General features: G+C 46.4%; 1 protein-coding gene across 3 annotated transcripts; it reads right to left on the bottom strand.

Annotated features, from left to right (window-relative positions):
* Positions 1 to 46,037: 46,037 nt before the first annotated feature.
* Positions 46,038 to 143,417, bottom strand: LOC149871347 (SITS-binding protein-like). Of its 3 annotated transcripts, XM_090032345.1 has the most exons (12): positions 142,515 to 143,417; positions 124,898 to 125,069; positions 111,653 to 111,860; positions 110,986 to 111,136; positions 103,330 to 103,530; positions 100,815 to 101,083; positions 94,282 to 94,418; positions 93,106 to 93,291; positions 75,661 to 75,782; positions 73,113 to 73,292; positions 49,858 to 49,952; positions 49,642 to 49,756 (listed from the first exon to the last, which is right to left on the bottom strand). In XM_090032345.1, the coding sequence occupies exons 1-11, from the start codon at positions 142,977 to 142,979 to the stop codon at positions 49,878 to 49,880; spliced, it is 2,166 nt and encodes a 721-aa protein (XP_089888471.1). In that variant the 5' UTR covers positions 142,980 to 143,417; the 3' UTR covers positions 49,642 to 49,756; positions 49,858 to 49,877. The 3 variants fall into 3 exon arrangements, with proteins under 3 accessions (XP_089888470.1, XP_089888473.1, XP_089888471.1); XM_090032344.1 differs by lacking the exon at positions 49,858 to 49,952 and having other exon boundaries at positions 46,038 to 49,756; positions 142,515 to 143,412; XM_090032347.1 differs by lacking the exons at positions 49,858 to 49,952; positions 93,106 to 93,291 and having other exon boundaries at positions 46,038 to 49,756; positions 142,515 to 143,409.
* Positions 143,418 to 144,179: the final 762 nt, after the last annotated feature.

Raw genomic sequence — 144,179 nt, 5'->3', positions numbered from 1 at the left:
AAAGTGCTGTCAGACAGCATGAAAGCCTTAACATTGAGCAGTACAATCACAACAGTCGTTAATAAGAACAAGATTATGCACACAGAAGGGGTGACACCTCCGGTTGCCACACCTGCTGCAGGTATTGCTGGACCTGTGGATCTAGGAAGAACACTGTAGTTCAGACTGGCCCAAGGACAAGTTTGACACCCCTGTTCTTTTTCCTTCAACACTGGTAAAGCCTTACCTTCAGTACTGAGTCCAGTTTTGGGCACTGAACTTGAAGAAAGACATGAACAAGTTAGAGAGTCCAGAGGAGAGCAACAAAAATTATTAGAAATCTAAAATATGAGATATGAGGAAAGGCTGGAAGAATTGTGATGATTTAGTCTAGAAAAGAGAAGATTGGGTGGGAGGATTTGATAGCTGTCTTCAAATTCAAAATGGATTGTTTTAAACGATGACAAATTGCTCTATGTGTTCATATGAGACAGGGCAAGTAGTAATAAAGTGCAACAAGGGCGATCTATTTTATATACGTGGAAGAAGCCGTTAGCTATGGCTGTGGTTAAGCAACAGATCAGATTCCTCAATAATGCAGAATCTCCATTGCTGCAAGATTTTAAGTACAGATTATAAACATGTCTGCGGTGGTTTAGACAGGGATGTTCCTGCCTGGAGTAGGGGGTGCGACTCGATGATCTGCTGTGATCATGTACATTGAGTTACAAAGGCAGATGTATTTGGCTCTGGCTTCTGCTATTCTATACAGATGTTGATGCTGTGGTGATATGACTCATGGAGGAGGAAGGGAAACGGATGGATGAAAGCAAGCATTTCCTTCTGCAGAACATTTAGTTGGTGTACTTTTACTGGGAACAGTGCTTCTTCTGGGTTCAGCCATCTAGCTAGGACCGGTAGGACTCAACAGTGATATAGAATATGGCAACTTTGGGATGCCAAAAATAACTTTCTTAGAAATCCATGCAGAACTCACTCTACAGTTGCCTCAGTTTGTCCCTCATCAGGGCGATGCGTAGAGGATGCATGGGGGTGCGTGTGCACCCCCTGAGAGTGCTGGTGCACCCCCTGTCAGGCCTGTGTAGCCAGCAGGCAGGGGGGCAGGCAGGAGCACCCCTGTGAGTGCCGGTTGGGGAGCGCGGCCACCAGCGAAAGCAGCCGCTGGAGTTCCAGAAGCTGTGCAGCCACTTTTACTGTGAGTGAGATCGGTCCCCCTGGCCAGCGGGATTGGCCGCTGGGGGACCTCCCCTCACCCCGGTTGCTGACTGGTGTTATGGGAGGCACGTGCCCTCCTGACTCAAGAGGCACCAGGCACTCACGTCCCTCATACAACTTTCACTGTGATCAAAGGACCAGCATCATAGATGCTCTTGTGTTCCTACTTTGACAACAAAAGCTCTATAGCCAATGGAATGGAATGGGTTTTGGTTTGATGTTCATTAGGATTTCATGGTGCAGAGCAATTGATATTATAAATTTAAGAATTAACCTGTATCTGAAATAAGCTTTGCAGAAAAGTTTTAGAAAGAGAATATATTCATATGAAAAAGCCATTGGCAACAATGTTTCTTCAATAAAAACAAAAACAACTGAAAAAAGAATGTAGTCTAAACAACAGAAGTGATGCATGGCTGTTGTAAGGAAAATTCCTGAGCTCCTTTCCTCCCTCCCCTCTCCCTCCCTTTCTACCAGTTCATTCCTAGCATCTGACAAACAGGCTATTGCCTGTGAAAGCTCACACCTCTCTGAACCAGTTAGTCTCTAAAGGCATCTTTATACATGCTTTCGGGTGGTGGGGGGGCGCTTTAATTAGAGGAGTGACTCTCAGAAGCTGCTCTAATTAAAATTCCTACAGCACCTTGTGTATTCAGTGTCCTGCGCTTCAAAATGGCAGGGGCAAGGGGGGAGCAACGCTTTAACTAAAGCTCATTTGAAACAGGTAGAAATGAAATTATCATTGTCTTAGTTTCTCTTTTACTACTCTTATAGATCAACATTGAATGGACTGGAAAATTGACAACAATCTGCACTATTTGTTCTAAGTCCAAACATATTACAGTGCCTTAAACTATATACAAAATTTGAAGTATCTCTGTAGCCCAACCTGGAGAGAATACCTCATGAAGTCCCAACTGCAGTAAAAATCAGGCACATTAATGAAATGGCATGCCACTTTACCTTTTCTATTTCTATTCTACCTATTCATTTGCCTGCAGCAACAATGAAGCAGTTTTAGACGCCATGATCTTTATGTAATTTTTGGCCCCAGAAGGCACTAACAGCTTGAATGAGTGCAGCTGGTGAGGGACAAGCCTGTAGTAGGTTGTTTAGGGTGAGGTAATATAATGACGAAGTGTCTGGTGGTCAGTGCTTTAAGTCTCCAAAATAGCTGTCATTTAAAGTAAAGAGGTGAGGAGGGAGGAGATTAGTGACAGAGATAGGCTTCTGGCTCTGCCCAACATAGCAGAAAGATCTAATTACATAGTCATATTGCAAATACCACACTTGCTGATATCATTCCCTTCTGCTGCAGTTTGTAGCAGGCCTAGTGGTACAGCCTTCCTCCATAGTAGTTTTAGCATAGCTGTCAGCCATAGAATTCCTATGCCAGGTCCTACAGTTCCTGGTTGTCCTGATCATTCCCTTTCTGATCTGACTGTGAGATAGGTAAAAAGAGAGGCTTATAAAGGATGGAAGACAGGAATCACCACTAAGGAGGAGTATTTTGCACTGGTCCGTACCTGTAGGGAGTGAACCAGGAAAGCCAAGGCTGTAACCGAACTCCAACTGGCTACACGTAACAAGGACAATAAAAAGTCCTTTTTCAGATATGCGGGAGTCGGAAAAAAAGCAAGGGCAACATTGGACCCCCGCTAAACCAAATGGGACAACTGACACCCAGGAAAATGCCAACCTGCTTAATGGGTACTTTGTCAGTTTTTCACCAGCCCAAAGGGACCGCCTTACCTAACATGATGTAGGATGGCCAGGGTGAGGGCGAATTTATACCCAACATTGGTATAGACCTTGTAAAGGTACACTGTGAGAGGCTGGACACCTTCAAGTCAGCTGGTCCTAGTAGATTGCACCCCAGAGTACTTAAGGAGCTGGAAGGCATCATAGTCCAGCCATTGGCCAGGATATTCAAGAATGCATGGTGCTCATGTAAGTACCCAAAGATTGGAAGAAGGCCAATGTGGTGCCCATCTTCAAGAAAAGGAGGAAAGTAGATCCAGGGAACTACAGGCCAATCAGCTTGACCTCAATACCTGCAAAGATTTTGGAAAAAATTATCAAAGACACCATTCTTGACAAGCTGGCTGATGGCAACATCCTAAGGGACAGGTTTTGTTGTGGGTAGGTCTTGCCTGACCATCTCATTTCCTTCTATGACTAGGTGATATAGCATCTGGACAAGTGAGAAGAGTCTGACATCATATATCTGGACTTTAAAGAAGCTTTTGATCTGGGGTCCCATGATCTCCTCATGGAAAAATTGGCCAACTGCGGCTTCAGCTACATTACAGTCCAATGGCTGGGGAATTGGCTCTGAGGTTGGACCCAGAGAATGGTAGCTGAGGAGGGCCACCCGCATGATCAGGGGACAGCAGGGCAGGCCCTATGAGCGGAGGCTACAGGACCAGAGGCCCTAAGGGATGACAAGGTCCAACAGTCACAAACTCCTCCAGGACCATTTTAAGCTGCACATAGGAAAAATTTCTTTACTGACCGAGCCCCCAAGGCCTGGAATAGACGCCTTCCAGAGGTGGTACAAGCACCTACTCTGGACTCTTTTAAGAAACATTTGGATGCTTATCTTGCTAGGATTCTTTGATGCCAGCTGACTTCCTGCCCCTGGGGCAGGGGGCTGGACTCAATGATCTTTTGAGGTCCCTTCCAGCCCTAATGTCTATGAATCTATGAATCAGGAATTTCTTGGATGCTTGCCATACAGTCTTTGGCACCCCCTATGCTGTCTTGGGTGTTTGTTGTGTTCTCCATGGCAATACCCACTGGAACATTTTTAGGTTAAGTAGCGCTATCACTTGTAAGAACATGATCAAGTTCCTCATTGTAAGAGCAGGTAGTGGGAGTGTTACCTTGTGGTCCCTTTTCTTTAGGCACTGCTGCTTGTGCTTGGCATTGGGATTAGCTTTGGGTATGTCCCTTCACTTCCATTTACTCTGGCTCTACAGATGTCTGCATTCTAGCAATTCTTATCTGAAGAGGATGGAACAGGCATATCTCTATACTGGACAATCGAGTCCAGACTTTTGCAGGAGTTCACCAAGAAGCAGGGGAGAACATATCTTCTATTTGGTATGTCAACTCATTAATACCTGGTATGGAAAGGAGGAATCCTAGCTGCCTACTCGGAGAGGTGATGTCCAGTCAAGATGATCTTGCAACAGACACACAGACACCAAAATAGATGGATCTAGGCATGAACTTAGTGTGGGACACTAAGAGGACAACTTCCAGCAATGCGTGAGTTAAGAATTGGTCCACATGAGTCAAGTAAGTTTGGTGTGGATGCAAGGCACTGAACAATGACCTTAAAAGTGTGATATGATCTCTCTGGGTGCATCTACATGAGATGCTACTGTTCAGTGGTTACTGCACGTTTATTTAGTATTCTAATATTATAAAACCCCAAGTCTGTCTGTCCGTAATGTTTTATTCACACTCTGATTGGCTGACAGAAAGTGTAGGGTAGCGCCACCATAATTCCGAAGCCATTCTGAGGACTGGACAGAGGGTGGGGGACCTGAAGCCAGCAGTGCTGGCCTCTGCTCCCGTACCCCGCTCCCTGCAAGATGCAGAACAGCGGCAGTCTTTGACACTGTCTCTCACCCTGTTCTCATTAAGAAATTAGGCAACTGTGGCATTGATGCCTACACGGTCAGATGGGTCACAAATTGCCTGGAGGGCTGCACCCAGAGGGTGGTGGTGGATAGGTCTTTTTCAATCTGGAGGGATGTGGGAAGTGGGGTCCCCCAGAGCTCAGTCCTCGGGCCCGCACTGTTCAACATCTTCATCAGCGACTTGGATGAGGTGGTGAAAAGCACCTTGTTCAAATTCGGGGATGACACTAAGATGTGGGGAGAAGTGGGCATGCTAGAGGAGAGAGACAGGCTGCAACTAGATCTAGACAGGTTACAGGGGTGGGGAGATGAGAACAGGATGGGATTCAATACTGACAAGTACAAGGTGATGCACCTGGGGAGGAAGAACCAGCAGCATACCTACAGGCTGGAAAACTCCCTTCTAGTCAGCACAGAGGCAGAAAAGGATCTTGGTGTCATTATTGATTCCAAAATGAACATGGGCCGCCAATGTGGGGACGCGGTCAGGAAGGATAACCACACCTTGTCATGCATCCACAGATGCTTCACAAGCAGGGCCAAGGAGGTGATCCTCCCCCTCTATGCGACACTGGTCAGGCCGCAGCTGGAGTACCGCGTCCAGTTCTGGGCGCCACACTTCAGGAGGGATGTGGACAACATGGAGAGGGTCCAGAGGAGGGCTACTTGCATGATCAGGGGACAGCAGGGCAGGCCCTACAAGGAGAGGCTATGGGACCTGAACCTGTTCAGCCTCCACAAGAGAAGGTTGAGAGGGGTTCTGGTGGCCATCTACAAACTGGACAAGGGGGACCAGCAGGCTATGGGAGAGTCCCTGCTCCCCCGATCACTACCGGGAGTAACAAGGAACAATGGCCATAAGTTGACCAAGAGTAGATTGAGACTAGATATCAGGAGGCACTACTTTGCAGTCAGGGTAGATAGGATCTGGAACCAACTTTCAAGGGAAGTGGTACCCGCTCCTACCCTGGAGGTCTTCAGAAAAAGGCTAGACAGTCACCTAGCCAGGGTCATTTTACTCCAGCATTCTTTCCTGCCCAGGGCAGGGGTTCAGACTTGATGATCTGCTCAGGTCCCTTCCAACCCTATCTACTATGAAACTATGAAGCATGGGGCTTTAGGTGGCAGCACTCCATCCCAGCCCCCCACTCCCCCACCATTCTTGATGGGCAGTTGGCTAGTTTGTATAATAAATGCGCAGTAACCAAGTGACTGTGCAGTAGCACCGGTGAAAGTCTTTAGTGATTCAAGTGCAGGGTAGCCTAATAATACCGTATAGTAGCATATTAGCATTGTCAGTGCAGAGACATGTGCAGTATTATTTGGCTACTGCACAGTCAGTGTCTCATGTAGATGCGTCCTCTGTGTAGTGAAGGTGTAACTGGTTAAAGCACCAGCCCTGCATCAATTCATTCTATTGAATTTTTAAATAATAATAAAAAAAAAAGCTTGCAAACTTCTTTGGTTTAATTGCCTTGGAATTTGCTGGTATCCCAAAGAGTCTTTGCATGGCTCCTTTTGCTCCCTCCAGTTACTACCTAACACATTCTCAGTGAATGCTGATCATTAACAAACATTTTTTGAACATAAAAGACTAATGTTTCGGGTTCAGTTCTGTAATCTTCAGTTCTATTTGTTGTGTTCACATTCTTGTACTCATCTTTAGAGTGTCTGCTTACTTTCTAGATGTGCTTTAAACAATTTCCCTAGCACCTGTCATATTTTTCATTCTCTCTACCAAGAGAAAAACTAGGTTTTTATTTTTATAAAACTGTGTACATATAAGATATGACATTTATATGTTTATATCAGCAAAACAAGGTGAAAAAGATGGGGCTTTTACTTGGAGAAGATGAATGTCAGGTATGTGGTTATCGTCAACAATATGTTCCTGCATAGAATATTTTGACCCTGAAGGTAAACACATAAGAAATTGACCATAACAGTTTTTCAGATGTTTAACAGAAATAGAAATGTTTAGGGCTATTAAACTAGCTCAGTGAGGATTTAGAAGTTCTGGGAATGCAGTTACTGTGTTTTTCATGTTTCCCAAACCTTACTGTTTTGGGTTGTGTTTTGTTTTTTAAAAAAGGTTAGTTCACAAAAAAATAAAACCTGTTGAATGAACTACAGGCAACCATTAACTCCAGCCCCCTACCGAGATAGCCAGCAGAAACTAAGCCAGATTTTTTACAAGTTATTTTCATGCTGTTTGTGGACTTTCTGTAAATGATGTAAATGCCCTGTGGACTTTGTTCATAAGCAAACTGTGACTGAATAGTGTCAAATACACCCCTGGGGTAATCTTGCTGATTTCTGTCATTTTGCACCAAGGACAAATTTTGTCCATAAAGTCTAAAGAGTCTTGTTGTTAATAAAGATTTTAAAACAGATAAGGTAAGTTGAAGGAAACCACAAATTAGTAGCATGTTTTCCAAAAGAAAGTAATTTACAACCCATTTTGTAGACTATTTAGCAAAAACAGATGGACTTTACAGAAAAAGCCACATATCTCAATTCTTTTTCAAAATATTCTGAGCAAGCAGGGTACAACTCTTCCTAACACATATGCTCTGCTTCCCATTTTCCTTCCACTCCCACTGGCTATGCAAATTGCTCTTATTCATGATTATGTTTGGGAAGCTAATGGATTTAAGGACTGCACAAATGCCTTGTTTGATGATTAGGACACAACTGGTTGGATCATCATTTTCAACAAGTAGTTGTCAGTAACTCAATGTCTACTTGGGAGGAGGTATGGCCTTGCTACTAAGTCCTGCCAGCTTCCCCTGGGTCTTAATGCCTTTTGTTCCTCTCATCTTAAATAGGCATCCAGGAGCAGATAAATATTAATTTTCTAAATTTTTTAGGGGGCCTGGCAGGCCAGATTCAGCCTGTGGGCTGTATTGTGCCTACCCCTGCCCTAAACCCTCATCTTGGATCCCATTCCTACTATGCTGTATCAATAGGAACATCATTTGCAAATCAAGAGAACTGATTCTCTCATTGTATTTGGCACTGAAGCTTCAGCTGGAGCACAGTGTCCACTTTTTGGCCCCTCACTTTAAGAAAAATAGGGACAAATTAGAAAGAGTCCAGCAGAAAGTAACTATAATTATCAGGGGGCTGGGTGCCTGCATGCCATGCCCCACCATCTAGGGATACTGGCTGGAGCCACATGCTGTCCCCAACCCTGCCCCTGCCTTGTCCCTGCCTCTGCTCCTCCTCTCTGCCCAGTCCAGCCCAGCCTTACTCCCTTCACCCTGGGTCCCCTCCCCACCCCACAGCATGCAGGGAGGCAGGAGACTGTGCCAAACTTTACTGAACAGCCCATGCCCCCACAGCATAGGCCTCTTACATGTCAAGGAATGCATCAATGCTGGTGGCAAAGTCCTCCTCATCTTCAGGGAGCAAGGACGTGTAGTACAGCCACAGGTAGCCCTCAAGGCAGTAGCAAAGGTTGCAGGGCAGCCCAGGTTTGCCCCCTGTGCCATTGTAGCTCATGGTCCTATATCAAGTACACAGGTGCAGCCAGGGCACCATGGCTATAAGTAACAGCAGGGCACAATAGATCAGACACCCCTTGGTCTATGCAAACAACTCCTTGTGCACTGCCTGTGATGTGCAGCAAGAGCACACTTGGGGTGCAGCACCGGTGTGCCAGGGGGGCTGTCCCTGGGGCATCTCCGTGGAAAGGCCCTCTGTGGGGAGGATGGGAGTGTGGGCAGCAACTCATCCTAGTCACCTGGGAGCCCTGTGCCCCCTGAGCCCAGGTGCCATGGGCTAAGTGGCAGCACCAGATAGTGGCTGGCCTGCAGGAGAGTTGAGGGAAGCAGGGCCTGGAGCCACAGCAGCAGGCACTGCCAGGAGCCTTGCCTGTCCTGCTCTAGGAATGGGGCAGGGAAGGCAGGCAGCCTGTGGCCAGCACCCAGCAACCCGCTGGCCCCAGGGGAGCAAGCGGGTTGGGGGGCTCAGTCAGTAGCTGCCTGGGCCTAGGCTTGCCTGCCTGACTTACCATGGTCCCTGAGCACCTGTGCATGCCCAACCCTCGATTTGAAGCTGGGCAGTGCACAGCCCCTGGTACAGAACATCTTATTTGAGAAAGGTTGCAAACTCTCACAGCTTCTGTCTGATGGTTCTGCAGGTCCTGCAGCTGCACACCAGAGAGAGGCCATACTTGGAAGCTGGCATGTGGTCTTCGGGTCACTGCCACCCACAGCTGGGGCTCTCCAGATGCACTGGTTCCACCAGAGGCAGACACAAGACAGACACAAGACCACACCGTCCTCCTGCAGTGGCTGCTGGCTGCATTGGAGGACTGGCTGAAGGACTTATGGGCCTGGTGGGTGGAGGATGTTGCCAGTAAGTACGTGTGAGTACATGTGGGACCAGGTGGACCAGGAGTTCTGGGCACAGCTCCTGGCCCTGGAGCGCAAATGACGCAACTTGTTGTAGGAACAGAATGCCATGCTGGCCCACGCAATGCAGGCCATGGATGATAACCGACAGGTGCTGGACACCGTTCTGGCCCTAGTGGTCACCTTCATACCACATGCTGCCTGGTCCCTGACTCTAGCACCACCTACCCCCCTGGCAGCCACCTGGCAGCCACCCAGAAGCAGACTCTTGCCTGGGCCTGGGAGGAGGTCCTGCAATGCCTCTAGCAGCCAGGAGCCCCTGCCCCAGATTCCACCCCAAATCTGGTGCCACCTGGCCCCCATATCTGGGCCCAGTCCTGCCGCTCACCCTGGTCCCATGCAGACAAAGATTCGGAGCTGCCTGCAATGGGGCCAGGGCCACATGCCAACCCTGATGGCCCTGGTCACTGGCTGCCAGAGGGGAAGCTACCCACACCGGAGGCCAGTGGCCACTGTCACCCCTGGTGGGTCTCCTGCCTGTTGCACTCACTGTGATGTCTGCACCCGCCACAGCATCTGCATTCATGGAACAGCCAGAGGCTGGGGTGCTGTCCCCCTGCCCCCAGGCTCTACCCCTTAGGATGACCCACAAAGGACATTGTAAATAGTTTTCACATGGAAGAAGGTTTTTTTATTGGTGGGTGAGTTGGGTGGAGGGGCTCTGTTTGCTGAGGGAGGATGCAGAAAGGGATGTTCTGGTTGATGTGAGGGAAATAAAAACTTGTTTTTGTGAGATGTGTGTGCAATGAAAGTGGTGCTGGGAGTGGATGGGGGAGGGGTCAGTCCATGGTGCAAGACAGATAGAGCAAGGAGTGCTGGAGGAGGTAGTTGGCCAAGGCCTCTGCACCCGGTGCTCTGGACCCTGCTGGTGGATGCGTGACTATCCTGGGGTCTTGGTGGGAGGGGCCTGCTGCTGCCACCATCACAAGTGGTGCTCCCATTGCCAAGTGTACTCCATGCACTGCACCTCCTCCACCTGGGTGGGCCTTGCAGAAGAGCTCCCCCCAGGCCTTGCAGATGTTATGCAGCATACAGGCTGCAACAGTGACCCAAAGGAGGTTGCCTTTGGCAACCTTCAGGCAGGTGGTGAGGGAGCACCAGCGACCCTAGGCAAGCCTGAAGGCACACTCCACCAGGGTGTAGGTATGGCGAAGCAACAGTTGAAGTGGGCCTGGTGGGGGTCCAGGTGGCCAGTGCAGGGTAGCATGAACCAGGGCAGGAGTGGGTAAGTGGGGTCCCTGATGAGGAAGCAGGATGGCTACAGCACCCAGCTGCAGGTCTGGCATCCCCTGCATGAAGCAGCTGTTCTACACCAGGCCCAGCAGGCTGGAGTTCCAGAAGACATGGGTGCTGTGGGCACTGTCTGACCAGCTGGCATGGATGTGCCTGAAGGCCCCATGGTGGTCCACAATGTTCTGGAGCACCACAGAGTAAAAGCCCCTGTAATAGGGGCAGTCCCTGTGGGGCAGGCAGGTGATGGGGATGTGGGCCCTGTCCAGAGCCCTGATGCACTGGGGGAATCCCAGAACATGAAACCCTGCCACCAGCACCAGAGGGTCATGCACATGGAGCACAGTGTCATGTAACACATCCTGGAGGGCGCTGTACACCTTCAGGATGGCCTTCCCTGGTGGTAGCTTTGTACATGCCAAACAGGTGGCCAACATACAGTAAACTGGCAGGTGTGGCTTGAGCAGGGCACATGCCAGGAGGGTGTCCAGATGCTGGTGTCCTGCCATTCCAGGTGTGGCTGGAGCTGCTCCACAAGGTCCCAGAAGGTAGCTTGTATCATGTGGAAGGCCTCCCGCTGTTGTGTCATCCCAGATGTGCTGGACAATGTCCCACCACCAGTCCTGGCTGGCCCAGTAGGCCCAGAGGCAGCAGGCCTAGAGGCCCAGGAGGGCAACAATAGCATTCAGGCAGCTGCTGCACAGTGGCAGTGGTGGCCCTGGGATGGGGTTCTGTGGCTAGGCAGGCTGTTGCTGCATGTGGGGGAGCCAGGTGGGCCCAGGTGGCCATGGGCCAAGTGGCAATTGGCAGAGTGGGCTATCATGGTAGCCAGCAGGGGACCAGGGCACTGGTCATTGCTGCCAGAGGTAGGGGCTGAAGCAGCCATAGCATGGGGAAGCAGAGTGGGCAAGGAGAGAGCTGCCACATGCTGTCTCTGCACTGGGCATGTGGCTCCTAGGCAAGGGAAGAGGCTGGCCAGAGAACAGTGAAGGGAGCTGGCTTTGAAGAGGGCTGCAGCTGGAGCCTGGAGTTCCCCCCTGTGGTAGCAGGGGCCCATTGCAGGGCTGCAGGAAGTTTGGTGCTAAGAGCAGCAAATCTGCTGCCTAGTCCCTGCATGTGTAGATGCCTGCCCAGGAACACTTAATCCGCAGAAGTTAACTCTCAAATAAGCAGGGGCGATGTGTAGGGGGTGCATGGGGGTGTACATGCACCCCCTGAGAGCGCTGGTGCACCCCCTGTCCGTCCACACTCCCTGTTTAGCCAGCAGGCAGGGAGGCAGACGGGAGCACCAGTGCCCCCCCCCGTGAGCGCCAGCTGGAGAGTGGACCTGCCAGCAAAAGCAGCCATGCCACTTCCGGAAGTGGCTACAGGAGTTCCAGAAGCAGCACGGCTGCTTTTACAGTGAGTGAGATGGGCTGTGGGATCAGCCCCCAGGGGTCCCCCCTCCCAGTCTGCTGACTCAAGAGGCACCAAACACCCGTGCGAATAACTGAGCCCAGATCAAATGTATGTTTTAGATGTGCCCACTGTGCAGTAAAATACTGTGCAGCAGGCCTTCTCTGGGCCCATGTCTACGCATATTCCGCACTGGTAGCAAATCTGCTCCCAATAGGAGAAGGCTGGTATAGGACTGCTCCTACCCTGTTGTGGCCCCTTGCAGCAGCCATGGGGAGCTCCAAGCTTCCCAGCATGCTAGCCTGGAGGCTGGCAGGGAGCACAGGCCAGCCCCCATGCACATGAAGCCAAGACAGCTCTGCCAGCTGCAGCTGTGTTGTGGCCCGGTGCACATGGGGAGGGGTCCTAATTTGCACAGCGCCAGAAGACAGCTGCTGCTGCAGAGCTCTCCTGGCGCTCTGCAAATGGGAATAAGCCCCATACCCAGCAGGGCTTCCCTCCACAGCCAGGGGCTAGCTGGGAACTGCTGTGCTTCCGGAGCAGCTCCCAGTCAGCTCTGAGCTGGGTGGGGATTTCCCTGAGTTGCCAGGAGTTGGTCCATTTCTGCCCCAGGAGTGGACCAGCTCTGTGCCAGTTCCAGGCTACTCAGAGAAATCTACACCCAGCTGGGGCCTGGCTGGGAGCTTCCCCTGAAGCGGGCCAACTCCAGGCTGCTCAGGGAGATCCCTGCCCAGCCAGGGGCTGGCTGGGAACTGCCCCATAAATGGCACAAATCCTGGCCAGACCCTGACTGCACACAGCAGCAGAGAAGTCCTAACGTTGCTCAGCTCCCAGCTCCTGTGGGGAGCTGAGCAGCGCTGGAATGGGGGTGCAGAGAGCTACCTCATCCTTGTGCTGTTTGGTTCCCAGCTCCTGGGGGGAGCCAGGAGGTGAGCAGACTAGGACTGGGGGAATTCCCATCTCTGTGGCCCCCTAGTGTTGGGGCTGATATGGAGAAAATTTGCTCCCGGTCATTGTCTACACATGCATGCACAGTTAGTTTACTGCTACCTGTATTTACAGGTAGCAGCTAACTAACTAGTAGACTAATTTACTGCACATTTAATAGTACGCACGTAGTGCATACTATCTACTGTGCAGTAAAGTGTCTCATGTAGACACACTCACCATAGACTAAGATTTCTTTAAAAATGAGCTTATTTTTAAGGACTGACTTCAATACAAAGTCATACAGCACTGTGGGAAAACAGATAATTTATTTAGGAGCATAAATACAAACATTCTTAAAAACCTTGGCCAGAGATTCATTTGAACAATTATTTTGGTCCATGTGTGTGGAGAACCTGGGGGAAGAGTAGTTTGCAATGCAATAAAGGCTTTTGTTACCATAGAAGTTTGGCATTAAATACAGTTTTCTGCCCTCATGTGGCCAATGCTAACAAAGAGAGCACTAGAAGGGTGATATGATATGATATGACTCCAGCGTCAAAAACATTCTGACGTGTTGTTGTCTTTCCACATTCCCCGCAGCAGAAAAATTGGTCCATTATTTTTTCCATAGTCAAAAAACGAGTGAAAACTGGCACTTTCCAGAGGGTGCCTTGAGTCTAATGTGGTGTAAATTAACCACATTGTTAGAAATGAGATAGATCCTTCTTTTGGGGAACAGATTACAAATCTCTGCTTCTTGTGGGGTTTCATACACTTTCCTTTGAAATATCTATTGCTATCTATTCTCTGAAGCAGAATACTGTATTAATTAGATCATGGTCTGATCCAGGTAAGCAAATCTCATCTTCTTGCAACATGCAAAATTGCTTCCACAAAGCAAAAACTAGCCCTATAGCTTATTCAGCTGACTGTATACCTCTTCATATGTTTATAACTCAGCATAATGAATGTACAGTGCAAACAAAGCAGGATTCTTTATTGATTCATCCCAGCCCTTTCTTCCCCTTTCATCTAAACATCAAGACTTGAAGGACTTTAAAAAATAAAAATCACTATATATATAGAGAGAGTTCTAAAATAAATAAATAAATAAAGAGACCATTCATCAGTTCGTTTTCATATAATTATCTTATTAAGTCTGATTTAAGTAAAAATAATCTACTTTGTAACTGGCATTTAAAAATGATTCTGCTGGAATCAGTCACAGATTTTACTATAAACCTCTATGATACAGCATGCCAACTCAATAATTTATTTGTAGTCTCATGATATGTGGTATTTATCTTAAAGCCCAGTTCCTGGAGTCATGCTATTGAACAGGAATTTTAATTTTCATTTTAAAATAAAAATAAGTTCCCTGTCCTCATGCGTATAGAGAAAAGAAATCATCAACATTACAGACTGAAAACCTAGAAGGCAAATAAGACAACTAAATTAATGTTTTTAATTTACAAATCAAGTCCATGATTTTTGGTGGTCTGACTCATTTTTTTTATTGCTTGGGGTTGATAGTACTGACAACATTTCCTATCACATATTCGTAATTTCTACCAACTTTTTCTCTATATTGTCTCCTTGCGTGTCTGTAGGAGCTGTTCTTCTACCACATTTAATACCAGATTATGAATAGTCTGATTAAAATTTAATTCTGTGAAGATTCTCTAAAGAACATTTGAATTTCCTCCAAAATGCTAAGCATGTTTCTATTATATTCAGTGCTTCTCAGATTTCTCATTTCATAGTCTAGTTCAATGTTTGTTACAATAAATTTTTAAGAGAACTGTGAAATGGGATAGGAGGGTGATCTTACCTGCCCAGGGTATCTCAGCTCCTCTGGCTGGGTGGTGCAGGGCTGCCATGGCAAAGATTTGGTAGAAGGGTGCTATTCTGGCATACCCCTTTAAGTAAGTGCCTAGTGCTGGTGACCTGCTTGCCATCCCCTTCCTAGTTACCCCATTGGTCCTACAGCTTCTTCAAGGATCTGGGCTTGTAGATACATCTGCTATGACATATAGGTCCTCTCCCAGGGTTGCTTCCACTCAGCAAGAGCTACTACCCCCTGTCTGTACCTAACTTTGCTCCTGTTGCACATAGTCTGTTCCTTAAGCAACCAGGAAGGTGGCTCTGGCCAGGGGAGAACTTGGGTAACTATGAACCTGGCTTCACAACCTGGCATAACCTGTATTTAATGATCAGTTTTTCTAAAAAAAACAAGCACAGAAATTGAAAATATCTTAACTCAGTCCTTCTTTTTGTAAAAGGTCTGTAAACAAGGTATTACCAGTACTGTAGCAAGGAAGTTTGGTGCCCACATGGCATCCCACTTTCACCCCATGCACAGATCCAGGGGGCACCCCCCCATGCTTGCCCAGGGGTGCACACAGAGGTGGGAACCGCCCCCCCCTACTTGAATCTCCCCAGATGAGCCGCTTGCTGTTCTGTCCTATGCCCTGCCCCAGCCAGGGAGCACCTGCCTCCATCCCAGCCCCCCTCCTCCCTCACCAGGGGGATCTCGATTTGCCCTCCTCCATAGGTGACCATCTATAAACTGGCCAAGGGGGATCAGCAGGCAATAGGAGAGTCCCTGTTCCCCCGAGCACTACTGGTAGTAACAAGGAATAACGGTCATAAGTTGACGGAGAGTAGATTCAGGCTAGATATCAGGAGGCGCTACTTCACAGTCAGGGTGGATAGGATCTGGAACCAACTTCCAAGGGAAGTGGTGCTCGCTCCTACCCTGGGGGTCTTCAAAAGGAGGCTAGAGAGACACCTAGCTGGGGTCATTTGACCCCAGCAACCTTTCCTGCCCATGGCAGAGGGTCGGACTTGATGATCTGCTCAGGTCCCTTCCAACCCTACAAACTATGAAACTAGGAAACTAAGGGGTCTGTGGAACAGACATTGCATATACCGTTTTGACCCAAATCAATTAAGTCTGGTACTACATTCAGCCAGATTTATCTTAAACCAGTTTCAGCCATTTTGAGACTGGTTTATGTGCACTGAACTTCTGTTGTTACAGGTTCAAACCAGTTTCTGATCACTTAAACTGGTTTATGTAACTTCTGTCCCTAGCCCAGCTGATCAGTCAGCCTGGTGGGGTTGCCTACTACAGCTCCAGACAATAGCAGTTATAATTACCTCCAAAAGAGTGAATGCTGTGCCTTTGACTGACTGCACAGGTTAACTGTCACTCACAGGAGGAGGTGACAAATTGCATTTGTTCTTTTTTCTACTTTCCAGGAAGGAGGAGAAAGTGACTTTCTTAACCAAAGGAGTCTGGAAAGTAACTTGTGCTTCTAACTCTGCTCTAAGGAAGCTGTAAGAGTAAATCACGTGAAGGGCCAGCAAAGGTACCGATCATATGGGAGCACTTTAGTTGGTAATAACTGCACAAAGCTGTTACCAGCAGTTCATCTACAAATATCACAGTGGTGTAAGAGTTGTTGGATATCTAGGGTAATGTGCTTCCATGGATAAGGGATGTTTAATAGCCAAACCTCTTTAGTGCCATAAAGCATGATAGACCCTCAATCTACAAGGTGAGAGAGTTATTTTAAGGGGCTATCATGCCCTTTCTTTCCCCAAATCTTATTTGCTATAGTCTAAAAGCAATATAGCACTTAACACTAAAAATGCACGATAGAAATTCCTAAATCATTCTTAAATAGTTAATGCCTTTGAAAGAAGGGGAAAGTTCAGATAAGCTAGAAACCCTGGACTATTGAACTGTCCTGATTTGGCAGAAGTCATGGTTTGAGATTTAACAAAATATTTTTCTGTTCCTACGTAAATATTTGTAGTAGTGTGTGATCACCCAGCCTCAAGTTTATGTACTGGTATCTTGCTGGCAAACAGAGCTGGGCAAACACGGCACAAACATTAAATCTCAGATAGCAGCAGGATTCTAAGAAATACAAATAGCTGATAACTGGAGGTGATTTGATTTCTGTTCAATGTGTTTCCCTAGGCCAATAAAAATAGCTATGTTCTGAGAAATGGGAGCAAATGCTGCTTACCTAACATGTCATTGAACTTTTGGGATCACCTGTGTTCTCTACTTGGATAACTCAAGTTGTTGGATCTGCTATCTGACTTAATAGCAATGTGCTTGTGAGTAGGAAAAAGGCAAATGAACACCTGGAAATCTGACATTTTTGGAAATGAAAGCCCTACAAAAGACAAAGCAACACATTGAAAATTGCACTTTGCACAGACTGTGCTATCAATTCAGGTTCTTCTTCATAGAGAATAAAGTATGGTTCATATAGAGATCTATATTGGAGGAGCACTATTTTCTTATTAAACTTACAAGTCATTTACAATTGGTGTGCTGATGGATAATCCAAATAATTTAATAAAAGGTCCAACATGTTCAGTCTGAAAGCAATGGTCCTGGCTAAATCAAATTTAAATAACCGGGCCCAAATTGCATGTGTGCATAGTGCAGATTAGGATGTCTAGGGACCCCTTATCTACTGATCTTGCATCACAGTGGCTTATATCTAATGTTCACTTAGGGCTATAACACCCTTTGAGCAACATTTCACTACAGAGTGGACTAATTTCCTTCGAACCGAACAATATATCATTAAATGCAATTTAGGATTATGCATCTGGCCCTCAGACTGTCATCTTTTCTGAGCAGGGAATATGTGTTTTTATGTGTAAAGGTGGTTGGTACTCTTATATAGTTCATAAATATTTGCTACAGGAAATGACATTCGATTGAAAATTGGAAAGGCCATCCTAGAGAAAAATCTGTCATTTTGACATTTGCTTCTGTGCTGAAATAGCACAGGCCTGTCCAACTGGGTTGCATGAAGCTCCCAAGGGGTTAACTTCAGCCCTTGGGCTTCTGGGTGCTGGTGTTCCTCCTCTGCCCTGTTGTTGTTGCTAAAGGCACTAGGCTCCCCCTCCCTCCTCCAGGTTCTGCTGCCTACTTCTGCCCTAGCACAGTTCACGGGGCTAAGAGATCTTGTGGCTAGGGGAAACTGAGGGGGCGACTCAGAAGCTAGACAGCCCTGAACTAGTACAAAAAACTGAAGTGTCAAGATTTCCTACAGAAGAAAAAATTTGGGATCTAGGACCACCAAATCATTTCACTTCAGTTACAGGAATACAGTGTTAAATATGTTATATACGTATAACACAATACAGCAACAGAGTATTTAGTATAATATAAAAGCCACAATTAAATTACCTAGGAGCTGCAGTTCTATACATGCCTGAAGAGTTTCACTTCATTCATCATTTGACAGCCAGTAATCCAGGGGCAGTCAAGGACAAGTCAAGGGTATTTCACAGGAGTACACATTGATTAGCTCAATGGGTGCACACACCAGCTAACCCATGTCTATACTTATAGTTTCATAGTTTCATAGTAGCTAGAGTCGGAAGGGACCTAGGTAGATCATCTAGTCCGACCCCCTGCCTTAGCAGGAAAGAGCACCGGGGTCAGATGACCCCGGCAAGGTGCTCATCTAACTTCCTTTTAAAAATCCCCAGGCTAGGAGCCTGCACCACTTCCCCTGGAAGCTGGTTCCAGGCCCTAGCCGCCCTGACTGTGAAGTAGCGCCTCCTAATATCTAATCTAAACTTACCCTCCGCCAGTTTGTGACCATTATTCCTGGTCACTCCTGGCAGCGCACGGGGGAACAGGGACTCCCCCAATACCTGCTGATCCCCCCTGACCAGTTTGTAGCAGGCCACAAGGTCCCCCCTTAACCTTCTCTTGTGGAGGCTAAACAGGTTCAGGTCCCGTAGCCTCTCCTCATAAGGCCTGCCCTGCTGACCCCTGATCATACGAGTGGCCCTCTTCTGAACTCTTTCCATATTGTCCACGTCCCTCTTGAAGTGTGGCGCCCAGAACTGGACGCAGTACTCCAGCTGCGGCCTGACCAGTGCCGCATAGAGGGGGAGGATCACCTCCCTGGACCTGCTTGAGATGCATCTGTGGATGCATGACAGGATACGGTTGGCCTTCTTGACTGCCTCCCCACACTGCCGGCCCATGTTCATTGTGGAGTCAATGACGACTCCAAGATCCTTTTCCGTCTCCGTGCTGGCAAGAGGGGAGTTCCCCAACCTGTAAGTGTGGTGCCGGTTCTTCCTCCCCATGTGCAACACCTTGCACTTATCAGTGTTAAACCCCATCCTATTCTCATCCGCCCACCGTTGCAACCTGTCAAGGTCAGCTTGTAGCCTATTGCACCCTTCTAGTGCACCCACATCCCCCCACATCTTAGTGTCATCAGCAAACTTGAACAGGGTGCTTTCTACCCCGTCATCCAAGTCACTGATGAAGATGTTGAACAGTGCGGGCCCAAGGACCGAGCCCTGCGGAACCCCACTGCCCACATCCTTCCAGGTCGAGAAGAACCCATCCACTACCACCCTCTGGGTGCGGCCCTCCAACCAGTTGGCGACCCATTTGACCATGTGGGCATCGACACCACAGTCTCCCAGCTTTTTGATGAGGACAGGGTGAGAGACAGTGTCGAAAGCCTTCCGGAAGTCCAAAAAGACTACATCCACAGCAACCCCTGCGTCTAATGATTTGGTGACCTGATCGTAAAAGGCCACCAGGTTGGTCTGACAAGACCTGCCACTGATGAACCCATGTTGGTTGCCCCTGAGCATGCATTCCCCTGCAAGGCCCTCCTGGATGTGTGCCAGGATAATTTTTTCAAAGAGCTTACCCGGGATTGAGGTAAGACTAACTGGCCTGTAATTTCCCGGGTCCTCTTTTTTTCCCTTTTTGAAGATAGGGACCACATTGGCCCTCTTCCAGTCCTCCGGCACCTCGCCAGAGCACCACGAGTGCTCATAGAGCCGCGCCAGGGGTCCCGCAATGACCTCGGTCAGTTCCTGTAGAACCCTAGGGTGAAGATCGTCCGGACCAGCGGACTTGAACACATCCAGCCTCTCCAGAAGTACCCTAACTAACTCCTCGCTAACCCCTGGCCCAGGCGTGTCTCTCCTGGGGCCCGAGGGGGGCCCAGCAGGGAGGTGGCTGAACTGGTCCCTGCTTAGGAAGACAGAGGCAAAGAAATCGTTAAATATGTTAGCTTTGTCATCTGGCGTGATGACTAAGTTGCCCATCGTGTCCTGCAGGGGCCCCACATTACCCGGGACCCTCTTTTTACCCCCTATGTATTTGAAGAAGGACTTCTTATTGTCCTTAATCCGGGAAGCTAGTCCTATCTCCAACTCTGCCTTGGCCCTCCTGACTGCCCCCCTACATCCTCGGGCGACTGTAACATAGTCCTTCTTGGTGATGACCCCATCTCTCCATTGGGTATATGCCTCCCTTTCAGCAAGGAGACATTCCCGGATGCTCTTAGTGAGCCATGGGGGTTTATGTGCCCTCCTGCTCCCTTTGACCCTTGTTGGGATTATCTCCCTTTGGGCATGGAGGATCGTCTCCTTAAGGAGCAACCACTCACCTTCGACATCTGATTCCCTTCCCCTCTGGGTCCTCAGCGCTTCCCCAACGATCCTCCTTAGCTTGTTGAAGTCAGCCCTCCTAAAGTCTAGGGCTGTTGCCTTGCTGCAGCCCTTTGCCACCTTACGCTGGATGGTGAATTCCAGCAAGCGATGATCACTGTCTCCCAGGTGGCCCATCACCTGCAGCCCCCTCACCAGGTCATCACCCGTGGCCAGCACCAGGTCCAACAAGGCGTCTCCCCTGGTGGGACTGTGCACCTCCTGGGTTAGATGGAGGTCCTGCACTCTGGCTAAGAACCGACGTGAGCGATCAGACTTGGCTGACTGCTCCTCCCAGCAGATGTCTGGGAAGTTCAGGTCCCCCATGATGACCACATCCTTAGCCCTCACTGCCTCTGTAAGCTGACCTAAGAATTCCTGGTCGAGCTCTTCTCCCTGGTTGGGAGGTCTATAGTAGACTCCCACCGTTAAGTCTCTCTCCCCTGGACTGCCTTTTACTCTAACCCAGAGCACCTCAGAGTGCCCCCCCTCTACCCCCTTGCTAATTAACGAGGAAGTATATTCCTCCTTGATGTAGAGTGCTACTCCTCCACCTTTCCTTCCTATCCTGTCCTTCCTGTATAGCCTATAGCCCTTGACACTCACCGCCCAGTCATGCGATGAGTCCCACCACGTTTCTGTGATCCCTACTATGTCAGGGCTGGTGACAGCTAGGAGGAGGGCGAGTTCCTCCTGCTTCTTCCCCATACTTCGAGCATTCGTGTAGAGGCATTTGAGGTCTCCAACGGCTGTGCCCACTGACCCCCTAGTCTCAGCAATGCCCCGTCCCCCATCGCTTACCTGTTTCTCCCTTTTGACCATTGGTCTGGGCTCGCTGGCTGTTGCTGGGCCTGGTAGTTCATCGTCTCCTCCGCCCTCATCTTCCCCCTCCACTTAGGTGTCAGTGATGGTTCAACTACAATGACAGCTGGCCACAACTGCAGAATCATGGTTATTCCCAAGTACTGATATGGTCTAATCTCTTATGTGTTATAACACAGGGTATTTTCTTCATATATTGTATTATTTTTCTTTTATAATCAAGCTGTCCGCTAGGGATCAATACCTGTAGGAATCAGCTAACGTGGTTACCCTATGCCAGCTTTGTCTTGGCATTTAGTTATTCATAAAAAGCTTCTTATTCTTTGGTAGCCTCCAAGACAATGAGCTTTATCCCATAAACAATGAAGTAGTGGTGACATTATAAAAGGGATGACAGATTCCTTCTTCCAAAGGAAAGAAAACTGGGTATTTTTCTTAACGCTCATGCACTATGGTCTCACCAACTAGTTTGCACACCAGTTCTTTACCTTTCATCCTTATGATACCACAGTGAGCTTTTCAAACGGGTCAGTCTTTGAGGGGGCCAGTTTAATTCCAGAGGAAATCAAAAACAGAGGGGAAGGAAGAGAATCTTGTTCCTGAAACCAACAGAGAGCAGTGCCACCACTTAAAACCTGATCTTGAAACGATTACTGGAAGAGATAGGGCCTTCTTTTGGGGAACAGATTACAAATCTCTGCTTCTCGTGGGGTTTCTTGCACCTTCCTTTAAAATATCTATTGCTGTCTACTCTCTGAAGCAGAATACTATATTACTTGGAGACAGCCAATCAGTGCAGACACCCCATATCTCATGAATAGCATCACTTTCCACTTTGTCTCAGAGCTGTGTCAGGTACCCTTGTACCCCTTTCTGTATCCAAGACTGTGCAGAAATCAGACTGCACTGATATTCCTCACACACGATTTACTAACTAAAGCAAATTTTCTTTGCAGCTGAGATCCTTGCCTCCAACCCTGCTGTCATATGTGCAATGCTTAAAAGCTGAAATGTGTTCTCTGCCTATTGGGGATGCTGAAAGGAGAAAAGCCAAAGCAAAGATGGGTTACACAAAAGCAAGACCAGCCGGGAATTATAGTAGGAATATGACAGTCTTCTGCTGGAAAGTGGAAAGCTTTGTTTGCACCAGCCAGTGTGCCAAACATGAAAACACTAACTTTCCAGGGCTGCTGGAAGCCCAACTCTCCTCTTCTAGGTGCATCTTGCTCACTAACATCCCCACCAGGAGCAGGGCAAGCAGACGCAGCCACGTTCAGTCAAGTAAGATAAGCTTTGAGCTGAGAACAGTGGGCTCACCTGGTATTAGCAGCATACTTCTTTGAGCTCTATACTTGCAGTAGCCTCTTTTGCATTAAAAAGATATAAGCAAGCTAGTTATTGTGTAATGCAGAAGATTTCCATTTGTAGGAGATCCTGCAGGGAGCTAGTTTTTTTGGTGCAGTGTCTCCTTTTAAGGAAGTCCATAAACCATTAGAAAGTATTTTGTACACACTGCGCTCCAAAGCATAATGTATAGATATCCGAGTTACCCAAGTTAGCTCATTTACAGCTAAGAGAAAAGATCCATATGCTAATTAATTGGGGCAGAAACTGAACACTGGGGTGCATGCTGCAACTATGACAAGCGCTTAGGAAGCTACTTCAGTGACATTACTGGTCACATCTATTCCACCCAGGTTTTAGTTGTCTTTAAATTGCTATTTCATTTCACTTACAATGAGTAGATCTGATTAAGAGCAAAGGACCGTCAGTTGCATTTAATTTTCTCTCAGAATATTCCTAGAGTTCAGTCATGCCACATAGAAAAAGTCTCTCCAATCCACCAAAGTAGTTAACACCCTGTGCAACTTTAATGAGACTTTGACTTCAATGAGATTGCTTAAAATTAAGCACGCATTTTGATGTTTACTGCCCAAATCGTCAACACTAGTCATTGAGTCCATAACGCGTTGGGAAACAAAAGTAAAATGCTATATCTAAGAATCCTACTCTAGGCAAGACTGACTGGTCTACTGTCCAAATGAACTGGCCCAGATCTACCAGCTCGAGACCATATTATGGCATAACTACATTCAGAGAGTGCAACCTGCCCCTCCAATAAGAGCGATAAATCAGAAACACGCAGTTAAAAAGCCAAACAGAAGTTTTGGAGTGCAGTGAGAGTTACAATCTATGTCTCCACTAGATGTCACTGCCTTATAACAGACAAAGAACTGGAAGCTCAGTGGAGTAGAGCAACAGAACGTAGAGTAAACAGCACAGAAGTAAGATGTCCAGTTAAAGCAGAGGTGTCTAACCCATCTGGGCAAGATCCGGACTCTGGGGATTCCCTTCAGGCCAAATCTGAGAACCCAGCAGCAACTGTGGTGGGACCATATCTGGGGAGTGGTATGAGTCTGGGGGGGACTGCTGCCGATACCCATGTCCATCAGGGTCTAGGAATCCCAGATTCTGCATCAGGCTGCACCCCATTAAACAACGAGGCATTTAAAGATGCCTCTGGGAGCATCCACTCTCCTGCAGTATATGTGTGCTCCCAGGAATACATAGAAGGCAGCTCTATCACAGAGAAACCCAACCCATTTCTTCAGCATAAAGGCATAGAATAGGCAAGAACAAGGGGGCCATAGAGTTAGTATAATAATTACAGGATTTTTAAAGGTTTGTTGTACATGTTGATTGCTTTCACCCATTTCTTAGCTGGTCTATTGAATGTTTTAAAACAGTTTTTCTCTAAAGTAGCTGGTTAACATGCCATACCTACACATTTGAAATTAGTTCTCTTTCTCTAATGTCTGGGGAAGTGCTAAGGAACATCAGGTGATCTCCTGTGTCCCCCCACAAAAAAATATTAGTTGTATCTTTCACTCTTTGGCCCCATACAGTATTAGTTAACTGGGTGGGCCTTCAGACCATTTCCAATGGAAGATGCAAATTGACAGGTGATCTCCTACTAATGCAAGGATTTCAGCTGTGCCCCCTGAAATGGAACAAATAGATTTGCTGTTCTGGATCACAGTATTCATTCACTTATGATTTGATACATATTTTTATTTATTTTAGTTTTAAATTTCTACCCCATCCAGTCTAAAAGGACTCAGTTGCATGCCTCTTCCTTCCCTACGGCTGTCCTCCTGCTGACCTGAAGGCAGGGGGGGCTCCAGAGCCACTCCTGCCATGCTCCAGCTAGGTTAACCGGGGAGTTTGCTATAGCAACAGCAGCAGGTGGGTTCCTACTTCCTACCTAGTTTCCCCAACTGTTTCCCAACAGCTTGGGAGCGGACTAAGGGAAGAGGCACCTATCTGCTCCCACTGTTCCCAGCTCCCCATGTAGGCTGCTGGAGTGGGGCAGGAGAGGCTCTGGGGCTCTCTCCACTCTCCATTCAGCTAGGAGCCACAGCAGCAAGGGGGTTGGGGATCAGGTGGAGAGGCACTGCAGAGCAGAGGGGAAGGGGTGCTGAGAACTGAGGCAGGACTCTTACCCTACAGTGAGGGGAGAAGTCGGGAGCAAGGGGTGGGGGTGCAAATACTACAACACCAGTTGCTGAAGCAGCCCCTTCACAAAATCCTGGGTCCATTTATGGTTTTATAATACAGGAAATCTTGGTTGATGTCCCAACTCCCTGCCCACACAGCCTCAATCCCAGGGGAGTTCTCCCTACCTTTCCCCAACATCCCCTCTAAACCTGCACCCGCTTTCCTACAGGGAGTTATGGACTGGGGCAAGGGCAGTCCTGCCTAATGTTTAGTTACCAGAAGCAGGGGTATAGTCCAGGTCAGGGTCCCAAGGACCTGGTGGGGAGAGTGGCGAGGCTATGAGGTCTGGCATCAGAACTGGAACCAGGAGCTATAGTCCAAGTGAAGGCAGTCGAGGAGCCAAACCAGAGTCAAGAGCAGGGTGGCCATTATAGAGGACATTCTGGTTTTCTGATATTCTGTCCTCTGTTGATACGAAACCTGATGCCTTTTATGTCCTTTATTTTTCTCTTCAAGAGAAAAATAAAGGACATAAAGGTGTCTGGGTTTCATATCAATAGAGGATAGAGGACAACCGTACTGTCCTCTGTGATGGCCACCCTAGTCAAGAGTCAGAGATGGAGACAGGGTACGCTAAGGGTTAAACCAGGATCAAGAACCATCACCAGAGCTGGAGGTCAAACCAGGATTAAGATATGCCAAAGAACCTACTAGAATCAGAAGCTAGAGCTAGGGGCCAAACCAGAGAGCCAGCAAGGAAGTTCATGGAGGGACAGGAGAAAAACTTCCACATGGCCACAGATGAGGAAACTATAGTCTAGCCTGGCTTTTAGGGACTGGAGCAGGTGGGACCCATTGCCTGGGGCTGCCCTGACTGCCTCATTCAGTCCAGCTGGGGCCAGGGCACTGGTCTGCGCTCTCTGCAGGTGGCATCTGTCCATTGCTTTGCCTCCCTGATTGGGACTGACTGAGTCCAGAGCTCTACTCTGGTCTCATTACACAGAGGGAGTGCAGCTGTCACCCCCTCCCCCAAAAACATACATAACTCCTTTCTCTTCCCTTCCAGCAAACACAACACAAATTCTGAAAGAACCCTAACATGTAAGAAAAAGACCCTCTGTTCCTACCAAACGGCCATGCCAAAGGGTGCCCTCAAGCAGCACCCACCGCCTGCAGGCTGGCTGGGTCCTTCTCCTGCCGACCAGTGGCTGAGATGGTGGCCAGGCTGGGCCCCTGCCCCCCCGCAAAAGGCAGGGGAAATGGGGCAGTGAGTCATGGCAGCAGTTCCTACAGCCCATGGAGGCTGCCAATATGGAAAATTATGTGTCCTGCTTTTTAGAATGAAAGATGGTACCTAGCTTTGTGCATAGGGGGTGGAGTAGAAGGAGGCTAAAAGTTCTTGCTTCATCTTAGATGAGAGGTGTAATGTGAGAAGAATGTGCCCAGGGTAGACCTCTCTTGCCCTTCTCCAGTAAGGCAGCATGCAGGAGCAGCAGCAACTCCTGCTACAATAAATGGGTCATGGAGTGCCAGGCATTCTGGGAATTGTGGTTTTCTAGTGTGGCAGTGGAGTTGACTGATGCTAGGGAGAGAACTGACCCCTGCAATGTGCAGCTGGGAAGTGCAAGTCAAATGGGGAATGGGCCCTGCTTATCTAGTCCATATTACTCTACTGTCCTAGACAATCAGTTTATGTCCAGAAGTATGAGGGTAAATAACAGTGTCTAGAAGTAGGGGGGAGCAAAAATTCCAGCCAAGAAGTCCTTGGTAACCTAGATTATTATATTTTAACATGGCCAGAAATCTCCAGCCCCAAGGCTAGCAAATGCTTATGATATGTAGCAGGCCGTTAGTGTAATTTGTGGCCCAGGACAATAGATTGTCAGGTGAGCAGAGACCCAACCTCTGGTGATTTTCTGTAATGATGGGTTTTGGAGATCCCTCTGAGAGACTCGGAGAGTAAATAAGTCCTGTTCCCAAATATACTAAAAGAAATAGCTTGATAAGCAGACAACTTTTTTCCATTCCTTTCTCTTAATCCTGTGTTTTGCTCTTTATCCCTGGGACCCCACTGCAGGAAGCATGAGCTGCATAAATCACTCATAAATCACTGTGGGATTGTCTCAGACTCCAGGCAGGCTGCATGTGCCTATTATATAATTATGACTGAAGGAGGCACTTTTTTCCTCTAAGCTCTTATGTTTGGTTGCTTATAAATTTCTCAGCAAATTACCTGTGGGGTTGCAATTTTTCATACTTTGTTCAGCACAAATATATTATTATTGCTTATAAGTGTAATGAAAATATATCCAGCCATTTAAGTTACTCAGACCTGAAAAAGGGGAATGTTTCTCGCTTTTGCCATGTTCTTTGTTGCCTTTTGTGTTCAGGTTGCTTACTCAAATTTCTTCAGCAGCAGGAGACAGCTTTGAAGGCGCCTGTACATGTGACTGGGGTTTAGTCCTTAGGGTTGCATTCTTTGCCCCCTAAATTGAAACAGTGAGTTTTCAGTTGAAACGCTGGGGTTTTATTTTTCCATCACTGTTACAGCAAGGGGCCCAAACCTTTATATTTTTGGTGGAGCCTGCCTGAAACTGGGGAGTGAGCTGCTGGCAGGCTGAGCAGCTCCTGAGCTGCAGGGGCTCCCAGTCCTTCCCTCCATGGTGACAGTACTCCCCTGGGTCACCAGGGCTGGCTGCTAGTGGGCCAGGAGCTGCCCCAGCTCGGAGACAGCAGCTGGCCCAATCTAACTCTTCCCTGACCTTGAGCTGGAACAGCACCCGGCCCGCTAGCAGCCCACCTGGGTGGCCCCAGGGGGCACTGCCACTGTGGAGGGAAGGACCAGGACCCCCCACAGCTCAGGGGATGCTCAGCCCATCAGCAGCTCAGCCCACCAGCAGCTTGCCCCCCAGCCATAGGGAGGTGGGCAGGATCTGCTTGGAAAAAAAAGGGATCAGACCCCACCCTGCTTCTGCCTTCATCAGGTGCCCGCTGAAGGCAGAAGCAGCAGGGGGCCCAATCCTTTTTTCTGTGGAGCCTGCCTGCCTCTTCTGTGGGTGGAGGGCAAGTTGACTAATAGCTGCAATGCATCATTGCAAACTAAACTACATCAGGATGTAGTTTAGTTTGCAACAAGTCATTTGTTGTTAAACACATTTAAAACCCCCAATACTCTTGCACAGGCACAGTGTGACACCATTAAGCCACACAAGGTGCCATTTTCATCATGTGTACAAGCACCCTAAGTGCCTGAGGCACCAGAATTGTTGCTTCTCTGTAACAAGCACTGGTTGCAAGTCCAAATCTTAATGCTAGTGCCCGGACCAAATATCTGGTTGGGTACTGGGAATACACACTTCTTGAAAGACAATGGGGGAATCCTTAATAAGGACATAAGGACATAAAGGATGCTGAAGCCATTCTACAGAGAATGCTCCTGCCTTGTGGCTGAAGGAGAATTTGTACTCCTTGCTCTTGCACCAGCTCCAAAAGGCTTTGCCTAGGAGAATCTCTTCTCCATGGATTTGAAAATAAGATTCTCCTTTAACCCAGCCGGCAGCCCTTTCTAATACGAGGTCCCTGGTTTCTTGAATGGAGAACAATGGATTCTATACAGATAAGGATACCTTCTTTAGTTGTGCTCCCAGAGTGAACGCAGTACTCTACAAGTGTGTAGGTAGGTAAGCAAGCTGGTGATGAGTTCTGTTGCTGGGCAAGGACTGTGAAAATTGATTTCCCTGGGTTTGGCCCTACAAAGTCCTGAACAGCCTAATCCCAAGATAGCAATGTACTTAAACAGTCACTTAACTTTAAGCATTTGAATAGTCTCACTGAAATCTCTGGTTAAAATTACGCAAAGTCTTTGTGGTCTCACAGAGCTAAGCCCCATGCTAAGCAAAAATGTTACTTTCTCTGGATAATATGATTCTGTTGACCTAGAATCACCTCTTTCCAAAAAACCTTTTCCCTACTTTTTAGCAACAACACAGATTTCACTGAGAATGTTTCTCTTTTCTGACTATTAGCTTTCAAAAGATCAGGAAACTCTATAATACAGGCAGAGGAAGATTTGCCATAATTAAAATCACCGTGTTAGAGAACAGTTAGTTGGTAAGTATATAAGTTATCCAAGGTATAAATTATGCCTTGGCAAGTATATAAGTTATCCAAGGAAAGAGGTCCAAGGTGCCTCTTTCCTCATTCAGAGTTCCCATCTGTAGCTATATAAACCTTAAACAGGCAACTATCTTAGCCTTCATTTTGTCCTGTCTCTGAGTTGCTTCTTTTAAAAAATATATTTACTTATAAAAAACTAGGGTAAAATTTCCAGAAGTGGCTCAGTTACTTAGGAGCTTGCATCTTATTTTCAGAAATGACTTAGGTGCACAGGAGCCTAAATTACAACCATTTTCAGTATGGCATATGCTCCAAAGTGCTGATGTCACTACTGAAAATCGGACTCATACACTTAAATCATGCATGCATTTTGAGAATTTTACCCCAACTCCATTCTCAGTTGCATCAATCAACCTCAGAGGTTACCATGTCACTGAGGGTAGAATGTGAGTGTCTGGAATTAGTTATACATGGTCTCAAATTTTGCTATCCCATATTCTGCTGTAAATTTGGCATTGGTTCATTGGACCTTAGTACAGTTATTCTGAATTTGCCCTGTTGTAAAGCAAATTTGTTCCTAATGAATCCTCGTCGATTAACACCTTATTTTCATCTAGAAAAAAATGTTTTACATGAAAAAAAAAAACTTTTTTTCATAAATGCAGCTCTGGGAATCCTGTTTGTTCCTCTCTCTTTCATTACCATTGTAATAACTATGCCACCGGTATCAGGTTTTTAATGCTTAAACACTACAATGCTTAGTGTGACAATCAAAAGTCAGGGAGGTTTCATGTGCCATAGAGCATGTTCTCTGAAAATGGCCAGAAGATGGAGAATATTGTACAAAGGAGCAGATAATAGACTTTCATCTGGCTTCCCTAGGGACATGACACGTTCCTTCAGTATTAGCTAAGCATGTGGGAAAAACAAGAGGGAAGAAGACCTCAGTGACATTGGGCTGGCAGGTCCTAAGGCTCTTTCAGAGTTTGAAAACATTGTTTAAAACAGGAGACTACAAAGCTTTGATCTGTTGATTCAAAATCCTTTGAAATCTCTACACTTGAGTGAGATGAACTCATGACCTTTTTTCCAAGGGCTTTGGAGCTTACCCCAGTGTGAGAAAACAGTGAAGTGATTTTCTGAACTCAGAGTACACGAATGGTGCCTGTTTCTACTCACCTTCCTCAGGCAATTGCAAAATGTTCACTATGCTGCTTTTAGTTTTTCCCTTCCTTTGGCTGTGTGGGATGCTCAGAACACAATTAGGATCTATAGGAATACAGGACTGGAAGCAACTTCCTTGGTTATCAAGTCCAGTCCCCTGCTGTCCCAAGCAACCAGACTGTCCCTCTTTCAAAAACCTATGGATATCCCTCATATTTGCTTTTCCCTTCTTTTTCAAACACTGGCTTCAAGGCTGCACAAGACATAAGCCCTCCTTCCTCTTTCAGATTAAACAGGAATCTAGATGGAGCTGCTCAAGGCCATAGCTATGAACCATTGCTCCACTGAGCTACTTTTGCAGTACAGGGAGTTGCTAGTGTTCAGCAACTAACATCCATTTCCTATAGTAATCTACCTCCGACAGTGACCAGCAGTTCCAGCTGCTTTAGGTGAAGGAAAATTAAACACTGTAGTATAACACCATATAAGTTATCACAAAAGCCTTATTTACTAATTCTAGTGCCTCTAGTTAGAAAATGGTTCATGCCCTGAAGCATGAAGGTTTATGTTCCTTCCAAAGTCTTGGGATTTTTAAATCCTTAAGAGGCACAGTAAGGTTCTCCAGCATCCTAAGCACCACTGGGGAGCTCAGGGTGTGGAGACATGGGAAAGTGAACAAGCCAGTAGAGGCAGCCCCTGGGAAGCTCACACAGCTGGGCCACTGCAGTATGGGGTCCCCAGGGGCTGTCCCAGTGCCTAATTCACTTCTCTCCATGTCCCCCAGATACACTGCTGGGAAAGAAGCTGTACTTCCTGTGGCAAAAATCCAGCCCTTCCACTTAACCCCTTCTCCCCACACACTACTGGGTGCAGGGCTACCAAGTACAGTGTGCAAAATTTTGCTGGCTGTTTTGTTTCGATGCTGTTTTGACTTATTTTGAGCTCAAAACAGCAACATCAAAATGAAACAAAGGGCTTTGAAACAGCCTCAAAACAAAATGAGGGCAGTCAAAACATTTTGAAAGTTTTGAAACGTTTCCAGTTTTGAAGCTCAAGCTGAGCTTGCCTGCAGGGAAACAGAAAATAAGGAGAGGGAGGGGGAAGAGGGGCGAAGGACTGCTCTCATATTGACTGTGTAGCTGGTGAGGGGGAGGCAGTTTCCAGTTCCTGTTTTTTCTGTACCCAGCAGCAGCTTCTGCCCAACCACCACTCATTGTGGCTGGGGCAGGTGGGTCTGGAGTGGGCACTGCAGGGACCCCAACCCTGCCATGTAGGGTAGGCCAGGGCTGGGGCTGTGTGCTCAGCCCAGGGCTTGGGCCCTGCCTGTGTGGGTCCTAGTTGGAAGGAGTCACCACTGCAGGGGCTGCCTGAAAATGGAGTCTGGCTATGGAGTCACCCCAGATCTGCTTCACTCTCAGGGATGGCAGGAAATCTTGGGCTGGGTGGCACCTGGGCTAGGTGGGACTAAGGAACCCACCATGGGCCATACAAAGTCCCTCTGCAGGCCAGATGTGGCCCACAGGCTGTATTTTGCCAACTCCTACTCCAGAGAAAGTAGTCAGAGCCAGCCCCTTTGTTATCTCTGGCATTACCTAAATCAGGGCCAGACAAAATATGGCCCACAGGCTGGATCTGGCTCACCGGACAATTCTATCCAGTCCGTGGGCCTCCTACATTAAAAAAAAAAAAAAAAAAAAAAAGTATTTATCTGCCCTGGGCTGCCTGTCAAAGATGACAGGAGCCAGAGGCAGTAGGACCCAAGAGGAAGTGGCAGCAGGACCCAGTGGCTGCAGCAGCAAGGCCTGCGAGCCCTGCCCCATTCCAGCCTTCTTCCGTGCCCCTCCAGCCAAAAGCTTCTGCCTAGCAGAGGCCTCTGGATTGGGCCCTGGGGCTGTTCAAGCCTCCGTGAGCCCCAGAGGGGAACTCAGGTAAGAACAGGCAGGGGGGAGGATCACCAGTGTAGCAGGAGCCAGCCTGGCCCAGCCGGCAACTGCATGGTACTCCTTTTGTGCCATGCGGTCCCGGCCCTGCAGCCAGAACCATGTGGTGTCAGAGCTAAGGGTGGCAAGCAGCAGGGAAGGAAGGGAAGTGGCAGGAGAAGGGCAGCAGTGGTAACCACAGGCAGGGGGGCAAGTGGCAGCAGGTGGGAGTGAGGCTTGGGGGCTCAGGGCCAGCAGCAGGCAGCTGGGAACCAAGGGGCCAGAAGGTGCCCAGCTGGCTCCCTGCCATGCTGTGCCACATGGTTCCCGGCTGCAAAGCCGGACACAAAATGCAGAATGTCCCGATATGGCAACCAGGGGGCAGGGCAACTGTCAAGGGGTGCGGCTACCCACATGGCCCTCGACAGGTTGCTGAAACTTGTTAAGCAGCCCTCCACCTGAAATAATTGCCTGCCCCTGACCTAAGTCCAGCATTTCTTTGGAGACACACCAGCAGCTTCTCCTTGACAGAGTCAGGCTTTAAGAATTACCAAACCTTTCTGTTTCCAGCTATTTGCTGTAGGAGCTCTCAGTGCTGATAATGTAACAGTACTGGGCTTTAATTTTGTTTTAACAACTTGGGTAGAGAATTCAAACAGAAGAAATAACCTTTAAACACATGGTTGCTTACAGCTGTGGAAAAAACCCCAAACAAATCGCACTTTATTTTAAATTTGGCATGCTCCCATGCCAAATCTCACACATACCTAGAAGAGGCATTGCATTAGTCTGGCCTGGCTCTGCAGCATCTGTATAGATCGGGCACTTCTGTGGAGCTTTTTTGGTGCTTTTATCTAATAGCTGATTGAATCAGCTATCACATAAAAGCTCCAAAAAAGCCATGCTAAAGTGCCTGATCTATACAAACGCTGCAGAGCTGGGTCGAACTAACACTCTCCTTCTTTTGGTAAAGTACGTTGTTTGGTTGGGTTTTTTTATGTCTGTAAGCAGCTGTTATGGGTTATTTTCTTCTTTAGCAAAAAAGTGGTCTCAAAAGGGACATCTATCAAAGTCATCGTACCTCTTAAACAAGACTTTGTACGCACCAGAACAGGCCATTCGGGACCCTTTATGGAACCATCAGTCCAGCTGGCTACTTCCTAAAAAGCTCTCCCAGTAGTCCTAATACTGAGTGGAGTATCAGTTAGTCTTACTGGGCACATCTACACAAGACACTGACTGCACAGTAGCTGGACACTACTATGGATTAACGTTGTGTGGCAAAAACTATGATGTGATGCTACTGTGTGTCAAAGATCAAAGTCTTTGATTTCAGATGCCGATGGCAAAAGGTCAGATGGCAAAAGGTCAGAAGCTAACACAACAAACTCTGTAATTGTAATTTATCCCTCTGTATTAACAGTGCTGCATATACACACCCCTATCTGTGCCTCATTTCAAATCACTTGAGTTCCCACACAAGAGAAAGACACTAACCTTGAACAAATTGCAGCTTGGTACCGTGACATCAAAAAAAGATATCGGTACCCATGGTGACCAGATAAAAATGCAACTACTTTAATGAAGTTGTAAAATTAAATAATATACTATGCGCACCATCCTGTGACCAAACAGGACCAGAACCACCCAAGTAAAAATAACCCCCCTTTTTCTGAAACCTGAGCAAACAAAGAAAGCACAAGTGCCAACTCATTAATTATTCATGCCTAGTGTATAGTAATTGATCACCTTTGGCAAATATAACTTTGAAAGAACTTCTGCCCAAAGCAGAGAACTGTGTATACACTCAAGAAGAACAGATCGTGCACAAATATTATCTCTCCACCTACGTATCTTTCTGGCGTATCTCTGTCTTGCCGGCCCATTTATCTCTCTATCTCTGTCATAATCTTTCTTATCAAGAGCTCTCGGTAATTTGCAGACTGCAACGGCTTATGTGAATCGCCCGGAATCTGTAACAAGCAACTCTCTTACCCACCCTGTAAATGCTGGGTAACATGATATCTGCATGCTGTAACTGAATAAATCAACTCCTCTGCCTATGCTGTAGCACATCAGTAGCGTAAGTAAAATAAACCTTTTGTATAACCATACGCTGTGTTTAAATCCTCTGACTCCTGCTCACCGTTATCACCCACCTGTCTGGTTATAAATCCCCCTCCTCGCGCCAAGCCGGTCGTGCCGACCCAGGCTCACAGGTCAAAGGTGCACCGGCATTAGGGGCGCAACACTGTGCAGTAGTATTGGACTACTGGACAGTAGCGTAACAAAAAAGGCATTTGCTGGTGCTACTGCACAGTAACTCAGGGTACTGTGCATTTACTTAGTACTTGTTTATCCAAGTACTAAATAAATATGCAGTAACCACTGTGTAGTAGCATTTCATGTAGACGCAGCCATTGGGACCTGGAACAATGCATCCTGTTGATGAAAGAGACCTAAGTTTTCTTACAGTTTCCTTGTAATGAGGACACCATAACCTAAACCAACAAAGTGCCAGGATTCAAAATCAGACACCGATAAAATCATATTTATAAAAACAATGAGTCAATTAAAATCATGAAGAATATATACATTGAAAATCCCTTCATTAAGAGGTTTGTTCTTCCTAAATATCAAGATTTCTCATGAAAAAAAAAAGTCATCTGTGCATCACTCATCTGAAAGATGGATTATTTATCAACACTGAAAAAAACTCATTTTTTTAATGAAGCCACATGCCAGAAATGCTAACTTTCTCACTAACAGCTTAGACAACTAAGTGATGCACCGTGAATGCATAAACCAGTGTTTGTATCAAAAAGTTAGGGACAGGAGGCAAACAAGTTTTTTAAAAAACAAAATAAATATTGTAGGGAATGTCATACTGTATGTATTAATCCACTTCATACTTAATTAAAAACTCTATGACTTTATACTATAATTACTATTCATAAACAATGTTTAGCAATTTTAGGCCTCATTTCAAGAAAGCATTTAAATCCTGTGCTTAAATCTTGTTGACTTCACTGGGTCTTAAAACCACGTGTAGATAGTATTTCTAACCCTAGGGTGCCCTCTACACATGCAAGTAAAGGCATGGTTGGATGTAATGTCCAATTCACACAGACGTGCCTCCTACCATGCCTTAAGTGCATGGCAGGTGGTGTGACTGTGGGATCACACACTGGATCCAATTGCACCTTATTGTCAGTGTAGGGGGAGCTTAATCCTGGGTTCCTTCTGCATCAGCATGAAGCAGGTTCCCTCATGTAGCACAGTGGGGGTTCTCAGTTCTTGCTGTGTATGTGGGATAGCCAGGACTTAGAGCCTCAGCAGCTGTGGGACTCAGCTACCACAGCTATGGGGCACGGCTGCTGTTTCCCAGCCATGGGGGTGCATGGAGCACCCTATGGCTAAGAGATCGCAATTACTGAGAGAGTGCAGCAGCCATGATCCCTCATCCACTTCCTGGAGTGCCCTTGCAGCCCTGTGGCTGGGAGACTGCATTGGCTGCAATATCTCAGCCTTAGGGGTGCCTTGTCTCCCCAGTGGCTGGGAGACCATTGCCAAGGTGGCCTCCCAGCTGTGGAACTGCCTACATGTGCAAATTAAAGCGGATAGAAACCAGCTGTAAAGTTATTATGCATTTTTTAGCAATACTTTTTAGCTGGTTGGACCTTTTTTAGGCACAAAAGTTAATTTGCACACATAGCCAGGCTATATTTATTGCACATTTAGCAGGGTAATTGTGCAATAGATAGAATGTGTAGAGGGGGCCTAGGTACTCAAAAATCATGAAGATTGGCTTAAAAATTTTTAAAACATAATAAAAAAAATGAAAAGTTCCTTTTATGTGCCTTCTGACTCTGAAGCCTTTAAAGTGACCTAGGGTTACTTTCAGATTTTTCTTTACAACAGTAACATCTAGAAACTTATTTTTATATTTCATGAAAACTGAGGTTCTCATGCATACACAGGACTCCAGGACCTGAAGCCTTAAAAAACACAGTTATTATGAGACTTGTAACAAAAGTGCAAAATTAGAAAGTCTGCTTAAATGCTTTCATGAATTATATTAGCACTTAGAAACCTCAGTCAGGTTGGGGCTTCTTTGTGCTGGGCCTTGTACACATGCACAGTAAATTTGAGTTTGCTCAAGAATATCCAGTTTGCTACACTGAAGCTTCACTGACACTTGGGGCCTTGTGGGAAAAGGGGCCTTACTGCAGGGGTCTCATGTGGAGTGAAAGCTTGGCCCTACTAAAGTCAGTGGCTAAACTTCCATGGATTTCAGTGGGGTCAGCATTTCACAAAGAGATCCTGGCCCATTAGGGTTTAATCTTGAATCTCTGTGGAGGTGACATACAGAGAGCATGTCTAACCATCCAGGGCTGGGCACAGGCATGGGAGAACTGGGCGACCACCTGGACCTGGACAGAAAGGGGGCCCAAAACGGTAATAATAATAATTATTATTATCATTATCTCTGGTGAAGGTGGGGCCCGATATTAAAAGTTACCTCAGGGCTACCAGGAGTCTAGGTACGGTGCTGTAACCATGAGAGGGGGAATTTGGCAAAACAGGCAACCAGTTGGAAGAGACCACTTCAATGGACCTTTTAAAAAGAAATGGAATCTCATTATTTAAAGAGCCCAGTGACATAGTTTCCCTTTTCCAGGTGCTATTAGTAAGCTAGGTCAAGCAATTAGCTCTAGGAGCACTATTTCCTGAAAATGAATCTACAACAGGAAATGTTGGAACCTCTTCTGTGCTGTTGCAGTTTATGGAAAATGACAAGAATACCATATTGAAGAGCACAAGAGAGACATTCAAACTGAATGGGGCTAATTGTCTGAATTAAGTTTACATTAGTAAATACTTCATTAACATTCTGATTACTGCAAGTAGCTCTTTAATATCCTATGGTGCCACAAGCTACTAAATGTATTAGCAGTATGTTTTTAGCAAACGATAGTAGCATAACATCTAGTATGAACCAAATGAAGCTTGATGATATGGGATCACGCACAGGATTTGCTTTATTGGGGTAAGCTGTTGGTTCATCAGGTGTAGTATCTTGCCTTCAATGACAGTTGATGCAGACAATGGCATAACAACATCCTGTGACTGAAAATCAAAATTTAACAAATTTACAAGGGAAATAAGTTGAGTGTTTTTTGTTTTTCTTAACTAGTGATAGTGGGGGGGAAGGAGGAGATAGTGATGGGGGGGAGGGAGCAGGCTTGGCCCCAAAATGGCAACAGGAAGGGGGGGGGCACGCTGGGCCCAACCTAGCCCCAAAATGGAGGCAGGGAGGAGCCACCCAGCACGGATTGGCCTGGCTCTGAAACAGTGGTGGTGAATGTGGGGGGGCGGGCCCAGCGCCGGCCTCACAGTGGTGGTGCGGTGGGTGGAGGGGGTATGCTGAGCCTGGCCTAGCCCCAAAATGGAGGGTATCAGGGGCTGGGTGCACTGGGCCCAGCCTGGCCCAGAAATGGCAGTGGGGAGGTTGGGGGGAGCAGCAGGCCTGGCCCTGGAATGGCAGCAGGGAGGGTCAGGGAGCCAGGCCCAGCCCCGTGGCAGAGTAGGGGTGAGGGGGAGCAGGCCCAGCCCCAAAGCTGGGTGAGGGAAGCCGGATGCAGGCCTCTGTCTCCGCCTGCACCCCCCGCACATCATTCTTGACAGGCAATTTGCTAGTAATCTATACGGGCAGGTAGAGCAAATACTTACCATATAGCAAAAAGCAATTTTATCAATTTTAACACACAGGCAACTTATAACACAACAACCTGTTCAGCCTTCACAAGAGAAGGCTGAGAGGGGACCTGGTGGCTGTCTATAAACTTACCAGGGGGGACCAGCGGGGAATGGGAGAGACCCTGTTCCCCCGAGCATCTCCTGGAGTAACAAGGAATAACGGCTGTAAGTTGTTAGAGAGTAGGTTCAGGCTGGACATTAGCAGGCACTACTTCACAATCAGGGCACTAGGATCTGGAACCAACTTCCAAGGGAAGTGGTGCTGGCTCCTACCTTGGGGGTCTTTAAGAGGAGGCTTGACAATTACCTAGCTAGGGACATATGAGCCCAGATTTCTCTCCGGCCTGGGGCAGGGGGTCGGCCTTGAAGATCTACTTAGGTCCCTTCCGACCCTACATCTATCAATCTATGAACAGGTATATACACTTAATCAGCCAGATCCCCACAGAATCACTCTGCCCACAGTGAAGTAGTCCATTGTGCAGCGGCTGCAGTGGAGCCCCAGGGAGCTGTGCTTGCTCTGCCTCAGAAGAGGGGTGGCAATGTCATCGCCTGTAGAGAAGATGGGGGTGCCTGTTGGGACCTTGGGTGTGGCTGCTCTGGAGACAAGAGTTTCTTCCCTTTTCCAGTCTTTCCTGGGTGCCTGCAATCAATCACACCATTCCCTAGACACTTCCCAAGGCAGCTCCCCTGTGTTTGGTACCTGGAGTGCCCCTTCTCAGCTGTACGTTATTGAGCTCTTTGCTGGAGCTCCCACACAGCCACGATTCCCTGCTACTTTCTTTAGCTCTCCCAGAGAATCCCCTCTAGCAACCCCTGTCCCTGATTCCCTCCCAGTGACTCCCTGCACCCGGGGAACTTAAGAGTGGGGAGGGGAACCTGTTTGCACACCCCTGCTCCTTTAGTAAAGGATACCAGGTAATCCTGCTGGGGACTCAGTGGCTTGTGGCTCCTCTGCCCTCAGTAGCAGCTCACTCAGCAACAATTCTTCTGCCAGTTGTCCTCTCAGATGCAGTTGTCCTAGTAGCAGCCCCCTCAGAAGCAGCCCTTCTCAGCACAGGTTCAGCTCTTTTCTCCCCAGCAGTCTCCCCTGTTTTCCCGAGCTTTCCACCCTGGAGTTATAGCTGTCCAATCACATGCATACTGTCTATGTGCACAGCCTGCTGCAGATCCTTGTCCCAAGAGTGCAAACACCCTGACTGAGCTTGCAAGCTCTGAGGAAACCTTTCAGCACTTTTACACCAAATTTCTTAAACAAAATCTCATGCCTCTCTATAAAAAGGATCCAATAACCTAAGGCATGATTTGACCTGCAAAAGCATTGTAGTCACTTTTGTAGGACTTTCTAAATAGCATATGTCCTGGTTCCCCACTGCTCTACCCCTTGTGTTGTTGTTTACTCCAGTGCCAAATGGGTATAAATTTATTACTGTTTTGATACAGTAATTTCATACCTGCTTGTACCTATAGTAAGCAGCTGCCCAAAATGTTGCACCTCAGAAAACCAGGCTCACAGTGGCCATAAACAGACATTTGGTTTCTCCTGAGAGAGTGACTGCTCTCCCAGGAGAAATCACAAGTGTACAGTTGTTCAGGTTTTTTCTCCCATGGTAAAAATAGCCACTCCAGGAAAAAAAATAATTGGCAAACAAAAAGACCGGACACAGGCATGGGTGAACCAGGCAGCTGCCCAGGGCCCAGGCAGAAAGGGGCCCAAGCATGGTAATTTTTATTATCATTATTATTATCTCTGGTGAAGGGGGCCCAATACTAAACACTCACCTGGGGCTGCCAAGAGTCTAGGTACGGTGCTGGAAAACAAGCAGAGTTAAATCACTCCCAGCAGAGTTTCTCCTGGCAGTGTGAATGTCTGTACATGCTGTGACTTCTTTCAGAATATAACACAGTCTCCCAGGATCTCCCCCTCCCTCCCAGAGACAGAATGTGTCCCTCCCTGGACTGTGCTGCTCCAGCAGAAACCAGATTATGCCCTCTTCACAATACCTACTTTGTGCTGCAGGAAAACACAGACTGACCTTGGGCAGTCTGGGTTAGCCAATTAGAGCTGTCCTATACACTGCTGCCATCTGTTGCCAGGCATATTTAGGAAGCCCACAAAGCATGATGACTTGCCCCCTGTGAGTGCACAAAGTCAGCACTGCAAGCTCTTCACTTTTCAGAGCCTCAGCATTAAATGTATGTACATGCAGATCTGGGTAAATTTCTCTACCAAGAGAACAAACCTGGGAGAATTCTCCCAGATTACTTGAATGTGTGTACATAACCACTGTCCAGCTTCCTTGTCCTTGGAAGAATCATTTCCAGCCCTTTGCTCTTGAATACTGAGATCAGCAGACTCAGCAAAGCAAAAGGCAAGTTACTCAGATGGCCCCTTGGGGATATCAAGTGAAACAGCTAAAATGATGTTGAAAGCTCCAGATGTGCAAGGTGGAATTATACATTAAAGCAGGAGCCAGTGCTTCTTGGAGAGGCTAAAAATCCAGCTGAAATGGTCTACAGTACTGGACACATGAGGGGAAGAGGTGGTGCATTGCCAGCTCCTGGCCTTCCTTGATGAGAAAATGCATTCACAAGCTGCCAGTCTTAATGGATAATCACTCTACCATTTGCTGAGGCCCCATTCTCAAAACTCAGACTGCTGCTAAACCTGCAATGGAGGAGGAGGGGTAGAAAAGAAATTAATTTAGCATTTTTTCTCAAGACCAAGACTGTCCAACGCACCATTTCTACTGTCAACCTTTTTTGCTTTCAAGATACTTTAATGAGTTTGGCTTTTAGGAAAATCTGGAAGGTTGCATTTTCTTGGCCTGGGATTTGATGGTACTTAATCACATATTGTATTTCCAAAGCAACACACACTTACATCTCCTCTGTGGCTGGCTGAACCTAGAAGTATCTGAATCTCATTCAAATCCAGATCCAGTTTGTCAAAACTGATTTCAGTTTCAATGGTTTAATGTAACCTGATCCTCAGCTGACTGTTTCCTGGAAGATCATTTTTTAGCCAGTAAGAAAAATTTAAATGCTGCTAACAAGGGACCAAGACAGGTGTCAGAGCTTCTAGCCCAGTAGGCACGCCCCAGCCAGCCGAAGCTCTTGAGTTTCCACACCTGACCTTGATCCCAGCCTAATGCAACTGTCCCTCCCCGGTTCTCTGTAATTGGATTGGCTGCTGAGAGCACCATTCAGCTCTTTTAAGCGTACCTGCAGCCTCAGGCTGCAGGCATGCCTTAACAACAGTTCCTGACTTGGCTTTTGCTTTCCCTGACCCTGCTCATGGGTCTTCCCTAGAACTTGGCACCCAGGTCTCTGATTTCCTGTCTTCTGATCTTGGCTTGCTTCCCAAAAACTACATTTCTAGGATCTCCCTCCTGGCTCTGTAGGGACTTGGTCCCACATTCTCCACTCTGCTGATCCAAACACTGACCTGATGCCACTGTAACCTGTACTCCCTACCCGGCTGAAGCCTTACAACAGGCAGGGCTGATGATCAATGTTCTTACCTAAATGGAAATTTCACTGAATCTGGGCCTGCCTTACCAAGCTCTGAAACTTGGCATTATTCACAAAGACCCTACCAAGCTCTTTTAGTGAAATGACAGCTGCTCATACTGCAACAGAAAGTGGCCACATAATAATACACATACTCTTGTAGTATTATCATGATAGCTCTTTAAGAGAACAGCTCATACATTCTGCACTGTTTTATGTCCATAAAATGTTGTTATCCCAATCTGCAAATGGGTGGTTAATTGCCAGTCTGGTCCACTATTGAAGATAGTGCACTATCGTGTCTGCCTAACTTTCAGATTCTTTCCAGCCCTAACATTTCCTACATGATGCAACACAGAACAACATCAGTCTTTTCTTACATTAAGCCATAACACTATTCAGGGACCATTAACAATCTCCTGTGAAATGTTCCTTTTCAAGAAGCAAAGGAACGTTGACTAGCAAGTGAGTTTGCTCAATGTTTGCAGAATTCTGCATCGCTTGGGACAAAACACTGAGGAAGAATAGGACTCCACCCTAATGTGGCCAAGCTGCAGTCTCCAAGGCTCTTACAGGTGACCTCTAAAAATGGAAAAGTCATTGAGCTGACTTTGTTCCCTGTTTAGAGTTGCTAACTCAGATTAAAAACAGCTAAAATGCATCAATACTCTTCTTGTGATACTGGGGCATGTAAGCACTTCCTGTAGCTTTTACGTTGCACTTAGGTTATCATCACTGGGAGCTGAAGTTTGAGAAACTGAGAGCAGAAGAAGGAATCTGTGTATTGAAATGGGGTTGATACTGTGGAAACATCTGAGATCTTTCCTCCCATTCCTGCTCTAAGAAAGCCACACAAGTGGCCAAGGTCATAGGAAGTAGGTTCATACAGAAGATGCAGAAGCTGTTGCAACACTAGCCAAGGAGAAGAGGGAGCTACGAGTGAGCACAGTTTACCTGAACCAGAGCAGTTGAAGGGAGCTCTCTTTCTCTTACAAGCAGAAGCAAACTACCACCCCCCTTGCTTACCCGCTGCATGCAACTTTCCTGAGAATAGTAAAATACTGGTCTTTCCATCCCTCCACAAGATTTGAAAAAGCCCAACTGATTTAAGGATTTTCTCCATGATGGGGCCTTGGACAACTGTGGGGAGGGTGCTGTGAGTGTATAGTTTACTGGTGCAAGATGCATGTGATGCAAAATGGCTTTCCTGGCTTTTGAAATGTTTTCCTCCTGGTGATGGAAAGCTGGAGTTCTGTGGTTTCATTTAATTTCTGAAGGTCCTACAGCATTTTAGAAAGAAATGGGGAGGCAGTGAGATCAGATAAGATTACAACACACTGAGTCATCTGTAGCCAACATTTTGCCTTAAATGAATGCTGATGCATCCCCCCACCACCTCAAGTCATCCTCCTCTGCTAATGACCATATAGCTCTCTGCCAGAGTATTACATGTGGTATCAGAAAGTAAAATTTATGGGCCTGGTCTACAGCTGGTGAAATCAGCACAGTTCCTTTGACTGCACTAATTGGCACCAGCTGGCTTGGTTTCTGCAGGTAAAAGAGAAGCAACAAAAACCAGATGAATTCTAGCCACAGTTTCCATTTTCATACAAATGCCACTCACATAAATTGAAAAAAAAATCCAACAAAGAAAACCACACCAAGGAAAATCTCTGTCTCAGCAGTGGATCTGCTCCTATGTAGGTTTTTTTTTTAAAGAAAGTTTTCCATGCAGTGTCAGCCACACTTTCCCAGCATTCACTTGACTAGACCCCTAAGCAGCCATAATGCAAACTGATAAGTTCATAATTAAATCCTTTTAAAGTTTTATTCTGCATGCAGAAAGCCTGTTTTGCCAACTGAGTCACTTCTTCCCATCCTGAGGAAAGGTTGAAACCTGAAGAGTTTAATTTGTGATGAAGAAAGGAAATAAACAAATGGTAAAGTCCACCCGCAAAGTGCTTCATGGATGCAGCTCTGCTGTTTCTTGATTAGGAGCAGTTCATGTGAAATAGTGTGGCAACTTTGAGGAACCATTGCCTGGCCCAGTATGTGTGCTGTGTAGCTGCACTTTCCTTCTCCAATGCATACAGAGCAGCAATGCAAGCTTCCATATGCTAACACTCCAGGGTGTCCCAGACTGCTGCTCAGGCTGTGGGCAGTTCTGTGGTTACTGAAGGCCTGGCCTGCTGATGTAATGTCACGCTACTGGGTGGGTTGTTCGCAGTGGACACTGACTCTGGGACTTTTGGATTGTCTCATAGTGCTTTGAAGTTGCAGTAATGTAGGTTTAGATTGGATATCAGGAAAAAAAATCTTCATCAGTAGAACAGTGAGGGAGTGGAATAAACTGCCTAGGGAAGTTGAGGACTCTCCATCACTGGAGGTGTTCAAGAGGAGGTGGATAACCACTGGTCAGGAAAGATCTAGGCAAAGCTATGCCTCTGTTCTACTATGCCTTTTTCTCAAGCTTTTTGGCTTTGCTGGTTGCTGCATGGGGCTGAGAGGGAATTTTCCCCCCTTCTGCTACTACATTTCCAGAGGAAACGTCCTGTTGGACTTGGTCCTGGCCACAGGCGATGACCTGGTAAGGGGCCTCCAGGTCCTTGACCACCTGGGTGATAGCAATTATCGATTGCTGTAGTTCCTTATCCAGCGCAGGGTGTCAAGGGCCTGCAGCAAAGCAGTAGCCCTAGACTTCAAGAGGGCCAACTTCAATGAGTTGAGATTAGTGGGAGAGGCACTGGGGTTCTCGAGGGCAGGGGAACTCGGCGCCCAAGATGAGTGGTCGTTCCTTAAGGAGATGATACTCAGGGCCCAAGGAGTGACCATCCCAACAAGAAGCAAGGGAGGCAAGAGTGCCCAAAAGCCCCTCTGGCTCACCAAGGGCATCTGGGAATGCCTGACTGCCAAAAAGGCAGCGTACACCTGGTGGAAAGGGGGTGCTATCTCCAAAGAGGAGTATACCTCCTCTGCTCAGGCCTGTAGGGGGGCTGTCAGGAAAGCTAAGGTGGACACAGAGCTAGGACTAGCGTCCAAGGTCAAAGATAATAAAAAGTCCTTTTTCAAATATATAGGGAGGATGAAGAAAGCACCGAGAAATGTGGGGCCCCTGCAAGATACACTGGGCAATCTGGTGGTTGCGCCAGAGGAGAAAGCAGACCTCTTTAACCAATTCTTCACCTCCGTTTTCTTGTGCAGAGACTGGGATGTCCCCACCATGATGCAAGACAGACTTGAGGGGAATGCCTCCAGACCTCAGGTTAGGGAGGACTGGGTTAGAGAGCTTCTGGAGGGGCTGGACATGTTCAAATCAGCAGGTCCAGATGTTCTCCACCCAAGGGTGTTGAGAGAGCTACCAGGGGTTATTGCAGGGCCCTTGGCACGGCTTTACGAGCACTTGTGGTGCTTGGGCCAGGTGCCAGATGATTGGAAGATAGCCAATGTGGTCCCTATCTTTAAAAAAGGGAGGAGGAAGGACCTGGGCAACTATAGGCCTGCCAGTCTTACCTCAGTCCTAGGGAAGCTCTTTGAGAAGATCATCAAGGAGCACATCTGCAATGGGCTGGCTTCAGGGATGATGCTCAAGGGCAACCAGCACGGTTTTATTAGGGGCAGGTCCTGTCGGACCAATCTGATTGCCTTTTATGATCAGGTCACAAAGGCACTGGATGCAGGTATCGCTGTGGATATAGTCTTTCTGGACTTCAGCAAGGCCTTTGACACCGTTTCCCACCCCATCCTCATTAAAAAACTAGGCAACTGTGGCATTGATGCCTACACAGTCAGATGGATGCAGATTGGCTGACGGGTCATACTCAGAGGATGGTGGTGGACAGGTCATATTCGACCTGGGGGGAAGTGGGCAGAGGAGTCCCCCAGGGGTCAGTCCTTGAGCCTGCGCTGTTCAATTTCTTTATCAGCGATTTGGATGATGGGGTGAAAAGCACCCTGTTTAAATTCACTGAGGATACCAAAATTTGGGGTGAGGTGAGCATGCTAGTAGGGAGGGAAAGACTGCAGCAAGACCTGGATAAGTTGCAGGGGTGGGCTAACAAAAACAGGATGCGTTTCAATACTGATAAGTGCAGGGTGCTGCACTTAGACAGTAGGAACCAGCAGCACACTTATAAGATGGGAAACTCCTTTCTTGAGAGCACGGAGGCAGAAAGGGATGTTGGAGTCATTATTGACTCCAAGATGAACATGGGCCGACAATGCGAGGTTATGGTTGCCAGAACTAACCGGACCTTGTCGTGCATCCACGGATGCATCTCAAGCAGGTCCAAGGAGGTGATCCTCCCCCTCTATGTGACGCTGGCCAGGCCACAGCTGGAGTACTGTGTCCAGTTCTGTGCGCCCCACTTCAGGAGGGATGTGGACAACATTGAGAGGGTCCAGAGGAGGGCCACCCGCATGATCCGGGGACTACAGGGCAGACCCTACAGTAAGAGACTGCGGGACCTGAACCTGTTGAGCCTTCACAAGAGAAGGCTGAGGGGGACCTGGTGACAGTCTATAAACTTACTAGGGGGGACCAGAAGGGTTTGGGAGAGACCTTGTTTCCCCTAGCGCCCCCTGGCATAACAAGGAATAACGGCCATAAGTTGTTGAAGAGTAGGTTTAGATTAGACATCTGTAAGAACTACTTCACAGTCAGGGCGGCTTGGAGCTGGAACCAACTTCCAAGGGAAGTGGTGCTGGTTCCTACCCTGGGGGCCTTTAAGAAGAGGCTTGATGCCTACCTGGCTGGAGTCATTTGAGCCCAGTTTTTCTCCTGCCCAGGCAGGAGGTCGGACTTGAAGATCTACAAGGTCCCTTCCGACCCGACTTGTATGATTCTGTGTGCCAGGATTTTGTTTTAAACCCTTCATCAGAGGCATTGGATGTTGGCTGCAGCCAAGGCTGGGGATTTTGATTAGGGTGTGCCAGTGCTCCTACTGAGACTTAAACCCAGAGGTTCCTGGCTAGAGGGTCTTGCCCCTCCACTCAGGGTCAGACCAACTGCCAGATTTGGAGTTGGGAAAGAATTTTACCCCATGGTCAGATTGGTATCGACTGTGAGGGTTTTGCCTTCCTTTGTAGTGGGAGAGCAGGGGAAGGGAGAGTCATGGCTCTCTTCCTGGGTCTCTTGAGCATATTTTAACAACCGTTGCAGCAGGGTGGTGGAGGCTGTGGTCCCCCTGCTTTACCTGTGGCAGATTAGGATGTTAAGTCTTGTGTTGAGTCAGGGTTGTGTAGTGTTGCTCAGAGGTTAGACAATGTATTTGCAAAGGATGGTTTGGACAGGGATGATCTTTCCTTGGGCAGAGGAGGTGGACTAGATCAGGGGTTGTCAACTGGGGGTATTGCATACCCCCGGAGGTACTTGGGAAGGCCATAGGCCTAGGTGGTATGTGCAGGCGGGTGGGGACAGAGTGCTGCCACCCACCAGCCTGCACTGATGCCTCTCAGGAGTAAGGAGGGCAGGCAAGGGCAGGAGCTCCCCTCTGCGAGCTGCACAGGTGCTGCCTGGCCTGCCGGATGTGGGGGTGGGGTGGGATTGAAAACCCCTTGACAGGATGACTATGGAAGCTCCTTTCAGCCCTACTTCTCTATGATTATCTATGATATAAACACAGACTACCTGTGTTAAAAGATGCAGCTCTTACAGCTAAAGCTGCAGTGGGCTCATACACCAGAAGGAGAAACAAAGAGTCCCAGTGAGCACATTACATGGGTAAGGGTGCCCAATAAAGCCAGTAACATTGGGTGTCTGTAGTAGCAATACTTTACTTATTTCCTATAAACTGTACCTTGAAGCGCTTTTCTACGGTGGTGTAAATAATGCACTAAAAACAAAGAATAGCTGTGTGAGGGAGGAAATATGCAACAGGGGAAGAGAAGAAAGGTAGCTTTGCAGCTGGAGACTGAGATGACAGGGAGAGCTGATAAGGCGGACAGATCCATGGAGGCTCTGCAAGATGGCAGAGAACGTAAAGGAGAGTATCATGCAGAACCTATGAAGGGGCCAGAGACAGTGATAGTTTTCAGGAAAGCCTGGAACACAGGACTCTTCTCAGGCCTCCAAAACTAGAAGCAGTCTACTCAACACCACTTCTGATTTGGGTTAGCACCAGTTCCTTGGAGCAGCACTTGGGTCGAGAAAGCAGGAGCTAATTAGCTCACCTAAGAAGAACAGTTAATTACACTTTGGAGTCAGTCCTGGGGATCCCAGTGATACACATTCCTGCTGGATTCAGTCCTGGGGGTCCCAGTGATACACATTCCTGCTGAATAGGCATGGTCATGGGCTGCCTCATAACCAGAAGCAGTTTAGCCATGGAGCTATTAGCCCTTCCTATCAGCAGAGCTAATTAGTTGAACTGTGTTCATGCAGCTCAATGACTGAGTGCTCCTGACAGCTCCCTCCATAACTGGAAGAGGACTAGCTGTGATCACAGAGCACTTGGAAGCATCTTGTTATCTCCTCTCAGAAGATGCAGCTGGACCCAGTGCACACCGCTACAAGCATATTTAAGGGGAAGTCGGATCCCCCAGAACCAGCTTTTCCTTGTGGGGCACCAGTTCAGACCCTCTGAACTTGGGACTAACTGGGTTGCTACAGTCAAGGATACCTGTGTTTTTTAAACTCAGAAATTAGGGTGCAGGGAGAGATATACTGAGAAGGCCAAGGGGGCTAGTGGGAGCTGCAGCAAGATCATGTTCAGCATAGGAAGCATGAAATGAACACCTGGGCTGAACCTGTAATATCAGTTCTGTTCATTTCATGTCAGGCACCAAGGCTAGTGAATAGCTGGAGGAGACTTTTTTTAGATACTAGGTCAAGGCAGTAGCCATTCAGCACTGCGAGATCTGCACTGCCTGGTATCACTCCTAGTCATTTCCTCAGCCTCACCTGTCCTACAAGTGGTGTTCATGCTATGCTGTACCAGGGAAACCCTCTGTTCCCTGTGTGTGGCATACCTGGCTATTCCTCCCTTGCTCAGCATGTCTGGTCTCTTCTAATGCTGCATGTGCAATCCTTTCATGTTCCAAGACAGCCTCAGTATTCTTGATAAAAGTTAGGAAAACACCAAGTATTGTCTGCCGTAAGGGTTGCACAAGCAGAGGAAGGCAATGGGCTGTGGTATGAATCAATATCTTCTCTGACTCCAGTAGGACAGTGCCCATTTATGCTGAGTGGGGATCCAGCCCATTTATCACAGGTGATAAGACATTTGCCCTACGTGAAGCTGGGGATTAAGAATGGAAGACATAAAAACCCAAGATATTGTTCTCCTTACACTTCTACCATTAAAAATCTGACTGTTTCTCTTTCCTATATAGATGTGCCCCATGGTAAGGCCATTTGAAGTCCCTGACAAGCTATTTCTGCCTTCTGACTATGCTAACGCTACTTGTAAATGCATGTTCTGTCTCTGCAGTATTTATCAGCTACTGCGAACTTATTCTTAGCACAGCTACAAACAGCTGTGAAAATTATCTTGGCTTTAGAGCCATCTGAATGTCCTTTGGGCTACCACCCTGAAAAATCCTTGGCTGTGCTGGTCCTAAATGCTAAGTGCTCACTGCTTCTAAAAGTCAGATAACTCATTTTTGGAAATGAGCAAAGTCCTTTTCCAGCTTTGGGCTGTTCCCAAAAGCACAGGCAGGTTCTCTGAGGTGGGGATGTGGCAGTAAAAGGCAGCAGACAAGTTAGTTTCTAAAATAATTATCCATCTGAAATGAAGAAGGCTCCTTACACTTGCAACTTACACATGCTACAGATCAGCTTTATCTTGCTCTCTCCTTGTTGAATGCATTGTCTAATGAAACTCCAACATTTCCCTTGTCAAAAACTGAGATGCCAACATAAGGTCCAAGGATGGATGCTGCCATTTTCCCCAACTGAAACACTGTGATATATAGAGGTATGTGAAGATGAAATCCTATTTTTTATTCAGGAAGCTAGAAGCAGGCAGCCCAAACTATTTCTTTCCAAAGAAGCCAGTCATGCTCTCTGTCATACCTAGCTCTGTGCTTCGCTGATTTTTTTCCCCCAAGCAAGAGGATTTTTCCAGTAGGCATCAAAGCGGTCTGCTATTCCCATTACCTTATGGCTCTGAGGCTCTCTCTTTCACTGCTATTTAATCAAAGGCTTTCCTCATAGTTAGCACACAGGATCAGGTCAGCTGAACTTGAAGGATTGCACTAGATGTGCTGGATGTGCATAAGCATCTATATTTTGCACCAAAGATCTTGTCATATTTTGCCATCTCAGAATGGTAGCAAATGTCAACAAAAGATTTAAACACAACTGAAAAAACCCAAAAGCAAATCAAAACCAAACAAGAGTTCCTGGAAAAGTACAAATGGATGAAATAGTCTGTTGAAAAAGAAAGAGCAAGCCTTGTCAGCATCATTCTCCTGTGGAGGATGGAAACCTTGGACAGTCTGGCATTGAAGAAACCTTTACAAAAACAGGCACCTCCGCAATCTTAACAGAATAGTTCCTGATGACAGTCCCTCCATCAAACACCTGTGCAGTGTTGGTGTCCATCCACAGGTGGTCTTCCCCAGGCAGGTAGATGTCCCTCTGGACTTGCCCTTGTTCAGTTATGGGGGCAATCAGTACCTGCATTGGGAAAAAAGCAGTGGTTCAGCACACAAAAGGCCAGGCAAAATTCGGCCAAACACATCTAAGCATGCAGAGGGACAAATTCAGATATGGAGCACCTCTGGAAATGGGCACAGTCTTATGCCACTTCTGACTGAGTTTCACCTGCTTGCACAAGACCAGAAGTTGGCCCACTGGGGTGTCTCATGTACAGCTAGAAGAGTAAGAGATTGGTTAGAACTGGGAACCACTGCAAAGATGTGTCCCTGATAATCTAGGTGTATCATGAATCTAAGTGTATTATATGATGGCTTTTGTTTCATCTCAGTTATGGATATATATACTACAACTGCTTCTCCAGGCCCACCCTACAGTAGAGTCCAGTCATGCTGGGAGACTGTCCTTGTGATGAGAACAATCTACAAAAGAGGTGGCTGGGTGTATAGGTAGATAATAGACCTAGTCTACAATGTCCTGTAGGAATGTGTCCTTTCCACCAAACCACTGTGGAAATGATGAAGGCAGGCAGCCATCAGGTTGTTAGGATCCATGGGCCTCCTACTTCTCTCTGCAGACACCCAGGCTGTCACCACCATGGGCTCACCAGCTACCTGCCTGCCCACGATGACTGCCCTAACCAGTGTGTGGTCTGCCAGGCTCCCCAGAGACCCTGTTGGATAGGGAGATCTGGTTAGCCTGTCCTCTGGGCAGCGCAGTGCCCTGAAATTCTCCATTTTGCTGGAAATTTAGAATTAAAAAAAAGAGAGAGAAAATGTGAATTTTCTCCAATTAGAAACTTCTTTTTCCACATGAAAGTTAGATAGTTAACCAACAAAGAATCAGGAGAGGGCGCTTGTGAATATTCAGCACTGTTCATTGGTTTTCCAGGACAAGGTAATGGACAGTAGTATGCAGTTCCTTTCACAGAGATCTTTCTAGACAATGCCCAGAAGAGCTAACCATATGAATAAGTGAGGCAGTCAAAGGGGGTGGGGGGCAGTATTTTATCATCTTGATAAATATCATCTTGATAATTACAGGGAACTAGGACACAGATAGCTCAAGTGACTTGCTTAGGGTCATACTGGAAGTCAGTGGCAGATGTGGGAATTTCTTGACCTCCACTTTGGGTCCTGGGTTAAGTGCACCTTACTGAGGCTCCAGGATCTGTCTTGAAGTTTGTTCAGTAAATTAACTTTCATTTATCAACCTTACCTGGTATATTTCTTGCACGGAATTAAAAAAAAGAGAGAAATATACAAGTATATTTGAGTGGGAGAACCCCTCCCTCAACTTCCACAGGCTTTGGATCAAGGTCTGAAAGCCCTATAATGCTGCAGGACAGCCTGCTCTCTTCCTAGAAAATAAACATTTTTCATTGCATAATGTGGTCAAGATCACATCCTCTTCCAAAGTGTCCCCTTTCTACAATTGTCAAAGGATTTCAATCCATAGCAGGCAGGACTTATGCCTCTATACTTGCTACAGCACTGAGGTGCCAATAAAAAATGAGGTGTCCTATTTTTCCATTATGGAATTTACTCTGCTGCATCCTCTACCCAAGACTACTTAATATGACTTTCCCCCAGCTGTTCTTTTCAATAACTGGGAAAAGAGCTGGACTTAAATGTGTTACCATTAGTCCAGGACCTCAGGCTGCACAGACTACCTAGGTCATTTGGTTGGCAGTTACTATTTAGCAGTACATTATTCCTTGGACTCCAGGCAAGTCTCCCTCCCCTGTACATTTTCTCTGTAATAACTCTGGAAATACTAAAACTGAGATGTTCAAAATCAGGGCATAAAGGCACCTGAATCCCACTGTAATTCAGTGGAACTTAAAAACCTTAATTCTCTCATCTCCTTTGAACATCCCAACCTTCTCATGTGCTTCGGATAAAAGAAGCTAAAAGGTTACCTCATGATTGAATGATCTGGCATAAAAGTTGTGTCCTCTAAAAATAGCCCAGCCAGCTCCTCAATTATTGCTCCTTCCTAGCAATCTTCAGTTTCCAAAAAGCTGTAACAGCTCATTGTTTTGATTTATGGGAAAAGAACAGTTTTCACAAAGCATAAAAAGCTCTAGTTGATGGAGGGGACCCAATGTCTTTTTTCCCCCTGCTGAAAGATAAAGAGCAAATTCCAGGATTCTGAAACTACATATACTGATAGATTCAACTGCAGAAGCTGAAATAACTTTCCAGGAACCTCAATGAAGCATTTTGCGAGGAAAACATTGCCGTTACTAGACAAGAATCAGATGGTCTTGCCCAGATTGAAATCCATTCAGAGATGGTGGTTTTAATTCAAAGGTGGCTGTTATTGGATTTAGATGCCTCTAAAAATCAGAGAATAAAAGGAAAGAAAAATGCTAATGAGAAAAATTAATGTGCCAACAAAAATTAATATTCTCTCAAGGGCTATGCAGAGGTGAAGATGGGTCACTTTGCTGGTGACATTTTTAGGTTCGTGAAATCTCTCTGCAAAAGTAATTCAAATAAAAAAAAGTGAGTTGGGGTTGAACTTCAACAGCCACAGGCTCATAAGTTGATTATTCTTTCTCCAGTCACTCGGTATTGGAAGGAACATGCCATAAAGAATGGAACAAGTGATGTTAATATTCATTTTGAGCTAAAGAACAGCTTTGACAGTGTCTGTGTTCATTAGACTTTTCTCTTCACTCCAAATGCTGTTTATCACACTGAATGCTCATTTCATTGGACTTCTTGTACCTGATAAACCCAGAGGAAAATTTAACTCAGTGTATTAATATGCCTTGAAAAAAACATTTTGCAGCTTGTGAGCATGTTCTTCTTCTAAGGCACACAACAAGATGCTATAGCTTTGTTTCCCCTTGTTTTGGTGTCAATCTCACCTGCCATGACTTTGATGGGTGTGATTAAAAGGGGACACCACATGACAGAAGTGCTCATTTAGTTTTAATAATGAGCATCAACAATGCCCTCTCACAAGAAGTGCAACTCAGCTAGCTGCCAGCTGTAGGGCTCTCAGATGGCTCTCCCAACACGTTCTCAATTCAAATATGAGTCCCGCAATAGACACTCACCGGGTGGGCGTTTGCAAGCTTATCAATTCACAGCAGCAACGTCCCTGTCATAGATCTGGACAGAGCTGCAATCATCCGGCTGAATCAGCAACTCGTCTTCCAACGGGTCAGATGCCCAACACTCACCACTTCAACAAGAAGTTCTTGGCGAATCTCTCTCTCATTGCCTGCACCTCTGCGCAGGCTGCTTGCCGTCTCTGGCATCTAAAGCCTCGGCTCCTCTTCCCTTTCCGGGGAAAAGCTGATTGCACTGACAGTCCTTTATACAATGTTTCCACCCAGCTGTTGTCAATCTCCGGTTGTCCGCCAAAATCCAGAAAGACTTAATTGGCAGTTAAGCCTTTCCTTATCTCGGTCTGTCTGAGCACTTTATCACTGTCAGCAAGTAACTGCACCTCATCACTTTGCCAAAGTCCATAGCAGGTATTTAGCATCCTGTATGGGCAAACAGTCAATATGTTGCCCAGTTCCATGGGTCCGACAGAAAGTTCTCAACAAATTGGGTGCTTTTCCCGAACGTTCCCGTAACAGGGGCAGTGTATCCCTGTTACACAGATAAATGGTTTTGATTGATAAAATGAAGAAAATGGGATATTCTAGCTCTCCAGCAAGAATCACAGAAAAATTAGGCTGGAAGAGCTCTCAGGAGGTCATCTAGTCTAATTCCCTACTCAACATCAGTGGCTATTGATCATCCCCATCTGAACTATCCCATACAAGTATTTGTCTAACCTGTTCTGAAAACTACACAATCAACCCTGTCACAGTCTACAAAGCACGCTGCCCCCAAAACACCAAGAGCGCCCAAACCTGCCACACGGGCCCTATCACAGGGGGGAGCCAGGAGGGCCATTTAGCCCGGACCTCTCATTCACGGAAGGCCTCAAATTTAGACTTTTGATGTTATCTCCAAATGAGGTTATACATACAGACACAGAGATACACTGACAGGATTGAAAGAAGACAGTCATCGTAGAACTTTAAACTTGTGTCCCATTACTGGGCTACACCGCCTGTAGTGCACTATGAATTAATATTTTTTTAACATACCAGGAGCCTCAAAAAATGGAAGTAGCCCGAGCCTCTCTTGATCTCTGAGAGGGCCTGGTGGGGGGGAGTAAAGGCTGTCACAGTGTCTTGCCATTGCAAGCATTGTTAAAATTCATGCAGGAAGTCCGAGGAAAAAGATTATCCTCCCCCTCCCTCCCAACCATCCGCCAGAGTCCATACAAATCTGACCACGGCATAAAATTTCTTCCTTATCCCAAACATGGTGATCAGTCTGACCCTGAACAAAGGGGCAAGATCCTCTAACCAGAAAGGTCTAGAATGTCAGGAATGTCTTGCATTCGAAAGCTTGTCTAACTTTATCCCTACTACACAGTTGCTCCAACAAAAGATATTACTCTAAGAAATCCTTGCCCCTCACATAATTTCTGGACAATCGTGACTACAACATCACTCTTACATGATCATTGTCTACCAAAACTTTCAGAAGATTCTTGATACTATATTACAGGTTCTGAACAAGTGAAGCAGTCTGGCAATATCCTTATGAGAGTGTGGTAATATTTTTTAAGTGAATGTGTTACCTCAAATGTATTATCTATTACATAGCCTACCAGAATTCCCCAATTTTGATAAAATCAACCAAAAGCTTAGCAGGTTTCTGTGCGGAGAGGATAAAGGGGGTTGACTTTAATTAAAAACTACCAATTAAAATGGGTGGCTTTCATATTCCAATCCTTCAACAGTATTACAGTGGTCTCTTATTAAGTCAGGCTATGCAATGGACAACTGATATAACTGATAACTCTCCTGTATGGGAGAAAACTGAACAGGCACTTATGTTTTCCCTCCCATTATGAACTGTTTCAGGCTCAGCATGTCTTCTTAATTCTCTAATATCTACAATTTTTTCAGCTGAGCAAGCTTGAAAAATATAACAAATTTACTGAAGATGCATTGTTTGTTACTTTCTAAGGCCTCTATTTCAGGTAATCCCGTTTTAAAGTATAGGTCCCACAAACTGCTGTGGAGAAAGTGGATAGATATGGAAAACAGCTTCCACTGGGAAATCATATTAAATTTTTCTCTGAGATGTGATGAATTTGACCTTCCAAAAAACAATAAAATTGCAATATATGTAGTTGCATTAAGTATTGGAAAATTGATTTAGACATGAAACTTTAGATGTAGCAAATGCTCCAGATAGACTATTTTTTCCTTGAAATCTGCTTCTCTCCCACATTCTATGCCATCATGCCATGAATATATAACATCACATAACAGACCTGATATGAACTACTTAAGAGTCAAGTGGAATGAAAACTTAGCTACTCACAGGATGGAATCCTAGCAGATATTCAAACATCTACAGCTGATCTTAGACTGATCTTAGACTGCATCTTATACAGCAGAAGATAATTTTTTTTGATCAACTTGTCTCCCTTTAAACTTAAAAAATTAAATATAACTGTTGATAGATGCATGTTTGAGATGCAGTGCATTGCAGGCAACACTTGTTTGCATGTTTTCGTTGTGTCCTTTAGCGATTATGAATTAGGGCAGACATCATGTAGTACAGGTTGATATGTGTAGTTGATATAATGAAGCAAGTATTTCTTAGAGCAATAGCTTTTATTGGACCAACTACATAGATGGAATAAAGTTGGACAGGCTCTCAAATGCAAGCTTCACATTATTCCTGCCCCCAAATATGGTGATGACTCTAGGCAGAGGGGTAAGACCCTTTAGCCCTTGCACACCCCAGTCAAAATCTCCAACCTTGGCTACAGCCAACACCCAATGCTTTTGCAAAGGTTTAAAAAATTCCTGACACATGTAGCAGCAGGAAGGAAAGGGGAAGGGGAGGAGGAAAGGAGAGAATTCTCTCTCAGCCCCATATGGCAACCAGCAAAGCCCAAAAGCATGGGAAATACTAGGCTTATATGAAGCAACAAGTATTCGATTTGGATTTGGCTGATTCAGAGGGACAGTGATTTGATTTGGTGATTTGGATCACTTTCCCAATTCGATTCAGCCAATTTGGATTCAAAGATTTAGCACTGATTCACAGATTTGACCATAGACTATAATGGGGAATCACTAAAATACCTATAATTTTGTCTTTTTTTTTTTTTTTACAGATTCAGATGAAAACAGCAGGGATAGTAGCCCCTTCTGAGGGCATGACACCTGCCAAGTGTCAAGGAGATAGGTGCAGGGGTTTCTGTGAAAGTGCACTTCAAACTGTTGAAAGCAAAACTCGTATCACTTGTGTGTGTTAAGGCAGAGCTGGATGAATGTAGCAGGGATGGTAGCCCCTTGTGCGGGCATGAGGCCTGCTAGGTTTCAGGCAGAGTGATGCAGGGGTTTCTGTGAAAGTACACCTCAAGGATCTGAAAGAAAATTAAAAAAGAAAATAGGTGTGGAGTGAGGAGGGTGGCACTCACTCCATCTGCAGGTAGAGCTTGGGGAACCCCAGCAGCGGGAGGTTCACCTTCAGGAACACCAGCTGGTCCACCAGCCCAGGATCCAAGGAGGTGCAGTGAAGTGTCACAACATCCCCAGCAATGCTGAATATCCTTTTGCTTGGAATACTGGTCAGTGGACAGGACAATTCTCAGGCAACTGCGGCCAGATCCTGCTACACCTGGTTGCAGGTTGCCCAATAGGCCAAGGGGTTGTAGTGCAGTGGCTCCACATCCTCAGTGATATAGGCAGCCACCAAGGCCTCTACATTACCTGCTTTATGGTGGGGTCTGGTGCCTCTGGACCCCAGCACTGAAGCCATGCCCTTGACCCGCATTGGCAGCGGCTGTGGTGGAGATTGGCTTGTGGTTGGAGTGCTGGCATGGGAAAATGGATCCCCCTTTTCCATGTTTCCCCGCCTCTGCCCTTCTGTCTCCCTGACTCTGTTCACCAACACCTCCATCCAGTGATTGAGGGTTTTGCTGCTGCAGATGCTCCCCTTCACCCTCAAGTCACACATGCCTACCAGCACATGGACCATACTGGACCACAACAGATCCAGCCATTTTTTGATGACCTCATTCAGCTGCTTCACCAGTGCCTGCACCTCTGGTGAAAGCGGCTTGCCCGAGCCAGGAACATCGATCCCCTGGAACTTCTCCATTTCATTCTCAAGATTCTTCACTAGGTGGATCACCTGGCTAAGGAGGGTATCACCAGTGCTGAGGCTCCCGATGACCTTGAGAAATGGCTTGAGGATTACCAAGATCTGGGAGATGGTATCCCACGCTGTTTTATTAAGGGGGTCGCTGATCCCAGTCTCCCCAAACAAGGCCATCTCATGGATGGCTTTCTGCTGCTTGACCAGCCTTTCCAGCACTGGGTATGTGGAGTTCCACCAAGGCTCCACAGCCTGCATGATTTTGTGTTGCAGGATGCTCAGCTTTGCCTGTTTGTCTCACAGCATCTTGTCCCCCTTGATGCTCCGGTGGAAGTAGCCCGCCACCTTCCTGCATTTTGAAATAAGCTGGCTTCCTGTCGTAGTGACGGCACTATCACTGGGAGCCCTGTCCCCCTCCAAGGCATCCCTGACTATGAAGTGGAACTTGTGTGCCACACAGTGGAGGCCGACAAAGTTGGCATCACACACCGCCTTGATCATATTGGCCCCATTGTCAGTGACCATGAACTCGTGGGTGAGCTTGCCCTGCCCAATGAGCCACTGCTGCACCATGCGGTTCATGGCCACCACGATCTCCCTTGCTGTGTGGGACCGATCCATCACCTCCACTTGAAGGAGAGCCCACCAATGCCCAAACTGATCGCACCAGTGCTCTGTGTGGGAGAGGTAGGCATGATCTCCACCCTGGCTGGTCCAGATGTCTGAAGTGAAGTGCAAAGCTATCTGCGGCTCTGCCTTCTGCAGCTGCTCCCTCAAGTACTCCCTGCATGCCTCATATAGGGAGGGCACCACCGTCCTGTTAAAGGTGGTGCGTGCAGGCACTTAGTATGATGGGGACATGAAGGTCCTGAGATGCCTGAACCCTGGACACTGCACAAAGGAGGAGGGCTGGCCAGCCAGAGCAAGCATCTCCCCAGTGCTCTGGGTAACCTCAGTCGCCTTCAGAACCTGCCCCCCTTTGTCTCCACCTTTCCCCTACTGGTCCAGGGTGGCCTGCTTTCTGGGGTTGGGGGCTTTGGAGCGACAGCAGAACTTTTTTGGGCATGCTCCCACTGGTGCCAGGCTGAGGAGGAACAAGGGCAAGGGTGTGCTGCCTCCTGAGATGCAGCAGCATCATCGTGGTGGCAAAGTATTTCACATCCTTGCCCTGGCTGATCTGCCTTTGGCAGTGCTGGCAGGTAGCATATCTGGGATCATCTGTCACCTCCAAATGATCCCACACTACACTACCCACCTGCTTCTGGGTTGAGGGTGGGGATCCTGCCTTATCCCTCTTCTCACCAGGCAGAGGCACAACAACAGGATGAGTTGAGCCACCTGCCCCCACAACCTCCTCTGAGGTGCCTTCCAGAGGAGACCTGCCTCTAGGGGAACTTTGAGTGGTGTGGAGCACAAACTCAGATTCCCCCTCCTTCCTCAGAATTTTCTTTGCTATAGCCCTGAGCTCCTCTGCTTCCAGATCCAGCTCCTCCTCTGGCACTGGAAAGCTTATGCTAGGAAATGAAATTGGGGTGGAGAATGTCATGCTGCTGCTAGTTAGTGGTGTTAGTGGTAGTGGTGCAGGTGCAAGCACTGCTACTACATCGTTGTTCCCACTAGCAGCAGAAGACTCATCCCTGCAAGAAAAGAGGGTGCATCTGTGTTTGGGATGGGGGCAACTTGCAGCTCTCCCTCTGCCCCCTCTCTCTTCCCTGCCAGAAGACCTGGCACCTGCCTTTCCAGCACGCTTCATATTGTTTGGTGTGCTGCAAAAGGTGTGCATGTCTGTAATATGTGTTGTGCTTTCCTGCACAGTGATGACACACTGTCAAGGAAAACACAGATTTCTTGTTGTGGGGGGAAAGAATCAAAACAAACTAATAAGAACAAACATAAGGATTTGGTGGGGAAGAATTAATTGAAAGGAGTGGATAGGGATAACAATAGGGATTGTAGGCAAAGGTAAGTAGGAAAGGATTGGATACAACTTACAAGAAGAGAGACTAGCTACCAAGAAACTAGGTAGCAAGCAAGAACCCTTGAGATGCTGCTGGTCCAAGAGAGAGACAGATCACAGAAGGCACAGATCACTTCAGACACAGCTTTATATGTTGTTTCTATGTCCCTCCCCCAGAGAACTGTGACAGGAAGGGAACTTACAGAAAGATCACAGTCACTGGCCAGCTACAGATGTCAATATCAGAGCAGTCTTTCCCCCACTCTCAGTCTTTTCCATATATGAAAGATTACCCCATCCCCATCCCTCTTCGCAGTTTCTGTTTCCTGCAAGCCTTCTGAATCTCTTCAAATTGATTCAGAGGCTTCTGAATCCATTCGGACCACTTAATGGGTCTCTCGATTCAGATTCAGTGATTTAGCCACTAAATCGCGCCACATCTACTCTGAATTGAATCACCTGGACAAGGGAGAAGAGATTGATGTCATATATCTTGACTTCAGAAAAGCTTTTGATCTGGTATCCCATGATCACCTCTTGGCCAAACTGCCCAGTTGTGGCCTTGGCTCCACCACGATCCGCTGGCTGGGAAACTGGCTCCGTGGTCGGACCCAGAAGGTTGTGATTGATGGCAGTCACTCATCGTGGTGCCCTGTGACCAGTGGGGTCCCTCAAGGCTCTGTCCTTGGACCCATACTGTTCAACATCTTCATTAATGATGTGGACACTGGAGTCAGGAGTGGACTGGCCAAGTTCGCCGATGACACCAAACTTTGGGGCAAAGCATCCACGCCAGAAGATAGGCAGGTGATCCAGGCTGACCTGGACAAGCTCAGCAAATGGGCAGACGAGAACTTGATGGTGTTTAACACCAAAAAATGCAAGGTTCTCCACCTTGGGAGGAAAAACCTGCAGCACCCTTATAGGCTTAGCAGTGCTACGCTGGCTAGCACTATGGAAGAAAGAGATTTGGGGGTCATCATTGACCACAAGATGAACATGAGCCTGCAATGTGATGCTGCGGCTAGTAAAGCAACCAAAACACTGGCTTGCATCCGTAGATGCTTCTCGAGCAAATCCCGGGACATCAGTCTCCCCTTGTACTCGGCCTTGGTGAGGCTGCAGCTGGAGTACTGAGTCCAGTTTCCGGTTCCACAATTCAAAAAGGATGTGGAGAAGCTTGAGAGAGTCCAGAGGAGAGCCACACGCATGATCAGAGGTCAGGAAAACAGATCTTACAATGACAGGTTGAGAGCCATGGGACTCTTTAGCCTGGAAAAGCGCAGGCTCAGGGGTGATCTGATGGCCACCTATAAGTTTATCAGGGGTGACCACCAGGATCTGGGGGAACATTTGTTCACCAGAGCGCCCCAAGGGATGACGAGGTCAAACAGTCATAAACTCCTGCAAGACCGTTTCAGGCTGGACATAAGGAAGAGTTTCTTTACTGTCCGAGCCCCCAAAGTCTGGAACAGTCTGCCAGCGGAGGTGGTTCAAGCACCTACATTGAACACCTTCAAGGGTAAATTGGATGCTTATCTTGCTGGGATCCTATGACCCCAGCTGACTTCCTGCCCTTTGGGCAGGGGGCTGGACTCGATGATCTCCCAAGGTCCCTTCCAGCCCTAATGTCTATGAAATCTATGGAATCTATGAAAGTTACTGAAGCTTCACACAGCCCTAGGAAATACCTGTAGTAGAGCATGAAACATTCTTTATGAATTTTGGCAGGGTTTTAAATCCAGTTAATATGAGATAGATGCTTTTGTCATTCAAACAGCATTATGACATTGTGTTATACCTACTTTTTAATTCTGAGAATATTTTAAAGTACAGGCATAACAGCACTGCCTGATTTTAAAAGATGTGGAATCTCTGTCCTCGGAGGTTTTTAAGACCCAGCTAGACAAAGTCTTGACTGGGATGATATAGTTGGGGATAGTCCAGTTTTCAGCAGGAGGTTGGATTAGATGACCTCCTGATAGGGCTGTATTGGGGGGGGGGGCGAATTGGGGTGACCACCTTGGGCCCCATGCTTTGGGGGGCCCCATGCTTTGGGGAGCCCTGCAGAGCCAGGCAGAGTGACTCCATGCTGCCGCCTGTTTCACGTCTGGCCACTCAGCACCTCCCCCACCCCCCCGCCGTTGAATCTGCCACTGGCTTCCTTGCATCCAGGGGTGGGGCCCCACACAGGCTGATTTGCCCCAGGCCCCACACCCTGCTCAGGTCATCTCTGCCTCCTGAGTTCCCTTCCAACCTTCATTTTCTATTATTTTATGACTATAACTTGAAGGGGGGTTCCAAAGAGGATGGAGCTAGACTGTTCTCAGTGGTAGCTGATGACAGAACAAGGAGCAACTGTCTCAAGTTGCAATAAGGGAGATTTAGGGTAGATATTAGGAAAAACTCTCTCACTAGGTAGGTAATAAAACACTGGAACAAGCTATCCAGAGAGGTTATGGAATCTCCATCCTTGGAGGTTTTTAAGACCCATCTAGACAAAGCTTTAACTGGGATGATCTAGTTGGGGATGGTCCTGCTTTGAGCAGGGGGTTGGACTAGATGACCTCATGAGGTCCCTTCCAACCCTAATTTTCTATGATTCTATGACTTGCACTTGCAATTCTCTACTTTAAAATTCTGCCTTTATACAGTCTTATTCCCTTGGAAGTCCAGGACCCAGTTTGCTACACTGCTATAAGTTACCCATACACTTTTTCATTGTACTCCATTGTATTTTCCTTTGTATTAACACAACAACCTGTATCTCTACATCCTCTTTCTAGATCTTTACCACTTACTTAACTATGGATATAGGACGGACATTGCTATGGGTCAGATCATGCTCCCATTGAAATCTGTGGAAATTTGGTCCTGAATTTTACAAGACTAAGAACTGGAACTAAAAACTAGCATATTCTTCCTACTTGAAGTGACTCATTAAGGGCCTGATGCAAAATTCACTAAAGTCAGTCCATGAACCACCTTCAAGCTTTAACATGAAGGCCTTTTGTGCTTCACTTTGTAGAAGGAGCTTATAGCAAGGGAAGACTCCTACAAAGGGCTCAATGCAGTGCTCCAAGGTTTTAAACCCTTCCAGTACTATTGTGAAAATCCTTCAGGAGAATATCTCTACTTGGATTTGGATGCTTTCTGAAACTGATTGTGCTAGGAATTCAACAAGAATGCTCTTTTCTGAAGTATTTGGGTACTGCTAGCCCCACACATGTCAAAGTGCCTGAAAAATCTTTAGCAAAAGTATATCCAAATTCAGAGCTCATAAAATATTTAGTCCAGGTTGGCTTTGGAAAGTGGAATAGGCTTTTTCTTGAATCAGTTCAGAACACAGAGGCATTGCACTATTTGCTTAGAAAACACTTAAATGAACAATATTTTAGGAACTGAACGTTCAGCTAAACTTTGGCGTTGCACCTCTTAGGAGAAAGGTCTGAGGCTGCTTCAATCTTTGTTCTTGAGCTTGTGGTATCTTAGACAAGAATCTCTCCCTGCTAATACAGACCGTATTTCTGTGCTGGAACTGTCTGAGTCAATCGCACAGAAGATTTTTCAATTCAAGTGCTTCTTGGGAAGGAAATATGTTTTAGTTTTCTTGTGATTGTAACTAATCTTCAACATTACAGCCAAAATTCCAGACTGTTGTTATTGTAGCAATGTTTTCAGTCAAGTTTATCGTCAAATAGCATTTTCTACCGTGAACCCTTTTTTGTGATCTGGATCTTATTTGGCCCAGCTGATTGTGGGGACAAGGATTGGAGAAGGTTTAAGTGCAGAAGCAAGCAGATAGGTCTCAGGACGCCAAGGTCAGCGTGCCCCTCTTTAGGAGAGGTGTCATGGAATTCGTAAATGAATAAAAGTGATCAAGGACTGTGGTTTTATCTCAACTGGAAAAATGCATGTTTCTACAGCAGCAGGGGGTCTGGCAACATCACACTGGGGAATAGAGCTAGTTCCAGCTCACAGAGCCACCTATTGAATCATCCACCCAGAAACCCACCCCACTTCTCCTCAGCCACACGGTGAGGTAAAAGTGAGTGTTATCTCTGATTTCTGTGCAAGCAAGATAAGAGCCTGCAGGATTAGAGCTTATCTGCCAGGAAGAGGGGCGAGGTACGGCATGCCTGTTTCTTTTGGGTCAACCTACCTTCAAGTGAGGTGCCAGGGTCAAGTTGTGAACAACCAGAGGGGCAGGCCTGGTGCAACTCATATATGGCTGCTATGCAATAGTCAGTCCCAGCACAGCCAGAAAAGCCCACCTAGCCCACACACAAATCATAAAATATGTTTTCAATTGAAGTGTTTATACTTCTGTCCCTGAAACGTGTGTATTTTTCTCCTTTTGCCAAGCCCCCCTCCCCCTCCCCTAGGCAGCCCACCAGCAATCTGCTAGCAGGAAGCCGCAGTCTCACTCCCTTCACTTGGCTGTTTGTTAAACCCTTGGCTACTAGGACTTGTTGGCAATGTCTTTCGCTGCTGGCAGAGTCAAGGGAAAGTCAGGAAGAGGCTCAGCACCTCTGCCAATGCAAGAGAGTGTTATCAATCACTCAGACTCATCTTAGCATATCAAAGAGCCAGGTGAATGCTATCACACAGGCACAGCCTGGGATTGCACTGCCCTCTAAGCTGCACGGCGTGCATGGCCATATAGGTACGTTCGTGCCACGCTGCCAGGTGCAGCTTAAAGGGAACACTGTATACCAGCATTTCTCAACCTGTGGGTTGTGACCCCAAAGTGGGTCTCAAGAATATATGGAAGGGTCAGGACAAACTTTAAAAATGGATTCTCCTTTAAAGGAAAAAATGTGGGAAACTGGGGCTTTTCACTTGCAGGCTGGCACAGCTCCAGGCTGCAAGGGGCTGCTTGCAGCCTCCCCATACCCTACACACACCCATTCCCTGCCCCACACACTGTGGGGCTTGGGCCTGGGGGTGGGGGCAGCGGGGCAGGAGTGAGGGGCAGTGAGTTGGGACTGGCCATCGATGTTTACAAATGGGTCCTGGTACAAAAAACCTCGGGAACCACTAATCTATACATAGTTCGCAGCACATGTGACAGTCCAAGGGGAGGTGTCCTCCAACTGTACCCAACAGTACAAGCGAGGCATGCCTACACCTCACTGCAGCCCAGCACTAATTTGGAACATGTTTGTATAATGCACAGCAGATGGGTTTCTTCAAATGCACATCTGACAGAGCTGGGGGTATTGTTTCACAGATACAGACTGGTGTGTTTAAGAGTGCAGTAGTTGCCATCATTCAAATAAGCTATATAAATGGTGCTCAACCTTTTTACCTGGCAGACTGGATAGGCAGTGCCCTATCTCTCTACAAGCCAGATCTGGCTGTTGGTCCTGATCCAGTGGCTGGGGTGGGTATGGGAAGGCCCCATCTGGCTGTGCAGAGAGGGGCAGGGGCAGCCCAGCCCTGATCAAGCTATGTGGAAAGAGGCTTGGCCTGGCCCCAACATGGCCCCACAGAACAGGGGGAGGAGGTGTGGTCCAGCCCCCTAAGGAAGGGAAGCATGGCCCAGTCCTGACCTGGCCATACAGAATTGGCTGGTGTCATTGCGGAGCCATTGGCATGGCTGTTTGAGGACTCCTGGTGTTCAGGCCAAGTCCCTGAGGACTGGAAAAGGGCCAATGTGGTCCCTATTTTCAAGAAGGGGAGGAAGGAACAGCCTGGCAACTACAGGCCAGTCAGACTCACTTCTATCCTGGCGAAGGTCTTTGAAAACATTATCAAGGGCCACATTTGTGAGAGCCCTGCAGGGGAAGTGATGTTGAGGGGTAACCAACACGGGTTTGTTTCAGGCAGATCCTGCCTGACTAACCTGGTTTCTTTCTATGCCCAGGTAACAAAGAGTTTAGATGTGAAGGAGGAAGTCGATGTCATCTTCTTGGACTTCCAGAAGGCCTTCAACACAGTGTCCCACCCAATTCTGGTGGGCAAGCTGAGGGACTGTGGCATTGACAAAGGCACAGTCACATGGGTGGTAAACTGGCTCCAGGGGCACACCCAGAGGGTGGTGGTGGATGGGTCAATGTCGACCTGGGAGGGTATGGGCAGTGGAGTCCCCCAGGGCTTGGTCCTTGGGCCAATGCTGTTCCACATCTTCATTAGCGACCTGGACAAGGGTGTGGAGAGCACCCTGTTCAAGTTCGCTGATGACACCAAGACGTGGGGTAAAGTGAATACACTAGCAGGCAGGGACCGCATCCAGGCAGACCTGGACAGGTTAGAGAAGTGGGAGGACCTGAACAGGATGTGGTTCAACAAGGACAAGTGCAGAGTGCTGCACCTGGGGAGAGGGAACCAGCATTATGGTTGTAGGTTAGGGGCTGCCCCTCTCGGCAGCACATAGGCAGAGAGAGATCTTGGAGTCATGATTGACTCGAGGATGAATATGAGTCGCCAATGCGATGAAGCAATAGGCAGACCCAACCACACCCTGTCATGTATCAACAGGGGCATCACTAACAGGTCCAGAGAGGTCTTGCTCCCCCTCTATGAGGCACTGGTCAGGCCGCAGCTGGAGCACTGTGTCCAGTTCTGGGCACCACTCTTCAAGAGGGACATAGAGAACCTGGAGGGGGTCCAGAGGAGGCCACTCGTATGGTTGGGGGCCTCCGTGGCCAGCCCTATGAGGAGAGGCTGAGGGACCTGAATCTCTTCAGTCTCCACAAGAGGAGACTGAGGGGGGATCTTGTGGATGCCTACAACCTTATCAGGGACCAGCAGCAGGGACTTGGGGAAAGTCTGTTCACCAGGGGCCCCCTTGGAGTCACCAGGAACAATGGCCACAAGCTGAGGGAAGATAGGTTTAGGTTAGATATTAGGAAGAACTACTTCACTGTAAGGGTGACCAGAGCCTGGAATAGGCTCCCCAGAGAGGTGGTGCTCTCATCTTCCCTGGAAATCTTCAAGAGGAGACTGGATAGGCACCTGGCTGGGGTCTTATGACCCCTCCCACCACCAGTGCTCCTTCCTACCCATGGCGGGGGGTCAGACTAGATGATCTGTCTAGGTCCCTTCTGACTCACTGATTCTATGATACAGAGGAAGGGGGCATGGCCCAGCCCCAACCTAGCTGTGTAGTTGGGGGGGGACATAGTGAGACCCAGCTCTAATCTGACTCATGGGATTTTGGAATTTGGCATTAATTGCCACTGCCCCCCACCACCAAATTTCCTGACCTGTGAGGAGCCCTACGGGCCAGATGCCATGGCTCTGTTGGCTGTATTTAGCCTGTAGGCTAGAGGTTGGGCACCCCTCAGCTAGATCATAGAATCATAGAAAATGAGCATTGCAAGGGACCACAGGAGATCATCTAGTCCAACCCTCCGTTCAAAGCAGACCCATCCCCAAACAGATCATCTCAGCCAAGTCTTTGTCTACCTGCATCTTTAAAACCTCCAAGGATGGAGATTCCACAACCTCTCTGGGTGACCTGTTCCAGTGCTTTACTACCCTCCTCATGAGAGAGTTTTTCCTGTTCAGTAACCTAAACTCCCCTTGCTGCAACTTGAGACCATTGCTTCTTGTTCTGTCATCTGCCATCACTGGGAACAATCTAGCTCATAGGTGCTAGATTGAGGGGGGGTAGGGGGGTGCAGGGGGGGCGTATACCCCACCTGACAGGGCCATCTGATGCTGCCAGTGGCTTTTCTGGGTGCTCACCAGCCCTGTCCCTGCTGCTGAATCTGGCTTCTGCCGGTGCCTCCCCCAGACTCAGGAGGTACCAGTTGCCCATGGTCTAGCTCCATCTTCTTTGGAACCATGGTTCAGGTGGTTGAAAGCTTCTATTAAATCCCACCCCCCAGTCTTCTCTTCTGCAAACTAAATAAGCCCAATTCCCTCAGCCTCTCCTCAGAAGTCATGTGCCTCAGCCTCCTAGCCATTTTCATTGCCTTCTGCTGGACCCCCTCCAAATTGTCTTACATCCTTTCTGTAGTGGCAGGAGGGGGGGTACAAAACTAGACACAGTACTCCAGACGTGGCCTCACTAGTGCTGAATAGAGGGGAATTATCACTTCCTGCTATCTGCTGGCTATGCTTCTACTAATGCAGCCCAGTATGCCATTAGGTTTCTTGGCAACAAGGGCACACTGTTGGCTCATATTCAGCTCATTCGCTGTAACCCCTAGGTCCTTCTCTGCAGAGCTGCAGTTTATCCAGTCGTTCCCCCAGTCTGTACCAGTGCCTGGGATTGTTCCATCCTAAGTGCAGGAGTTTGCAGTTGTCTTTATTGAAGCTAATGAGATTTCTTTTGGTCCAGTCCTCCAATTTGTCGAGGTCTCTATGAATCCTAGCCCTAGGATTCAGAGCCCTCTCTGAATCCTAGTCCAGTCCTCCAGCATCTACTATTCCTCCCAGCAATACAGGGGTAAGGGGAGGGAAACACTGCCAAAGAATATCTTGGCACAGCAGCATTTGTAAGAAGGACAGCATGTGATGTCTGGGCATGCCAGTCTGTATTTGGGTAGTGGTGCTATACTGTAAAAACCCAGTAAATCTAAAGGCTATTGGCCCCAAGCCCCCAAAACCCAACCAATCAGCTTAGCATGTCCAGGGACACAACAAAGAGCTTAACTCAGATACGGCCCATTACACTTGGTAGCACCAAGGACATTTTCACTTAGGCACATTTATATATCGTTAGCACCATCTTACAGATGAAACCCTTATGCTCCATAATAATGTATTTGCTGAAACTCTCTTCAGATCTGCAATACCAGTAGCTTTAAGGATATTACAAGAGAAATTACTGAGCTACCAGTAAACCTAAGACCTAAAAACTGACCTGGCCAGGGCACCTGAGCATGAAAGACCATATATAGCAACCTCTGACTCTGCATAGAAAGAAGGATTTTTGTGTATGATATCTTTTATTGGACCAAATGCATGGTTGGGAGAGATTAAGATGAGTTTTTGGGTACAGGAAGGGTGCCTTGTACCTGAAAGTTGTCTAAATCATGAACCATGTAGATAGTCCAATAAAAGATAGCACCCACAAAAATCATTGCCTCTCATATATGTCCTGGATCATCACAGCTACAACATCTCTCTAGAACAGGGGTGGGCAAAATACAGCCTATGGGCTGGATCCAGTCCACCAGCAGGTTTGATCCGGCCTGCCTGTGAACAGCTGCCAACTCGCTGGATCTGGCCCATGGGCAGCTGGTAGCTCCAGCCGTTGGCTCCAGCCACTGCATGGTGCCAGGTAGACTGGCAGGATTGCTTCTGCCCAGCAGCATCAGCCCTTGATGCAATGGAATCAGCTGTGGACTTGGGTGAGGCTTCCACTGCCGCGGGTGGGAAGTGGCATCAGCTGTGGACACCGCCAGTAGGTTCAGGAGCCCTGACGCAGACCGGTGGAGTGGAAGCTCCCACCTGAAGCCGCAACCCAGAACCTCCTGGCAGCATCAGCTATAGATTCAGGCAGGAGCTGCTGTCACGTCCGGTGGGTGTCAGTGTCAGTGTCAGCTGTGACAGCACCAGCAGGTTCTGTGTTGGGGCTCTGGAACCTAGAGGCTGCACCCACAGCTTATGCCACCATGTGCCCACTGCTGCAGAAGTCCCCATCTAGGTCCACAGCTGAGCTTTGGGGCTCCTGGTGAACTACAGGTCTAGCTGGGTTCTGGAGGGTGGGATGGGGAGAGACAGAGAAGAAAGAGAAGAAGAAGAGAAGAGAGAAAGACAGATAGAGACAGACAAAGAGAGAAGAGAAGACAGAGAAAGAGACAGAGATGAGACAGGATGAAACAGGAGAGAGATGAGACAAGAAGAGAAGAGAGTGAGAGAGAGATGGATATGGCCCTCAACAGGTCCCCAAAACTCATTAAGTGGCTCTCCAGCCAAAATAATTACCCATCCACTCTGCTCTAGAGAAAGCCATCTTTCTAAGCTATCTTCTTGGTTTTAGTTCTTGCACTTACAGAAAACCATGTAACTTAGATCAATTACATCTCAGGCTTTTTCAACGTTTGTACTAAGAGAGACTTGTTCCAAATCAAATAGAAAGTCTGTGGCAGAACCAGGAATCAAACACAAATTTTCTGAGTACCACTGGAGTGTCCTTATTGCAAGTAATTCTTCCTCAGGTGAATTAGTTGGTTCAAAATCCAGCACCAGTCTGAAACCCCCAAGGTACTAGGGGATCTGGATTCAGTGTTCATTTGCAGCCAGTTATAGCTGCAAACACTGAGACACATGTGGGTCTGGAGTTTTGGTTTGTCCCCATCTCTTTCAAGCAGGCAAAGTCTCCTACCCAAGATTAGAAATAAATCAGGAGGGGCAAATATCACTACAGCAGTCAGTTCTGTGTGTCATAACTAGAAAAAGTGCAGCTGAGAAGACTGAGGTGGGGTTTTAATCACAACCTTCAAACATGAAGGGTATTATAAAGAAGGATGGGGATAAACTATTTTCTGAGACTGCAGGGACTAGGACAAGAAATAATGGCCTTAAACTGCAACAAGGGAAATTTAGGTTGGATACTAGAAAAAACTTTCTCAATATGAGGGTGGTGAAACATTGGAATAAGCTACCTAGAGAGGTTGTGGAGTCTCCATCCTCTGAAGCTTTTAAGAGGTTAGATAAACATTTGGCTGGCATGGTTTAGACAGGGATGATCCTGCCTTGAGAGGTGGTTGGACTAGATGATCTCCTGAGGTCCTTTCCAGGCCTATTTTTCTATGATTATATACTCCTGTGACACCTTAATTTCCAGAGGGTAGGTGCAAGGTTGTATTAAGGCACAGATATCAAACATGCAGCCTGTAGGCTGGATGCATCCTTTGGATCTGTATGATCCAACCCATGGATCACTGGACCACCCCGTACACCAGCCCCTGCCCCAGATGCTGCATCAAATACCTCATTTTGGACACCCAAAAACTAAAGCACTCCAGCTCACTAGTCATTTCTGAAAAATTGAGGCCAGTTATTCCCCCTTATTTACAGGCCCTCTTTTAAAATCAGGCTTTAAAATTCCTTTCTCCCTAGCTAAAAAAACCCAAAACACCTCAAATCAAAGCCACCTCTGGCAAAACTCTACTAAGGAGCTAACACACAGATAGATGTTATTTGGAATTAAAGTCATCTTCTGTTTGTGTGTTGCTCTGAAAAAAACTGTGAGGTCATAAAGAGATCACAACTTCAGGGAATACACTGAAGAAGCAGATGAGATGTTAAGCCACCTTGATATCTTACCCATGTAAATAATTAGGGAAAAGATGAGCAAAATATAAAATATCAAAGCAGAATTACTTAATAGACAAAAAGGTTATTTAAAGTTTCTAATGAGCCAATAAGAAAGCTCTTTGATTGTCTAGACTTAATAAGGCCATAACTCACGCTACATTTTATGCAGTTTATATGCTAAATGAACACTTAGCATATCTCTCTGCAATGAAAGCAATAAATCTGTAGAGGCAGCTACATGAGATACTGAAGGCAAGATCAACGTTCGAACATCCCAAAGTTGCAAATGTGTTTAGGCACTTAAATTAATCTTGATCTGAACAAATAAGGGAAGTTTCAGGAAACCTAATTAGATATCCATGGTGTTTTAAACTCTAGCAGAAAATGCAGAAAAATGTCGATTGCTTTTTAAAGTACTACAGCTATCTTGTTAAATGCTAATTGATAACGCTCATTTGCCTTATTAGTCTAAATGAGTGTTATTTAAAATACTGTAGCATAAATAGTATGAATGGCTCTGCAATTTAGCAGCCCATGAGGTCAAAAAATAGCTTCATGTAAGTAAATCCTGCAGACAGACCAGCTGCTGACATGCCTGGATCCTGACATTGACCCCAGCCTGTGACTCCATGTCAGATAACCTCACATTTTTCTTACATCATGACCTCCAACTTTCACTCAGTTGCAACCAATCCTCAAAGGCATCTTAGAAACCTATTTTTCCCTCATGAAACAAAGGATCTGGGAGACATCTGTGCAGAAATCAACTGCCAGAAGTTGGGTAGAGAGGTTTTAGTGAATGACTGATGCACAGAACCATGTAGGTTTGTAATCTTTCCTCCTTGGACCATGGCTGGTGATGTCTTGTAACTGTCTGGAAAACTTATACTTTATTTCATTTCTCTAGTTTACATTTACTTATAGGTGTGCTTTGAAGTGGGCAAGGAGAGTGGAGAAACAGGCTGGTGGGGGCTCTTTCAAATGAATATTCATTTTGAATAATTACACTAGAATCAGTAGAAGACGCTATTGAGGGCAGTGCTACTGAAGTTGCGCTGGACCAGGTCCTTTGTGGTTTTCACCTTCAAAACACTGATTAGTCCCCAAGAAGTAGATAAGTACTATCATTATTATCCTTGCTTTACAAAGGGAACCTGGAACAAGGAGCTGATAGGACTTGTCCAAGGCTCTAGAAAGTGAGTGATAGATATGAGATTAGATTTTAGGAGATCCTAAGCTCTCAGCTTTTAGCCTTGCATTTGCCTTTTGTCCAAGAGTGTAACAAATACTAATTAGCAGGAAAACAGTTTAAAACAAGCAAAACAGTCAAAAACAAAAGTTATTTGTGAACTATAACAGTGTTCCCTCTTTTCATGCAGCTCCAAGACACTGTTAAGGATGATTGCAACCAATGCTTCCTTTAATATCTATTTTAATTCTTTAGCATCACTCTATCTGCAAATTCAATGAAAATTTAAATGAAGTCCCAGTAATCATTCCAATATCCACCAAATGCACAATGCCTGTATGTTCCAAAGCAAGCCTCCCAGAAGCAAGTGTGCCAAACCTGCACAGTGTAACCTGGGGATGCATGGCAAGCAATGCATCAACCCCAAGCACCAATTCAGTGAGGGTGCCAGAATGAAAACTCACACTGCTTGCTGCCACTGCAGAAGTCCGTATTTGGGGAGCTTGTGCTGTGGCAACAGCAGCCAAAACCACAATTGCAGATGCCCCTGTGCCAGCAGGAGACCACCTGCTTCCCTCCCAACCATGCTGCCCAGAGTACCAACATTTCACCATAGGTTACACCTCTGCCTGCTCCCAAAGGCAGCTTCATGACAGCTTAAGTTGACCGTATACACCCAGTCCTTTAAGTGCACAGGCACAGAGCATTCTGCAACAACAAGCCAATGTTTTTATGAAACTTGAGGGATAGGGGTTATTAAGGAAATAGAATGGAAGATAAAAGCAATGGTTTTCCTTGGATGGTTGGTGTAGTGACAGAAGTTATACTTTATAGATACTCCCTAGTAGGAGGCTGAGGGAGTTGGGATTTGGGAAATGATCCCTTAGTGATAGAGCCTCTAGCTAGTCACTTAGTGAGATACAGACAAAGGGTCTGCAGACATCATGTAGTGCTCCACAAATTAAAGTGTGTTGTTCGTCTCATTCACCTTTGCCTGTATTTACTGATCCCAGTGATCACTATAGTTGGAAAGTCTTGGTTTATATACCAACACTATACAAGGCAGCTATCCTGCCAAAAGGTCATAAACTGAAATACAAAATGCTGACATTGCAGAGAATTTTCCACAGATGACAATTACTCTTGTGTAGTGTTTGCCGAATTTTCCGAAGGTAGGGCAACTGGAGTGAAGACAAAAATGAAGAGCAATAAAAAGTATGGAGAAGCTGACATTGTAGGGAAGGTTTAAGAACCTAAGGATGCCTCCCTGGGCTAAGAGACTGTCAAGGTGAGCATCTGACCATGACTGCACATGCTTGGACAGCCTAGGCATCTGATAGGAGAGGTGATAATGGGGCTAGAGTTGTGGCAAAATTCAGAAGAAAAAAAAGTTAGGTTGAAGATTAGGAGGCATTTTCTGACAGTAGAATCTGGAAGATGGCAGAATTAAAAGACATGGTGGAGTCTCAGTTGCTAGACCCAGTTAAAAATTAGACTGGGAAATGCACTTGAGAACACTGAGGAAAATCATTTGCTGCCCCCCAGATCTGGATGAGTATGAATGACTTACTAGGTCTTTTCCAAATCTATGGCTCCATCGAAAGTCCACTGAAGTAGATAGGAATCTTCCATTGGTTTTAATGGGCTTTGGATCAATCCCAGAGTTTCTAACAAACTCCATTTGATCCAGACTGCTTGGTGGGGGAGCTGGGGTAATGGGAAGGGGAAGCACAGAGGTCAGCTGGTCTAAATTACACTGTGAAAATGCCCCTGAGTGGAATTAGTCCCCATGTCCACGTTACCTACCTCATCTCCAATGAGGAATTCATCATCTACTGTAAAGGTGATAGGGTCATTGGGGCTGAGCCACCACACTGGCCGGAAGATAGGATACCCCATGGATAGCCACTCCTCGCCGTATTTTAAAATGAGTGGGACAACAAACTCTTGATGCCTCTGTATGTACTGTCTAGTGAGATTCAGCACCTGGGAAGAAGAATTCAACAAGTTATCTCACTAAATAAATGGCACAGAGAACATAAAAACAAGACTTTTCACTCCCAGAGGGAAAACAAGGTAATGCAAAAAAGCATGGACAATAAATCCTAGCAAAAAAATGATCAGTGAACCACCAGACAAGCAAGTTCAAACAGCTGTAGCAGATTGATGTGGTGCGAGCTCCCTGCATCTCAGCTGCTACTACTGTGGCGTGGGTGTGGGATCCTTGTACCCTCCTGCTCTGGGCTCCTTTACTCAAAAAGCAAAATTGTAGCTCTCTAGGGCTAGCACTGAGTTGGAGAGAGCCCAGGGGTGTCAACTAGCTCCCTCACACCCATCCCCAATGGCCTCCCTGATGAGGACTTGGGACTCTTCTCCCTACACTGACAGTGGGAATCAAAAGGGGGTGTGATTGTGCCTCTTCACCCCCACTGGATCCACCCTTGACTACTGACATAGAGGGTGTGATTTAACTCCTAAGCCTTTCAGCTTGAATTTTACTAGACTTATCGTCCTAAAATTGAATCCTCAGGGATCACCATCAGAACAAATGGCATGTATGGATGAGCCAGCCTTGCTGATTCTCTTCCTGGCACCAGCTATTTGATGCTAAAACCAAATCATAAAGAAAAAAATAAGTTCCCTATGTTGTTGCAGTGGTGATAATATATGGAGGGGAGAGAAGTACTTATGCAGAAACATGTGCTTCTTTGGCTGCCTTTTCTGGCTGATTTTCCAGCAGGCTTTAAGTACAGTCCTCACTATGGAAAAGTCAGTGCCACAGAGGTGATGCATCTGCTAAACTGAAAAGGCTGGGAATTACATTTCCCCCAGCTACATGTTTGCTGAGAGAGAGAGATGGTGCATATCACCACTCCCTGTCAGCATGCATGACTAGGTAGCAAGACTTCATGAATACTGGTGCTGACATCTCTGTGTCCATGGTACACAACTTGCTTTCATCAGACCTGAATGGATGAATGCTTTGTTCTCTTCCTGCTTTGCTGAAATTGAGATCTGGATGGGAGAGAGCTGTCATAAGTTCAAAAGAAGACCATGGAGTCTACAGGTTAGAAGAAGGATGCCACAGACATATCCCCACGAGCATGCACATGTGGTTTGCAACACTTCAAAGCTGTTTGAGGTACTGCAAACTACATACCACACACATGCACCCATGTGCCATGCTGCTAATTTACAGCATAGTGTGGGGAGGTTTATACCAGGAGATCCCAGTGTCAAAAAAAACTACTGCTAAAAAACACAGCATGTATGCGCCTCCAGAAACCACAGCCTGGCCAATCACAACCATTCTCCAGCTGATGGCCAGGCTCTGAGTGGCTGGCTCAGTGCTGCTGCTGCCCCAGAGGTGCCCAGAACTTTGGGTAAGGCTGCTGGGGCCAGCACAGGTGCTGGGCTCAGCCTTCCCTACCCCATCTGGGTACCTTTGCTGTGTGCCAGAGTGCACATGCAGGGGTGTGCCTGGGGACAAATAGCAGTGGCACAGATATGTGCCACTGCTATTTGTCCTGTGGGAATTGGGGGCCCCTGCATGTATGCTTGTAAAGATGTACCCTAGGAGCCCAGTATATGTGATTCCAGCTCCTACTTCTCAGAGGCCTTGCTACTCTTTGCCTGGCAAAAAATTAGATGGTGATTTTGGTTTCCTGATCACTCCTGAATCTCAGATGACACTAATGGCCCAAATGAGATTTTTCAACTACTTCAGGACAAGGATTACTTTCAGTTATGGGTCTTGGTAAGGTCAACCACATCTTTTGGACTTCTAGGGGGGAGAAGTGCAATGTACTCTATCTAGATTGGCTTGATGACCCTCCCAAGTTACAGGTAGGACAAAAGGCAGCTTTTGCCCGGTTGTTGGGCAAACTTAACCACAAAGACCATACTGCACCATTTCCGCAGGAAGTGACTTGACTTTCTTGGAGATCAGTTGAAAAGCTTGAGCTAACAGACCCTAAATTTAAACCCGCAAGGCAAAACAGTTCATACTGGAGAGCCCTTTATCCTGGAATTTATTTCCTCCATTACTTTGACAGAACTTGAGCCTAAAATTGCTGAACATTACTGAAGAAACAAATCGTGCACATTAGGAACCTATTGATTTGGAAACCCAATTTTGGGCACCCAAATACAGACTATTTCTGGCTTAAACAAGCTGAGGCGCAGAAATTATCTGCAAAAAGGGGATGGGTAATACCTGTTTCACAGTGCTATTATTGGGACTAACATTGACAAAGACCTTCAGATTCTTGTATAAGAGTCTCTAGAGAGCACATTATCTGGATTCTGTGGTGCCAGGGGACACTTGATGATATGGTACATAGAGAGTACATACCCAGTCATCACAGCAGACCCATGGCAGAGTGCTGAAGGACATCACAGGAAGGAAGGTCACAATCTGCAACCACCGAATATAGAGTTCTTCATCTGTCAGGAACTCGTTGGCAAGGGTCCCTCCTGAGCAGAATGGATTCCATTAGTAGAAAGGCAAAGTAAAAATGAACGTAGCAATTCATAATGAGATACTAGAATCTGTGTTGCAATATGGAGTCAGGCTGTAAGCCCAAGAGCTTAGAGGTCCAGGGTTTAGCCACAGTACAGACAGCGCCAGAGCAAGTTTCCTTCACAGAGTCTTGTAGCACACATTGCCACATGTTCTGGTGAGTAGCAAAGTACTGGAATCCTCAGATTCATTTAATCCTTGGCTTCTCTGCCAGACAGCAAACCAGGATTAAACTCATAGGCCATGAACATATTTTCACAGGGGAAAAGCCTGAAAACACTGACTTATTACACCAAGGCAAATGCCATGTTGCTTTCTCAGTTGTGAACAATTCAGGTTATAAAGGCAATGATGCAGAAATGAAACATTTTCAAACATGCCTAAATGATTTAGGATCACAGGAAAGTAGGGCCAGAAAGGACTTCACAAGGTCATCTAGTCCAGACCCCTGCTCCAATCTGACTAAACCATCCCAGCCAAATGTCTGTCCAACCTGCTCTTGAAAATACCTAAGGGTGGAGATTCCATGTCTCTAGGTACCCTGTTCAAAAGCTTGACCACCCTTATATTCAGGAAGTTCCTTCTAATTTCCAACATAACTTTTCTCTGCTGCAGCTTGAGCACATTTTTCCTAGTCCTGTCCCTTGTAACCATGGAGAAAAACCCATCTCCACCCTCTCTAAAATCACCCTTCAGGTATTTGAAGGCTGTTATCAAATCCCTCATCATTCTTTTCTTCTCCAGAATAACTAACCCTAGCTCTTCCAGCCTTTCCTCATAAGGTTTGTTTCTCAGGGTCCTAATATTTGTTGTTGCTCTGCACTGGACCCTTCTTAGTCTGTCCACATCCTTCCTGAAGTATGGGGTCCCAAACTAGACACAGTACTCCAGGTGAGGCTGCACCAGTGCTGAACAGAGTGAAAGAATCATTTCCCTTGATTTTCAAGTGACACTTCTGTTAAGACAACCTGGCAAGCTGTTGGCTTTTTTGGCACAAGAGCACACTGTTGGCTCATATTTAGCTTATGGTCTACTATAACCTCCAGGTCCTCTGAAGGTACATTTATTCCCAAGATTGTATGTAATTATTTCACCCCGAGTGTTGGACTTTGCACTTGTCCTTGTTGATCCATTCTGGACCATATTACTGTTCTACAGAGTGTTTGCAACTCTATGCAACTTTGTGGCATCTGCAGATTTGCTATGTGTGCCCTCAGTCCCATTATCCAAATAATTAATGAACATGGGCTCTAAAGCCAACTGTGTTTCAGTGGAACCGAGGTTCTTAAGATGTGTTAGAAGATTTTGCCTATCAGACCCACAGTCTAATTCTGACTTTGGGAAGGCCTGTGTATTTCTTTATTACAGCAGCATTTAGACTCCCCAAAGGATAACAGATCCCCAGTGTGCTAGGTACTGTACATAAACATAGTTGGGAAAGCGCCCATGAAAAGATTGCAATCCTGACAGATTAGTGTGAGAAAGAAGGGATTATCGCTGTTTTATGGATGGCGCAGAGTATAGATATACTGCAAGGTGAGATTATAGCTGGAATTTCAAACAGGTCTGAATTCAGCATCCAACTCCCATCGAAATCCAGTGGCACCTGAACATAGGTTCCAACTCCGTGGATGCTCTGGGGCTCAAGCACCCACTGAAAAAAATAGCGGATGCTTAGTACCCATAAGACACAGCCGTGGATGCTTGCAGGCATTAAAAAAACAAAACAAAAACATGCTTTACCAGAAGAAGTAGCATGTTACTTCAACCCAGCTCTTCAGTGTCTGTAAAGATCAGGCGTTTTAGCAGGGCTTCTTGACACTTAACTAAAGCGGATCCAATGGGCTATTAGATAAAAGTGTCAACCCCCACCCCATTAAAGTGCCTAATCTCTACAGATGCTGCAGAACTGGGTTGAAGTAATACACTGCCTGTTCTAGGCATGTGTTTGCATCTTGGTGCAGGAATATGCCAAGTTCAAAGCACCATTTTTAGGAGGTTTTTTTACATGTGCAAGCACCCACCAGCAAAAACCAAAGTTGCTACCTATGCACTTGAATGCCTCCTTGGAATATCTCAGTCTGTGTCAGACTTAGAAATATAAATCCGCATCAACAACTGATGTAAACTGGCACAACTTAATTGAAGCAAATGGAAAATTTTATCCACTGCCGGTAATTGTGTCTAAACTTGATTATTTATACAGTGGACAGTTAGAAACCTGAATGTGTGACTGAAGCATACATGAAACCAGGCATGACATTACTTATTTGGAAGCTGAGGTGTCTGGATCAAACATGGCTTGAACTATCAGAGGGTTGGGTGGCATCTGAAAGAGGGTAGGGACTAATAATTATGACTGAGAGGCTCATTAGATCCATGGGGAAAAGCTTCGACCAGAAAATGAATGGGACAGTTCTACAAGGAAGTTTAGGCACAATTGAGAACAAGTCTGGGCAAAATGAGGCAGCTAGGTTAAGAGGATGATGATGGAACAGATGGCCTCAGCTGTTGCATGGTAATGGTCTCTGTGCCTGTTTGAGGCCTAAATTTCCCCAGTTTCTCTCTCACTGGGCTCATCTACATGAGATATTAACTGCACAGTAGCTGAATAACACTGCACAGTAGCATGTCACAGCATGGACAGTGCTAATATGCTACTGTGCAGTATTATTAGGCTACTGCACAGTAGCATCACTAAAAAAGTGACCACTGGCACTTTTGCACCATAACTCTGGTTACTGCGCATTTATTTAGTACTGGATTATACAAGTACTAAATAAATGTGCAGTAACTACTGCAGTAGTGTCTTGTGTAGTATGTCCACTGTGGAGTAAGAATGGGCAAAAGAAGAGTTACTATTAAAACAGCTGAGGCCTCATAAGACAGTGCCTCCTGGATGGGTTTACATGAAATTACCATGTTATTCCAATTATAAATCTACCTTTTTCCCCCTTAATAAGAGTCACAGGAGTCTCAATCAACAAATATGGAGTCAGTCTAAAAACCAGAACAGTATATATTATCGTTCAGAGCAGATGGGTGCCATGCAGGGTCATCTGCACCATTGTGGTGGTAGGGTGGCCCCATGTCAAGTTGAGGTTGCAAGACTCCTGGCTCTACTGCAGGGAGCAGGGAAGCTGAAAAGCCTTGGGTCCTTAGCTCTGAGGCCATCCATGTGGCAGGTCACCACTGGAGCCACAGAGATAAGAAACATCCCGTAAGGTGAAGAAAGCCTTGCAGAGGTCTGATGGACTCCTACCTGTGTGTCATAGGAAGTTGGTCAAAACCAAGGGTGACACATTTTGGAAAATTCCCGCAGAACTACCCACTGGCTCCTTCCCCACATCCCTTAAAGTATCAGGAAAAGATGGATTATGAGCTCCTAAAGCCAGGATCTAAGGTTTGGGGACCATATGTCATTGAGGTTTAAATCCAGCACTGCAATTCAAATTTGGCCTTTTCTCTGTTTAAACCTATGAATGGTTTCCATTTACCTAAGACTGTGTCTTGATATGTACTGACATAGAATTGCAGCCTGAAGACAATATGGTGAACCTGGGGCAAAAAAGAGGATGGATTTTTTTTTTTTGCTAGTACTTTTAATGGGTCATTTCCTCGGTTATTTGATTCTCTTTGTGGATTTTGTAAGGAAGATAATAGCGCACAGACTTTATCTGTAATTATTAGCTTATGTTTAGCAAAAAAGCTGCTTTTTCTAAAACTGAACCTGAAATTATGTGGGATTAATATATGTAGCTGGAACAATATGGTGTAGGTCTGCAAGTGAGACTGCAGAAATAGCTTTGGGAACCAGTTTTGTATGTATTTAATTATTCTTTCCTTTAACATTTGTTCTAAAGCCTAGAGGTCAGATTGCAGTTGCCTGAGCCACTTTCTTCCCCAGCTCTAAAATATATAAGTACAAAATTTGGTATTTTCCAGTCATACGGTACCTGGAGCATGACTGATTTAATGGATTCTGACTTGATGGATTTAAATAAAAACCATTGCTCCCAAACTTGCGATTTTGGTTCCAATTTTTTCAGAGTTTTAGGATGGGGAGTACCTGGTCCCCCTGCCTAAATACATTACACTTTTGGTACCATTTTCCTAAAAGATTTTCCTGTATGTTTCAGATACAAGATCCAGATGGCTATTGCACTCTAGATGTCAAGAAATTCCAAGTCTCCTCTGTATTCAAAAGCCAAAACTCTTCAGTCCAGCTGACTTTATTATTAAGTTACGTGTATCAAATGTCAACCTTTTGAACTCAAGAACCTTAGTCAAAGGTCTACTTTATTTCTTTCCATGTGTACATCCTTTTAAATCATGACAACTCATGATTGCTGAGTTCTTGGTCATTGTCTAGAAGCAGGTAATTTATAATGTCCTCACTACTGTCCAAAACAAAGTTTAAGATAGTATAATCTCTTACTCATTTGGTGATTTTTAGTTAAGAAATCTGTTCAGTCATTGTATCTGGGCTTATCTGTGCTATACCATCTTGCTTGCCACTAGACAACTTTGAGGTAAAAAGACTGCTCTTTCATCCAAGCCAAATTTGGACAAAATGAACTATTTAAACCAGGAGATTTCGCAACACCTTAGCTCTCCTGTGAAACATGAATTTTCAATTCCACGTAGGAGAAATTTTACAATCTTTGCATTCTCCTATGCCTGAAAAAGGGTGTGTGCACCTGTAACTTGCAAATAATTTTTTTGTGTGTGTGCAAATATCTAGTTGGTCTAATAGAAGATATCACCTCTGCCACGAGTTCCGATTCCTTTCACCTGCAGACCAATATGGCTACAACTTGTATCCCTGATATCGTTATTGGTAGCATTTATCTCCACTCTATGGGTCTGGCTACACAGCATGTCAAAATCAATGTGTCTTATACCAGTTATATACACCACTGTAACCTACACCAGTATCCACAGTGAACAAATGGCCATTTGTACATAGGTAACTACTGAAGGCACTACACTACACTGCCTCGCCATTAGTGGCAAAGGAGCAGGCAATAGCTTATTTGCAATACATGAAAAGTCACCCCAGGACATAAATAGACACATGATGCCTGCACCAGAGTAACTTACACAGTGTAGTTTCCCCTTGATTTTTCCAGGGATAACTCTACACCAGATTCTAGTAAGCTACACTAGTGTATGACTATAAATCAAATGTCCACTTATTTTTTACACAGTGTAATGTGTTATCCATCCAGGCTATGCGTCTGGGAAGTTAAATCAGAGGTGCATGTTTTCATAAGCAGCAGCTTACTTTAGTACCTGATGAAGTAAGCTGTTGCTAATGAAATATTATGCATCTCTGATTTAATCAGTCTTTAAGTGCAAATCTCTCCTTCCTTCTGCCCGACTTCAGACTAGCACTGTTAACTACCTCTCTCTGCTCATAGGAAGTCTCTCACAATCATAGAATCATAGAAGTCAGGTCGGAAGGGACCTTGTAGATCTTCAAGTCCGACCCCCTACCTGGGCAGGAGAAAAACTGGGCTCAAATGACTCCAGCCAGGTAGGCATCAAGCCTCCTCTTAAAGACCCCCAGGGTAGGAGCCAGCACCGCTTCCCTTGGAAGTTGGTTCCAGATCCTAGCCTCCCTGACTGTGAAGTAGTTCTTACAGAAGTCTAATTTAAACCTACTCTCCAACAACTTGTGGCCATTATTCCTTGTTATGCCAGGGGGCGCTAGGGGAAACAAGATCTCTCCCAAACCCTTCTGGTCTCCCCTAGTGAGTTTATAGACAGTCACCAGGTCCCCCTCAGCCTTCTCTTGTGAAGGCTCAACAGGTTCAGGTCCCACAGTGTCTCATTGTAGGGTCTGCCCTGTAGTCCCCGGATCATGCGGGTGGCCCTCCTCTGGACCCTCTCCATGTTGTCCACATCCCTCCTGAAGTGGGGCGCACAGAACTGGACACAGTACTCCAGCTGTGGCCTGGCCAGTGTCACATAGAGGGGGAGGATCACCTCCTTGGCCCTACTTGAGATGCACCTGTGGATGCACGACAAGGCCTGGTTAGCCCTGCCAACAGTGACCTCGCATTGTCGGCCCATGTTCATCTTGGAGTCAATAATGACTCCAACATCCCTTTCTGCCTCCATGCTGACAAGGAAGGAGTTTCCCATCTTATAAGTGTGCTGCTGGTTCCTACTGCCCAAGTGCAGCACCCTGCACTTGTCAGTATTGAAATTCATCCTGTTTTTGTTAGCCTACCCCTGCAACCTATCCAGGTCTTGCTGCAGTCTTTCCCTCCCTACTAGTGTGCTCGCCTCACCCCAAATTTTGGTATCATCAGTGAAGTTAAACAGGGTGCTTTTCACCCTGTCGTCCAAATCGCTGATAAAGAAATTGAACAGCACAGGCCCAAGGACCGAGCCCTGGGGATTCTGCTGCCCACTTCTCCTCAGGTCGAATATGACCCGTCCACCACCACCCTCTGAGCACAACTCTTCAGCCAATCTGCAATCCATCTGACTGTGTAGGCATCAATGTCACAGTCGCCTAGTTTTTTAATGAGGATGGGGTGGGAGACCTTGCTCAATGTCCTTGCTCAAGGCCTTGTCAAAGGCCTTGTTCGAGTCGAAAAAGACTACATCCATGGTGACACCTGCAGCCAGTGCTTTTGTGACCTGATCATAAAAGGCAATCAGGATGGCCTGATATGACCTGCCCCTAATGAAACCATGCTGGTTGCCCTTCAGCATCATCTCTGAGGCTGGCCTACTGCAGATGTGCTCCATGATGATCTTCTCAAAGAGTTTCTCTAGGATTGAAGTAAGACTGACGGGCCTATAGTTGCCCGGGTCCTCCCTCCTCCCTTTTTTAAAGATGGGGACCATGCTGGCTATCTTCCAATCATCTGGCACCTGGCCCGAGTACCACAAGTGCACATAAAGCCGTGCCAAGGGCCCTGCAATAACCCCTGCTAGCTCCCTCAACACCCTAGGGTGGAGTGCATCTGGACCCGCTGATTTGAACACGTCCAGCCCCTCCAGAAGCTCTCTAACCCAGTCCTCCCCAACCTGAGGTCTGGAAGCATTCCCCTCGAGTCTGTCTTGCATCATGGTGGGGAAGTCCCAGTCCCTATACAAGAAAACGGAGGTGAAGAATTGGTTAAAGAGGTCTGCTTTCTCCTCTGGTGCAACCACCAGATTGCCCAGCATATCTTGCAGGGGCCCCACATTTCCCAGTGCTTTCTTCATACTCTCTATATATTTGGAAAAGGACTTTTTATTATCTTTGATTTTAGATGCAAGTCCTAGCTCTATGTCCGCCTTAGTTTTCCTGACAGCCCCCCTACAGGCCTGAGCAGAGGAGGTATACTCCTCTTTGGAGACAGCAACCCACTTCCACTGGGTGTACGCCGCCTTTTTGGCAATCAGGCATTCCCGTAGAATAGAACAATACCTTGTAGCATTTCTCTTTTTTAAATAATATTACAGAGATCCCTATATATATATCCAAACCCAACCCAAGGAATACAGTAGACTCTTGAACATTTTACTTTTTTCGAAGTGAAACATATTTCCTTCCATTTCCTGAAAAGTAGTAATGAAGTATAGGAAGATGGGGGTAAACTCCATTCCCCTGTGATTTCCCCCCCATTTCAAAGTGGAAACATTTTAAAAGGGGATTTCTTTATCCTTCAAACCCCCTTCCCCTCCCCCTCAAAACACAAAAAAAAACCTTATTGCAGGAAAAATCCCCATTATACAGCCAGCTCTACTTGTAAAGAAAAAATATCCTGGAAAATATTTAACTTAAGAAGTTTCTGATGAACAGCACTTGAGAAAAATAAATTAATATAGAACCAGGCACTGTTCAACTACAAGCCAGGTCCTCAGCTGGAATGTAGATTAGCAAGTCTTTGTTGAAATCAGTGGAGAAATGCTTGACTTAGCACCAACTATGGATCTGACCCTGCTGTTCTAAAAGAAGTGAAGACAGTTGCTCTTATTGGTTCTGATCAAACAACACAGACATGGAAGGGTGGACATGGGGGTAGGAAGGGGGAAGAGGAAGGGAAGAAAACCTACAAAAAACATTGAGATGATATCAGGAAGGGTTAATGCTTCTGGCCATCTGCCAGCCCAGACAAAATAATGTAAATTGGTTCAGTCTATGTTATAAAGGATTCAAACTGATTAAGTGATGTATCAGTGACTTTAGCTGGAGTATCCTAGTGCAGAGGCTATGGTAATGAGAATAACAGACAAATGTTCCAAATCATCATCTGATGAAAGGCTTTCATTTTTCTGTCTCTCTTCAGATTTGAATGGTTTCTTACTAATGCCACATTTGGCTAGAAGTCATCATCAGAGAGAAATATAGTCAAAGCACAGTCCTCTAAAGATAAGTATTTAAGGGTTTTAAAAATAACCTCCAAATAGCCCCATCTACATTTCTCCAGGCCTTTTCTGTATTTATTAATTATTGGTTGCCTTCTGTGCTGCATTCAATCACTATCCAGTGACTGTGACATTACCATTAACAACCATGTAAATAATTTTGACATCACAAAACAAAGCTAAAGAGTAACTGAATAAATCAGACAGAAGAATGGAAAAAATATTCTAAAATAGGTATATTTACCAAAAAATTGGTAATCCTTAGTGGAAAAGGCACTAAGATAAGAGTTCAATAGCTGCAGAAACCCAGAAGCTATTTGGATGTGCCTTTCTCAATGTAATGTATTCTAGTGCTCTCAGGAAGTGAACTTCACCCCTGAATTAGGATCTTTGATGATGACTTAAGCAAGGATTAATTTATCTGTAGGGTATGTGCCTCAATGGGCGCGCCCAGACAAGCGTGCATGTGCCTCTTGCCCCACCTCAAACCCCTTTGAGACGGGGCAAGAGGCACATAAGGGAATGAAAAAAATGTTCCCCACGCTGCAAACATGTAGCACAGGGAGAAAATTAGAACCCCTGAATGCAGGGGGTCAAAAAAAAAAAGCTCCACAGAAGAGCGAAGCAAGGCATACTCCCAGACTGTGCCCAGAGCCAGCAGGGAGTCAGTCCTCCAGAAGAGATGCTCTGGTTTCGGCTAGAGTGTCTCCTTGGTGCTCTTGCTGCCTCAGGCCCCTGGCACTGTCCAAGATAAGCAGGGGAATGGGGGTGAGGGGGGTAATGGGTGTGAGTGGGTGTGAGGGGTGGCAGTGGGATGTGGCGGGGTTTGGGGACTGGTGGGGGGGATGTCCCCAGGGCTGCAGGGAGTGAGGACCTGGCCCAGACTGGTGTGGCTTGCTAATCCAGTTTTGCACCACAGCAGGTCTCACAGCTCCGGGAGGCACACACAGGAGCCGCGACTCCTGGAGCCATGTGACCTGCTCCGGTGCAAAGCAAGACTAGTGAGCCTCACAGGGCTGGTCCAGCTCCCACCATGTGCCACCTCCCCGCAGGCACAGCAGGGCAGAGGTGGGACCCGGTGCAGCATGCGGGGAACACGTGCCAGGTCCAGCTGGGTTCTGCCGGCCCTAGGGACCCTCTGGTGCCCAGCCAGGCTGGTCCCATGGTGGCAGGACCCGGTGCAGTGCACAGGTACCATGTGCTGGGCCCAGCTGGGTTCTGCCAGCCCTGGGGCTGTTCGTGTTGCCTGGCTGGGCCCTAGCAACGGCATGAGCAACCCCGGGGCCGGCAGGACCCAAATGTGCCCTGCATGCAGTCCCGGCACGCTGTGCTACACTGGGTCCTGCCACCATGGGACTAGCCTGGTTGGGCAGCAGAGGGGCCCCAGGGCCAGCAGGATCCAGCTGGGCCCGGCACATGGTCCCTGAGAGCTGATAGCCAGCAATAGTAGGCTCAGAGTGCCCCACTCCCATTGCTGCTGTGAAAGGTAAGTTATGGGCCCTGGGTGGTGGGGCTAGGCCCTCCAGAGTGAAGCTGGGACTCTGGGCAGGGAGACTGTGGCCCTCCAGGGTGCCTGGGACTCTGGGCTGAGGGGCTGGGGCCGTGTAGAAGATATGGATTGTGGCCCTCCAGGGGGGAGCTGACCCCCATGTATTTGCTGTGGGGAGGGAGGGCTGCACCCTGTGGGGGGCAGGGGACCCACCCCTCCTGAGCAGCCCCCCCAGCAATTGCCCCACACCAACCCACATCCCTCCACACACATCCACCTGCCTTTCTCCACACCCCTTCTCACCCTCTTCCTGCAAACACCACATCCCCCCATCACACACCCATCATGTGCGAAGAAAACAAAAAGCACGCATTAACAAATATAGGTATTTAGATTATATTTTATCATGACAATAGAGACACTGGTAGGCTTCCATATTGCTTTAACATTGTAAATATACCAATAAAGCATTGCCCAACTGATCGCCGTCTCTGTCTGTCTGTCTCTCTAGATATATATATGTATGTGTGTGCGCGTGTAGAGTGGTCTTTTGTTTTAATTGTGGAAGAACACGGATTTTGGAGTATTTTTAAAAATGGATTTGGGATGCTGCTGCAGCAGTTCCACTGGCACAAGGGGTAGTGTCACTAGGTACCAATTGGCTGGGCCCCAGAAGCTCCTGAGAGCGAGTAGCTCTGAGCTGCTTGCCAGGGCAGCTTTTTGTGTGAATGAGGCCAGACAGGCAGCTTTTTTACTGCTGGTGACAGAACAGGTGCTGGCCCCGGGCTCTAGCTCCCCCTGGCTGCAGATCCAGGAGGAGCCAGGCAGGGTTATTTTGCCCCAAGTGGCACAATTTGCTCCACAACAAAGTGCATGTCTGAGCATGTGCGCTGAGGCAAAAAGCCCGATTCAAATTTGCACCGCTTCTATTTGAGCTGCTGCGAGCACATGTGCCTGCATGTGTAGATGTGCCCCATGCGTGTATTCTACTAAGAGTGAGCAACATGCAACATGTGTACAATGAGGTATCCAAATACAAACTGGGAAACCAGATGTCTTTGGGATATGAATATTTTCATTTCTATGTTACCAGTTTGGCTCCAGATAAAATTATTATTAGAGAAGAGCAAGGGAGACTCACATAGCTCTATCAGCATTCAAGGAACTTTACTTTATCTCCAGCAGTAGGGGGCAATGCTTCTGGAGCAGATTGGATGGATAGCTGGGGGATCATCATTTGTGGCCAGATTTATGACAATATACTTCAGAAATGATATTCTGAGGCTCTCTGCCCACCTGCCACTGAACACTTTCAAACCAAAAACAGTAGGAAAGATATTGACAAACACAGAGAGAAGGCTTGTTCCCAGACATGGCACTGTAGTACCACACAAATGACAGCCCTATGGTGACAGCTTGTACTCAAAGAGAAGAGACTGAGACCAGAGGGCTAGAAGATTTGACCTTGTTCTGCCTTCCTTTACATATCACTCCTTAAATAGCTTAGCAGTAATAATCTGGGTCTGCTCTGTCTGTGCAGAAAGTGGCGGAGGGGCAGGGTATCACTGACTAATTTATAAGAAACATATGGTATAAATGGAAACAGACTCTGATTTCCCTCTGAAACACTAGACAGTTGCCTTGGGGGTAAAGAAAGATAATGATCTAGGTTTGATTAAACCCCCCCCTACTATAGGCATTAGAAAGCTGGTCCCCTGACTAGGAGTCAGAGGCTTTCAGAAACAAAGTATTATTGTTCTGGTACAGGTTTACATGTTTTTGACAGACAGTCCACTGTATGAATGGGAGCCCACAGATCTACTGCCATTGCCTCTGTCTGGCAGGAAAAGCTTGATACAGACCATGCTGCCAGTTCCCCACCTTCATTCTTTGGCTGTATTGCTGCTATAGTGGAGGTACCCAGTGACCCTCCACAGTGCCATACCTAGACTCCTGGTGGTCCTGGGCAGACTTTTAGTATCAGGTCCCCCTTCACCAGAGATAGTGATAATAATAATCAAACAACAGAAAAAAATTACCATTTAGACATATAAACTAAATTTGTGGAAATAAAAATGCAGGATTAGGTATATGTATATGCACAATATTAAAACTTTGTTTTGCAGTTGTAATTTTTTTTCTTTCATTTTTGGGCCTCCTTTCTGTTTGGGCTCTAGACAGCTGCCTGTGTCTGGGCCTGACTTTCCATCAGGATTGGGGCCCCTGTGCAAGGTGCAGCACAAACACACAAGCAGAAGCAATTCCTACTGTGAAAGAGCTTTCTGGTCTAATTCCTCTGGAACACATACGAAGGAGTTACATGTCAGCATGACTTAACAATACCATATATGATCCCATACATGCCAAAGGACAGCACAGCTAAGTTCCTTTGGAGGGTGTTTTTTTGTTTTTTTTTTAAATGTTCTCCACCTACTATTTTACCATGGCAATAGCTAGATTTCCCATAAAAGCTCCAGGAAGATGGAAAAGCTTTATGCTGTATTACTGGCAACAATGTTCCAAAACAGAAGCAAGCTCATAAATATTCAGCTTTCAGTGCAGCCAACTGCCCACCATCTCCTGTTGATCGCTGCAGGGCTTGCTAGGTATTCCACCCTTTTAAAACTGGTTAACTTATTCAGGCTGCTAAATGTGTGTTTAAGAGCCTAATTTTAGGCACTCACTTTCTGAATGTCTGGTTTGGCTCTTTTTGTTAACACCTGGTGCTCTGGTATACCTGGTGATAACATCTACCATTGGTAAATCTAGGATTTAGGCTACTGTTTGCCAGTATAGTAGCCTAATTTGCTTGTTCCATGTGGGGATATAGTTTACTCTAGAGGTTACTGAGTAGAAAGCCATGCTGCAAGGATTATGTCACACTGGGCTGTGGGTGGGTAGCAGGGCTGTGTGAAGCTTCAGCAGCCTATTCGATTTGGAGGAGATACGGTCTGATTCAGGGACCAAATCTCTGAATCCAAATCAAATTGGAAGACCAATTAAAAGCTCCAAATCAATTTGAAGCATCCGAATCAATTCAGAAAAGTTTTGGAAAAGATTCAGATGATTCGGTGATTCAGCTGCCTCCAGCTGGTAAGTTTGTTGGGGTTGGGGGAGGGGGGAGGTGAGGGTTGTGGGGGAGGGAGGGATTGGGGCTAGGGAAAGCTGCACAGCCAGGGTGGGAAGCGCTTTACTTAGGGAGGGGAGCGGGGGGGCGCAGGGGGGCTCATGGGAGGCGGGCACAGGAGTGCTCAGAGCGGGGGCTCTCCCCTGCTGCCACTTGTCCACCCAGGGTGGGGGCAGGTGGGATGTGGACACAGCTCGTTCTGGGCAGAAGGGGGCAAGCAGCAGCAGGGCAGAGCCCCTGCTCCCAGCGTGGCTGCACCTGTATCCTGTGCCCTCCTGTGCTGGCTGGGCAAGCAGTGGCAGGGCAGAGCCCTGGCTCCCAGCATTGATGTAGGCATGGCAGCACTGGTAGTGGGGGCTCTGCCCTGCTGCTGCGTGCCCCCTTCCACCTGGAATGAGCCACGCCAGCATCCTGCCCCCCCACCCCTCCGCCCTGGCTGGGCAAGTGTTAGTAGGGCAGACCTGCTCCCAGCACTGCCACGCCTGCATCCCATGCCCTCCTGCCCCCCTCCCTGAGTAACGAGCCCCCTTCCCCAGCTGGGCAGCTTGCCCAGAGTGAGCCACACCTGCATCAGCATTGGGAATGGGGACTCTGCACTGCCACCACTTGCCAGCTGGTGCAGGGGAGTGCGGGATGTACTGATGCAGGTGTGGCTTGCTGATGCTGGCGCTGATGCAGACACAGCTCTCTCCGGGCAGAAGGGGGCAAGTGGCAATAGGGCATAACCACTGCTCCCAGCGCTGTTGCGCAAACATCAGCACTGGGAGCGGGGGCTCTGCCCTGCCGCCACTTGCACAGCAGGCATAGGGGGGTGCAGCAGCACTAGGAGTAGGGGCTCTGTCCTACCGCCGCTTGCCCCCTTCTGCCTAGAGCAAGCTGCACCTGCATCCCGCCCCCCCCGCCCCAGCTGGGCAAGCGACAGGACAGAGCCCCCACTCCCAGTGCTGTCGCACCCGCATCCTGCAGCCCCCACTTCCCGAATGATGCACCCTCCCACGCCAGCTGGGCACCTTGTCCCAACCCCAATCAGTTGAATCAAATTGAGACAGTGATTCAAATCTACAAATCGAATCACTGTCCCCCAAATTGGCCATATCCGAAGCGAATACTTGCCACTTCGTACAGGCCTAGTGGCTAGGTCTGGGAGTCACTCAGGCTTCAAGAGGCCAACCAGGGTCAGGAGAACTAAACAGAATCTGGGGCCAGGTCAGGAAGCCAGGAGGTCAGTCCAAGCACTCGGTCCAGGAAGAAATTAAGTTGGGAAGATGGAGGGTCAGACTGAGTCAGAGGGCCAGCTGGGTTAAGTAACCAAGAGACTAAGCAGAGAACAGGGTCAAGGAATAAGCCAAGTTAGCAGGCCCAAGGATCAGATGGAGCACAGAGTTAGAGGACAAGCGAAGTCAGGTAGCCAGGAGATAAAGAAGAGAGCAGGCAGGCACAAGTTATAAGGAGCAACAAGATGGTCTTGGTAAAAGTTAAGCCTTTTGCTCCCCCTCTCAGGGCCAGGGATTTATCTGGGAGGGAGTGAAGGGTCAGCTGACCCTCACTGACTCCTCCCATGGCAGGGAGTCGGTGGGTGGCCAGACCAGGATGGAGCTTTCTGGTCAGTTTTGCTCAGACTCAATGGTCAGCTGGAGAGGTGGCAGACCAGGGTGGGAGGCTGATCTGGGCAGGCCAAGGCCCTCCATTCAAGGCTGCAGCCTGACAGGCTGGCCCTAATTGCCTAAACAGGGGAGTGCCTCCAATTGGCAAATGACTTAAAGATTCTCACACTGGCTAAGGCCATCTCTCACTAGGAGCTATTTTTAAAGCAGGAGAAAGGAACTGATAAACAGCAAAGCCATAGTTTAATTAGAAAAACGTTGTTGAAAACAGCGTCCAAAATGAAGGCTGCCCAACACTTCCCATGTTATGACCTTTTTTCAGTTTCTCTCAACTCTTAACTCTGCCAGCCTCAAACTGTTTAGGCTGAAGTTTTTTGTACTGGGAGCCTGCCACAAGCTGAATATCTTCAGTGTGTTTCCATAAAAATAGTACAGTCATTTAGGGTAACAAAAGGAAAGGAAAACATGGTGGTCTGCACATGCAAACAAATTAGTTGTAAGAATGTATTTTAATTCCCCGTGCAGTGAGTGGAAATTGGGCTGGGGCAGTAAGGAACAGGGGTAGATTTGGTGTCAGAAGCATGCTTTGTGCTGTTCTTAGAAAAAAATCTGAGCCAGATTTTTAAAGGTATTCCAGTGCCTAAAGATATAAATAGGTGCATAGGAGGATCCTGAAACGTACTGATGGACCATCAGCATCTTTAGGCATCAAGCTACCTTAAACATCTCGCCCTAATGTTTTTCAAATGGGCATAAAAAATTAATGAACCCTTCTGACCTTAATCTCTCTGGGCATGTCTACATGTGCATTTTAATGCACAGTAGACTATTTACTGCGCGTTAAAGCATCATGTAAAAACTGTGACATTATGCTAATGTGCAGTAAGATTGTCGACTGTGCCTTGTCACTAAAATATGTGCACATGTGCTACTGCGCATTAGCGCAGCCTAATGTGCATTAATTTAGTCCCTCATGTCAGAGGTACTAAATTTAATTCACATTAGACAAGCCTCACTAATGCACACATAGATGCACCCTCTATCTATTACTTCTGTAAAACATGGCCGAATTTAGCCCCTCACCTCATAGGAGTGTTATGAAACTAAGTTACTGTTTGCAAGGAAGCTATAGGGAAAAAAAACCCATAAGGAAATCAATCATTCTGTCTTCCAAGTCAGGCTTGAGTTGCATGCAGTGAATGCCAAGGGCCACATATGGAACAATGAGGACAAAACAAAATATTAACTAGCTGCTGCTCCTTCAGCTAACCCTGTCTGCCCTATACTCTGAGAGAGGCAGGAGTTTTGTATGGAAAAAACATCACACCGTGAGAGCATGTAATCATCAAGCAGGCGCATATAGCATCTGAAAGAGAGTTTCTCAGGGCCCTCTCATCAGTGTCAGAATGAGCTCCTTTTAAGGGTGTGTTTGGAAAAGCCAGCCATAGACTCTTGGGTTTGGCTCTTCTAAAGCAGTTTTAAATGAGAAAAAGTGAGCCATAAAACAATATTAAATTAGAGCTGAATGCTGCTCAGAGCTGGCACTGTCAGGAGGAGGTTTAGCCAAGTGCAGCATTAGAAGCCGGAAATGTCAAAGAGCACGAATGCCCTCACACACAAGGGACTCTACTGGCATCCTCCATTCCCCTGCTAGCGACTGCTTTTCTTGTGGTCATGGCTCCTATTAGTCCTTGGATGCCTCATGCCCACAGAAAAAGTGAGGGGAAAGCTCAGAAATGTGCAATAGCAATGGGCTACACCTTCACATCAAACTCCCAACTCAAGATTAGATGAAGGAAAAAAAACAATACAGGATAATATGGTTAAAATTGGCTCTAACTCCATTTACGGCCTTCTATCCTTCAGGCTCTCTGTCCCCTTTGTTGATGAGAGAAACAACAGACTGTCTTTATAAGGTCAGATCAGTCACGTTTTCTCAAGTGCTTCCCATCAGGACGTTTTTAAGGTTGCACCTCCAGAATAACCCTGGCTCCCCCTTCGAGGGCCTGAGCCAACAGTCCCACCTAGTTTCTTTAAGAAGGGTAGTTTGGACTGCCCTCAGAGATCTTGAAGCATCAGCCACTTCCATTTACCCCAGTGGGCTGAACAGGGCTCTCTTTGGATAGCACGAAAGATCACTCAGCATTGCTGGCTCTTCCATTGTAGGCATGGCTCTGCAAGATGGCTCTGGACAGGGCCAAGCAAATCTTGTTCTTTGCGTTCCTGGCCAAAGAGATCCTAGTACTCAGAGGTGTATACCTTAGGTCAGCAGGAAAGAGCTGCTGCTAGCGGGGAGGTGTCTTGCAATGTGGCCAGCAGCTATGGGGTCAACATAGCAGCTACCACCAATTCAAGTGATGATATGAAACCTTTACTTCAGTGGAGAACAAAAAGGGATTGTGGGGGCAGGTAAAAGGGTTAACCCTCTGGCTGCTGGCACCAACACCTCCCTCTGCAGCAGCAACATGCTTTGCTTCCATTTGAGTGCTCCCCCTTATTCAGCACCCAGGGCTCACACCTTGGTCACCTACCCCTAGTTATGCTACTGGTAGTACCAGTGGGATTGCAGGGAAAGCCCAAGGAAGATCAAGAAATGCAGCACAAAGCAAGCATATGCTACTGCCTGAGGAAAGATGGTAGTTGGTGCTGTTCTATTTGCTTCCTTGCTGACCCCAGATCCATACCTGATAAGAGATGCATGGCCATCCACTGGTATAAGATTTTACTGACTTCAGTGAAGATATGCAGGGGTTGGCAATCTGTGGACCTTGGGCTGGATCCAGCCTGCAGAGTGATTTTATCCAGCCTGCAAAGCTGGAGGGCTTTGGTAGTGTTTCTGAGGTGGTGGGGCTTCAGTAGCATTTCTGCACCTGTGGGGAATGGTGATTATGGCTCCAGCTCTGTCTCTAGTGACAGCAGTGCAGGCTTGATTGGAAGTACCCCATGCTATGAGCTAAGCTCCATTAAAATAGTCCCCATTGCAAAATGTCCCTAACCCTTGGGCTATACTATTTATAGCAGTCAAGGATCAAGCCCAACACCTGGAAGAGGTACTGCTGATACTCAACCACACCATGTGATAAGTAGAGTAGTACCACAGTGCATCCTGGGGATGGTTGGCACAACCTGTTCCAGTTCATACAAATCACTTGCAGCCCCGAAGATTCTGGCATCTTATCAATGAGCTAGGCATGCCTTGGATGTCTTCAGCACAGAGGGAAGGAGCTCTTTGAAATATAGCCCCAGAGGAACTGGATACATATGGATTTCCTGGCTAATTTTTTTTAAAGGTTATTGGGGGTTTTTTTAATTCTCTAGTTAATTCCTGTTAACAGTACAGGTGACCCTCGCCATTCGCAGGGGATATGTTCTCATGATCCCTGCGAATGGTGAAATCTGTGAATAAGGCACCACGTTCATGAACGCAGTTTGTGTTCATGGACACAGTGTCCCCAGCGGCTGGGGGGGGGGTCCAGCTCTGGTGGCGTCGGCAGGAGCCCGGCAGTGGGAGCCCAGCAGCAGCAAGCACAGAGCTCCAGAGGAGCTCCTGTACATATATAAAGTGCATTTAAAATACAGGTTTGGCATTCGTGAATATTTGAAACCACAAATGCTGAACCCGCGAATAGCAAGGGTTTCCTGTAAACCAAACACCTTTGATACAGAATAAAATATGGTACTAACAAAAAGCCTGAGGCTGTGCCCCAGTATAGCATAGTACGGTTTTCAGCAGCTTGCTGATGGAGTTAACAGATCACACACATTCCTCTTGCTTTAACAATAGGGACTGCTTTTGCCTTCATAAAATTAATCCAGAATGGTCTGAGATACAAATAGATCATAAAAAATAAAGATATTACCAACTGCATCCGGAATGAAGAAGTTGTAGCCAAGGAGACTGTAGTGAAGCACAGAAGGAATAATGCTCTTCAGACCGGCATAACTCCAGTCCGACTGAAGTGAGGACATTTGAATGAAGAGCGGCAGGTGATTAGATCTAGGAGGAACAATGGCAGATGAGCAGCAAACCCCAGAAAGACTTGGAACTTTTCATCAATGTTTAGAAGCCAGGCTGGTTAGAAAGAGAAGGTCTGGCACTTTTTGTTAATGGGCTAGTACTGAGATAAGACTTCATCTACTTAATGCTTCTGGAGGCACTGGTTGCATAGCTGGCTTGCTCAGAGGTGATGTCTAATAAATAAATAGCACAGTCATTCTCACCCTAGAAGTCAGATACCAACCCTGACTCAGCCTCTTTTTTAGTAATTTAAACTGGCTAGGACAGTGATTTTCAACATTTTTTCACTTGCAGACCCCTAAAAAATGTTGAATGGAGGTGCAGACCCTTTTGGAAATTTCAAATGGAGGTGCAGACCCCTTTGACTTGGAAGTGTGGCTATTCACATACTTTTGATCGATCATAGTTGTCTTTTACAGACCCCTTAAACATAGTCTGCAGACCCCAGAGGTCTGCGAACCACATTCTGAAATAAGAAGATATCTAGGTAGTCTATGGGTTTTGAAAGTTTTCCCACTCACTTTGTTAGCCAGATAGAGTTTATTTCAGTCCTGCATGGATCTGGCTGCTTGTCTCTGGACAACCCCTAACTTGATTCACTCCAGGAGTTTGTGGCAGTTTCTCCCAAGTGCTGCATGGGTTTGCTGAGTTCGGGCCTTATGACTATGTTCTTCAATATTCTTGCTCTCCCACCCAGTCCTTGAAGAGCTGAATTTTCTTCTCTTTCTCTAGGGTCAGCTTATGTTTCTCTTTCTCTAGGGTCACTGCAGTTGTGCCCCACTTTAATGGCACAACTGCAGTGAAGTGATGGTAGCACAGCATAGACATATCTTAAGTTAGCTTTAAACTAGTCAGCTCACCTACAGTCTAGCCACAGCAGCATGGAAGTCAGCATGAGCTGCTAAGTCTGCCTTAAAAGCTGAACAAATCCTGGGCAGTTGGCTGACACTGAGCTTTTTCTTTCTCCGCTTATTGGTTTAAAACTAGTTTGGGTGATATCTGTGCTGTACGGCCATCACAGCAACTACTGCAGAATAGACTTATCCTCAAATACTTCAAATAGGTCTTGGACAATCTCTTTGTTACCTTGGATTACCCACAGTCTTTATTCTAGAAATAAAGTTTCTTGTCATCTGAGATCCTCTTTTCCAGATGAACTGGTTGCCTGGATACCATTCTGGACAGTTTTATCTGGCAACTTGTTAATCCCTTGCAGATCTGTGCAATTACTATTTGATATGTCAAAGAATCACATGGATTGTGAACATTCTTCATTTGTTTGGCTTTTCATTGACATGCCTGGCACTAGACCAGCCTGTATGTTGTTCTCCATGTATTCCAGGGTAATCCATGGCTTGTCAAAACCCTCAAGTGAATTTTTTTTTTCTCAGACCACCAGACTCCTGGAGTGAACGGACTTGTCTCCTTAAATTCTCATTTCAAACACATCATACTCTGTATCCATTTGAGACTTTCCCCATTATGGACCTTCTTCAATTCTTTGGCATAATCAGGAAAGTTTGAACTAACTTAACGGGTGAGTATATCTATAGCCTATACACACACAGTGACTTTATATTTACTGTTCCAAATGAGGTATACAACATTTTTTTAATGCAAGTTGGGATAGTTACTTGCCTTTATGCCAATAATTTCTGTCCTGAATAAGACAGAAGCCTTAGTTTAATTGTATGCACCTTTTCTTTGCCTACAACAGTAGCTATTTCATGGAATAAACACTGCATTGCTCTCCAGTATCTCATCAGTGTTTTTCAATCTTTTTAGATTTGAGGCACCCCTCAAAAGATTCAACACACCCCTTGGAAAAGGCCAGGTCTTAGTTTTCACTTGTTTTTTGTTGTTGTTTTGGGTTTTTTTACTACAGAAAAATAATAGAGCAATCCTTCTGTTACAAAGAACTCAGAAAGACCACAACGGCTCAGAACATTTTTGATGCTTTGGACTCCTATTTGAAACCTCTGGGCACCGATACACATTTCCGACACCTGCTCTGATTCATTCTAATTAGAAGGCATCAGAGCAGACTTGATTAATTGAGTCTGCTGGAGCACTCACGTGCATTCAGCGTCTCTGCATTACAAAATGGCTGTGGGGACACTTTAACTAAAGCTTGTCAAACGAGCCTTAGTTAATTCACTCCCGCTGCCATTTTGAAGTGCAGGGACACTGAATACACAAGACACTGTGGGCGTTTTAATTAGAGCAGCTCCCGAGGGCCGCTCTAATTTAAATGCACCCCCCACACCCTGGAGCACATGTAAAGATGCCCAGGTTTATCTTGTAAATCATGTTTGTTCAATTCACAGTGCTAGTAACATTTCCTGGTACCCCACGACACCCTTAAAAGGATCTCAAGGTATACCAGCATGTCATGGCACCCTGGCTGAGAATCAATGATCTAAAGGGCTACAGGTAGATCATTAATGCTCAGTTGCATTTGTTAGTTTCAAACAGGAAATTTTAGACATGGCCAAAAGGGGTCTGAATCATAGCATCAGTATGGCATGGATATTCCTGGCCTTAACTTTTCAATTCATCTTAAACATACATAATTGGTTTTTTATGTGACCAAATGCCAGGCTATTCCTTAGCAATTGTTCTTATCTAATAGACAGAGAGATTTTCAGATTTCCTTCATTTCATGTTTTCTTTTACTGACTTTAAGATACAAGCACTAATTGCTTGCTCTCAGTTATATAACTAAAAAAAGAACCTGTATTTTATGAGTTGTTTACCAAAACACTATAGCTTGGGTTATATCACTGACAAGATTTTTCTCATGTGGTTATTTTGCGGCACATATATAAATCTCTTTGATAGAAACAGTGTCATAGCCCTCTGAAGTCTAGCTGGAACTTTTAGATTTAAGTAAGTCAGTCACTTCTATGTCAGTGAATTGGTCCAATCTCATTTTCTTCTGTGATAAGGTATCAAGGTCTGTGGATGGGGCAAGACAAGTGGATGCAAAAAACTATCTCCCATGACATTCTCATTATCAAGCTGAGGAAATACAGACTAGATCAAAGGACTATAGGGTAGATGCATAACTGGTGTTGCATCATCGTGCTCAATGAGTAGTCATCAACGGTTCAACGTTTAGTTGGAAGGAGATATAAAATGAGGTCACTCAGGGATCCCTCCTGGGTCTGGTATTGTTCAACATCTTTGTTAATGATTTGGATGCTGGAACCAAGTACACATTTAACAAATTCACAGGTGACAATATTGAACGGAGTTGTAGACAATCTGGAAAACAAGGCTAGGGTCCAGAATGACCTGGACAAACTGGAAAAATGGTCCACATTCAATCGGATGAGATTCAACAAGGAGAAGTGCAAAGTCCAGCACTTGGTTGAAATAATTGCATGCACAAATACAAATGTGGGGATAATTAGCTAGGCTGCAGTACTGCAGAGAAGGACCTGGGGATTACAGTAGACCATAAACTGAATATGAGCTGATAATCTGCTCGTCTCATCTTGCCAGGTTGTCTTAACAGGAGTGTCACTTGCAAATCAAGGGAGGATTCTTCCACTTTATTCAGCACTGATGCAGTGTCACTTGGAATACTGTGTCCAGCACAGAACTACAAAATTATTAGGGACCTGAGAAGCATGACTTAGCGTGTAAGGATCCTTTATTCTGTAGAAGAAAAAGGTAAAGGGGGATTTGATAACAGCCTCAAATACATGAAGGGTATTTAGGGAAAATGGAGATGGGAATTTCTCTGTGGCCATAGAGGACTGGACTAGGAGCAATGTGCTCGAGCTGCAGCAGGGGAAAGTTAGATTGGAGATTAGGAGGAACTTTCTGTCTAACAGGGTGGTCAGGCATTTCCAAAGATAGCAATTCCAAAACGTCTTTAGATTTCCCTAGAAAGGTCGTGGACTTTCTCCCCTTGGAAATTTTCAAGAGCAGGTTGGCTAGACAGTTGGTGGGATGCTTTAGTCAGGACTGACCCTGACTTGAGCATGGGGCTGGACTAGATGACCTTGTGAGGTGCCTTCCAGCCCTACTTTCCTATGATCCTATGAATTAAAAAAAGAATGTTCCTCAAAAATAACAGTTGCCTGGATTCAAATAACTGTGACTGGACTCTACATCTCTATAAATCCTCCTTAATGTCTCCAAGATCAGCTTCTCACATAGAATCATTAGACGCTTGTAAAAGTGTTGACCCTTACAGGTGAAGAAACACCACTGTTAGCTTCTTAGGTGCTTTCTCCAAAATTTCCATCATGAAGATAAAAATATCAAGTAATTGTTTAAATGGATTTTGTTTCCCTGTAGGGGATCCCTTGATCTTGATCCGGCAAATCTGGTGGGCTCTGAGGAAGTTAACTCCTCTTTTTTGGCTTTGATATAACTCTTGATATCACATCATGTTTTGTAACCATGCCGGAATCCGGCTGTTTAGAGAGAAGGCACGGTGCTTTTATAAGCTGTACAAGCACTTGCATTAGATTCAGCTTGTCCCAGCTCCTGCATTAAACCTGGTCATTCTCTGAATGGTCATTAGCATAGTCACTTCCTCAGAAATACCATGATACTTATCTTTCCAGTACTTAGCAAAGTTTCTGTCCTTGTGTGCCAAACCCAAGGCCTGATCTCATGACCATTTGTTCCATTCATTTCAGCAGGTATCAAACTGGGCCCTCAAAACACACATAGCAGACACGAGGTTTCTGGTGCCATAGTCACTGCAACACATATGTAGGACCATAAGATCACCCAGGTGGTGCTTTTCAGGGCATACAATTATGTCAAAAACCTTCAGACTTTTCTTAAGCAAAACTCCCTTGAATAAAGGGACTCCCTTGAGAGGAGGGGAAAAATATATCCAAGCTTCTGATGAGAGAGAAAATTTCAAGAAACGGTAACTTCAAAATGGGCTTCAAGTTTCCCTTTTAAATATATATTTAAACAGATTTCTCTAAATCTGCTATAGGGTTACAGGTGGGCAGAAGGTATGTGGTCTCCTTGACCATTCATAAGCATTGGCTAACAGTGAAACAGTAAAAACAGGAGGCTAGCAAGCTGTTCCCATAACCTTGCCCATATTTGCCAATCCATTTGTAGCTAGTCTTCTTCTGCTCCCAGAAGTCCTTCATAAACCATTACAGGCCAGCCAGGCTCCGGTTTTGGGAGGCACACACTGCTGCCATTTGCGCCATGACACATTATTTAATTTTTAGATACTGGGATTTCCCAGTATCTAGTTTTGCTGCTACACTGCAATTATGCAGCACAATGAACAGATTAACTTGTACCTCGTCCATTTTGCAGCACTTCAAAAAGCTCAGAGGTGCTGCAAACTGCATATTCCCGCTCATAGCGATGTAACCTGTGTATTGAGAACAGAGCTTGTTGAAATTTACTGACTGAAATACCAATTATTTTTTCCTTGTGAAAAAAACATTTTCAGAGTTTGAGACCAGAAAGCTTGAATAAAATGAAAAAAATAAAATAAAAGCACATTTATGGAAAGGAACTGAAATCAGCAGGAGTCAAATCTCTGGCTGGCATTACTCCATTAGATTCCAAAGTTAAGTTCCATAAGCCAAGACAAGAGGAGTCCAGCAGGTTATACTCTGCTTAGCTAGCTAATTAGTTGAAAAGATAACAAGCAACACCTATTAAATAAACCCCTTCCTATTGGGCAGGACATCCTGGCAGCATGGGTAGTAAGAAGTCTTGGAGGGAATGTTTTCAGATTGGCTGTATTAGTACTTCCCATAATAATAATGTGACTACAGTCTGGAAGGAACAACCAGTTGCTAGTGGCCAGATCCAACTGCCCTGACTTAAGTGCAATCCTATCTCATCATGCTGAAGTCCCTGAAAAAGAGTTAACACAGAAGGTGGGTGGGTCGTCATACTATTTGCTGCTTTTTGTGACTTATTCCCAAGACTAAGACGATTGCATGTTACCATTAACATTCTTTTGCTGCCTTGAGCAGGAGCACATTTATGCTGTAATTTGCAGAGTAGGATCCTTCCCAAAGTGCTTTTGTTCCCCTGTGTGACAGAGATGACAGCTGTCATCAGCTGTTTCTTTTCAGCGGGAGATAAATAACCCAACAAAGCCAATAGAGTTAGATTTTTTGCTGTGAATGGTACTCTGGGACTGAATTTCTCTCTCCATGTTATTCACCCAGAATCCCATGCAGCCACTAAAGAAGTGTTCCCCCCTTTGGTTGCTGCAGTGAGAACAGCCCCTCTTGTCTCTGTCCATTTTAACTCCTGACATCAGAACTCTTGCCCCCTGTTCCAGCCACCCTGCCTGCAGTGAAATAGGAGCAGTAAGCTGCTCTGTTAGCTTATTTTGCATTTTGAGTACTTCCCAAGACTTACCTTGTGCCAGCACTAATGATTGTTGAGTTCCCCAGTGTAGATGCCATTAGTGCTAAAATGCAGACATATTTATCTCCTTCTAGTCCTCTGGGAGGATGGATTGCCTGCTCCAGAAACATGTTCCCTTCCCCACCTTCAAAGGTCACATATGTCGCTCCCAGTTTCTGCTGCAAAAGGCTCACCCTCTCCAGATACCAGCTCACTGCAGCATTGCTGGTCACATTTAACCGGACAGAAAACTGCCCTTTCCACGTAGTTAGCAGAGGTGCCTGCAATATAACAAGAACTTCATGAGGCCAGGGTAAAACTGTCAGGCAATTACTGGCACAAGTGCATCTGTGGCTGCATTACTGTGGTTGGAAGGCAACTGAGATGGCTCTTGATTCTTATGCAGTAAGACATAAACTGGTCAATGAGGAAAGTCAGTAAGAAATCCTTGCCCTTTATGTCATATAATGCTTCACCTGGTAAATATTCATTGTTATTTATTCAAATTGCATTAAGCTTTAATCAGAAGGTTAATGCACATTTCAGTGCCCTGGACAGCGCGGGCAGGGGGGAAGGTAGAGGGAGGAGTGAGCACTTACCTCTTGGCATAGAAGCTGCAGCAGCAGGGCACAGTCCATGGAGGCTGCTGGTTTGGTGCCCCCTCTGAATCAGTGCCTGTGGCTGGTGCCATGGTCACTTCCCCCTCCCAAAAGCTATGCTACTGACTTTAATATTTTCTCCAAAAGCCAGTGGCTCAGGGCATAGCTGTCCAACATTTGGGCAACCTGGGGCCACATAACCATGCAGGTTAACCCTCCTGCCCAGGCCTGCCACACACAGCATGGGCAGCCCAGCTTCTCCCTGCTACATATCCATATTCTTCTCCCTCCACAACTGAGCACACCACACAGGCAGCCCCCCCTGCACTGCGTATGCAGCCTGGCTCCTTCTCTTGCTATGTAAAGAGCATGAGCACCTTGAAGCCCCTGCCATGCATACAGCATAGGCAGCCCACCCTCTCCTGCGGTGCTCTACCACCTACCTCCACCCCTGCACCCATGAGCAGGGGCAGGAAGTGGGAGCTGGAGGAGGGATGGGGAGCCTGGGAACCCCAGCTGATACTGCAGCAGGAGCAATGGGGAGAGCGGCAGCTGGGCAGGAACCCACAGGCTGCATGAACCTGTGAGCAACCAGTTGGACAGTGCTGCCTCAGGACATTGTTCTGGATGCAGTTCTGGACAGACTGGACTATGCAGGCCCAGGTATTCTTTTTGTGCCTCCTGGAGAGCAGGACTTTCCAACACAAGCAACAACAGTGAGTTATCCATTTTTACTGGGAGTTAGGGGCCTGATCCAAATCTCACTGAGATCAAAGCGAGCCTTTTCCACTGAGTTCACCAAGTTTTGAATCAAACCTTAAGCACCTACCTGACTCTCCAGGTGCCAGGCATTACGTCTGAAAGTCCCCCACTCTACCGATGTGATCAGATGTAAATATAATGAAATGAGAGCCAGTGAATAATACTAAGAAACTTTCTAAGGATTCATCACACTTATTTTTCCAAAACCAGTTTTATTTTGATTAATAACACCCCTTTGGAAACCTGAAGCTGCCTTCCTTGCCTCCTTTTTTGGTTTTAAGGGGATTACCCACACCTGCTATGCTATATCTGTATTTATGTAGAAAAATGCAGGTCTTTTTTGTTTCTGCTGGTTAGTTCCCATAAGAGACAAGTAACTCTTCTACAGACGCTAGCGAAGGACATTAGTCCTGGAGCTAAGTATTAGAGGTCCAAACTTTTAGCTTTGATAGTCCAATTGGGGTTGGCCTCACAGGTACTGGTTTCATCATTGCACCTAGATCAAAAGTTATGGCCATCAGCTGTTTGTTGTGATGTTTCTTATGAGGCCTAGTTTATACACCCCATTTATGGGGTTTTTTCCCCTTTCAGATCTACATTAGGAAAAAAACTACTTAAACTTTCATTGAGAGATATAAGAAAAAATCCAGGTGGGACAGTTTCAGCCCAACCAATCAAAACATTTCTATCCTGTTATAATGCAACTTGAAAACATAACCAATGATAAGCTTGCTCTCTGTAGTTGTATATCTTACTGTGATAAGGTCATCAATGTGAAACTGAGCCACCATCATTTAATTTTTATAAGCAGATAGTTCTACTCATTTTCATGAGTAGCTGTGTAATTATTTAGTAACTAGCTGGCAATTAATCTATGGTTTTGGTGTATTGGTTTTTATTTTTTATTTGTTTATTTTCTGCAGTGCCCCGTTCTAGTAAGCACCCAGGATGTGGCTCTATTTTCTATTTGTAAACTTTAAATGTATTTTTACAGCTCTGTGGCTAGAAAAGCAATACTTGCATTCTACCTGATGTACCACACTGAGAAACTATCACTGCTGAAAGAAGGTTTAGCAATCCAAGTGTATTTCACTTCCATTGGCTGCTTCCCAATTCAGAACCTCTTGGTTTAGGTGACTCAATAAATAAATAATAAAGGCTTTTACCGAGTAGCTGTCAAATTCTGAGTGGAGACTCAACCAGTAGTTTTCTTTCCCCTCTTGCAGAGACATCAGGAACAGCTGAGAGCTGATGCTTATGTAAGGGGACAGAGTTATGGAAAGTTTCAGAGGTTTAATTAGTGAGAGGTCTCTGGAGTGTCTTGGACTGTGCATCTTCCTGCTGGTCCCAGGCAAGTGTGTGTGGTCCTGGAGGGAGGGAAGAATACAGCTTGTTATTAGCCAATAATAGCACAAGTCATCAAGAAAGTAGATGTAGAGATAAGAATGCAAAGCTTGTCAAGCAGGACCGGGGTGTAGATATATGGGGCGTTAGGAGGCATGATTGCCTTAGGTCACCGTTTGCTTTGGGGCATCTGAACACTAGGGCTGTGCAAAGCTTCGACTTAATATTTGATTCAACAAATATTTGACATATTCGACCTTGAAAAGTGAAAGTCGAGTCGAATAGCAGCTGGTCGAATAGCTGTCGAATCGAATACCGGAAGTCGAATATTAACAGCGCGGGTCGAATATTCGACTTGCCTATAATAGATTCCCTCTGGGGGGGCGGGGAAAGGAAAGTGAGGGGAGGGAGGGGGAGAGGGGAAAAAAGTGCTTTCATGACTGACATGTGTGGCTGGCCAGTGACCTGTCAGCATTCTCTGAGGTCCCTTCCCATCCCAGTGCTCTGGGGGAGGGCCAGAGAAAATGCAGAAAAGGCAGCAGTTTTTTAGCTCCCCTGCTTTCTGCCTTGGGGTCAGTTTCTGAGCTGCTGGTGTTCTCCAGCACCTCTGCGTCAGACCATGACGGCTGGAAGCCCTGATCTTCAGCAGATTCCCTGCTTGCAATGCTAGCAACAGGGATTTCTGAGAACTTGGTGCTTTTATTTTATAAGTACTTTTCATATTTGTTTACGCTTATATTGGATAGGGTTAGTAGTAGCCTAGGATCTATTCTATATATAGGAATTTAGTTTATATATATATACTTTTTTATACATCATTCATTCTTTCCACCACACCAACGCTTCTCAATGTATTATGTACACACACAAACACATTTACATAACATCCAGAAATCTAATTTGTGGCGCACAGCACACTTAGAGGTTCCAGTTTACATACGAAGGAACACATTATGAAGCAGGGTGGAAAGGCAGTTTATATACAGAGGAACACATTATGAAGCGGGGTGGAAAGGCCAGCCTGCATGAAGGGGAGCAAGGGGGGTTGCAAGCAGGAGAGCTGCAGTTTATCCTTCCACCAAACTCGGACGCAGCCTCTTTTCTCCTGCTACAAGGGATGAGGCTGCTACAAGCAGTAAAGAGGGGGGAGCAGCAGTGCCACCAGGGCCACTGGCTGTGCCTGAGACTCTCTCATGTCCAGACACAGCAGCCACAACCTTTCCCACCATAACTGCAACCAGCAAAGCAGTGCACTCCACCTCTGTGTCACTGCCAATGCTGAGCCTTCCCGTGCCAGAAGAAGAGCTGGCGCTGGATCTGGATTTCAGTGCCCTGGCAAGGGAAGTTCTGGGGAAGGAGGAGGAATCAGTTGAGTTTGTGCTTGACACCCCTCAGGTTTTTTCCTTTCAAGTCAGGAGGTCTTTCCCAGAAGGCACTTCAGAAGGTGCCTCTGTACAGGTGAAGGCAAGCAGCTTAGCCGAGCCCACTCTTTCTCTTGCTGTGCCTCTGACTGCTGAAGAGGGGGAGAGTTCAGCAGCATCCACAGGTGCACCCTCATGCCAGAGGGAAAGGCCTAGTACTAGCATGGTCTGGGATCATTATGAGCTGGCAGATGATCCTGCGTTTGCTATCTGCGTGCACTGCCGAGCCAAAATCAGCCGAGGCAAGGGAAGAAAGAGCATGACAACCTCGGGGATGCTGAATCGTCTCCGCAGGTACCACCCCTTTGCCACAGGAACGGCCCCCGCTCGCTCCACAGCCCCCATCCCCCCACAGCAGAGGCAGGGCACCCTGGAACACTGGGGGCAAAAGGAACCAGTTGCAAGTGCGAGCAAGGTCACCCAGACCATTGGGGAGATGCTTGCTCTGGATGGCCAGCCTTTCACCTTTGTTGAGTGGCCAGGGTTCAGGCGGCTCCTGGCACTGGTGGCTCCATCCTACCAAGTGCCCGCATGCATCACCTTCAGCAGGACGGTGGTGCCCTCCCTATACGAAGCATGCAGGGAGCACTTGAGGGAGCATCTGCACAAGGCAGGTCCGCAGGTGACCGTACACTTCACCTCAGACATCTGGAGCAGCCGGGGTGGAGATCATGTGTACCTCTCCTGCACAGGGCACTGGTGTGGCCAGTCAGGCCATTGGTGGGCTCTCCTTCATGTCAAGGTGATGGATGAGTCCCACACAGCAGCAGAGATAAGGGGGTCCATGAACCGCATGGTGCAGGGGTGGCTGGGCGTTGGGCAGGCTGAGCTGACCTGCGGTTTCATGGTCAGCGACAATGGGGCCAATATAGTCTGTGATGCCAACTTGGCTGGTATTCAGTGTGTGGCACACAATTTACATTTGATTGTAAGGAATGCCTTGGAGGGGGACAGGGCTGCTGGTGATGGCGCCAGCAACACCAGGAGGCCTCAAATGCCTCTACACAAACGCTCGTAGCATGGGAAACAAGCAGGAGGAACTCACCCTCCTGATGGCTGACACCAGCCCGGACATAGTGGGGATCACAGAAATGTGGTGGGACTCTACACATGACTGGGCAGTGAATGTCAAGGGCTATAGGTTGTACAGGAGGGACAGGATAGGAAGGAAAGGTGGGGGCATGGCACTCTATATCAAGGAGGAATACACATCCTCGTTAATTAGCAAGGAGTCAGAGGAGGGGCACTCTGAGGTGCTTTGGGTTAAAGTACAAGGCACTCGAGGGGAGAGAGACTTAACGGTGGGAGTCTACTACAGACCTCCCAACCAGGGGGAAGAGCTTGACCAGGAATTCTTAGATTAGCTCACAGAGGTAGTGAAGGCTAAAGATGTGGTAGTCATGGGGGACCTGAACTTCCTGGATATCTGCTGGGAGGAGCAGTCAGCCAGGTCAGATAGTTCACGTAGGTTCTTGACCAGAGTGCAGGACCTCCATCTAACCCAGGAGGTGCACAGCCCCACCAGGGGGGACACCTTGTTGAACCTAGTGCTGGCCATGGGTGATGACCTGGTGAGGGGGCTGTGGGTGCTCAACCACCTGGGCGACAGCGATCATCGCCTGCTGGAATTTACCATCCAGCACAAGGTGGCAAGGGCATGCAGTAAGGCAGCAGCCCTAGACTTTAGCAGGGCGAACCTCAATGAGCTAAGGAGGATAGTTGGGGATGCGCTGAGGTCCTGGAAGGGAGGGGAACCAGATGTCCAAGGAGAGTGGTCACTCCTTAAGGAGGCGATCCTCCAAGCCCAAAGGAAAGTAATCCCAACAAGGATCAAAGGGAGCAGGAGAGCACACAAGCCTCCATGGCTCACTAAAAGCATCCGGGAATGTCTCCTTGCTAAAAAGGAGGCATATACCCAATGGAAAGAAGGGGTCATCACCAGGGATGACTATTCTGCAGTCGCTCGGAGTTGTAGGGGGGCAGTTAGGAAGGCCAAGGCAAAGATGGAATTAGGACTAGCTTCTCAGATTAAAGACAATAAGAAGTCCTTTTTTAAATACATAGGGGGCAAAAAGAAGGTCCCGGGTAACGTAGGGCCCTTGCAAGACGCGTTGGGGAATTTGGTCGTCACACCAGATGACAAAGCTAACATGTTTAACGATTTCTTTGCCTCTGTCTTCCTAAGTAGGGACCAGAACAGCCACCTCCCTGCTGGGCCCCCCTCGGGCACCAGGGGAGGCACACCTGGGCCAAGGGTCAGCGTGGAACTAGTTAGGGGGCTTCGGGAGGGGCTGGACATGTTCAAGTCAGCCGGCCCGGACAATCTCCACCCTAGAGTCCTAAAGGAATTGGCCGAGGTCATTGCAGGACCCCTGGCACGGCTTTATGAGCACTCGTGGTGCTCCGGTGTGGTCCCAGAGGACTGGAAGAGGGCCAAAGTGGTTCCCATCTTCAAAAAGGGGAGGAAGGAAGACCCAGGAAACTATAGGCCAGTTAGTCTTACCTTGATCCTAGGCAAGCTGTTTGAGAAAATTATGCTGGCACACATCCATGAGGAGCCAGCGGGGGACTGCATGCTTAGGGGCAACCAACACGGGTTCATCAGTGGCAGGTCCTGTCAGACCAACCTGGTGGCCTTCTATGATCAGATTACCAGATCATTAGATGCAGGGGTAGCAGTGGACATAGTCTTCCTGGACTTCCGGAAGGCCTTTGACACTGTCTCTCACCCGTTCTCATTAAGAAACTGGGGGACTGTGGTGTCGTCGCCCACACAGTCAATTGGGTCGCTGACTGGCTGGAGGGCCGCAGCCAGAGGGTGGTGGTGGATGGGTCCTTCTCAACCTGGAAGGACGTGGGCAGTGGGGTCGCACAGGGCTAGGTCCTTGGGCCTGCACTGTTCAACATCTTCATCAGCGATTTGGACGAGGGGGTAAAAAGCACCCTGTTCAACTTTGCTGATGACACTAAGACGTGGGGGGATGTTGGTACACTAGAAGGAAGCATCAGGCTTCAATCAGACCTAGACAGGCTACAAGGGTGGGCGGATGTGAACAGGATGGGATTCAATACAGACAAGTGCAAGGTGATGCACTTGGGGAGGAACAACCCGCACCATACCTACCGGTTGGGGAACTCCCCTCTTGTCAGCATGGAGGCGGAAAAGGATCTTGGAGTTATCATTGACTCCAAGATGAACATGGGCTGGCAGTGTGGGGATGCAGTCAGGAAGGCCAACCATACCTTGTCATGCATCCACAGATGCATCTTGAGCAGGTCCAAAGAGGTGATCCTCCCCCTCTATGCGACATTGGTCAGGCCGCAGTTGGAGTACTGCGTCCAGTTCTGGGCACCGCACTTCAAGAGGGATGTCGACAGCATGGAGAGGGTCCAAAGGAGGCCACTCGCATGATCAGGGGACAACAGGGCAGGCCCTATGAGGAGAGGCTACGGGACCTGAACCTGTTCAGCCTCCAAAAGAGAAGGCTGAGGGGGATCTAGTGGCCTGTTATAAATTAGTCAGGGGGGATCAGCAGGCGTTGGGGGAGTCACTGTTCCCCCGAGCACTGTCAGGAGTGACCAGGAATAACGGTCACAAGCCAGCAGAGTGCAGGTTTAGGCTAGATATCAGGAAGGGCTACTGCACAGTCAGGGCAGCTAGGATCTGGAACCAACTTCCAAGAGAAGTGGTGCAGGCTCCTACCCTGGGGAGTTTTAAGAGGAGGTTGGATGAACATCTTGCTGGGGTCATTTGACCCCAGTATTATTTCCTGCCATGGCAGGGGGTTGGACTAGATGATCTACTCAGGTCCCTTCCGACCCTAGAAACTATGAAACTATGAAACCAGCAGGCTTGTTTCCAGATGCAGGAAGGTGGCAGGCTACTTCCACCAGAGCATCAAGGGGGGCAAGATGCTGCGGGACAAACAAGCAGAGCTAAATGTCCCACAGCACAAAATCATGCAGGATGTGGAGACTTGGTGGAACTCCACATACCTGATGCTTGAGAGGCCGGTGGAGCAACAGAAGGCCATCCATGAGCTGGCCTTGCTTGGGGAGATTGGGATCAGCGGCCCCCTGACCAAAGCTGAGTGGGATGCCATCTCCCAGATCTTGCTGGTCCTCAAGCCCTTCCTCGAGGCCACTGAGACCCTCAGTGCTGCTGATGCCTTCCTCAGCCAGGTGGTCCCCATAGTGAGGAAGCTCTGCAGCCAAATGGAGAGCTTCCTGGGGGCCAATGTTCCTGGCTGGGGCAGGCTGCTTTCACCAGATGTGCAGGCACGGGTGAGGCAGCTGAAGGAGGGCCTTAGGAAAAGGCTTGAACCCTTGGGGTCCAAGACAGTGCATATGCTAGCCACCATCTGTGACCCAAGGGTCAAGGGCACCATATGTGGCAGTGAGAGGGTATCCACCGACCAGTCTGCCACATATGGCCAAGCAAAAGGGTGTTCAGCATGACTGCAGATGTTGTGACACCCCACTGCACCTGCTTGGATCTGGGTTTGGTGGAGCAGCTGGTGTTCCTCAAGGTGAACCTCCCGCTGCTGGGGTTCCCCAAGCTCCAGGTGCAGACGGAGTGAATGCCACCCTCCTCACTCCATCTGTATCACGAGTTTTGTCTGTCAGCAGCCTAAGGTGCAGTTTCCCCCAAACCCCACCTATCACTGTGAAAGTTGGCAGACTTTGTGGGCTCCTCAGGAGCTACCATTCCTGCAAGTTTCATCAAGATCAAACAAGAAATACCAAAGTTATAGCCTGCTTTGACCTTCCCCATTATAGCCCTTGGGGGAGTCAAAGCAGCGACTGAGCTTTGACCCCGAGTTGAAGCAGACCCACTTACACTTGAAGCAGACAGAAAATCGAAGCAGGACCCGGTTTAATATTTGACATGGCTGTCAAATCGAATATTACCTGCTCTGCACAGCCCTACTGAACACCCCCCAGTGGAGTAAATCTTACCACCATAGGAGGACATGCCCCACAAGCAAGTCATCTTGTGATTTTGCACCCACTCCCTACAAAAACCTGTCTATGCTGCTAATATCACAGTCTTTATTATTTGCAGATTTACAGCAGCTACTACAGGCTCACAGCAGTAGAACAAATTTCCCCCATTGTGCCGGGGGCTGCATGTACAGCTACTGAAAGACAGTCCCTGCAATGAGGAACTTTCAACATGTAGTGCTTTCCCTAACTCCTTTCCCATTTGCACTGTGCTCCTAGAAAGAAATAAGCTGAAATATTAAAACCCCAAAGTTTGTTGTGGAAAATCATGGATTTTTTTTTTAATTACTATTTTAGACCGACAAGGTTCATTTCATTTGAAAACTTTTTTTTAACTGTTGGTTACTATTAAAGACACTGTTCCTGTAACACAACCTTCTCTCTAATACCCAGTTCCCTGAACTCAACCCATGCATGGCTGCCTATAGACACATTCATTCACATTCTAATTAGAAGGCAGCGGAGCAAACTCAATTAATCAAATCTGCTCCATATTCTAATTAAAACACTCCAGTGTCACCTCACTGTCACGTGTATTAAGCCCCCCTGCATTTCAAAATGGCCACAGGGATGCTTTAACTAAACCTCGTTGAATGAGTTTTAGTTAAAGTGCCCATGCAGCCATTTTTAAATGCTCGGGTAGTTAATAAACGTGAGGGTGAGCTGCCTTAATTAGAGCGGCTGTCCTGGAACCACTCTAATTAAAACACATCCCCTCTCCCCTCCATCCCCCCTGCCACACCTTTGAGCATGTATATAGGCAACCCACGTATGTTTTTAAAAGCTCCATGCTGGAGACATCCAGTTTCTTTATAAGTAGCATCTTGTTCCCTGCCCCAGAACAGCAGGAACCTATCATGCTTTGTTCTGGGTTTCCCCTAATATATATGTATCACCCCCAGTGCACTCAAGAAATATAATCTAAAAAGTTCTACAGCATGTGAAAGGAGGCAGAGCTATGGTATATGACACCCTATGGAAGGAAGAACCTTACTGTGCTGATACTGCCATGCATCTTCCCACCTTACTGGTACTCTGCAAAATCACACCTACCGTATTGGAAAGTATCATTGTGGAATGTTCATTGATGGCAATTAGCCCCTCCCCAAGATGGTGCCTTTTCAGTCTGTTGAAGAAAGACCTTAAACCTCGCTCCAGTTTGGCAGCAGAATCTGCTGCTCCATAATACTTCCAGATTGGTAACCTGCATGGGGGTAGGCAAAAAGAAAGGAGCTTGCTTGATGCGAAGAGGTATTATTGGTATGTCTGTCTTCTCACAACTGGGCAGATGTTGTGACCAAAGTCTTTGGAAACACTGAGGGAAGCAGAAAGGGGAAGTGTGGGGAAAACACCGAAGGCATTTACCCGTTAAACAAAATGTGGTCTAAGCTTACTTGAAACAGAACTTTAGTGCAAAAATGTATGTGAATATTTATCCCCAGCCAACCAGGCTTTTGTATCATGGATTCTAACTCCATTAGTAACTGTGGTATTACTTCTCCTCAACAGAAGGAGAAATGCTTCCATTCATTTTTTTTCTTTTCAGTCCACTGGGGGACCAGATGGCTCAGGGCACAGGGTACAGGACAATACAGCTTTTCACGCTCAAGGTTGATAGGGCTGATCCTATCCTGATTGCATAAGGTCCAAATGTGGGTGCCTGTGGAAGGCTGTGGTGTCTTAAGATATGGACATTTTTGTCATAGTGTAGCTCTCTTACCCTAGTATGTCTGTGTTTGGCAGCCTCCTCTCTTGTTCTGAGAGCTGGCTTCCCACCTCCTGGTGGGCAGACGTGATGTTTTGACTGATGCACACCATATACTGCAAGGGAATCATGTCTATGCTGGAAGGGCTCTCCAGGCAGAAGTGTTTGTTACTCTCCACTGAGAGGAAGACAGGGACATCAGGTGCAATCGTTACTGTTACCCCTTTGGAGACAAGAGAAAACAGAAAAGATAAAGAAGTCCCATTTCAGTTGTTTTTCCCCTTTCTTCACCCAAGCTCCTCTCTTCTCTTATGAAACCTCTGTGGTTTTCTGCCAGCATTCAGCAATTTTTGCCAAAGGTGGTGGCCCACTATACTGTATCGCTGCACATGGATCCACCCATTCAAGCCCTCGTGATGCCATGGGGCCAGGAGGACTATACAAATGCAGATGAGGTGCAAACTTGGCAGTGAACACTGGTGTATACTACATAATTATGGGCCAGGTCTGTGGCTGATGCAAATCAAACTAAATCCATTGATACTGAACAGAGGTTCATTGGTTATACCAGCAGAAGATCCAGCCTCATGAGTAGGTTCTCAAACTACCTACCTACTCGGTGCTGCCAACACCTTTTGAGATCGGCAAACATGATTTATGATTTAAAATTTGCTCTTCACTAATGATGGTTTGTTTATTTTCTAGGTGCACCTTCTGCCTGGGAAATTATGTGAATTTATATCATAATCACAGCAGGAAGTCCAGTGTGCTAGGTACTGCACAAAGATCTGGTGAGACAGTGTCCATGTCTTAAAGCACTTACAGTCTAAACACACAAAAGAGATACATGTAGGAAGAGAAACACAGGCACAAAGAGATGACATGGCTTGCCCATGCTCTCACAGCAGATCCGTGATATAGCTACCGAAGAGACAGACCCTATGCAAGATAACAGACTCTTAGTACAGAAACATGGGCAGCTAGAAAGCAATCAGGGATTGGGATAAAAAGAGTGACCAGAGCTCAGAGATAAGCCACAGGTCAGGAAGCCAGGGGGCAAGCAACACAAGCAAGTTGAGTTGGGAAATAAAGAGGAGAGTGAAGTCCGTGAGCAAGCCAAGTCAGGGAATCAGGATGTCAAGAGGCAAATAGTTTATTAGGGTGAAGTCTAAGATCAGAAAAAGCCTTATTTCCCAGACACCTTTTGGTCCTTTTTTGGGTATTATATAGGGGAAGTGTACGTCAGGTGCCAGGTGCCAGTCACTCAGGTTTCAGGGAGAAAGCAGAGACTTGGGCACTGGTGAAAGCTTTAGGCAGATCTCATCCACCCTTTGGGAACAGCAGCAGGGTAGCAGGTTGAGGTAGATGACTGCTGGCCAAGCCAAAGCCCTGGGTTCAAGGTTGCAGGCTTGACATAAGACTTAGTATAAACTTAATTGCTCTATGTTAGATAGCAATTATAGTGGTAGGGCTGGAGCGATGTAGTTGTGATGGTACGAGAAATACATGAAAGGCATATTTATAGTGACATTTTTAGCATGGCTTTGTGCTTTACCACAATAAAGGCCACGAGAACCTTCACTCAGTGAGCTGGTTCCTCCATTCTTGCTTGCAAATGAGTAAGTTTGACAGCTAGCAAAAGACAGTTTACTTCAAGAACTAAAGAAAGGATGTGAGAGATAACTGAGTGACTGACTGATTTCGTTGGGCAACTGATCATTGCTATGGATTTGCCAATGTCTACAACAGATGCTGATGCCACTTGGTGCAATTGGATAATCTAGCCTAGAGATGGAGGCTGGAGACATTTTCTTAAGCTTCAACTTGCTTTTTTCCCTCATTTTGAGGCATGCCAAATGTGACATTGTGGAGGTAGACATCTGAAGGAAACTGCTAAATGAAGGAGGACTCTCCGAACTAGCCATAGTCTGGTGTTGAGTCCTAGTGCTGAGATTAGAGGAGGTTATCTACCTCCTTGGTTTGCTATCTGCTTGATCTGCCCACTGTTCCAAGGGAGGTGTTAAAACCATCCAGAAAGGAAAAATCTGCAGCAAAAATCCAAGGTCTGTCGGGGGTGTGGGGCTTTCTGGGTCACAAGCTGTATCAAAAATACAGCCTTTCCAATCAATTATATCAGCAGCAAAGCAAGTCACAACATCCACACTAACCACCTAACCCTGACCCATCTCTCTCGTACCAATTAGCAAAAAGTTCTAAGTGCCTTTCCTCATGTTAGGTCTGTGACCTCAGTTACAGCTCCCTAAAACATGTGAGCTGAAGAGTTCAAATCCCCTTTTCATTTAAAATATTTTATTTTTCCAGTTTTACCTTGAGAAACATTTTTTCTACTTAGGCCTGGAAGTATATAGCAGGTTCCAACACATGAATGAGAGCACTAAGTATATGCTGTAAACAAACCTTAAACTTCTCCTTAAGGTTATTACATTGCATCTGCTCCTAGTTCTGTGAACGTCCTCAGAGAAATGGAGCTGCTATTGGTCAGTAGAAACACTGCTGAAAACTTTCCTGTATCAAAGTATCTTGGTTACAGTTGATATTCTGTGTTTACTTTTGGGGGGCTGGGAAAGGAAGCCAGGTTAACTACCTGAGAGTGAGACTCTAGGAGGAAAGCACTAACTGACTTTGGAGACAGTGGTACAGACAAAAATGTATTTGGTGTCTAACCCGAAACATTCACCCAGCACAAGTCTGATGTCACTGCCATGAAGAAGAATTCTCCAGTTGTGGTTTGTATTTAAGCAAACAGCAACCCCCTTGAACCTCCTGGTTGAAGATTACGAACTCATTGCTTGATGTGTTAATTTGATCATTTGACTAAATTGAGAATGAAAGCCACTACTGCTGTGAATTAATTTAGCTGAATTTAATTTGATAATTGCATTGTTTAACCCCTTATTTAGCAGTCTGTAGCACCTGAATTTTAGCGATACTTTTTATTTTATTTTACTACTTGTAATAGCATTTAAAAAAAGCAGTTTTAGAATTTTTTTCCCCTTCAATGAGCAAATTGAGTACCTATGAGGGACAGCCTTCATGGCTATTATTAGTTGATAAGAGTCCAGAGCCTGCTCCCCCAATTAACCCTTCAGTTCCCACAGCCAGGAACAGAAAGCAAGTCTCCCAAGTCCCAGTGCAGTGCCTTCCCCATTAGCTTCTGATTAGCTCTCTGGTTCTTGTGCACTAGCCCAAAAGAATTGTGTTTGGGAGCACAACCCTGAAGAGGGATATACTTGCATTAATAAACTTTCATTAACCCTTCTGTAATTTAATGTATACATTTCTGCTCAGATTCGCTTTTGCAATATCTATTTTTATTACAAAAAATATTATTTTTATATATTTTTACCCAGAGGCATTGCAGGGCTGAGCTTTGCTGTGGGCAACAATGATACATAGAGCTGCACTAGCTGTTGCACTGCTGGTGATGGTGGTGCATCCCACCCAACAACTACATCAGCAATTGTTGCACTCTTCCCTGCAAAGGTGGCACCTGGGGATTGCTACTCTGATGTCCCTCTCCCCTGATCAGTTATGCTACTGTTTTCACCCTTCATTATTTGACTGCTTAGCAGGGCCCTTTTGAATTAGGACTGGAGGGTGAGAAAAGTCAGAGAAAGCAGGACTGTTTATAAGAGGTGAAGGGAATGCAGGATCAAATTCTGTTACCTCAGTTACCTCTGTGCACTGCCACTGAAATGATTGAGAGCTGCTGTGTTGAACTGCATATAGCCTGAGTACATCCTCCATTGGCTAGGCCTGGGCTTTTTGATCTCTAAGGATCCAAACAAGAACCTTCAGTTCCATTGCTGGGAAGGTGTGCAGGAAGTGGCAAGGTATTGCTTAAGCTCAAGACAAATCCTTACCATGTCTAGAATTACACTCTGAAATTCTGGAGCCACTTACACCAACTGAACACCAGTCCAGCTCCACTAATTTTAGTGGAGTTTCTGATTTTTGCTAGTGGAGGAGGGAAGTCACTGAATCATAGAAAATGAGGGTTGGAAGAGACCTCAGGATGTCTAGTCCAATCACTGCCCAAAACAGGATCATCCCCAACTATAGCATCCCAGCCAAATCTTTCTCTAGCTGGGTCTTAAAAACCTCTAAGGATGGAGATCCCACAGCCTCTCTGAGAAGCCTGTTCCAGTGTTTTACTACCCTCCTCATGAGAAAGATTTTCCTAACATCTAACCTCAAATTTCCCTTGCTACAACTTGAGGCCATTGCTCCTTGTTTTGTCATCTGCCACCACTGAGAACAGTCTAGCTCCATATTCTTTGGAACCCCACTTCATGAAGTTGAAAGTTGCTATGAAATCCCCTCTCAGTCTTCTCTTCTCCAGGGTGAGTAAGCTCAGTTCCCCCAACTTCTCCACAGAAGTCATGTGCCCCAGCTCCCAAACCATATTCATTGTCCTCTGCTGGGCTGTCTCCAATTTGTCCATATCCTTTCTGTAGTGAGGAGCCCAAAACTGAACACAGTACTCCAGATGTAGCCTCACCAGTGCTGAACAGAGGGGAATAATCACTTCCCTTGATCTGCTGGCAAAACTCCTACTAATGCAGCCCAGCATGCCATTAGCCTTTTCTGAAGAGCTACTGCTTACCCAGTCGGTCCCCAGCCTATACTGATGTATGGGACTGTTCCATCCCAAGTACAGGACTTGACATGTCTCTTTATTGAACCTCATGAGATTTCTTTTGATCCAATCTTCCAATTTGTCTAGATCTCTCTGAATCCTAGCCCTACCCTCCAGCTTATCTACTCTTCCCCCCAGCTTGGTGTCATCTGCAAACTTGCTGAGGGTGCACTCCATCCCATGTCATGTGTCGTTGATGAAGATACTGAACAAATGCCTACCACATAAGCATTCTATATGTTTTCACAGTCAGGACTCTTTATCAAAGCCTGGGAGCTTTGTGGTTCTAAGACAGCATATTTTTAGAGGGAGCCCAAATTTTAAAAAATACAATAAACTCACCATTTTGAGCAATCCCAGAGAATTAACAGGGGGACTGCATGGTTTTTGGTATTTGGGAAATAACAAGGATTTGGCGGTCACTTAGACAAGCACAAAAATGCAGACACATTTACACAGTGGCTACCAAATACCTGTGCATAAATGCATATGCACGGAGATGAGAAGGGGACTGTGTGCTGTGCTGTATACTATTTCTCATCCAGAAGAAACTGTCCTATGGCTGTTTGCAAGATGCTAGGTTTATTTGGTAATATCTTCTAATGGTCCAACCATGCAGCTGGAAGAGATGATCAACAGATTTTTTTGGGCACAAAGAAAACAGTCAAATAAAGAAAGGGAAGCAGGCTTAAACCTGTGGAGCAAAGAGAAGAGGTCAGAAGTACTTACAAACCATGTAAAAGGCAACTGAAATAGACAAACCTAATTATGTAAGGTGACTGTGTCAAACTCATTCCAGGCCCTGAGCTGGATCCAAACCATAGGGTCCTCCTGGGCCAGACCATGGAGCTAGTGGCAGCTGCAGTAAGTCTGTCAGAGGCAGAGACCTGGGGCTAATGACAGGGGAGCCAAGTGGGGATGGACTGTGTTACACATCCCTCACTCACCTGCCTGAAGCAAAGGTTAGTTCCAGCAAGGCCTGGGGGTCCCAAATTCTGTGGAAGGCCTTACCCCGGCCCCACCTGCAACTTCCAGTAGCCTGCTGGTAGCCCTAAGGGTCAGATGAAATGGCATGGGGGGCCTGATACAGTCTGCAGGCTACATGTTTGACACCATTGATGTAAAAAAATATAACTATTCAAAGGGGAATGTTAAGTGTTGATTTCATCTACATAATGGAGTTAAATAGGAGTTATGGTTTTACCTGGTGTTTAGCTTAAACTGTATCTGCTTCTTTCCCAGATTGGAGAAGGGGTATTTTGTGCCCAAAACCTTGTCTAACAGCTCTCACAATGCAAATATACTTTGCTTCTTGCATATTCCTGGACCATCATGGCCATAGCCCTGACCCTACCAATCTGGTTATTCTGTAGTGTTATGCAGAGTCTATAGTCCTTTCTAGTATGAAATGCTGTAGTGGAATAAGACAAGCCGCATAACAGGACAGAATACAAACAGCAGCATGGCAAAATTCATTGTCTTTGGGTAGAATCTGAAACAATGAAAGTGGTGATCCCCTCAGCCTGAATGAAGAGTTCACAGAGAGCCTGTGCTATTTTCTGCAGCCTGCTAGACCAGCTGAGGGTTGGTTTTGTAGAGATGATACAACCTGAGCACTTCAATGCAAAATGAGTCAGATGTGTGATTCCCATTGTAGGGTTGGGAAATTTAGGCAAAGAAAGATTAGGTACTATGACAAAACCAGATGGGGAATCTTTAGCTGAGAAAGATAATGAAATCTGAGTTCCTGTGGTAAGTGCCTTAGCCACAAGACCATCCTCTTCCTCTCCCACCAGATCAGAAGAAAAATCAGGAGCTCACTCAAAATCCTAGAGTTTTCCTTCTTGGGAAGAAGGGGACATACATTCTGTTGGGCATAGTTGTATCATGCTTTTGAACTCTTCTCTGAGAACAAATTGTCACTGAACCATCTAGGCAGTAGCTCCCTGTTTCTTATCACATTCAGCTCGGGCCAGACAGATACAGACCAGAGAACTCATTAGAGCCCACATCAGATTTCACAAAAACATTCCACGGCTGCAGAGCCCAGGATCTGTAAATCCATTCCCTATGACAGATTTCTCTCTCGTGCATGCACGTCTAGTTTACAAATCCCATCCAACCCTAGCAGTCTTTGAAGCCTGGCCATTATCTGATCTGGTTGTAAGTCAGAGTGCTGAATGCACAAGCGCTGGTCAGATTTTGTGCACGTGGGGGCTTGCTTCTGCTCCTTGTGAAGCCTGTGGCCAAAGCACAGCAGTGCAGGTACAGACTTCTGGTTAGTGCAGGAAGTTCTGATAGCTAAGCAGCTGCAGACTGTGGAAGTATTTCTGCCACTCTGCTGCTATTACATTGCAGTGGTTGCCCTACTGCAACCCTTGCCAGTTCTTGCCATTCCAAGTGTACTTCCCTTACACATACGCAGAGTGATCTGGCTGTGTGTAGAAACCAGGATACAAAATCTTCCCTGGCCCATATCTCATACCTTTTTACCCACAATACAGCTAACCCTGAGGGTTCAAAAATCATAAGTCCAAGCCCCAAATATGATGGGATATTTTTTCAAATCTTTTTTTTTTAAACAGGCTTTTTTTAAAACAGGCCTTCTGGTTTCTGAGTCCTTAGAGGCACTGAGGTCATGGTCCAAGCTTTTCTCTATGACCAGGAATACCAAAATATTCTTTAAAAACAAAAACAGAACAATTGAATCAGATGTTCTCATTTAATAATAGAATTCCAGGAACTGAACCATTATAGAAAATACCATGCACTACCTACTTGGGAGACTCATGGGCAGGATTTTGAAATGAGGACTGCAGGTGATGTGGTGCATCATCCCATATAATACAACACATTTATTTTCAGTTAAAGAGCAACTAGAAGCGATGGGTCTTGTACTATATTACCCAGCTTAAGGTCAAAACAAAAACAAATATAACTTTACTGGAATCTTCACTAATTCACTAGATTATATATTAATTTAAAAAAATACAATGAACTAGGCAAAAATTGGTCAAAATAGTAGAAAGAGATTGTTTCATTAGTCCTGTAGTCATTACAGTTAAATGCACATCTTATTATAAATCCATAAAACAATATCTAGTCTTCTTGAGTATCCTGACAGTGCTCCCAATGCTTCACTCAGCCATTTCTACACCTGAGTTAGTATTATCACCCCTGAATTAAGATTTTGAGCTGGAACTAAAAACAGCCTGTAGAACTGTGAAATAGAAGAAAGACATTACCAGGAACAGCTAACAGGCAGCAAAATTGCAGAAGAAAGGATAGTTTAATAATGGAACATAAATACCACTGGACATTGGAGTCAGAAGCAGACTGGCCAAGTTCACCGATGACACCAAACTTTGGGGCAAAGCATCCACGCCAGAAGACAGGCAAGTGATCCAGGCTGACCTGGACAGGCTCAGCAAATGGATGAGAACCTGATGGTGTTTAACACCGAAAAATGCAAGGTTCTTCACCTTGGGAAGAAAAACCTGCAGCATCCTTATAGGCTCGGCAGTGCTACGCTGGCTAGCACCATGGAAGAAAGAGATTTGGGGGTTATCATTGACCACAAGATGAACATGAGCCTGCAGTGTGATGCTGCAGCTAGTAAAGTGACCAAAACGCTGGCTTGCATCTGTAGATGCTTCTCAAGCAAATCCTGGGATGTCATTCTCCCCCTGTACTCGGCCTTGGTGAGGCCGCAGCTGGAGTACTGCGTCCAGTTTTGGGCTCCACAATTCAAAAAGCATTTGGAGAAGCTTGAGAGAGTCCAGAGACGAGCCATGTGCATGATCAGAGGTCAGGAAAACAGACCGTATGATGGCAGGATGAGAGCCATGGGACTCTTTAGCCTGGAAAAGCGCAGGCTCAGGGCTGATCTGATGGCCACCTGTAAGTTTATCGGGGTGACCACCAGTATCTGGGGGAACGATTGTTCACTAGAGCGCCCCAAGGGATGACAAGGTCGAACAGTTATAAACTACTGCAAGACCATTTCAGGCTGGACATAAGGAAGAATTTCTTTACTGTCCGAGCCCCCAAGATCTGGAACAGTCTGCCAGCGGAGGTGGTTCAAGCACCTACATTGAACACCCTCAAGAGCAAATTGGATGCTTATCTTGCTGGGATCCTATGACCCCAGCTGACTTCCTGCCCTTTGGGCAGGGGGCTGGACTTGATGATCTTCCAAGGACCCTTCCAGCCCTAATGTCTATGAAATCTATGAAACCATTAATAATGAGAGAGGGTTTTAACATCTGTGGAAAAAAGAGAAATTAGCAGGAACCAGACAGATCATGAGCTATGAAGTCAGTTGATTCCCTCAGTGCTTCCTGAACAGAATTGGCACTGCCCCCTTCCCAGCCAGTTTGGTTTTAAACCTTGAGTACAGCAGGAATCAGAGGCAAGGGGTGCGACTGCATCAATGTATGCCTCTCTCTCCACCCCAATCCACCCCTGGACTCAGCATAAAATCATGAGGGTTAGCAACAATATGAAACATTAGCTTAGCTTCTGACTCAAAACGCATGTTTGTGAAAACAAGGAGGAGGTAGGAGGTACCTCCATTAATACAGCGCTGCAGGCAATGTTGGACCAGAAGCATAGTAGCTGGCTGATGCAAGATACTTGAATGGATGAGCTGAATGTGCACATGGGAATCTGAAGTTTAAGATTTGTTGGTTGAATCTGTTGATGGCAACTAATTCCTAGTTTTACTTTATATTCAAATAGATTCAGTGCTGGCTAGCATGGCAGCACTCTTACCCAAATTAGTGGCTTGTGTCATTGTACTTATGGCTGCACTAGGTCAAATACAACAGTTGGGTTACTTGCTTGTCTGCCTATGCTGTCCCTTGCAGTATGTTAGGATTGGGAGAGGCAGGGGGACAATGACCAGGTTGAGTCTTGGCTCCTGCTCTCTTCTATACGCCAGCCAGATGTGGTCTTTCGTTAGTAGTATTGAGAGAAGTGAGCAGCTTCTCATTGAGATGAAGGAGGAAGACAGGATGGCCCTGTCAATCAGGAGTCTCTTAAAGCTACTCCTGGGCTCTTTTTTATGACTGTGCCTCAGGGAACACTTTTAGTCCATGACTTTCCCATTCTCTTTAGTTATTTATGAGTTACCATATTTTCTCACACACAAGATGTACCTTTCCCCCAAAAAATGGTTCAACAAAATTGGGGTGCATCTATTAAGTGAGGAAACTGTTTTCTTTGCTGGAAAAGAAACCTGCTTGGAGACATTGTGCATGTCATGCAGCTGCCAAGATGGCTGACGCTTGTTTGGCTCAGCAAGCTAAAAAGTGGAGTCCGGTGTTATGCCCCCTCACAGCTGTAGCTATTGGCTGAGCACTGTAGCTTGTGCCTGCAGCAGCAAGCGAGCTGCTGGTAGTAAACTTAGGTAGTACTATATAAAATACTATTTAGAGTAAAGAAATAACAGTCTTGCTACTGCCCTTTGCAATGGTTTGGAGCAGGGACCAGCACATGTGCACACAAAGGCATTTTACTTGGTACGTGCACCTTGGGGTGGATGGTGGGGAAGTGGCTGGGGCTGTACTGCCACACATGAACTCTGTGTGCCCCTGGAGACTGGGGGTGCACGGTGAGCTCTCGCAGGTGGCAGCTGTGCTGTTTGTGGCGGGAGCATGGCAATGGCAGGAGGGGAGCTCCCACAAGTAGCCATAGCACTGTCAGCAGTGGGGGGGTGAGCACTGACCAGTGGTCAGCGACCACCCACAGATGCTGCTGGCAGTATCGGCAGCAGCGAGCGGCGATCACGGACCGCCTGCCCAGGCCGCCAGCAGAGTTGGTGGCAAGAGGGAGGGGGATGTGAATAGCAACCACCTGCAAGCACCGCCGATTGTGTCGGTGGTGCCTTTTCACAGGGGTGTACCGCCACACTCAGGGGGTGCACGCGCACCCGCGTGCACCCCCTATGCATCACCAATGCTGCCACAACAAGGATCATGCCCCTCATGGCTCCCCTGCCATGCCAACATCTTACAAGTTGAGGTTGTGGGTGTTTTTGGCACTCTGCGCAAAAACATTGCTGACTCCTAGTCTGGGGCCTAACTTGTGTCATAGAGGAAGTCCTCCTGAAAACACAGACTGTCTAGTAAGTGTGGCAACCCAGGAGGCAGCCCCCCAGGAAGCTCTTGCTACCTGACCAGACCATCTCCTGGGGTGCCACATTTCCTGGGCACTCTGTTCCCCGAAGGACTTACCCTATGTCACACAATCAGTCAAGACTTTGCATGTAGGGGGAGGATTTTATATTCTGCTTTCCGAAACCAAGAGGCATGTTTTATTTGAGGAGGCGGGGGGGCCGGTTATGAGAAAATGTAGTAATATTTGAGGCTTGGGGATGAGGGCACGATTAGTGCAAGCCATGGAGGCTAGTAGAGTGAAAGAGGGCTAGATGCCAGCTGAAGCAGAGGCTAGGGGAGAAAGAAAATTTGTCCAGGACCATATTGGGGGAGTGGAATAAGGAAGAAAAGAATAAGCAGAGGGTCCTAACTAACAGGGTGACCTAGGGATGCTATAAACCAGCTAGAAGACAGCACTTAGCCCCCTCTCCCAGGCAGCTGAGGAACGGAGCTGCTACTGTGGGTGGCACGCCAGCTGGCAGAGACAGTCTTGGAGGAGAGGAGGGAAGGAGAGCAGGGGAAGATCTGCAGAGACATTCAAGATCATCCAAAAGTTACCAGGCCAGTGACTAAGCAGGAAGTCATAGGGTTCCTCTGACTAAGGACACATGGACCTTGAAAAAGGATCGGGCTAATGACCTGCAAAGACACCTGCTTGCCACAATTTCACTGTTTCATCACAACACAAACAGGGAGATGCTTTCATCCGGGAAAGTAAATGAGGTGTTTCAATCAGTGCTAAGCAGCCGTTAATCAGATTAAGAATAAACGTTTCTGCTATTCTGACAGGTCACTTGTGCATTGTGGCCTACATGAAACAATGTGAAAAATCTACAGAAACATAAAAAGGAATGGAGTTTGGCACAAAACCTTGAAATTCTTCAAAATGAATCATTCTCAATGATGGGGGGTGATGGGGGGAGCTTTCCCCTCACGGGCAGTGTTAGGGGAAAATCAATATATTGCAACAACAAAAACAAATCATTGTTGCCAGAACTACACAAAATAGTTTGGGTGGAAATTTTCCAGATAATTTTCCTATTACAGAGATATAAATATCTCTGTGATTACCTATAGTGCAAGGCAGTGAAGACTGAGGGCTTCAAAGAGCCCATTTGATAAAGGTTTTGTGGAGTTTTTCATGACAGGAAAGAAAACCCTCCCAAGTATTCTCACATACCCGTGTGGCCTCATTTAATCTGTTCTGCTCACTTTCTGCATCAATGAAAGCGGGGAGAACTTCCATGGCTGACTCTACAGCCAAAATAGCAGCAGAAGTTATTGTCTGTGAACTTCAGTAGCCTATGCCCCTAGAGACGTAAGCACGTAGGCCACATGCCCTCATGCTTGCTGCCAGCTGCTAAGGGCTATTCAGTTCCTTCTCTCTGGGCTGCCCCATTAAATGATTTTGTTAGTTTGGCAGGCATTGCAAGGAATAAATGGAAGAATCTGCTGCCAGGAGAGGTACCTGACAGCATGGGATAATGATCTTGTTCTTGGCAGTGCCTCTACCTAGGGCTTCAGGGGAAGGCATATAAGATGCTGATACCACCCCTAGACAATGGGTCAGGACTGTATTTTGGAACTGGGGTAGGAATTCTCAACTTGCTTTTCCAGATGATCTGCTTACACGCTGAAGCACAAAAATCGAAGTATCCTTTTACCGTTTAGCTATTATGAAGAATTAAGAGGTGTTAGTACTCATATGAGGTGCCTGTAGATGTGCAGGATGCCTGCTCTGATGTGCTGTAATTACAGCACCTTGGAGCAGACTTAATTGAGTCTGCTGGAGCATGCTAATCAGCACGCTTCAGCAGCCTCGGCATCTCATGTATCCCATATCCCCATGCTTCAAAAAGTCAAAGCAGGTTTAGTTAAAGTGCCCCGCCACCATTTTGTAGCACAGGGAAGTGGCTCCCAAGAGCCGCTCTAATTAAAGTGCCACTCACTTCACCCCTAGAGCACATGTAAAGATGTCCATAATTATCCAGACCTTTTTCATTTTCAGTCAAAATAACCTAAGAAAGCAATGAGTTCCACTATGAGATAAAGTGAAAAAGAAAGAGGACAGGCCATTCAGTCTGGTGACTTTATGACATGCATGTGACACCAGCAGATCAATGGAGATGCATTTTTACCACTGAGTCACAATTTTCAGGACCTCATTTCCACATGAGAAACTAGATTCATAAGCAAAGCTACCACTGCAGTGTAATATTATTGGTGGGCACACCTTATTAGGAAAAAAAATCATGTTTGTTTGTCTCCTAGTGACTGTTCAGTCAACTGATGAATCTGTAATACTTTATGGGGTATAACCGTGATGGTCCAGGCCCATCTTCCTTCTTTCAGCAAAGATAACTCCTCACGTTCAAGGCTGTGTGGGAGCAATGTATTGCCAACAATAGTAAAAAGTTATAGGAGGAAGAAAATTTGTCTTACCTGTTGATCCCAAAAAGTATCTTTCCAGGACAGGACCATAGCCAATGGGATTTTTGTGGAGGTTGCTGATAATATATGGCTGGGATTTTGCATTCATGTTGTTTAGGGGCCAGCGCTGGGCACTTACACTTGCTCCTCCATACCAGGAGATATTGGTCATTGAGAAGCAATCCTGCAACCAAAAACGGATGACACTTAAAATTTAAGACTGCATACTCTTTGTGCCAGGGATGGGTTGGTAGACTGTCAAGAGCCCTCTTCCACTTATTTATGTGCTTACAAATGGATTGAGTTTAAGTAGCCTGAGCATGGAACCCTGCCAGTGGCTCACTGTGTGGCCCTGGCCAAGTCACAATATCGCTTGTGTCTCTGCCTCCCCACTGGTAACAGAAAGAACAATCCTTACCTCACAGGGGGATGACTAATGAATGAATGTTTGCATGGAGCTTTGAAGAGGCAGACTGCTATGGGAGTGCAAAGTATTATTATTTCAGTATTGCCAACTCCAAACATTCAGCATCATGAGATGCTTTTCCAAAAGAAGCATGAGCTTTAAAAATATTATGATTAAAATATGAGTATTATATAACAACACTGAATACTTCTGCACTTCCTTCTGGTATGTGAGCCTTTAGATGAAGGGATGGCTACCTTTTTGCTGCCCCAGGCTGCTGGTTGCAACCTAGCTCCTGGCACTGGCCGCAGATCCCCATGTTCTCTGGTGAGCAGCAGATACTGCAGAAGGAAGTGGGGACAAGGCAAGACTCTGGGGCTACAGCTGTGGAGGGAGCAAACTGAACCCAGCAGGCAGCAGAACATGGGGAATGCATCTTCTGCTGCTAAGGCTGGAGCTTGCTGCCGAGTTCCTGAACTGTTGCAGCCTGGATCCAGCCCACAAGCCATAGGTTGCTGACACCTGCACTTTAGCCACATTCAGGTTACCCTCCTCTGTGACACCTTAAATCACTTTTTAAAAACAAATAAATGAAACCTGAAATTCTACATAAATCACTGGCCTCCCAGAGCTGCGAGTTTACTAAAAATACAAAATGCTGCAAGACAATAAAAAAAAAAGTCACAAAACTTTTACTCCATTACTACTTTATGTACCACATGCATAACATGTCTTAAGAGCCTGGGTTTTTAATTGATAAAAAGCAGCCAGTTATTATTTTCCTTTCAATCCTCATGGTAGATGAATCATGTCTCCAGGATGCTGCTGGGAATTCACACACACATTGGGATGGCACAAGATTAGAGCCAAGATCTACCTTGTAGACTCAAAAAAAGGATTTTGGTCCAGATCCTTATGCCACAAGTTTGCTGACTTGCACTTCTACAGACATAATAGTTTCATAGTAGGTAGGGTCGGAAGGGACCTGAGCAGATCTTCAAGTCTGACCCCCTGCCCTGGGCAGGAAAGAGTACTGGGGTCAAACGACCCCAGCAAGGTGTCTATCTAGCCTCCTTTTAAAGACCCCCAGGGTAGGAGTGAGCACCACTTCCCTTAGAAGTTGGTTCCAGCTCCTAGCCACGCTAACTGTGAAGTAGTGTTTCCTGATGTCCAGCCTGAACCTACTCTCAGTCAACTTATGGCCATTATTCCTAGTTACTCCTGGTAGTGCTCAGGGGAACAGGGTCTCTCCCATTCCCTGCTGGTCCCCCTTGGTAAGTTCATAGACGGCCACTTCTCTTGTGGAGGCTGAACAGGTTCAGGTTCCATAGCCACTCCTCACAGGGTCTGCCCTGCTGCCCCAGTTTTGTTCAATATCTTCATCAATGACCTGGAAGATTTCACAGGGTGCACCCTCAGCAAGTTTGCAGATGACACCAAGCAGGGTGGAGTAGTAAATATGCTGGAGGGTAGGGCTAGGATTCAGAGAGACCTTGAGAAAACAGAGGTTTGAAACAAAAGAAATCTCATGAGGTTCAACAAGGACAAATGCAAACTCCTGCACTTAGGACAAAACAATCCCATGCACTGGTACAGGCTGGGAACTGACTGGCTAAGAAGAAGCTCTGCAAAAATGGACCTGGGGGTGACAGTGGACATAGTCTTAATATAATAAAGCACTAAAAATAAAAATAAGCCTTCATTCACCCAGACCAGTTCAGCACCAGAGAAGGCCTAGACCAGTGGTGCTGAACCTAACCAGCCCTGCAGACTGGATGAATGGCAAAGATCTGGTCCGTGGGCCTGATCTGACACAGGGTTAGTCTGGGGGCATGATCCAGTGTGCTGGCTCTGGTGGTAGAGCATTGGATCTGGCCATGGGGTAAGTCCGTATGCTGGCTTAGCCCTGGCTCCCCACATATTTGGAAATTTGACTGCAGGGGAGCTGTGGCAGCATTCAAAGCCATAACAATTAATGCTGTCACAGCTCCCCCTCTGCTAAATTTGCAGACCCCTGGGGAGCCCTTCATGGGCCAGATCCCCTCATATTATTATTATTACTAAGAAGACCCCATTTGAAAGTTACAGCTTTTAGATAAAGAAGATATTTCAGCATTTTCAGAGTGGCTTCATTTTGGCTGTAAGAAAGCATTAATTTTAAGCTTCTGCGCAGTTTGCAGGGTTTGTTCCAGCCAACATTTTCTACTGTCTGATGTAACACATCTGATGAAGTAGGTTGTCGCTGATGAAAACTCATGCCACTTTGAATCAGCTAGTCTCCAAGCCTGTCTGTCGACAAGCTCAGCATTTTCTAAACCATATTAACTGGTTTGTATCACAGTTAAAGTCAAATTTAAATTTAAATTAAGAGTTAACCGATGATCATTGTACAGCTCCTTAACAGACCCAATTCACTGCTGTTGGAAATAATGAGGAGGCAATAATAAGCCTGCTTAAACATTGCTACATTGTTGCAGTTATCTTAAGTGCTGTGCAAGACCTGATGTTTAGTCCCTGTGAGGTACTGTTGGCACATTTGACTTTGTACAGGTTTGATCCCGGATAGCTATGTTGTGTTGCAAAAACCCAATTAAGTTTCCCTTGAGGGGATTGGTATCCAGGTTGTAGCCGTATTGGTCTAGAGGAAAAGGCAATCAGGACTCATAGTAGAGATGATATCTTTTATTAGACCAATAAGATTTTTGCAAAAAGTTCTTTAATTGCAAGCTTTCAGGCACAAACACCCTTCACCAGGCACTGGAGAAAAGATTTTTTACAATTTTTTCTCCAATACCTAATGAAGGGTGTTTCTGCTTGAAAGCTTGCAATTAAAGACTTTTTTTTGCAAAAATCTTGTTGGTCTAATAAAAGATACTATCATTACTACCAGTCCTGATTGCCTTGAGGGGATTGATATTTGCTATGCTTATCTGAGTTCCTAAGGATTGCTTTTCCTAAAAGCAACCCCTCATATACCTGCTAATTAATAAAGTTTAACTTGCCTAATTTGGACTGCCCTAGTCCTCATTAATTTTAATTCTCATTCAGTTAGTTAAATTAGTTAATTTGGACTGGAGCCAATTTTAATTTGGACTACAGACATCCACATGTATATAGTGATAGTTGTAGTCCAGATTAAACCTAGAAAAACGTAACAGCTATAAATGCCCCAAGTTGCCAACCTGCCCTACCTTCTTCCTGTCTTCAGGATAACATGTCTTACTACCTCTAGCACCTGGTGAATTTGGGAGAGCAATTTGAGAGCCTTGATTTTCAAAGGACAGTTACTCAGCATTTTCTGAAAAGAAAAAAAAATAGAAGAAGAAAAGAGTTCTCCATAATCACTAGTCACTTTAGAAAATCCTGGCCACAATTTGGTAATCCTGGAAGAAATACTACACAGTTGGAATTGTTAACATTTGTTTAACATAGGGCATCTACCCTGGTTCAAAATATCTAACCAAGAAAATTAAAATTTAGAAAGTTTTATAAAATGAGAACATTATATTACAGAAAATTAAAACTTCCCTTAAACTCATTGGTTTAAATGAAAGGGAGTTAACATGTTTCATAAAGCTAGAAAAAAAAGGTTACATGAAATCCAGCTTTCACATTCAGTATTTTGAAGTCTTGTTAAATTGTACAAGATTTTGTACCCCTGCAGTACCTCATTGACCTACATCAGCTTTATAATTAGAGCTGCTAGTGGAATGATACTTTGATTTATTTCTTGTTTGTGTTAATGCTACTCTGTGCCATTAGGCACTTAAATACCAGACTGAGCAAAATATAAATGCCTATATAACAACATTTGAGTCCTCATATGCCCCAGGACTTTGTACTTTCTTGGAAATGAGCAGAATTAGAGTTAAAGATACAAGACTATATCTAGTTTCTCCTTTTAACTGGTATACCCTACAAGACTCTGCCCCTGATTCATACCATACCAACTTACCATCCAGTACCTCCTTTTCTCTCCTACCTCCTTTTATCACAGATAACCTAGATCAAGTCCAAGCAGAAGCAAGAAGATAACCTTGTAAGTGGCCTTTTTTTTCTTTCTGGCATAAGATAAACTGCTTATTGATCACAAGATCAACCACTTGCATGCTTCAGAAACTTGGGGCATTTGCACATCTCCAGGAAGCTTGTTCTGACACACTGGAAATCCAGTGCATCAGACAGATTAATTGAGTCTGCTGGCACACATAAATTGATGCACTCTGGCAACCTCATGCGTCACATGCATCAGTGGTTCAGTGCACCCCTGTGCTGAGAAAATGGCAGTGGTGCACTTTGAACTAAAATTTGATGTGCTTTAGTTCAAAGCACACCACCGCCATTTTCTCAGCATGGAGGCATGCTGCGCTGCTGGTACATGTGACACTTGGATGCTTTTAATTAGCATGGCTCACTCATTAAAAGTGCCTGGCACCACATCAGGGACACATGAAAAAATGCCCTTGCTCTTGAAGAATTGGACAGCCATTTACATCTAGTTCCTAGCAACATCGTTGGATGCAGGAGCTGCACTCCAATGCCTTCCAAAATGACCAGTGATAATACTCTTCTGCTTCTATTAAATTAACATCCACCCTTGCTGCACATGAGATAATAGGCACTTTTCCTTTTGAAGACCAAATTTAGGGCTTTGAGGAATCTGGAACAATTTCTGCTCTAAAATCTTGAAACTTCACTGAGCTTCTCTGGGTTTCCATTTGTGGAAAAGCAGGTGGAATTTGGCCCAAAGCTCTATGCAATATTAACCATTATTTTTCATCTCCAGGTTTAATAGTTCTCTATAATTTTATGTCATCAGAACTGAACCTTCCAATCTATAGGTGACTTGTGCCTCCTGAGCCAGGGGAGGCACTTGCCCTTCCAGTGGCCAGTCAGCGACGGGGGTTCCCCCCCACCCAGTTGGCACGATCAGCCTCAGGGATCACTTTTTCTGGTGCCCCTACTCCCCAGCCAGAACTCTTGGGGGGGAGGAGGCAACAGCACTCTTGCCTGCCCTCCTTGCCCATCACCTAAACAGAGAACGCTGGCTGTCAAGGGGTGCACCAGCGCTCTCAGGGGGTGCATGTGCACCCCTTACGTGTTGCCACTGTTCCAATCTGTCCTTAAATGTGAAGGAAGTGGAATATATTCCTCCAGACTCCATCCAGCTGACTGAGGATTTATTCCTGCTTTGGTTGAAGTCCACAAGAGTGAGCCATTGACTGCAATGGGAACAGGACTGGGCCATGGAATTGCCAAAGACTGAGAACCAAGTGAAGACTCTTTCCATAGGAACTGAATCAGATTTAGAGACGCTGCTATTCATTTTTCTTACCTGAGAATTTGGCCTTCATTTCTTTTTTAATCTAAGAATTGTGTGCAGTAGTAAAGGTAACTCCCTTCCTCAGGGCTGATGATGACATCAACAGGAAACTGTCAGCCAATCAATGCTCAGATCATCCCTGATACTAGCTCAATTGGATTCAGCATGAGAAACACATAGATGCTTTGTCCTATGGCTTGGAGGAGTTTTACAACAATATGAAGAAGCTGACCTTTGGGCTCCTTTATTGCCTTTGTGTCAAGTGCACTTGCTTCACCTGAAACTTGATATGCATGAATAGAAAAAGAAGCAGTAGCAGTTACATGGACATGTGAGCAACTCAGAACTTTTCTCATTGGCCTGACTTTTATTTTACAAACAGATCATAAGCCATGTGGGTCCCTGTTAGGAGACAAAACTCTTGACGAACTTCCACCAAGAATCCAGAGATCTTACCTCAGGAGGCGAAATTCACTTACCATATTGTCCACATTCCTGGAAAAGAGTTACACACACACCATTACAGACACCACTGTCTCTGCAAAAACTCTGCCAAGAGTGAGATGTTGAAGTTTATGTGGACCTTATTGCAGCAAGGATACATATGTGGATCCAGGAAGCTCAGGAAGCTGATACTTCCTGTCAAACGATAAAGAAGTACCGCTTAGAAGAATGGCCTCAAGTAAGATTCAAAGACTGGAGTTGGTACCAACAAGAAAAATTCCATGTTGTCAGGGATTTAGTCATGTTCCACAACAGAGTACTGCTACCGTCTCCTCTAGGGCAGAAGATCCTAGAGAAGATTCACGAACCTCATCAGGGTACTCCAAACCAGGGCTCATCAGACAGTTTGGTAGCCCCTATATCAGTGATGACGTACCAAACTGGGTGGCTCATTGTAAGATTTGTGCTCAACACTACAGCCATGCCTTATGACTGAATTACCAGATTATCCATGGCAGATGGTGGGGACTGACTTACTGACCTGGAAGGGTTCTTTTTACCTCATTGTTATTGACTATTACTCCCATTACTTGGAGATGACACAGTGCAGAACACCACAACTGAGAGAGTTATAACAGTACTGAAGAGCATATATGCACGTTATGGCATACCCTTGGTTTTAAGAATAGAAAATGGTCCACAGTTTTCTCGAGCTGCATTTAAGCAGTTTGCAGCCCAGTATGATTTTCAGCATATCACCAGCAGTCCACATTTCCCACATAGTAAAAAGGAAGCAGAATGTGCAGTGTAGACTGTGAAGAATTTGCCTTAGAAGAATGAAGATCTCTATAAGGCTTTCCTGATATACTGTTCAACAACAGTCGAGCATGGATAGAGTCCAGCTGAGTTGCTTATGAGTCACTGACTCCGTACAACTCTACCAACTATGACAAATGATTTGGTTCCAAAACTTGTTGATGCACAGAAGTTTCATGAGAAAAACAATCTGGTAAAGGACTGTCAGAGACAGACTTATAACACAAGGCATGCCTCAAGAAATGTACCTGCTCTTTCTGCACAGCAAGACATTTGAATTCCAAATGCAGAAGTACAAGGCAGTGTCCAGGCCAGGGTGGATATCCCTTGTTCATATTGGGTGGAGACACCTAGAGATCTTCTCCATAGGAACTGAGATCATCTCTATCGCATTCCACCTGTTTACTACACTAGGGCAAGACGTGCATCGGTTCCACCAAATAGATTAATTTGTGAACCTGCCCACTTTTAATAAAAAGGCTTCTTGATGTTTCTGTTTTGATTATTCTCTTTTTGTATGGAAGTGAGTGGTAGACTCACAAGAGAATGATGTGCCTGTGACCTCTCCTCTCAAGATGATTTTGCAGTTCTTTGGAAATCCTTCACGTTTCTCCTGAGAAAGGGGGACGTAATAGTAAGGGTTAACTTCCATCCTGAGGGCTGTCATGATGACATCAACAGGAAGTTGTCAGCTGTGTGTGTGTGTGTGTGTGTGTGTGTGTGTGTGTGTGTTACCAGGTGCAATAAAGTCCTTTTGAGAGCAAAAGGTCTCTTGGCCTTTTCCTGAGCTATAGGATAGCACATTAAGCAGTACTCAGCATAATAAAACACAGGCTTAGTGATTTCACTTTAAGATTTTCAGGCAGACATGTGATAATAAATAACTCTGAAGATAATCCTAATGTTGGCTTCTTACTGTAATCCACTTGAAAAGGACTTTCTCAGAATTTGAAAGCCTCTCCCCCTTCAGAAATTCCACATGATATAACATGGCTGGCCAGGTCTATTTTATGTTGACATTGGTAAAGGTAGACCTGCATGCTTCAAATTACATGTATTAATACCATTTTTGTTTCATAGTTAAAGTTTTGATCAAAGAACCATCTTCCCAGTCCCCTTGACCCTTCTACTGGAAGACAAGTTGCTCAATACTACTTGAGGATGACACCAGGCCAGAGAATGTGCTGATTCAGCAAAGCTGTTGTTTAGGAGAGCTCTGTGACTCGTCTCTCATTCTCTGGAGGGACGAGAAAGTGTGCACCACTCCTGTGTGGGTGGGCAATAAGAGCAGGATCTTCAATTTCCACAGGATCTTTAGTTATTTCAGTTTAATTGTGCCAACAGCTGGTCAGGATAGCACAAAGACTTGGGGGTCATCACTGACCACAAGATGAACATGAGCCTCCAATGCGATGCTGCGGCTAGTAAAGCGACCACAATGCTGGCGTGCATCCATAGATGCTTCTCGAGCAAATCCCGGGACGTCATTCTCCCCTTGTACTCGGCCTTAGTGAGGCTGCAGCTGGAGTACTGCATGCAGTTTTGGGCTCCACAATTCAGAAAGGATGTGGAGAAGCTTGAAAGAGTCCAGAGGAGAGCCACGCGCATGATCAGAGGTCAGGAAAACAGATCTTACGATGACAGGCTGAGAGCCATGGGACTCTTTCGCCTGGAAAAGCGCAGGCTCAGGGGTGATCTGATGGCCACCTACAAGTTTATCAGGGGTGACCACCAGGATTTGGGGGAACATTTGTTCACCAGAGCGCCCCATGGGATGACGAGGTCGAACGGTCACAAACTCCTGCAAGACCGTTTCAGGCTGGACATAAGGAAGAATTTCTTTACTGTCCGAGCCCCCAAGGTCTGGAACAGTCTGCCAGCGGAGGTGGTTCAAGCGCCTACATTGAACACCTTCAAGAGTAAATTGGATGCTTATCTTGCTGGGATCCTATGACCCCAGCTGACTTCCTGCCCTTTGGGCAGGGGGCTGGACTCGGTCTCCCGAGGTCCCTTCCAGCCCTAATGTCTATGAAATCTATGAAAGAAGCTGCAGTCACTTTTGCAGCCTGTTTCCTGTTGAAGTGGGGCAAAGGGACTGCTTTGTGAGCCTGTACTCTAAACCTGGTTAGGATTTGTGGTTTTGCTTCCTTAATCCAACCATGCTTCACACACAGAGCCCAATGATGCAGGTACAAGGAAGGCTACCTTACTTGTCTGCCCTAAAATACCTCTCATTCCATTTCAATTTCATGTTAGAAAAGTGACCGTGACAGAAGCTAGAGAAGTCCAAACATTTCCATAAGAATTCTGAAAGAACCTCACAAAATACAAGAAGAACCAGCAATTGTAAATTAGGATACCCTAAGCACAAGGCCCCCCACAATGTATTATAAGAATGCATATTACTGGAGAATCTTATATTTTGGTAGCCCATCACTTCCTATTCCAAAGAATTCTTGTGACCTTTTCTGTAAGAAACCTTAACATCATCACCATTTGTAGTAGACCTTTTATATTCAGGCCTTCAAATTCCTTTTTGTGTAAAACTATACCTATTTTTTATCTCATGAGATTCCACTAAAATTTGGTTGTGATACTGTGACAGCTGTATATGTTGCAGGGCTTGCTACCCCTGCCCTGAACTTGTCTGCCTACTGGCAGTGACAGGGTGGACCTCGGCTTTGGATCACCTGGTCTGACAGGAAGTTGGTCTTATGTTTTCTCGCCTGCCATGACTTTGATGAAATATATTCCAGGAGGCACTGCCTGCGGTGATCCTGCCTGGTCTCGATCCCTGTTTCTTCTGTGGGGCTCCAAACCTCCCCTTTACCCCAGCCTAGGCTCTCCAGATGGTACTCGCAAAACTCTTCTGCAGCCAGGTCACAGTACTCCCTGAAGCAGCACAGATGTGGGTTGCTGGGGCAACCAGGCTGGTCACATGACCAAAAAGGGGCAGGGCCAGGCCCTTATAAACAGCTAGGCCAAAGCCTACCTAGCAGTTCCCTTCTGGCAGCTGCAGGAGCTCTGCAGGAGAGCTGAGCAGGCTGGGTGGAGGGTTGCTGCCTCACCATGCAGACCGGCTGCAATGATGCAGGGGAGAGAACGCTAGAAGAGGCCATGACTAAAGAGCCTAGTGAGTGCAAGCTTTGGGTTATAAGCTGGTAGGCTTCTTGTTTATGTTGCAGCTGCTTGGCTCATGGTTTTTGTTATGGTTAAACCGGAGGACTGGGTAAGGCTGTAGGGGTGTGAGGAGGCCTCACGGGAGCTCCCCAATAATCTGGGGGTTCCTGGTGCCCAGCAGGGCACAGCTAGCAGTGCCAGGTGGGCACAGCTGTTTGCGCCAGTGGCGCACGTATCGAGGGGTGTGGACCCCACCCTGTGGGGCGAGACTAGAAAGAAGCCCTATCAGGGCAAAGGACCAAGATGGCGGTCCTGGGGGCCAGGCACGGCTGTGGCCACCTGAGCCCCAACCAGGGTAGGACCAGCAGAGAGTGCCGGAGGGCTCCACAGTCCTGGGGACTCTAGTGCCACAGTGGGCATGGCAAGCGAGCGCCGTAGAGGCGCTCAGCGTATAGGGGTTGAGATCCCAGCCCGCGAGGGTGGTATTTTGCCCAGTGGGGCACAGCAAGCGGTGCCAGTGGGGCACAGCTGTTTGCGCCGGAGAGGCGCGGTGTGCGGGGTTTCAGACCCCAGCCTGTGAGGGCGGTATTCTGCCCAGTGGGGCAAACGACCCAGAAAAGGGGTCAAGGGGCCAGGCATGGCTGTGGCCACCTGAGCCCCAAGCACGGGAAACACGCGGCATAGGCCCCAGAGAGGGGGCAACGGGCGCAAGAGGCACGGCAGAGGCCCCAGAGAGGGGGCAACGGGCTCGAGAGGTGCGGCAGAGGCCCCAGAGGGGGCCAGGTAAGGCTCAGGCCACCTGAGCCTGAGTGGAAGAGTACTGCTAGCGGGCCCGGGAGGGCCAGCAAGTGCAGGGGCGCCAGACAAGGGGCACCGGGTGTGAGACAAGCCCAGGGGCGCCAGAGAGGGGCGCCAAAGGGCAAGGACCCAAGAACGTCCGGGAACAACTGCGAGGCTTGGGGCATGCTGAAGGGGAGGCAGGAGGCACACATTGCCCATAAGGCTGGGAGTGTTGGGGGCACTTGGAACGGAGGTAATACCAGCGCTGTGTCAAGGTGGAAGTAGGCAGCCTCCCTTACTGAACTTTATAAGATCAAAGACGTGGTGGGCAAGAAGAAGGTGCTGGATCACCTTATTTGACACGGCAAGGGGCGCTAGTGAGCTCACGGCCGCTCGCAGGCCCCACTCCGTGACAGTCTTATTTGGCCCTCTACCCCCAGGTGACCTTTGGTATCAATTATGTACACCTTCCAGGTGCTGGTCTTGGGCTGTGCTCAAATATCAAAAGAAAAGGCAAAAAACCCAAAGAAAACCCCAGCTGCTCTCAGCCTTCTTGCTGGGCTCCATCCATGTCGCCTTTACCTGGGATCAGGTTCTCAACATTCCAATCGCAATGATCAAGAAAATCCCTTAGTCCAGTCCTTGTTATGTGCCGGCCTGCCCTGCACCCCTATGAACATTCACAGTCTCCTGGGGGTCTCCCCCATGTGCAGGAAGTTTCTACCTGTGACTGTAGTTTTCTCTCAGGCCCTCCTCCAGATCCTCTGTTGAAAACTCCACTCTGGAGATTATCACAGGCCTTGTGGACTCCCTCTCTCCAGATCCTCAGCTGCAGCTCTGCCAGCCCCTCCGCCTACCTCCTGCTTAGAGTCACTCTGGCAGCTTTCCTCAGGCACAGTCCACAGCCCTTGCCTGCCAGGACATTCAGCCGCTCCTCTCTCCCTGTGGCCTGCAGGGGACTGACCCCTCTCTGTGGCCAGAAATACCTTTGGGCAACCTCCCTCCTCCAATCCTGAGCGAGATGCTGATCCGGAAGTGGGGTGGGTATTTTCCTTCCCTTCCGATCTCCAGCTGCAGCCCTGCCGGCCATGCTGTGAGTTTTGTCTTACTCTTTCACAGATACAAAATCTTAAAAAACCCAACCCATCACCATTTCCATTTGCTTACTTGGGTGCCAAGGGAAGTGCTAGGAGCCTACTAAAAGTACTGAGCATTCCCAATATGGCTTTAGGCTGCTGCCAAAATCCTGGTGGCAGCAGCAGCAGCAGCACTATCATATAATGCATTGGAAGACCAAGGGAACACCCAAGGCAGCCGTAGCAGCTCATGTGAAGAGTGTCCTTCTTTAGCTAATCACTGGAACCCAGCAGAGGTCCCCAGTGTTTCATTTGTACTTATACACATGGATACCATCAGGAGCAGGAACACCCCTATGTTCAGACAAGAGAGGACGGGGGGGGGAACAGATACCATATTTTCCTCACATATAACACAGACTTTCCTCCAAAAATCAGTCCCCCAAAATTGGATTGCATGCAGTAAGTGCGGAAGCTGATTTTTTTGCCTGAGGCAGAAATACCCTTCTTTGATCTCTGCTCCACAGTACAACAGCTCTGGTATTACTATTCAGACAGCTGAGGGAGTTCATATGCCCTTGCAGCTTCAAATAAAGGGACCTTCACAGGTGCACAAGGAACCTTCACAGGTGTGAATCATCTCTGCTTTTAATGGTCATTCCACCAATCAAGCTCACTTTTCTTAGGGCAGTTTTGCTGTCCTATAAAGCTTCTGATCTCTACTCCTATTATACAACTCTAACTCTTTTCAAGATCATAAGTCTAGCCATGGAGAGCAGTCTTCAGCAGCAGCTAGGGTTTTAGTTAAGCAGGAAAGGGAGGATAAGCAGCTGAAGATTAGGCTCTATCTTTGCTGTCTGCAGCCATAACTCTGGGGAAAAAAAACCCTCCTAATGTCTTTCAAAAACAAAGTCTGTATTATATTTGGGGGTGTGGTATGTGCAAGAATGTATAGTAGATATGAGCTGGCAACTGCCCTCAGCACACAGTATACATCAGGAAAGACCAGTTTCTCACTTTGGGGGCAACACCTGCGAAACACCCTGAAAAACAGCCCTCTTCTATAATTTCCTAATGTTCTAACCCTATAGCTCAAATGGTTACAATGCTGCAATGCTGAAAGCCTAGGGATTCAACTCCTGTTGAAGTTTTATGATCCTGGGTGCATCTCCACATGCACTTCACTCTGACACTGACTAATTAGCTCTACAGTAAAGTATCACCATCTACATGTGCACCCATATTAGGGCACAGTAAATTAACTCTACTGTAGGATAATATTGTCCAGGACAAGTACTATCTTACAGCAGACTAGTTACATACACTGAAATGCATAGGTAGAGAGTGGCTGGGGCTGGCAGGGGCACAAGGGTGCAACAGTGTGGGGGCTGCTTGCTGGCTAACCCCTGTGCCTGCTGGCTAACCCCTGGACTGTAGCACCCTCATGCCCCTACCATCCCCTCCACAGCACATTGATCTAGGGTGGAGCAGCTTCCCCCTCACCTCCCTGGCTCCTTGCCAGATCAGGGCTGCTCTGCCACAGCTCAGCATGCCACAGTCCCAGGCATACATGTAAACGCTGCACCTGGGAAAAATAAACGCTAGCACAAACTGCCCTGGGGTTTATTGCTACTTGCCAAGTACATACATAGATGTATCCACAGGGAGTAGGTTAGATGCACACACCACAATTAGATGAAAATAATTAAAAACAAAAATTAAATGCACACAAAAAGCAATTAAATGAACACAAGGAGAAGTTCTTAGGTTGCTAAGTGAAGCACATGAAAGTTAGGAAATGCCAGAATGAAAATTACAAAAGTAATCTTAAGTCAGACCTGCATTATGGTACAATTCTTGATTATATGATCATGCGTTTGATTTTCTCCTTGCCAGAGAATGCCTGCTTCATTCAGCATGTAAGATAGATGCACAAGGAACCAGAATAAAGACTGCATGGTCAATCAAAAATCTGAGTGTTCCTAAGTTTATAGCACTTGACTTTGCAACATCAATAATATTCTTTTAAAATAAATATCTGGGGGCATGTCTACATATGCAATTAATGCTATTTGGCTCTACCTCACTGCAAATTCACTACCTGCATATGCAGGTAGTAAATTTACTGCTCAGTAAACTAATTTACTGTGCAGTGAGTGCCCTCATGTGCCGATGGTGATGCTTTATTGCACAGTAAAGTGTCTCATGTAGACACAGCCCGTGTGGAGGAGAGGGTTGAATTTTGCAATTTCTTTCTTCTTTTTTTCCAGCAACACATTCTCTTCCATGGCAGGTTAGTAAGGGAAGACTGAAGAGAGTAGTGTGAGTGTTTCAGGGCTTCCGCTGCAAAATCTGCTAAATATTTCAACCAGTTCCATAAATTATCTTCTGAAGTGTCACTAGAAACAGAATGCAGGCAGCAAAGCATAAAATGTGAGATTTGGTTTCTTCTGTAAGTATACGTCTTCACGCATCCTGAGGGGAGCTGCTACTGATTCATCCATACTACATCTTCATGAATTTCCTCATTAACTTTCTCCTCTCTACAAATAAACCCCCAAGCTTCAAACCGCAATAAAAGGTGTTACTTCTCAGCAAGACAAATACATACATGCTTGGAAAGTCCAATTTGGTGACAGGACAAGTTACAAAGTCCCCCTAGAACATTTTTTTCAGACAAAGTAAGCAAACTGCTACTCCATGACACAAAACAGTCAAAGATGGACCAGGCAGTACAGAGACTGACATGATATTTTAACCCCTTGCCTCCAGTTTCCTAACTCATTTAAAGACAATGAATTCTGTTGTTATTTCACTTCAAATAGTCTTATTGTGTTAGCTCTTTCTAAGCTTTCTCTGTCAGCCAAGGAATAGGATCAGCAAGACTTAACTTCCCACATGATTTCTAATTCTTATGAAATAAGTATGAAGCTTGCTGGACACCTTGATGAAAGCCCAGATGCATTTCCAGGAACACTGGGGATTTGGGATTGTACAAGATTAAGCAGCTAGTCTCACTCATGCCCCAAACTTTTAAAGAGGGAGACCCTCCGGTTTGTGTCTCTGGGAGGCCTCTTTTAGGCTGATATATGCAGAGGTGAGGAGGCAGAGGAAACAAAAATGAGCTGTTTCCCATGGGCAGCTTCAGGTTGTTTCTACTACAATAAAGAAACAACTGAGAATGTGTGAAAAACAGGAACTACCTGCTAGACAACAGGTGACCAACCTACGGCAGGTGTGCTACAAGTGGCATGGCAGCCTTTCGGTGTGCCACATGGCAGATCAGGGAGAGCACAGGCAGCACATGGAGCAGAAGCCAGAGCACCAGATCAGGCATAGAGCACAGGGCAGGAAGCAGAAAGCAGAGCTGCAGGTTGGGCAGGGGAAGGGGCATGGGGCTTAATTTGTGGCATACCTGTCAAAAAGGTTGGCTCCCACTGTATTAGATCACTGTGACTAAATCCCAGCCCCAAGCACTTTATTCTACATGGACTTGATTCTCTAGCTGGTGTCGACTAGACTGAGGCCAGTGCAGCTATGTCGAACAACTCAGCGGAGAATCTGGCTCTTTGCAGGATGCAATCAAAACAATACGGACGCATGCTTTGCTAAGCTGTTTCTATTGCTGTTTGCAGTTAGAGTGCAGGAGGATTTACTGCTGTCACCCAGGGCACCAATCAGTGGTTTTAAGCTGCAAGGCATTTTATTTTTATTTGCTGGTGTTAATGCCTTAGCCTAAGGAGACAATTTGGTGCAAAGTCTCAGTGCAGCCAGAAAAGTGAGGCAGCCAGAAACAACAATTATAATTCATCCTTTGTTTTGTTAAAAGGACACCTACAGCCAATTAATTTGCTGGATTCTCTATCTGAGAAAGCCTTTCATTTCAGTTTCCTTTTTATCCTCTCGTGCTGGCTCCAACACTGGAGGTCAGAGTCCCTTCACATTTCACCCTGCTTAATCTGTTCCACATTTTGTAAAAGCATTCCCCGTCCCTCCCTGATGACTGGCTCTGAACCTGGTAATGGATTGGCTTCCAGCAAGGTCAGCAGGAGGTGGGTGCTCTCAGCACCTTGATGGACCAGGCTCCCATTCCCTATAATTTTTTTTGGAGCATCCCTGAGTATTTGAGTCCTGTTTTATTCTGAGCAATTTCCTGCCACAGGAGAAAGAGAATAATTAGTCTCCTGATAAAAAACATGCTTATTTGTAGGTCTGCTTCCTCTCAGTTACTCTCAGTGACTGAGCCTATACGTCAGGAGAAAGCTCTGAATCTTTGAACTCTGGAAATGTTTAACTTCAGTATACGATTTCTTTTTTGGTCTGGGTACCACAGAGTGGCAATTGCTGCTGCAGACATAGGTCAAATCTTTCCCTGTGCTTAAGTTAGATGTTTTTCTGATGTAGAGACCCAATATGTTAAAGCAGAAGTCCAGCTGAAGTAAATCATGAGAGTGCACTTGACTTCGAAAGGGTCACATTATTTATGCCTGCTTAAAAACTGAACCGTTCTCACCATTTCCAGTCTCCCCCAGATCACATTTTCCAGTGGTTCTTTTTCACTTGGAAAACTGTGCTCCCTGCCCTACTTATCACCTTGACTGTGTAGATCTGAAATGTATTTCTTTCAGGGTTGGCACATAAGCAAAATTAATCAAAGTCTGCGTGTGCACTGCACTAAACAGTTACATTGAGAATGATTCCTCACATCAACGTGTATTTTAAATGGAGAGTTACTATACAACTAAAAAAAAAGCTATCCGTTTATGCAACCTTTGTAGGTAGCAGGGCAGTGATTCACAAGGATTTTAACAACTTTCACTGCTGGCACCTGAGGTATTAAGAGACGGGAAAGTCTCCTGCTAGGCTACCATAAGCTAGTCAATTCTTTTCTTCCCTTTTATAAACATTGTTAAAGCAAAATATTCTTTAATCATGGGATGAATGCACTTATCAACACAAAGATGTCTTCCAAATTTTAGCCCAACCAGTGTAGCAACTTCTGAGGTCCGGCACAGCCAAGAATTTCAGGGTTCGTGCCAATACGGAGTGAATATTTATTTTAAGAAATCCCTTTTAGCTCCAAATAGAGGTATGGCTTGCAAGTCATTGGAATAAATCTATTGTGCCTGTGGTTAGGAATTACCTTTGCTAGCTTCTTGTTTCCATCCACCATTGTCAATTCATATATTTATTTATTCAGTCTCTAAGTTAAAGCGGCTCTCCTGCCATCTCATTAACAAAGCAGCCTTGTGGCAAAGAAACTATGGTGGTTTAATATTTTGGGTTATGTGATTTCATTCTACCAGTACATTTTTATGGGATGCTGTAGCTCCCTGCATGTTTGGGACTGTTTGTCTGTCTAGAATTGTGTAAGATCACCCATCATTATGGCATCCAAGTGCCTCCACAAAAAGTAAACACGAAAGTCTCGCTCTCTCTGTCCTGTCAGCAGGGACAAGCTTAATGCTATTGTTAGGATGCTGGGGTGGGAATAGTATAATAAACATACGGAGCTTCTGCTAGTGTGTCAGTCGTTGCAGCTGCATTCAGCCGCCCCCCCTCCAGACTGATGCAGATTTCCATCAGGATCAAGCCCAGAGAATGCCGGAATACATTAGAAACAAATAGACTTATTATTGTATGAAAAAGCCCGAGCCTCATTACCTTCAGTGTAACTTCGCAGTGCAGAGGTATCCAGTGGATGCTGTAGCACTCCGTGCCAACAGAGAGACCAGGTTCAAAGGAAATCTTCAGGTCTGCTGTAACATCCCAGGTGTAGCAGAACTCTGTTTTGTTAAGCCAGCATAAGTTCTTCACAAAAGGCAGCTCCATGTCAGGAAAGTTGCCCACATCAATCTCCACCACAGTCTTCTCCTCACTCAGGGTCTGCAGGATAAGGGAGTGGGACCGTCGCTCCCAGATGAGACCACTGGTGCTCCCTCTCAAGATCCAGTTCTTGTTCGGCTGGTCCACCACTTGCCAATAAATAATCCCAATGGTCATCACAAAGAAGACAGCCACTCCAAGGCAGGCGATAGCTCCCTTCCAGGTCTCATTCATCTCCTTAAACCCAGAGTCCCAGGTCACCTCTGGGATAGGACTCGGATTCCTGGGACGAGCGTGGGGCATTTTACACAAAGTAACTAGAAGTGATTTAGCAAGGAAGTGCTTCTGCTCCAAGGCACCGAGCTCTTTTGCTCTCTCACAACTCCATGGGAAACTCTCTAACTTTGAGTACTTCCCTCCCCTGCAAAAATAATGATCATGTCTCCCCCCTCCTAGATAGGAAAAAAGGTAAAAGAAAAGAAAAGAAAACCCTCCTAAAAGCTCTCCACCACTCACCTCATGTTGCTAAAGGGAACTAAGCTGGGGAAGTTATTCTAGTCTGCTCTGCACTAGCTGTGGACAGGGAGAGTGCCTGCAAAATATAGCTGCGAATGTGTGCTGTCAGATCCATCCCCCCTGCCAGATTTGTCCCAGGTGCTTGAGCTGTGACGTTTCTCTGGCATGTCAGACTGTGCCTAATCAGGAACACTGTCCGTGGCCCCATAGAAACAAATGTGCCTTGAAAAGCCTGGATTCTGTAGCAGAGTTCAATTGTCAGCAAAGGGGGAGTGGGCAGCGGCCAGACAGAGAGAAAGGCTGGGTTCTGGTCTGCACTCAGCCTGGGATTCAGGTTCACAAAACAGCGCTAAAAGGGAGCATATGATGCAGATGGATAATTGGTCAATTCAAAAACAAGGAGAGAGTCCCCAAAGCGAGAGTCACTCTTGAAGGGAGTCCTACAAGTTTAGTGCCCACTTTAAAATTCCTCATATAAAGGAGAGTGAAGTTAAACTACCTGTTGGGTAGAAAAGAAGTAAGATTTAATTTCAAGCATTATTTCATGCAGAATCTTAAGTAAAAGAAGTGTGTGTTTTAGAGTAAGTACATGCCCTTTGTTTTTCTACTCTTAAGACAGGGACAGAGAAAAGCCCACATCAGTCACATCTGCTCAGGTTCAAGTGAGACAGGTATACCTGGAACGGCAGCCGCCAGAATTTGGCCTTGTCTACATGTATTTGCCAGTGGCAACAAGACAGCAGTTGAACTGCCTACCTGCCAGAGCACAGATGCATCTATGTGCTTCTGGCAGCTCCTCACAGCACCACTGTAGCAGCTGTGCTGCCAGAGCATGAAGTACAGCCCAGAAAGGCACCAGTTGCTGACAGGACCCTTGCAAATGTCTACCCATACCTTTTCCTAGCTCCTGGGCAGCAGTAGATGTAGTTCACTTGGCAGAGGTGATGTAACTGCTGGTGGAAAGGTGCGTGGGTTTAGCAAAAGTGC

Source organism: Crocodylus siamensis, chromosome 2 (assembly GCF_052110815.1).
Source record: "Crocodylus siamensis isolate JL-2025a chromosome 2, ASM5211081v1, whole genome shotgun sequence".
Taxonomy (NCBI): domain Eukaryota; kingdom Metazoa; phylum Chordata; order Crocodylia; family Crocodylidae; genus Crocodylus; species Crocodylus siamensis.
This window is presented reverse-complemented; position numbering and strand designations above follow the sequence as displayed.

Coding starts and splice junctions, on each gene's coding strand:
- LOC149871347 (XM_090032344.1), bottom strand. CDS start 142,979: ATGCCCCACGCTCGTCCCAGGAATCCGAGTCCTATCCCAGAGGTGACC. Junction 111,861..124,897: donor ATACTTTTTGGGATCAACAG/GTAAGACAAATT, acceptor TTGTCTCCAAAG/GGGTAACAGTAACGATTGCA. Junction 49,757..73,112: donor AATTCCTCATTGGAGATGAG/GTAGGTAACGTG, acceptor TTCCCAATGCAG/GTACTGATTGCCCCCATAAC.